Source organism: Nesoenas mayeri (genome assembly GCF_963082525.1).
Source record: "Nesoenas mayeri genome assembly, chromosome: 7".
In the NCBI taxonomy this organism is placed as follows: Eukaryota; Metazoa; Chordata; class Aves; order Columbiformes; family Columbidae; genus Nesoenas; species Nesoenas mayeri.
Genome location: NC_137551.1, coordinates 24,707,866 through 24,844,106, shown reverse-complemented (window position 1 = coordinate 24,844,106; position 136,241 = coordinate 24,707,866). Strand labels below are relative to the sequence as shown.

Below are 136,241 nucleotides of genomic sequence, written 5' to 3'. Positions count from 1 at the left end.
CGCCCGACCCTCTGTGCTTCTTGCGGGCCGCCCATCGCCCGGGGAGGCTCGCTCCAGCCGTGCGGGGAGGAGGCAGATGCCGTCGCGGGGCCCGATGGGGCGGCGCAGGGCTGGAAGCGGCGGCTGTGCTGGGGAATGTCGGCAGAGGGCAGAGCCGGCCCGCGCACCGCGCCGCCGGCAGCACCGCCCCGTGCGGCCCCGCCGCTCCGCCCGCAACCCCCGCCGGCAGCGGTACCTCAAGGCGTGACCGGCTCCAGCCCGGCCCGACGGTGGCCCGGGGCTGCCCGAGCATCCCACCCGCGGCTCCCCGCACGCCTCCCCCGGGAGGGGTCTCGCTGCCGCTCGGTGCCAGGCCGGCTCCGTTAGGAACCCGCCGCCTGTCTCAAGCGGCTTTTGAAGTTTGTGGGAATTCGCCCGCGATCTTGCAGCATCTGGGAAAAGCTTCGAGGGAAAAGAGAAGGACGTCGTGAACAACAGCTCCAGCAGCGCGACTCCCCCACCCCTCGTGACATAAAACACGGGGATACAGGACAGGAAAGGCCATGCTGTCCCCAAACGCTTTAGCAGACAACTCATGTCATGCACTCCCTTTGTTAACCCAGCCAAGTTCTCTCTGAAAACCAGTTTGGCTCCTTGCCTCCCTCCCATGCCGAAGGTGGCTCAGCAGCCCAGTTGCCTGAGAGGGAGCCCAGGGGCACAGCTCTTGCCTCCCCCAGCTCCGGGCAGCACCTGGAAGAACTGCCCAGTGCACTTTCTGCTTAGCATGAGAGTGAAGAAGAGGCAGAGCTGCCTGGCGGCACAGCACCATGCCAACACTTCTGTCTTTGGAGAAAACAGCATAATAGGAAAGGCAGAGGAGCAAGACAGCAGTGCTAGACCAAAGCCTTGGCCCTGGTGGAGTTTTTAGCCCAACTCAAACAAAACTTCTATCAGACCTTGAGAAAAGGCCACACAGAAACCCAGAAAGGGCTTCAGGTCTGGAATCTGCAATAGCTGTGAGCCCTGCGAATGCCTGACCTTGACAAGGTGCTGTGAGTGCATTTGCGAACCCTACCCTTAACTCCAACCCTAACCTTAAGTCTAACCCTAACCTTAACTCTAACCTGATGCTTAACTCGGACCCCAACTGAATTAAGAGCACTTGGGTTTCTTGAGGTCTGTGGATGCTGCTAAATGAGAGATGCTGCAGTGCTGAGCAGGAAAGCAGCTGTCAAGAACAAGGGCATCAGAGGTGAATGAGGGTAGCCCACTGCAGCGTAGCTAATGTTTTCTGCTCACAAGAAGTAAAGCACCGTGCAAGTGCAATGCTGTGATGGGAAAATCCAACCAAGGCTGCTTAGAGCATCCTATTTCTGGAGGAGACAGAAGTGCTGAGGAGTCCCCAGACTGGCAGGCTCCCACTGTACTTACTGGTTTCTAATCCTACGACTCTCCAAAGAGCACTGGGATATTTGGGGACAGGGCCAAGCACTTTCTCAGTGTAGAGCAGGGAAGTCACGAAGGCACAGGGGCGCTGCCTGCCAAGCTGGATGCACCAAGCCGCTGCTTGGGACCGCCAGAGCAGGCTGAGCAGTGCCAGTTGCAGGAAAAAATGCAGTTTCCCCAAATCAGTACTGTCTGGCTCCCCTTCCTTGGGGGCGCCTGGACAACATGAGCTCAATGCTGTCAGTCCAGTGGAAACCATCTGTGCCACTGCCCATGCCTGCAAGGCTGGGGTCGCTGACCCAGCAGGCGTTACCTGCTGATGCAACTGGCTGCCCCCAGCCCAGCTGGCGTCCCATGCCCTTGGCAGCAGAGTGGGGCTCCGCTGGGAACAGATGCAGGAACGAGACAGACAGGCACAAAGCACCAGGCTGCCGGGCCCCCGAGCTGGGTGGTTGTGTGTTAGCAAGATCCCTCTGGCCCTGAGCTTTCATCTCCCCAGCCTACACAAAGGGTGCCACCAAAATGTATGTAAAAGCAGGAGAAACATGGGAGCTGGCCCTGAGGCAACCCTCCCTTCATCTCCTGCCTCAAACTGACAGCCAGCAATGACCTGCCACTCAACGGGAAGGCTTGCACATTTTACCTGGAGCAAAAGAGCCCCCCGGTTGCACAAACCACACCGCACACAGGCACGGCCCCCCACACTCAGCCCCTCCTGGGAGCCAGAGGTGGTGGGGCTCAGCAGCCAGCCTGGCTCCTGCAGAGCTCAGGCTCCCACAGGGATGCAGGGACTGCTGGAGACGAGGTGCTGCCCTCCCCACATCATTGAGCCTCATCTGGGATTGGAAAAAAGCCCTTTCTCAGAGAGTGCATGAGTTCTACTCACTGCATCCCCTTAACTCACCTGTACAAGATCCACCCTCACACCCCTCTGTCCTCTGCCTCATCCTCCTCCTTGCCAAGAGCCCTGCCCAGCATTGGGATGCCCTCGAACCACCACAAAGGTTTAGGCTGCCCTGCCCCAAGGCATTGCCCATTTTGAGCTGGTGCTGGGCATAGGCAGCGTGTGGGCAGGGAGCCGGGCTGTAGCTGTTCCCAGTGGGTGCTGTGCGTGGGCTGTTTTCCCAGCCATCCTCTGAATACAGATGTTTTCTCAGTGCTGGATCCAGACAGAGGAGGGTAAAATGTTTTCATTCCAAGCTCCCGAGGTCAGGTCATGGTTTGTCTAAATGGCTTTTGTTGCTGTAATTATCAGATTAGCTGATCTCTTGCAGTGCGTTTAGGGGCAGCTACATTAACTGCAGATCCTGACCCCCACGCCGCTGGGGCAGTGGGTTTGTAATGGAATGATGAGGATCAGGGATGCCAGGAGAGCCAATTGAAAGGATTGTGGTTGTTTTTGAGCTGGTACCCAGCTGGACCCTGGCCCAGGAACAGCCAGCAAGCTTGGGGAAGACAGCAGCAAGCCTCCTTGACCTCCTCAGTGCACAGGATGATGTCAAGCTGGGCTTGATCCTTTCTTCCCACTCCAACCTGCAGTGCACCTCAGCCACAGAGCCCCACACTGGGACCTGCCTGCTGCTGTGGCTGATGCTCAGTGTGCAGACATGGGTTGGGGGCACCCAAGGTGCCTCCCCTTGCTCAGGGCTGTTGCTCACTGCAGGCAGCAAGCCCAGCAGGTCCTAGGGGGGTCTGGCACCCCATGCTGTGGCTGGGATGGGGGAGCCTGGGGCTGGTGCCTGGCTATGGGATGCTGCAAAGGGTGGGAACCCCCACCAGCAGCCAGGGTGGTGCAGGAATAGGAGCATGAGATACCAGGCGAGACAGAGAACATGACGGGGAGATGAGAGAGCAGGGCGAGGGGCAGATAAAGAGGGATCAGGAGTTTCCGGTCCCCATCAGCCCCTCACGGGATCCATCTGTCAACGCCTGCAAGTGTTGATGGCACCAAGCCCTGGTGACAGCCGGGGCCACAGGTCCTGCCAAGGGGCACCATCAGGGGCTGGGAAGGGGCCCACACTGCTGCCTTCCTGCTGCACTGGTGCACTTGGACCCCAACGTGGCCAGGGACAGGCAGTGCCCACACACAGCCCCACAGATGCCCCTGAGTCCGAGCCCTGGCCACGCTGCCCTGCAGCACCTATCTCCTGTCCTCCCACCCTGCCAGCCCCACCGCAAACACAGACAGGGAGTGCCAGGGATTTCACCTATCAGCACAAAAAAAACCCTGTTCCTGCTCTGTTGAGCTGCAGGTGAACATGCAGATGCTGAGTAGGTGCTTCCTTGGCCACCATACCTACAGCAACAACCTGCCCCTTGACACATCGTCCCACCTCCTCTCTCACCTGCTGTAGGTGGGAGCAACACGAGTCTCCCTTGAGCAAGGCAGAAGCTCTACAAAAATGAAATAAGTCCAAATCAGAAAAGACTTTATCATTTCTTCATAAAACAAATAATTTAAAGTGTGGTTTCACTATATTTCAGTTTCTGAAGTTTTACAATGCCTGAGCATAACATCCCACTGAATGAAGACTTCTGGAACAGGACATCTACATCTTCACTTTCAAAGAACATTTCAACCTCTTAATGCTTCAGAAAACTTCAACAGCAAAATTTTTCCTTTAATCACCATATTTCTGTGGGAAGATTTGGCTTCAGCAAAACGTAATTAAAAAAAAATAGTGAAAGATATATTTGTGGTTTTTTTCTTAATTGCCACCATGACAGAGCTTGGTTAGCTCCAAATCCATCTTCTTTGCTTCCAGAGAGTGAGCCAGAGCAGCAAGGATAAAGCCTGTGCATCCCTGAGAAGGAGCATATCCACCAGCCCAAGGCTCAAACCTCTCCTGCCACCACTGCTGCTTGGGCACAGCCAGAGGTTCACCATTTCTCTCTTTAAAGCCGTTTTGCACATTAGTCCTGGTGTCTCTGGAGCCCAGCCCATGGGTCACTCAGGACCTACCCTGTGGCCATGCTCACCTCAGAGACTGCACCTGCTCGGCCCCCAGACACCCAGGAGGAGCACAGGGATGCCAGAGGAGCACTGGCCCTGAAAGAGGCAAGAGATGGACTGGTCCCAGTGCTCACCATGGGACGAGCCACTGGGGCTGGGAAAGGATGTTTCAAAGATCTGCTTTCCCCTAATTTTTCCTTTTGCATTAGCACTCGCTGGTAGATGTTCTGGAGACCAGCCCATGGACCATGACCTGCCCAAGCACTGATGCCAGGTACCCTGGTGCACTCAAGATGGTTTCCCAAGGGTGCAGAGGACCAATGGAGAAAAAATGGGGGCATCGGTCCCCGCGCATTGCCAGCCTTGGAGCGGGACAGACATTGCTATGTCAAGGGATGGACTTTTGCACAGCCAAAGTGTTTTTGGGAGGCTTGGTGTGGGGACATAGCTGCCAACCCCAGGGCCTGTGGTGCTGCAGAGGCAGTGACCCCCCTGTCAAAGCCTCTGGGCCCCACCAGTGAGCCTGGCTCATGCCCCAGGACAGAGATGCCTAACGTGGCGCAGGGAGTTGCTGCACCGTGGCATGCACAGGCTGCTGGGCAGCCGCGGGAGCCTGGCTGCACCAGAGGGGTCAGTGGAATGGAAGCATCTGTAGCACAGCTGGTCCCAGCTGGACTCCTCCGTGCAGGGTGTGTGCCCTGGCATAGCTGGGAGGAAGCCAGGAATGAGGACCTGATCCTTGCAGGGAGCCCGGTGCTGCGGGTAGCTTCTGGACCTTGGTGTAGGATCAGATTTACTGATTACAATTTATTTAATATAAAAAATAATTTCTTACAGTGTTTTGGCTGGCGTCAGACGAGCACTTACTCACCCGGGAATTCAAACAAAAGCAGGGCTGGCGCCCAGCCAGGGGGTCGGGCGCTGGGTGGTCGTGTCCATCCCGGCTTCGGACCCGCCTCTGGGTCACTTGCGGGCTTGTGGCATGATGTCTCCATTTATTTATTGGAAATGTTTGAACAGGAAATGCTAATGGTTTGGGTTTGTGGAGACAGCTGGAGGGGTCCGGCTGGAGCTGCTGGGAAGGAGAGGCTGCACTGGGATGGGGCAGCCCAGCAGGAAAGGGGGAATTGGTGCCACTGGCACTGCCAGTGGGCATGTGTCCCCTCTGTGCTTGGGCTGGAGGACCCAACAGGAGATGAGACTGGAGAGGGCCCCAATGGCTCTGTTGCCTCCTCCTTCGCTGCTGACTGCAGCCACCACTGCAAAATGCATGGCCACACTCCAAGCATGGGGCTGCTGCTTGCACATTGTGCTGCTGCCTGTGCCCAGTAATGCCAGGGAACACAGATACAGTGCTGTCGAAGTGGCACAGGAGGAACAGTCACCACAGGGCTGTGCATATCTCATCCCCATGCCTTGGGCTTGAGCCAGGCTGGTGCCCATTAGCATGGGAGGGATGTGAGAGCACTGCCTCCCCCTGCAAGGGGGTCGAGAGGTTCCTATACAGCCCAGCTCTGGACCGGGCTGTTCCTGCGTTTGCTGATAACAGCGGAGGTGAAGTCTGACCCAGGAAAGCAGGCAAGATCCAGAGAGATAAACTCCCCGCAGCAAGACAAAAGCTCTGACCTCCGCGCAGCCCGAGCCGCCGCATTCCCACAAGCGCAGCAACAATTGCCCGGGAGTAGCAGCAGCAGCGGGGAGACCTTCACCAAACCTGCCGGCCAACCACCGGGGAGGGCCTGTACAGCCACCGGTGACATCTCCACCAGAATCACTGTGCAGAAACCACAGCTTGGGGTTTTTAACTCGATCTACACTAGATAGCAATTGCCCAGGCAGTGACAGCAAAGAGACCCTGCTGTTATTGCTCTCCCCTCATTCAGCAGTGCAGCAGGTTCTATGGTGCCTGCTTTGCACAGCCAGAGAAATACCGCACAAGCACCCCCTTGTATTCCCTACCTTACACTTTTTATGCTCACATTTGCAGCACAATCATTAATTTTAATCCCTAAATGCAACTGAGGATCTTATGCACTCATGCAATTCAGGTCTTAGCATGTGCTTTTTGCAGAGGCTGCTGTGGCACCGCACACCCCAGCGTACCTAGCGAGCTGAACGGCAGGCATGGGATCAGCTCTGTCCCCTTGTCCCCGGCCTGTATCTGGCTCATGGGCCGGGAGGCTGAGAGCCTGTCTGACACCTCTGCAGGTCCCTGTGCCAGGTCTGCCCCAAAATAGCACCAGCTGAACAAGGCAGAGGTGCTTAATGAGATTTGTAGAAACACCCATCTCAGTTACACACCTGTTGTCTTGGGCATGTTTTTAAAATCTTTATCTCTGCATCATTAAGCACTGATCTACATTTGAAAAGAATCCCTTCAGTTCCCTACCTCTGAAATGAGGATAACCATCCTTTACCTCATAGCGGGGTTACTAGGATAAACAGATTAAAGACTGCGAGATATTGTGGCAAAGAAGGTTAAACAAGCCCCTGTGACAGATGGCTCAGGGGCAGGGACCAGCATCAGAGCAATGCAGAGCATAAGCCACGGACCCACGTCTGCACCATGCTAATTATCTCCAAATCCCAGAGTCAGCTTTACCACTGTCTGCCTTCCCAGGACACCATCCCCCGCCAGCCAAAAGCCTGCCAAGGGGCTAGTGCCCCAGCCAGGGATGTGTACCCGTGCCCTGAGCCTGGGAACAGGGAGCACAGGCACGTGGGGGGAACAAAGGACAGGAGATGCCCATGAGGAGTGCGAGGCTTCAGGAGGACATCAGTGACCCTTGGGCAGCAACAAGGTGCTGCAGGGTGCACACGGGGTGCAGGCGGTGAGGTGCAGCAGGACTCCTCTGCCCCCTTTGCACATCCCTCCCTGCATCCTCAGAGCAGGGAACCCTCTGCTATTGCCCACAGTCTTGCCTATCCCTGTCCCACCGGCTGTCCCAAGGCAGGCAGGGGCAACAGGGAGATGTGCACTTCTGCAGAAAGAGCTGATGGGGGAGAGGATGAGCCAGACAATTACTATCTGGAAAGCCTCACCCGGGTCCCTAGTGAAATAATGGCACAAATATTAAGAAAAGGACCTCTGTAAACATCTAGAGGATAATGAAACCATGAGCTATAAGCAGGATGGGATTTGTAAATAAAGGACTGTGCCAAAAACAACAAGCCCTCCATAATTGTTTTGGATAGAATGACAAGATTAGTGCGGGAAGGGGACTTGGCGGATGTCATGAGAGGAGACCTGGAAGCACTGGGTCTGTCATCCTGTCTGGCCATTAGAGAGCCCAGGCACATTTGGACAGGTTTGAGAGGGATGACCTGCACAAAATGTGCCCCTGCTGGCATGGTTGGCACCAAGGGATGTATCTGCCCTGCGGAGCCGGACACCTGCAGTCCCCCAGCCTGGCAGGTGTCACGCCAGCACTGGTGCAGTCGCTCATGCCTTGGCCACCTCCAAGTCACTGGCAGAGAGCAAAGCTAAACCTGAGCCCCCATCCCAGCTGAGACATATCCCACCGCTGTCTCTCACAGGGCTGGGACTTGCATGCTGCAGGAGCAAGCCAGCTGGATGGTCACGCAGGGGCAGAGTGAGAAATAAAACTGAGCGGAGCCAGGGGCAGGAAAATAATGCTGGCACCTTCCTCACTGTTTCCCAGGTTTTGGCAACCTTTTGTCTTTTGTGAACATCAAAATAGCATGCTCTGCAAAACTAGGGTTCCCCGGCACTCTCAAGTACCAGATTTTTGGCCAGACGTACAGGAAATGTGCATGCACCTCCTTGCAACCAGCCCTTTGAAATGCTACACTATAAAAGCACACGTAAGCGTTAGCAGTCATCTGCACTGCACAGGACAAACCTGTCCAGCCTTGACATTGCATGGAAGAAAAAGCAGGGCCCTGGCCAAAATGCACCTGGTTTTGTACCCGAGCCTGGGTGTCGGCAGCGTGCAGCCGTGCTGGGCTGGTAACAGGCGCTCACTGGGCAGCAGCTGGCTGCATGCAGTGTGCAGGACAACGCACGCTCCCAGCCGCGCACAAACTGAGGGTGAAATGCACCATATATGGTGAAGATATTATTAGTCCATAGCTGTCTTCATAGGATCTTCCAAGGAAATCTTGCTTGAAAATGGGATATAAAGAGGTTTGCCTGTAGGACTCGAGTAAAGACTCAAACTGCCTGAAGGACTGTCCTGGTTTTGTTAAAAAACAAGTTTCTCTTTTAGCGAATTTGCCTGTCAGTTAAAGCCTTCGTATTAGCTGCATTTTCCTGGAGAACCAGATACATGTTTTGGTAAACATAGCAATGGAATGCAAAGTTATTGATAAGCATGGATGTACCTCTCGTGAGAGGGGCAACGAGAAACAGGTGACCAAGAAACTGACCAACAGAGTATAACATCCCATTCACGTGAATACTTCATATAAAAGTGGGAAATCACGAGGATCTCGTCCCTTTTTCTTATGGCTGACATTAGGACCTTGCTAGTCGTCCCTGCGAACTCAGGCCTAGTGAGAGACTGAATCCAGTTCCAGTTGGCTGCAGAGTCCAATCCGGGACTTTGGGTGCCAGGTCTGCAGTTGCTGGGACTTTCAAGATTGGTTTTGTGTATTTTGTATTATTTTCTCTATTCTTATTAGGAGCATTAGTAAAACATTTTTAACTTTTCCATCTCTCTTCTCTCTGTCCTTCTTTCCCTCCCGATTGCCTGTCCTGAGTGGGAAGAAGGGAGAGGGAGGGGCTGAAGAGGGGAAGTGGTGGAGAGGGGGTTAACAATACATCTGTCACAGTTTTATTGTCACCCCACAATGAAAACCTCTACAAGGACCAAAAGCAATGGCTTCAGAGACACAGGGAGCTGCAGTGTCAGACATGGGTATCTGCAAGCTGCTTAACAATATTCCAGTTAAGCATTTGTCCTAATTAACGCTGATTGCCCACCCATTACCTACATCCAACTGGTGTCCAGAAGTTGTTCCCAATAGGGCGGTGTTGCTGAATTGGTGTCAAGAAAGGTCAGTGCTGGACTCTGGTACCCAGCACAGGCACAGGTGAGCTGAGAGTCAGCATCACCTCACTGCTGTGAACCTCCGCTGCAGTCCAATGTGTGATAGAGGGGATGGAGTCACCTGGTGGTGGGTTTTGACTGAGCTGGATGCCAAGTTGCATGTGTCGGCAAAGAAAGTGGGCTATCCCTCTGGGTGGCAGGGGCTAAGGCAGGGCTCTGGTGCCGAGTGGGATTGATCTCGAGTCTCTCACGTGAGCAGCTGGGTGTGAGCTCCATGCTAGGACCACATGGCAAATGCAGTGCAGGGCATCAGAGCAGGGGGCACAGCAAAGGGGAGTTACGAGGCAGTGTCTCATGCAGCAGGGGAAGGAATGCTAGCCCTGAGATGTTGTGGCTAGCCTGGTACCCCATTTTAAAAAAATGCAGAGGAAGGGAAAGCCATAGATGTGACTATGTGACCCCCCTGCTCATTTTCACCATCTCCTATAGCATCCTTGCAGCCTGACTGTGGAGGAGTGGACTGGAAGAGGGAGGATACACGTGCATTAAAAACTGAGCACTGGCGCCGGGACCTAGCAAGGCAGTGGGATCTGTATCTTCAGACATTTCCAAAATTTGATGGATTGAGGCCCAACTGGCGGGCTGTACTGCCAGAGATCCCGAGGCCAAAATTATTCTGTGAAATGAGAGAGGGTGCAGAAAACAGCCACAGAAAAGACAGAAGGGCAGGAGAATGCACCACACAGTGATAGAATCAAGCTCAACCTGTTTTCTTCTTGAAAAAGCTTAAGAAATTTGACTGCTATGCACAAGTACTGTCACAGTAAGAAAATACTGTGTGCCGAAGCGTTTTTATTCCAGCCAAAGAAGGCAGAACAGGAATCAATGGCTAGAAATTAAAAGGCAGACAAACCTGCATAAGAAACATGACATACATTTTTCTGAGCAATGCTGATTGGCTGGCAGATTAACCACCAGTGATTTAAGACCAAACCATGAACTCCCTTGTTCCTCAGGACCAGATGCTTTTGTGCATTAGAGGAACCCCAAGTTATTCGGACCCAGAAAAAGTAACAAAACAAGGCAGTCTCAGGGAGATCAGCATAGGTGATGGAATGACTAACTCCAATCTTAAACATTGTGAGTAAAAATACGTTGTGTTACTAACACATGTAGAAAAATTCCCATCGCACAACCTCAGTGTAAACACTGAACAGTTGACATCTGCAAACTCACAGATGGAGGGGAATGACAATTTTATGACGACAAAAACACCCAGCCCACGGATGACCCACAGGGGCCTTGCAATGGGAGTGAAACCAACACCAGGAGGCTGTCACCAGGCAAATTCATGAGCGACATGGGGTCTGCCCCAGGATGCTCTTAGATCTCAATTATGGGCACACAGTCCATCAAGTTGGGAAGAGAAGGTCTCTCTCTGCACATGTCTTGGAGGGAGATCGCACAGGCATGTGACCTTTCCAGGAAAAGCAGGGCCAAAGTGTTGTACAGAAATGGGCAAAAAAATAGATGGAAAAAAAAAGCTCAGGACTGAATATGAAAAAAAAGCTGATAGAGATAATGGAAACCTGGACATTCACAACTGAAGCAAAACACACCTGGTAAGGACCAGTCCCAAATAGACTGGCTAGAGGCAAAATGATCTTCTCTCTTTTTAGTATCCAAATTCAAGGAATTATAAAAAATAAGCCTGCAAGGCCCTTGAAAGGTCACCTAGCCTGTCTGCCTGCCCCCAAACGAGGCAAACCCTTCTTGGTGGAGCTTTTGTCTAAACTCTTCCTAAAATTAGCCTCTAGTGGTGAAGACGGGCTTCCAAGAAAAACGAGTTTTAATCTCCTTTACCGCAGTCATTGCAGGTTGAGCCTATGGCTTCTTCCTCTACCCACTCTGAAAATAAGGATTAGCCCATTATCTCGCACTTTGTAACAGGGTTTTATGCATTTCAAGACTTTTATCTTATTTCCCTGCAGTCTTCTTGATACTAAGCTACCCTGGTCCTTCAGCCTTCTCCAGTATGTCATGTTTTCTGAATTTCTGATCTTGTTGTTCCCTGGGCTTTCTCCAAGAACCACAACTTGAAACGCTGAGCCCCAAGTCGGATTCAAGGCTCAGGCTAACACTTTGTAAGTGCAGCAGGATCACGTCAGGTGTCTTACAAACACCTGGTTTATACGTCCCAGTCTGATTTCGCTCTTCTCGCTCAGGATGCTGCTGGCTCACTCTCCCTGCGGGACCCACTGTCACCTCCGGCTACTTTCCCACAGCGCAACCTTGCTCATTCCCCAGCTAGTGCTTGCAATGTTCATTTTCCCCAATTCATAGAAAAGCCTTATATTTGTTCTTATGAACAGATTTATTTCAGCTTTCTCCAAGTTCTCCAGAAAAGCACTCTTGCAGGCCCTAACAGACTGGTGCTGCAGGTAAAAATCACTGAGGAAAGCTCTAAGCAGCCCCAGACCAGACCCTGTCTGAGGGTTGAACACTGGTTGCCCTTCAACACAGTTTTCCAGCCAGTTGTGCCCTCACGTAGCCACAGATTCCCTTAGACCATGTTTCTCCATTGCTCACAAGAATTTCATGTGGAAATGGGACTAAACTCCTATGAAAGTCAAGAGTTAGCACATCCTGGTTTTCCTGTGTCAGCTTGCATAAATATCCTCAAGTAGAAGAAAATTCAGTTGGTTTTGCTCTTAGCCGACAGCCCAAGCTGTCACCTACCGCTTCATTATCTCTACTCGCATGTGGTGTCCCTTAATGATGTATTTGCCTGTCTTCAATCTGTTTATGCCAATGGCCCATTTTTCCTCCAGTTCTGCACCCCTGGTCTTGAGCAAGGCTCAGGAACTTGGAATGTCACAGAGGTTCATTTGGGAAAAAAAAAGGGGGGGGGAAAAAACTGCTCAACAACTAAATCCTCGGAACTCACATGTTTATCCAAATTCATCTGAACCTTCTGGGGACAGTGACTTTTTAGGGTAAAATAAAAACAAGTTCAAGTGAGTTTTCCATCCCTGCAACAGTACGGTGATTCCAGCCAATCTGAAACAATTTTCCAAGAAGATTTCCTGCAACCTCACAGTGATTAAAGGAAATAACATTGTGAATAAAGGGACATTCTTCAAAGTCAATGAAGGAGCCACAAACCGTACATTCTCACAGAGGGCCGGAAAGTGCCGGCGCGAGGTAGATTTTGCAGCATGTGGCCCCCCAGAAGGAAGAGGGTGGGATGCCAGGTCCATCCCTCTTCCCCAGGCAGGGGTTGTGACCGGGCTTCTCCCAGGGCAGGAGGTAAGGGAACAGGGCCCCCAGGCTCCCCATGTTTGGGGCGAAACACTTGGCCCCATTGGCTCTGACCCCCTGGCTTTGGGTGAGTGTCCGCTGGGTTGGGAGTCGGAGGCCAGTGGCTTGGTGTTGCTCTGCAAGCGAGATGCAAGAGCCCATCAACCCCTCCAAAACCAGGGGTGACCCTGCAAAGAGCAGCATTCCACCATGGCGGCTTCATACTGCAGCCTCCTTCCTAGGAACCTCCCTGCGCCTCGCTTTGTCTGAACAAAACCCTCAGCACATTTGTCCGTCCAGGCTCCAAGATTGACACAGAAATGTGAACGGGCCCGAAAAGCTACTTTAGCAGAGGTGAAAGAGCTGCACCGCCGGGCAATCAGGGTTCTGCCCACTGCAGCCCCTCTTGCTGGGGTACCCCACGACTGGGAGTGACGAGGGAGGGATGAAACTGCACCCAAAATAGCTGGGCCAAGGGGACCTTTAGAAACCCTACCTTCTTAGCTAAAACAAAGAGAAAAGAGTAATGAGGAAGTGAGGAGAGCTGGGGAGAAAGACGAGAGAGGGCTGCCTGGAAGCCCAAACACACATGCTTCTGTTGATGCTGTGTAATAGGGGAATTAGCTAATGAGCTTACTGCAGCCACAGACAAGTCTTTTAGAAATATGATGGCCACCTGGGGTGGCTTGTGGAGGAGCCAGCAGCCCTCTTTCCTAGCCAAGCTGGAAAGATGAGGCCCCGGGCACTCTCGGGATCAGCCCCACTTCCCCCGGTCGGCAGCACAAGTCCAGGGGTGCCACAGGGGGAGCGACACAAATCCAACAAAAACTGGTTGTGAAAACGCTAATAAACAGTATTTTGAAAAAACATCAGCCCACGCTCGCAGCTGATGTCAGGGGGTGCAGCTCAGCAGCACCACAACACCCGCACAGCAGGGCTGGGGCTGCTGGGGACCAGCACGGTCCAGCTTCCCCCGGACAGGCAGCGCTGCCCCGGGCTGCCGGCACAGGGGCTGCCAGAAGTATGGATCACCTTCCCCTGCACTGTGACCGATATGTCAGACAAAACCAAATAACTCAGAAATATGGATTGGTTGGTTTTTTTTGAAAGTCACTCAATACAGCTGTATAAAATGTGAACCGAACACAAATTCAAATGTAAGTGCATGTGAACGTGTTACTTTGAACCAAAACTGGGAGGGAGAACCTAATGTTAAAAGTCACTCAGAACAATGCAAACATTAAATATACAAATACTCATAAAATACTTCAAAAGTGGCTTTTAGACAGCGATCAGGCTGGGCTGCAAAAAACAATTGTTTGCTGATTAATATTGAATTCATTGAGGAATTTGTGTATGTGGCAGTATTTGCATGAATTAGAGCAGGGGAAGTATGAACAATGCTGAAGACAGAACACTCTTCTGAAGAAAAAAAGAAAAGCTAACCACTAAGCCAAAAATGAGGCTCCACTTGAAATAAAAAAATTACTCTGCAGCAGTGAGAACAGGACCCAACCTAGATATTTGCTGAAAAGGTGGAAATTGAAGATTTTTATTGTTATATTGAAATAGAATTATTATTATTATTAATAAAGCGAAAAATAAATTATAATACTTGTTCGGTATAAAAAGTACTGAAAAATTTCTTGCCCAAAATGAATTAGATTGAAATCTATTCTTTGGAAACCATTTTCATTTCACTTTTCCATGGGATATTTTGAAACAATTTTAAAATCTCAGTTTCCTAAGCCAGAAAGGTGTTTGAAATTTGGAAGCGCCGCATTTTCATGTTTTCCTTGTTCCCTTTTTCTCCCCAGCCCTGAAGCTGCTTGAAGAACATCTGATGTTCGCACTAGATTTCCTCCCCTCTTTTCTCATCTTTTCTTCCCTACGCTGACACTTTCCAAGCTCTGTCACTCTTGTAAAAGAAAAAAAGTAAAACCCTATATTCAATATCACTTGCTCCGCTATTGAAAAGTTGTAAGAATAGAAGGAATACAAGAAGGAAGGAAAGATTTCCAGCATCTCGATAAATTTGCAGCTGTAGTAAAAGCAATTTGCACCTACATAGAAAATGGTGGAACTTACAGCTGAATGAGCCCAGATTTTTTTTTTCCCTTGTGAAATTATTTTCTGAAATGTTTTAATTGGATTTTTTTTTTAAATGGAAATATGGGGAGCTGTTTTCTGGGGCACTGCTCTCCGATTTGCTGGATGGTTAAGTCGTGGAGGAGAGGAGGGCCGGGCAGAGCGCAGCGCGAGGGAGCGGTGCTGCCCCAGCCCCACGAGGTCTCAGCTCCGGCGCTGGGAGTCAAAACCTGCATCTGCAACACCGGGAGTCGCCGCTTCTCCTGCGGCCAGATCTCCAGTGCAAGGGTAGCATTATGGGGAGCGTGGTTGCAGGGTTCGGAGGTGCCACGAAGCACAGGGATGACGCTGCAGCTGTCACAGCTGTGGGTGTGTGGGGCTGCAGAGACCCCAGCCCCACAGGGAGGAGATGCTGGAGTCGGGCATGAGGACTGTGCACACCTGCGTTGTGGCTAAAAGGGGGAAAACTGTTACGGCTGGCATTTGGGAAGGAGGATGAGATGTCCCCTTGCCTTTCCAGCTGGTCAGCTCTGTGCCAGCTCCCAGTCCAGACATCATGAATGCCATGAGTGATGCTCCAGGGTCCCCAACCCCATGTGGGGACTGTGGCTCTGAGCATCGCTGTTTCCTGTGACCTGGTGAGGTGGGGGCAGACGGGGGCTGCAGACTCAGCCACACAATCCCTCTACACCGGGGTCCTTCCCTGGCTCCCTGCACCTCCGAGTGTCCACTGAGGGACAGAGTACAGACCCACACCGAGGGGGAGGACTGTCATTCTGCAGCAATGAAACAATAGTCAGTGACAATTATTTATTTTCCAAATAAATCAGCAGGTTCTGCAAGTGAAAGGCTGGAAAGCAACGAGTTTAGATTAGACCCTCCCCAAACCCCGGCTGGGCCTTGAGCCGCTGTCAGGGCTGCAGAGAAACAGCAGCAAACTCTCACGCAAATGGCCTATAAAAAAGGCCCCTGTCAAAGGCACCTTGACCTGGAGGCTCGCTTTGGTGCTGGACTCCCCAGTGGCCCTCCCCTCCCCAGGCTGCGCTCTCCTCGCATGATGTATTTCCCCTGCCTTTTTTAGAGCTGCATTATGTTAGCTCCAGGAAACAGCCTCTTCCTTCTTATAAACACAGCCCTGGGTTGCTGACCAGCGGCCCTGCCACTCCACAGCCACTCTCTGTCCATCCATCACACCTCGCTGTCACCCTGGCAACATATCTCTTGGACCGGTCCGGCTCCAGAGATGGGAGAGGTGGGAGGGGGTGGTGGAGAGCGGGGGGGTCACATACACAGAGTACAATTCCAGCCTGCTGACTAATTCCCTGGAAACCCTGGGGCTGCACAATGAGAAAGCCTTTCCGAGGGTTTCTCGAGCGTTACTGGAAGGTCAGGCGAAGGTCAGCGCAAGGACATGGCTCCTACTTTCCCCGCTGTCAGCAAAGGCGGGTGCGCGGGGCGGACGTGGGTGAGCCGCAGGGGTATCACGGGTGCGCAGAGGGAGGGATGTTTGGAGAAGGACGCCTGGGTCCAGGCGGCCCCGTGATGCAGCATGGTGCCCGCTCACTGCTGCCGGGTGTGGGGAACGTGCCTGGGATGGGGCCAGCGGGGTGTCCCGGCAGCCAGACAGGCGTCAGTGCTTCCAGCGGGATGGGGCACGGCCAGCGACGTGGCCTCTTGCCTCCCCGGCAAAGCGGGGGACGAGGAAGGGAAGAGCTGCCTTGGCCCCGTGCCTTCACCATGGCCCCGGCGCCCTGGGACTGTTGGCCTAACACAGCGTCGCTGCGCGGGTGGTTCCCAGTGGAGGACGGGTCATGCAGGAGACCACCAGGATGGGTCCTGGGGAGAGCATCCCAGTTCTCTTTGGTGACAGTGACCAAGCACGACTGCCCATGGCCTCCTGTGTGCTGGGACAACAAAGGCACACAGACAAGCCCAGAGCTGCATCAAGGGACCCAGGCTGCCCTGTTGTTACTGGCACACAGACACATTTTGGAGGAGCCTTGGGCACATCCAGCCTTTTGCATGTGTGGCCAAAGCACAGCAACCATGGCAGGAGAAGTCCAGCCATGCCCTGCTCCAGAAACACCACCCTCATCCATCCCCACCTGCTTGTCCTGCATGCTAAACCATTGTCTTCAAGAGGAAATGCCATTAAAGGCAGGTATTTTAAAAGAAATGGGAGATCTCTGCCCTTCAAACAACACAGCTCTTCACTTCTGCCCGTTCCTGGTGTAGAGCTGAGACGCAGGTTTACATGGGGATAAAAAAAAAAAAAAGCTTTTAAGGACAGATTTTCACCAAACCAAAGCCCCATGAGGTCAAATCCTTTCTAATCCATACTCTTCCTTAGAGGTGTAAGTGGAGTTGGAAGGGTGGAGGGATTTAAATCTGGAAAACTGAGTTCCCCATCACTTCAGTCTGGCAGAGAGCCCACCGATAGACTAAAAACAAGTCTGCAGAGAAGTCTGTGTGGGATAATCCAGCTCTGGCCCCCGAGGGGATAAGAACAATTAGGAATCCTCTCTCAAGTCTCCACTCCAAGATACAAAAACAGTTTATAATTTGGTCCCGAGTTGTTGTTAGAAAGTTCTGAATCATCAGGATACACTAACAATTTCTGTGCACTAACTACGAGGAGAATTCACTAGGCAGACTCAGAGATAAACTATTAACAGAAGCTTTCAAATCTCCCACCTGCTCGCCTGCGTGCGGGACACAGGGACTGCTCTATTTATACAGTGGCTGTGGGTGAGGAGATGTCACAGGAAGGAGCAATATGAGCAGCCATGGCAAAATACAGAAACTGTTCTAAAGGAAAATGAAAGAATGGGTGTTTATTAGAAGTGTGCAGACCAAGTGCACGCTCCACCATTAACCTTTCCAGGCATGTTAGCCAGCCAGGGAGCTGTTTGCCATCACTGTCCCTGAACATGCCACAGTCCCCGCCTGCAGCAACCATTCTGCTTCCAGAGAAAAACTCACCACGATGTGGAAAGCTGGCCTGTGGCAGCCTCTGGAAGCAGTGTGCAAAATGCCTTTTGGCTGAGCCTGCCAGGCTCTTGTCCCATATCTACTCAGCAGAGACAGAAAGGATGAGGTTCCCCAGCCCGTCTTCCTCCCTCTCCCACAGCTGCAGGTTGTTGCAAGGTGGGGGGATATTAGTGCACAACCCTGCTGAGCTGGCCCAAGGAGAGTCATGGCTAAGAAAATGAAGCCGAGCAACCAGCCCCTGACTGCAGTTGTCCCATGGAGCAGCCCCTATAGATGAATGCCATCAGAGCCAAGTGAGTGTCACCACAGAGGTAACCGCCTGTGCACTGCCCCATGCTCAGCCAAGGTTGCAGCATAGTTTCTGCCAAAGCTCATTTCTGCATCCTTTCTCAGTCAGATTACCCCCAAACCACTCCAGCAAACCCACAGCTATGTGCCATTTTTGGCACAGATATGCCAGCTCTGGGGGTACCCGTTTCCAGGATGGCCTCATCCGCATGGGAACAAGCCCTACTTACAGCCAGAATAATCTTGATTAAGCAGGGAGAGAAGTGGGGACTGGCTGTTGGGCAGATGCCCCAAACAAGAGGAACTTATCAGCTCTGTTTCCAAGACGAGATGTGTCACCACCTTGCGCATATCCAGCCTGGCCACTCACCCCTCACCAGCACGCCTGTACAGAAGAAGCATGGGCTTCCCTCTCCCTGAAGGATACCTATAGAAATAGCTTGCAAAATTTCTTCTAGAAAAGGCTTTGCTCAGGCTAAGAAAAGCATTGCACCCAGAACGCTTCAGGGGAAGGTGCTGGACAGGAACGGGAGCCAGCATGCAGCTGTGCTCCCTGCCCTGTGTGTTTGTCAGCTCAGGGAGGTCCCCAGCCCACAGGAACACCAAATGCTGTGGACAGCAAGGAACTACACACACGCAGCAAAGCCCGACATGGCTAATCCCTCCTGTTTATTATGCAATAAAACGCTTTCCAGACCTGTTAAAATTTAATTGGTTTAATCTTAATTGTTCCATTTTCTACGGCACATGCAAACATAGAGCCTGACCCTGCCACTCTCGTGTGATCTGTCCCGCGGACTGTGGTGGGAGCGGGATGAACCCCACTGACCTCAGCAGGATTACACGCATGAATCAGAGCTGCAGGCCTGGGCTCAGAGCTGAAATCCAGCACCAGGCAGGCCGCCAGTGCAAGGCCCAGGGTCCACTTAGGCTCCACTTAAGCGCTATGGTGGTGATACTTGCCCTATGGTGAGCAAGCCTCATGCTGAGCCTCAGCTGAAGCATGAATTTCAGCCCTGCTTCTTAACTTCATGGATGTAAACATGCAGCCACGGCTTCCAAGGCATGGAGTAAAGGCGCTTCTGGAAAGGCTGTGGGTTTTACTCTGCATAAGTGGCAAGAGGGTGGTTGTGTACACACGTTCAGGGCAGTATCCTCCAACAGAAGCCTCAACACAGGACCTCAGAACCTTCTCATCACACAAGCAGAAAACTGATTTATGACAGCTTCTCCTCCAGAGGAAGAGGTGTTTTGCTGCCCTCTGCACGTCCACAGTCGCGGGGCTGTGTTGTGCAACAGGGTGTCTTTGTGAAGGCTGGATATCCTTTGTGCACAAGAGACTCCAAATAAAAGCAGGCGGGAGGGGGTACTTGGTACTGACATTTCCTACCCTGCATTGCCTCAGATGTAGGATGACCTTTACCTGCTCCTGCAATTTGGCTGTCACTGAGCTCAATACATCAGCCTCAGTTTCATAGGTCCATTGGGCACAAAAATCAAGGGCAGCCTTCCCTTCGGTGTCCAAACCTACTGAGCTCATCTTGCTGCAATGATCAGCACCCTTGCATGTGCTGCTCCTATTCCCCAAAGTGCTAAGCACGGAATATTGCACACAGCTACTGGTTCCCCCCAAATCAAGCTCCCATCTTGGAAATGTATGCATTTCTCAGGACACTGAAGAATCTGGGTCTGACCCTCAGGAAACAAATTTCTCATGGAGGTGTTGTTTTAGGACATATTTCCAAATCTTACATCCCTGTACTGTGAAGAACTGTGAAGTAAATCAGCTAGTGCCAGTGGAGCAAGAAAACGTTGAAGAAAAGCAAATATTTGCAGTGATGTATTTCTGAATAAAATGGGCATTGTGTGTGTGGTTCTTGGCAAAGCCAAGACAGGGGGATGCCACGACACTGAGAGGTGGACACAGGTGTCAGCTGGAAGACCCAAGTGCAGAGGACAGTGCCGGCATTGCCCAGGCAGGGCTGGGACAGGGCAGTGGGAGATGAAGACAGCACGTTGTTGGGTGAGTGTGCAGCATCCCTTGTCGGACCTGGCTCCACCGCAGGAGCCCCTCGGTTCCTCTGGGGAACAGAGAAAACATTTCGTTTGAAGAAGGTATGAAACGGTTCTCGGGGAAGCAGCGGGGCTTGGATAAAAGCCGTCCTTCGACCCGGTAGAGGCGACGGCCCCGGTCCGTGCCCAGGCGGGCGCACTGTGGGGAGTGCTCCCGGGCGGGGAGCTGCTGTGGGGGCCGCGCCGTGCCCGCTCCCTCCGAAGCCCCCCGGGGTGCGCTCACTGCGCACCGTGCGGCGCGGAGCCGTGGCCGAGGCTCGGTGCTCGGCGACCACCGCCCGGGAGTGGGCGCAGGGCCGTGCCGGGCTACGCGGTAGGCGCCGGGCGGGCCGGCAGGTGCCCGCGGAGTGCGAGGCCGGTGCGGGCCGGGCGCATTCCCACCGGCGGCCCCATCAGCGAGTCGCTGCCCCGGGACCCCGCCGCCTCTCCGCGGTGCGTCGCCGGCCCCGCCGTGCGGAGGCGTCCCCGGCGCGCTGCGGTTCTCACATAAATCAGGGTCGAGCCCCTGGGAAAGGGCCATCCTTCACCGGCCGCTGCTGACAGAGAACGAGAAACAGACGGGCCCTGAGATAAACCACGGCGCGCGGCGTTTACACAAGGGCAGGCTCTGTGTAAATAGAGCCGGGCGCGCGGGGCTGCTCCCGGCGGCGCGGGTCCGCACCGGCCCCGGCCCGCGGGCCTCCGGGATGCCCAGGGTGGCGGGCAGGTGGGTGCCGCCCGCCGAGGGCCTCCCGCAGCCGCGCCGGGGCCGCGCCGCGGTCCCTCGTTGGCTCCCCGAACACCGGAGCTGGAGACAGGGCCGGATTAACGTGTTTGTTTGTTTACGGCCATTAGCGCAGGGCCGGCTCCAGCACTCTGCACCCGCGAGACTAATGGAGCAATTAGCAACCCTGGGGCTGATAGCATCGCCCCGAGCGAGGCACCCGGCCGCGGCCGCCTGCTACCGGGCTGCCTGCGCCCGGGGCCCAGGGAAAGGGGGGCTGCCCGCCAGCCGCGGTGTGCGTGGCTGCTGCAGGGCTTGCTCCCCCCTTCCCCTGGGCCCGGGGGGGCTCTTGGCTCCGCTGCAGCATCCGCACGGCGAACTCCATCCATTACAATAATCCCCTGTCTAAACAGAGCGCAGGAGCGGCCGAGACAACAAGGCTCCGCTGTAAACAGAGCTGCGGGGACACCGCTAATGATATAAATAAAATAACCATTAATAGCCCGGTGACCCCAGCCCAGCCGGCTTAGTAAAGCCCCGGAGATGCATCCTGGGGCTGACACCCGCCGGCAGGTACCGGGGCTGCGCCCTCCCCTGGCTCGTCCACCCCCGGCCACTCGCACCCTCCCAGTCGTGCTGCTCGGCGCCTGCCGCCCCGTACCGGGCCCGAGCGTATCCCTGCTACCTCGGCTTACCCATCTGGGAAATGGCCACTCGTGTCCTGACGAAGTGGGCCTGACCCACCAAAGAGGGCATGACGGCAGTGCGGGAAGGCGCGGGCTCGGTTACCGCATCGGGAGCACCGGCCGGGAATGAGGGGGCCGCAGGAAAGGCCGGGTAACACAGGGGTGCTCCCACGCGTGTCGGGACCCGGCCGCGGCTTGCTCCCTCCGCGGGCATGGGTTACTCGAGCACTCTCTGGGGCCGACGGCGGCACGACTGATCGGGTTCCAGCGGGAGAGCGGTTCCCACCGCCGCAGAGTCGAGCCGGGGTGCCGGTTCCACCATACCTCGACTCTCTGTTCCCGCAGGCCGCGCCTGCGGTCGGCCCGTCCTGGATCCCGCTACAGGCGGTAGTGCGATGGTGCCAGGCGACCCAGACCCCACCTAGCCCGGGGCCGGGCTCTCGGCACGGTGGCTGCTGCTCCCGCAGACAGTCGGGCAGGGGAACACCGGACTGTGGCCCAGTAGCTATCACTGCCGCCGCTGCCGTGCCCGCCACAGAGATCGGCCGCCGCGGGGCTCCCGGAGTGCGCGGCGCCGTGCAGAGCCCCGGCAGCCCGCCGCCCTGCCGCTGGGTCTCCGCGCCTGCACCTCCCCAGCAGCGGGCCCTGCGGCGGGCGGGAGCGCGCCGGGTCCTGCCGGGCCGGCTGCGGATGTGTAACACCGATAAGGTGCTAATTGTTACTAATTGTTATCGGGGCTGCTGTAGCGAGGCAGCCCCGGGGTTCTCCGTGCACCGGCAGAGCTGGGCACGGATCAGGCCTGGTTCCGGTCAGCGCCTTTTCTTGTCCACCATCTGGATCGGGTGGTCAGCACCGGGATCGGGCAGGGGGAGGCGAAAAATACAGATCCTTTGCAATTTAGGGCGAGGGGTTTTAAGCGGCGCGGTGGGAACGATCCGGCGCGCCGGGAAAACGGGTAGGGGGACCTCCCGAGCTGCGGCGAAGTGCGCGAGACACGGCCTCCCGTCCCGAGCTGCGCCGCCGGTAAATGGGTTTCTCCGGGGGGTGCGGAGCGGCGGGAGCCGGGGAAACCAGAGTACCGACAGAGCCGTTAACGGCGGAGCCACCGGACGGTAACGACCAGAGAAGCGCCTGGGAAGGCCCCGCGAAGCCCCGGCATCGGGACACTCACCTGCCCGGCGTGCGCGCCCGGCTCCCCGTGGCCTTGTCTCAGCGCCGATCCGGGCCCTGCGAGGCGACAGGATTTTAATCACAACGAAATTTATTACCTGGGATCACCCGCCCCTCTTTCGGTGCGCCCTCTCCCCTCGCCGCAGAAGCGCTGAGCCCTTGGAGGTGTTCGGGGGCCGCAGGGCGCGGTCGCGGGGCCGCGGCACCCCCTGCCGCGCCGCACCGGGTTGCTCGGCCGGTGCTCGGCGCGGCCCCGGGACAAGGGGACTCGTGGTGGGGATGGGGCTCGGCAGACTCACTCGGCGCGTTACTCGCCGGCACGGCGGCGTACTGGCTGCATGGAGCTGCTCGCCGCCCGTTACCGGCGGGAGAAACGAAAGAAACAGAAACGAAACGAAAGAAAACGAAAGAAAACGAAACAAAAAAACAAATGGTGCATGGTAGCGCTTTCCACCCAAGGTTCGCATCGCCGCGGCCCCAGACTGCCCGTCCGACCCGACCCGGCTGGGCCTGGCGCTCGCGGGCCTGCGGGGCCCGATCCGGCAGCGGCGGCGGAACGCGCCCTTACCCGAGCGCGCGCTGCGCAGCGGTTGCGGCGATCGGGGGTGAGCGGCAGATTGGCCGGTCGCGGGGGGATCTGCGCGAACACCGGCGGGGGGCACCGGGGCTGCCAGGGGATGCGGAGCGGGTTGGCTACATGTACGCCGCACGACTACGTTCCGTCCGGAACGGCGGGGCCACCATCCGCTCCAGGAGGAGCGCGGGGCGGCGGAGGCGAACCTCTGCGCTGCGTCCCGGGCGGCCCGAGGCACTTGCGGGGCCGTGCGGCCGGCGGGCCGCCGTACTGGCGGGGCGGGGAGGCCGGGCCGGTGGGCCGCACGTGCTAGCCCTCCCGGGGCTAGGCCGAGCCGTCTGTGGGCAGGGGCCAGCGGGGCGCACCGGGGGTCCCTACCTACCTACACGTGCTTAGCACTGGGAGGCGCGGCGGCGGCGGCCGCGGCTCTTTGCGGGGACCCCGACCCCGGCGCACCGTCCCCGAGCACGCCGGTCGGGTACCGGGCCGGCGGGTCGCTCCGCGGGGAAGCGGCCTCCCCAAGCGCAGCCTTAATACATTGCTATTTCTGGCCGGGCGGCCGGAGCCGGGCAAGGGGCCGGCTCTGCCTCCCCCTCCCTCCAATAGCGAGGCCGCCCCCGGCCCCTCCTCGCCGTGACGTGCCGGCCCGGGGCAGAGGAGGCTCCCGAGCCTTTGGCTGTCCCTGCAGAAGCTGTAACAAAACGCAGACCCCCAGCGCCGGGCTAATGGAGGCAACTTAGACAGGAGCAGGCACGGCCCCTCGTCTCTCGGCGCTGCCTGCTCCCCCCGCACCGGGCGCGGCGCTCCCCGCCGAGCCGGTCCCGCGGGACTGCCTGACCGCTTGCGCTGCCCTGATGATGTTACCGAGCCCCGTCACCTCCACCCCCTTCTCTGTCAAAGACATCCTCAACCTGGAGCAGCAGCAGGACCCGCACTATGGGGCCCAGCTCCCGCACCACCTGGAGCACCACTTCCACCCCGCCGCCTGCCTGCTGGCGGCCGCCGACGGCGCCCGCTTCTCCGACGGCGAGGAGGAAGAGGACGAGGAGAAGCTGTCCTACCTGAGTCCTATGGCAGCGCCCGGCAGCCAGGCGGACGCGCGGATCTCGGCCGACAACTATGTGCACGCCGTGCTGCGCGGCTCCTGCGAGGCCCCCGGCCCGGGAGAGGAGCTGGACCCCGCGGTCCGCGATCCAAGTAAGTATCGGCCCCGCCGCGCTCCCCTGCACCGCCCCGCACTGCCGGGACGGGCCCGCGCTGGTTCCCCACGGTGCGTTCCCAGCCCGCTGGGCATCGCCGCGCGAAGCGCCGCTCCCGGCGCTGCGGCCGGGTCCCCGCCGCCGGGTCCCCTGGGCATGTCCAGCCGGGACTGGCAGGTCGTAGGGCTGCCACCGCCCTTCTTCACGCCACGCTCACCACCTCCCTGGTAAGCGCCTCCGCGGAAAAGCTCTCCGCTGGGCTCCGAACCGGAGCTGCCGGATCAGGCCCACGCTCCACAATTTCGGTAGTGGAGAAGGAGGAACGGGGCGAGTTAGGCCCAACCTGCACCCGCTGCGGCAGGGGTCTCCGGGAGCGAGGCGGCAGAGCAGGTGCCCGGCGCCGTTCGCGGTGCGACCCGGGTGTTGGCCCCGCGGCGCCGCAGCAGCTATCCCGCCGGCGACGGGGAGACGTGCCTTTCCTCGCAGCCCGAACCGCCCCTTCCCAGTCACAGGCGCTGCCGATGGTGGCCGGTCCCGGCGCTGCCTCCCCGCCCGCACCGCGGTTGTCTGACGGGCGCGTGTCTGTCCGCGGCGCGGGCCTCTCGCCCGCCGGTGGGGCCCGTCGGAGCAGCGGGCGCCCGGCGTCGGCGAGGTGCAGCTGTGACCTGTGCTCCCCCGTGCAGAGATCTGCGTCCTGAAGAAGCCGCTGGATGCCGCGGAGAAGGCGGAGGAGGTGGAGAGGCCAAAGCAGCGAAGCCGGAGGAAGCCGCGCGTTCTCTTCTCCCAGGCGCAAGTCTTCGAGCTGGAGCGGCGGTTCAAGCAGCAGCGTTACCTGTCGGCGCCCGAGCGGGAGCACCTGGCCAGCAGCCTCAAGCTCACGTCCACGCAGGTGAAGATCTGGTTCCAGAACCGGCGCTACAAGTGCAAGCGGCAGCGGCAGGACAAGTCGCTGGAGCTGGGTGGCACCGCGGCCCCGCCGCCGCCGCGCAGGGTGGCCGTGCCCGTGCTGGTCCGCGACGGCAAGCCGTGCCTCGGTGGGTCGCAGGGCTACAGCTCAGCGTATAACGGGCCCTACTCCTACAACGGTTTCCCCGCTTACGGCTACGGTAACGCTGCTTCCTACAACCCCGGCTACGGCTGCACCTACCCGGCGGGCACCGGCGGCGCCTCCATGCAAGCCGCCTGCAGCCCTGCGGCGGCCGCCGGTCCCTTCGTGAACGTGGGCGGCCTGGGTGGCTTCGGCGGCGGCCAGCCGCTGCACCAGGCGGCGGCGGGGCCCTCCTGCAGCCAGGGCGCACTGCAGGGCATCCGGGCCTGGTAGCCTGCAAGCACTGAGGGCTGGGAGCGGACCTGCAGGACGGCCCGGCAGCTCCGGGGCCCCGTTATCACCCGCACTGCAGCCCGGCTGTGCGCTGCGCAACGCGCGCCCTGGACCGAAGGAGCGGCGGCGGCAGAGGGACGGCGCGGCGGGACTCCGGCGCTCCCGCGGGCCGCGGTGCGAGGCCGGCGGCGAGTGGAGCGGCGCAGCAGGACGGGGCCGCCCGAGCTCGCAGCAAGGCGCCGCCGCCCCGTGGAGCCGCCGCGACGGCCGAGCGGGCCGGAGCCGATCGCACCGCGTCAGCGGAGCAGCTTTGCTTGTAAAAAGCCGACGGCGGGCCCCGGGGGTGCCGCGGCCCCTCTATCTACTCTGTATCGGTTACTGCCAGCGCCAGCTCGCCGAGTCAGCCAATAAACCAGGTGCAATATCTGCCGCCCGCTCCTCCTTCGGCCAGCGGCCGGTGCCCGGCGGGGCCGGGGCTGGTGCCCGGCGGCGGGGCAGTCGCAGCGGCGTGCCCGCGGGGCAGGGCGGCCCGGCCGGCTTGTGAGCGTGCCAAGGGCGCTGAATGGGGCCGCGCAGCTCAGAGCCGGGCCCATTGTGGCCGCCGGGCCGGCGCTGAAAGGAGCCGCCGAGGAAGGTAGCGGGAATAGGCGCTTATTGGATTCGGGAACAAAAGGTGTGGCAGGGAGGCAAGGGACAAAGGGGCCCCGGCGCCGAGATTGACGGGCCGCTTTGCCCCCCACTGAGGCCCAGGCCCGGCGCTTTATGCGCGGGGGCTGCAGAAACGTGCTGGGTTTTGTTCCCCTTTCTGGGAGCACAGGAGGAGAGGAGGGGGGTCCGCGGGCCGCTGATTAGGGCCGGCCGGGCCGAGCAACCTGAATGCCGGGGCATTATTGCTACATGTTCAGCCATTTCTCTCGGCTGCAGGGGGAGGAGGCGGCCGAGGCCCCCGAGCCCCGCGGGACCGGCCGCGGTGTCGCCCCCCTCCAGCCCCGTCCCGGGCCGCCCGTCCCGCCGCCGGGGAGCTCTTGGGGCGGTCCCGATCCCGCCGCCGCGGCCGTGCCTCTGCCGTACGGGTACCGCCGAGAGCCGCCGCCGGGACCGGAGCCGCACCCGGGGCGGGCTGGACACCCGCGGAGCTCTATCTGGCCCGCCCCGGGTGACAGCGGAGTCCGGAGGCATGGAGAGCCCTCTCGCACCGTCCCGCGTGTCTCCTTGGCCGCAACACTAGAGCTTCCGAAGGTGTTTGCAGCGGGATCTTCTCGGAGCCGCCGGGATGGACGCAGCCCAGGGGCTTGGTATGCCTCTCCCCTTGTCCAGCGATGCCCACCGTGTCCTACCCTGTCCTCCTCATGTGTGTCGTGCGATTGTCCCTCCGTCACGAGCAGAGAAACAGGTTTTGTCACCTGCCATGGAAGAAGCAGCAGGTTACAACCATTCGCACTGCTAAACCTGGTTTTATGCTCTGCATTTTCACCGCACAAACTGAACGCTCACCCTTGAGGTTTGCTGCTTGAAAAGAGCCAGATAAATTATTTTAGCTGCAACATTGTGGGGACAGAGCGGGCAAGCAGCAGGCCCCAGCTTGGCCCAGCACCCCGCTGTCCCACCACCCGCACCGAGGCCAGCAGGCTTCGCGAGGCCGGTGCTGGGAGAGGATGCGGCACACCCAGCCGATTGTTTGCTGGATGGCAGCAAGGTGTCGCGGGAGAGGAAGCCCAGGCCCCTCTCTTGGCTTTCGGAGATGAGTGGTTAATGCCCTGTGGTCTCGTGGGTAGAAACAGGATAGCCAAGAACAAAGATACGTAATGCTTTCTCTTCGTGGCAGCGGTCAGGCTGGACAGATTTGTCTCTGCCATAGGAAAGAGTTGCATTTTCCTCCATGTTCTGCCAGACTGTTGTCTGCAAAAACAGGGGACCCATGTGAGTACATGCCTTGGTGTGCAAGCCAGAGAAATCCTAACCACAATAAAAGCTCCTCCAAAATCAGGCTGTGTGAGAGGACCTCCCAATTTAGCATATCTCCTCCAAGTACGTGGCAGCTGGTTAGAAATCCGCTGCATCCTCAGCAGCACTCAGATGCTCCAGATGAGACCAGAGCCCTGGCATGGGACACGCTGCCCATGTCTGTAGCCACAGCCTCTGGAGCATGGACAGTTAAGTAAATCAAAGGGGTACACAGGGACCCCATGGCCACATTGTAAGAAGCAATGCTAGGCAGTATGAGCATTATCAAACACCAAAATGGCCGTAGGCATGAGGTCAGTATTGTGCTGACCCCACTGACACCTGATGACACTCATGTGTGTTCCCCAGCCCTGCTCTCCCCATGTGAAGCTGGAGCAGAATCCAGCCAGGGGATGCCGAGAGGCCTCACTGCAGGCCGATGAGGCGCGGTGGTGGAAGGTTCTGGATATCCACCATAGGAAGCCCCATTCCTGGGACAGATCCCAGCTGAGCTGTCTTACCAGCTCAGACTGGGGGGAGGGCAGGGGGTTAGTGGGAGGGATCCCTTTGCAGACTCTCGCCCAAAGCCCCTGAGCTGATGTGGAGGACGGAGCAGCACAAAGAGCTGGCGGTGCCGGAGGGCCCGGAGCAGGGCAGCGGAAGTGAAGTGCTCCAAAGAGGAGGAACAGCCAGTGGAGGCTGGTGGGAGGGAGATGATGGGAGACTGCAGATTGGACAGTCTGCCCAGGGAGGGGAGATACAATGGAGGGAAGTCATTGCCTGGCCACATTGGAGGCAGCGCCCATCCGTGACGTACCCCGTCCCCTGTGCCCCAGGGTAAAGCGGGGTGCTGCAGGCGGGACGTGATACAAGAGGCACAGGGTGCTGGTGCAAACTCTTCTGGCATGGCCCTGCTGCGGTGGTGGTACATCTCGGGGGGATGGGGAGGGCCATAGTCAAGGGGCAGAGAGCGCATGTTGTTTCTTCTTAGTCAAACGGGGATTTACTGCTGTTTGGGAGTCAGGGAGGGGAAGTGCTGGTTGATTTCAGACAGCGATGAGATTCCCTACAACAACAGAGTGACTTAAAGAAAAGGAGGGACTGGGGTTGGCCAGACTTTAACTACCAGGCCTGAGTCCCGCTCTGTGCATGGGCTCCAATTCTGTTTTTCATTCAGGGTTCCTGGCCAAGGAGGAGCCCATGAGCAGAACTTGCCTCTGTCCAGTGGTTTCCAAGAAGGCTCTATCCAAATGCCAGTGCTCACTGGTTTTGGGAGGCCTCTCCGTCGTGCCCAGGATTGCATGCAAGTAGCACTGCTCCCTCTGCAGCACTGCAGATGTGCTCTCGTTTCCTCTACTTCCTGACATTTATTTCATTCCTCCCCTGCAGTGTGGTCATCTCGCTCCCTCGTACCCTTCATCCTTCTCTCTTCACCACCTACTTGCTGCCATCAGCAAGGAGCTCACCTGGGCATGGAGCAAGATGCCTGCTCCCAGTGAGGCTGGCAAGTTTGGGCATGAAGCTGGGCAGATCTCACTGAGTTTTGGTCCCATCTACTTCTGTCTGGGCACAGTCAACTCCTGCTGCTTTGGGGCTGGCAGCCTGGGGACCCATCTGCATGATGGGGCAGTGCCTGGCTCTTGCCCTTCTGTGTTGGAGCTGGGTTGGGGTGGCAGCTCCTGCTCTGCAGGGTTTCCCACCATAGCCACCCTGTGCTATGAGCTGGGAACTGCTGAGGCTGCTCTGTGGAACTGACAGCTCCTCCTCGTGATGACAATGCGCGCTTGTCACACAAGCACTCTCCAGTGCCAAGAAGGCCTGTGGCCAGGCATGGATCAGGTAATTAATTAAAATATTGGTACATGTGCTGTGGAGCCTCCAGCAAGGGTTTCTCCCCCTACTTCCCTGCCTGCACGAGGGCCAGGGACCTGCCTACCTTTCTTGGATAAGCCACAGACCCTCTCCAGTCCTCCAGCCTGTCCTGTGCATCACAACATGACTACACCTGTTCCTTCTCTCCTTCCTGCATCAGTGAGACCAGGCACAGCACTGCTATGAGAGATTCAGGTGACCCCTCCAGAGAAGGGGACTGCATCTTTGTCCCCTCCAGACCATGGCTGAAGGCCAGAGCTGCCCTGGGGCTCAGCTGGAGCCCTTCCTGGCTATGCCCTGCCACCTTCCCCTGCCTGGGCAACGGGCAACAAAATCCACAGTCGCTTTCCCGTGGATGACCCTTTGTCGCACCCGGAGCTGCTGCAGGGGGGCGGTGCCAGAGCCAGAGGGGTCCCTGGCTGCTGGCGAGGTGCTGCCAAGGAACTCCAGGTCCCCTGGGCTGACAGCTGGGACACTGCTCCCGGGCCTGTCCCCAAGCGAGATGCGCCACCGCCATCTATCGGCAAGCACCCGGGGACAGGGAATGACAGGTATCCCTCTGTCCCCGCCACCTCATTCTACGGGGACTCTGCGTCTGGTGTTGGCTTGGTCCGGGGGTGCCCGAGTGCCCCTGCGAGGCTTGGAAGGCTGCAGAGCAATGGGGCAGGGCTGTGTGCCCCCACTGGCGTCGCTTCCCTGGCGCTGGTGACAGCGATGGGACATGTTGGGCAGCGGGAAGGCTGGGCTGGTTGTGTTGACTCCCGGCAGGCTGGTGTCTCCCCACAGCTGAGCTCTATGGGAGCTGGAGTCCCCCAATACACGCAGGAACTTTGCTGCCGTGAGCAGCATCGCTGGGGCTTGTACACAGGGTGAAAGGAAAGCATGCACATGTGCCCCCACTGTGGTGGGAGAGTCGGGGACAGGGCCAGCATCCTCTCCCAGATTCTAGCCACTGTGCAGGTCCTTTTCTAGTGAGCAATGTTCTGGTCTCTCTGTTTTATTAACTGAGCACAAGCATCCAGCATGTCTTTGTGAGAGACCCAGAAGGTTTTTAGCTCTGATTATCTTCTCTTTTCCAGAGTGGAGCAATTGACCCAACACCAGGAGCACCCCCCCAAAGCTCCTGATGCCCCAGCACTGCCTGCAGCCTCCAGCTACCTCGTTCACCCCAGCAAGTCTTAGCCCAAGGACATTTATGATGGCTGTGGTGTCCATTTCCTGGTGCCTGTGTCCTCACGAGAGGGTGCTGTGTTCCTGCTGGAGACACAGCCCAGTTTTGGCCTGATTCCCTACTGCCTCCCCTTTTTCTAGCCCTTGGCAGTGCTCCAAGCAACATACCAGTCAGGTCTAATGGGCACCTAAAGGTGCTGGGGACAGAGGAGAAAGCTGCTTGGGTTTGCATTTCTCTGGGCACTCATGTAGCTGTGCCAGACAGCCTGTGCCCTGCCGGGAGGCTCTTATGTCAGCCCATGTGCCACGGGTGCCCCAGGGGAATTGCAGGGTTTCTCTGGGGCTAGCACCGCTGGCAGTGCCATACCTGCAGGCATGCTGGGCCCGGGAGATTAAGGCTGGAGCCCCCCCATCTCCTGGAACAGCCCTTCTTTCAGCTGCTTTTGAGACTGATTCCAGGGCAGGCTGTAGTGTCACCACGCACTTGAGCTGTCCCCACTGTGCTTAGCTGTGTGCCCTTGGGAGAGTGATCCCTGCTGCCACCCCTGTCTCACCTTCACGCAGCCCAGGAGCAGCTCTTCTCCCACCTCTGCCACCTCCCCAGTGTGACATGCTGGCTGTCCACACCCAGCTCCAGCCAGGCAGCATCTACCCAGAGCTACTTTGCAGCCCCTTGTTGGGCAGCTGTGACACCTAACCCTGTGCCAAGTGTGAGTATTACCAAAATCTCCCCATCAAACCAGACACACAGGGGATTGCTTCCTCTGATGGCTCTTTACAGCCAATAAAGCAGGTTTTCAGCCTTGGTTTTACCTTTCAGGCTACGTTCCCTGCATCCCTGCACCTCTGCGATGCTCAGCCGGAGTCACACAGGCTGGGACCAACCCAGCCAGGGGTTGTCTCTCAGTGGTTCGACTCAAGCAGCAATGTGGGTCAGAAGAAGGTTTACCAGAGCCCACCAGAGGCAATGTCTGCTCTGTGTCCAGGCAGCGCCAGCGCCCTTGTTTTCCACCGCTGCAAGGCCGTGGGGTCATGAGAACTTGTACAACTTTATTGGGGTCTGACAGAGCCCTGAGGAATCCCAGAGCCGGGATGGGCTGGAGCTTGGAGGGAGGCTGGGAGCCTACCTCTATGTTACCCATGGACTCCCACCACCTCCTCCCACTGAGCAGGGCTGTTCAGCACCCACTACAACAGGGCTGGGGGGCAGGAAAGCTCAAGGTAATCCAAGGCACAAGCAGGGGAGGTGCAGGGGTGCAGTTTGGCAGGGCAGTGCCCTTGCTTCCCTGCCTACCACAGAGCAGGGCCAGCAAAGGCCCCTGTGGGCTGGGACCCAGCACCATGTGTGGTCAGGAGCCCTTCAGCCCCCAACTGAAGGTACGGGGCAGATGTGCTGGAGGGGCCTTCCCCTCTTGCTCTGGGGGAGATGAAGCCCCTCCCAGCTCCCCTCACCCCAGCTCTGCCCTTACCGCACGGGAGCACAGGCATCACCTCAGGAAGGTGGCTGGGGGCTCCTGAGCTGCTCCTGGCTCGGCAAACTCGGGCTGCCTGAAATAGCTTGGGCTTGTGCCATGGCAGAAGTGCAGCAGCCCCAGATCTGTCACCCGGAGCAGGACAAGGCCAGCAGCACTGCCTGGCTCTGCCTGCTCGGGGGCTGTGGGGCTCACCCCCACCTGGGAGCCCCCCCAGCACCAGTGGCAGGACAAGACAGGACTTGAGGGAGGCAGCTGGGCACAGGAAGTCAGGACAGCAAATCCCTGCCTGTGATGGATGTGGCCCGGGATCCTGCAGGGAGATGAAAGGAAAAGGGGTTGTCTCCAAAATTCTGTTGGGCTGAGCATAGCTGCTTTTCTGGAAAGTCAAAAATAGTGTCTTTGCTCAGAAGAGGCTGTAGGAGGGATCTCACCCAAAGTGCAGCCAAATACCTAGGAGGCCACAAGACAGACCCAGAGCAGCGTGGCTTCACCAAGGCATTATCAGACCTTGGAAAGGCAGTGGCCATAGCTGAACCAGCCAATAACTCTGTTAGCCCTGGGCATCTCATCACATCAAAGATGCCAGAGGAACTGGGCTGGCTGGTGAGGGGACACCCCACCCTGGCAGAGCTGGGGAGCAGCTGCACCTGCCTACGGCCAGCCCTTGGTCTGTGGCAGAGGTTCAGCTCAGGGGATGGACATGGCAGCAGGACAGGGGTTTTCCAGTTTTTTGTGGCCCAAGGGATATTTGGAAACGCCCTGGGCAGTTCTGTCATTCCTGCAGAGCCAGACCCCTCACAGGCAGCACCATCCTCTGCCGGGCTGTTGCTGCCTGCGCTGGCAGAGCACTGGGAGACCAGCAAAGCCATGCCATTGCCAGAGGCCAGCTGGCAGCAGCTCTGCTGTGCTGACTTATCATATCCCCATTACCCGGGGTCTCGCTTCCTCCCCCAGCACTTCTGTGAGCAATTATTCCTGGAAACATCCTGGAGTCACCTTCCATCATGCCGTCGCCTGTTGACATTTATAGAGCTTCTTCTAGCAGCTGATGGATTTAATAGTGTGAACGTCCCTTCTCCCAGCTTGTGTTTATGCCTTTCCCTTTGTGGGGTCTCTCATTACCTCAGTGCAGGGTGAGGGCTAAAATTGAAGCTGCAGCTCTGCTGCCAACAGTTTTCAGCTTCTGGGCAGGGAGACCTGTCCTGGCAGAGCGCAGCTGTACCCGTCTTGTGTCTAATGCCCTGCCCACCAAGCTAATCCTCCCCTGGTCTCTCCCAGACATTTCTTCTCAGATTTCTCCCTTTTGGGTGGAGGAGCCGCAGGGTTGCCAAATCTTGCAATACTCAGGCTCTTTCTTAAAGCCCCAGCTCCTGAAACAGTGAGAAAACTGGTGGCTCACACCTTCTGATGCCTTTTGTTTCTTTAAGGAGCTTCTCATTCTGTGGCTCGTGCAGAAAAGGCAAGGACCAGGAGCCTGCAGCTCATGTCAGGGAGCAGAGGCTATGCCACAGGCCAGGTGGACCTGGGCTCTGGGGCAGTGTCTGTGGCCACTCTGTGCCCAGGGACACTCAGACCTGCTGGGCAGCCATCAAAAATCCCACTGGAGGTCACTCAGCATTTGCCACCCACCGTAAGGAACCAAGGACAAGAGCAATGCTTAAGGGAAAGGTGGATGGGGCTTGGGCAAGGTATTGAGCACCCAGCCCTGCAGTGTGAGATAAGGATCTCACCTCCAGCCTCCTAGCAGTGCTGGGGCCCACCAGAGACAGGCATCACCCAACAGCACCTGGCTTGAGGAACCAGAGCTCTGCTCTGGGAAAGTCAGCGCAGCTAAACGATGCTTTGGTGCTCAGCACATGACCCATCAAGGCTGGCTCACAGGCCCAGAGCTGGGTGAAACCCTTAAAGAAGTTGGTATCAAGACAGCTAAGAAAATGGTAAAAAAATAACCTATTCTAATAATTATCATTAGACAAAATAATAGCATTTTGGACAAGTGTGTTGATAGTTTTAAGAGGCCCAACAAGGCACAAGCTAGTTTAATTGCTCAAAACAAGGAGGCAAAAGCCCTGCTCAGCCCCAAATCCATGCGAGATGCAGAGAGACCTCCAGCCTCACCCAGAGTTGAAATTCATGTGCAGTTCTCTACACACATAACCCAGGACCCTCCCGCCATTAATCAGTCAGACTGGGGGTGTGGGACTGCCTAGCTGAGGAACATCAACCTCAGCTTCTCCAGTGGGGTCATGGCCTGTGCCAATGGTGGGCGATGGGCTGGGCCACAAGCCAAAGAGGATGGGGACCACCCTCCCCCCTGCACGCTGCCAGGGTGGCAGGGCCAGGCAGGCCCCCTCCCTGACACTGACACCCCCAGACCCCACTTCCCTTCCCCCTCTGGCACCCATCAAAAGAGCTCAGCACCAGACACTGTCAGAAAGCTGTCAGGGCTGGGCACTGGGCCGTGTGGGAGTAAGAAGGGGACACGAGGACAGAGAAGAACTGTTTTTATTGGAGGTGTCAAGAGCAGGAACAATAACAAACCTACAGGCTCCCCTCCTCAAGTGCCATCCTCTTCCCCATCACCAGCAGGGCAGGCAGCATCACGTGTGCGTGCAACAAGACAACGGCAAGGCTTACACTTTGCTTCAGCCAAAAGCCAGACAAAGCTCCCGACACCCCCGCCGTCCCCTCCTTGGCGACCGCAAGCTCAGCTTGGCCCTGCCAGAGGCAGGGCTTTCACCTTCCCCTCTGAGCAGGGGTGAGCTTTGTGTGAGAGTTGTTTTTGTTAAGGGAAGGACAGGAGCACAGCTCCACAGAAGTGCCAGGGGACGTGACCTGTGCTGCAGCTCCCAGCGGGACATCTTGGGAGAGAGAAAGCCGTGCTGCCTGGGCAGAGCTGCAGCAGCCACAGGCAAGACATGGCATCGCTAAGCCCCAAAGGGCTTGTGCTGCCCCCTCTCTTCAACATAAACCAAATGGAAAGGGATGGGGGTCAGACGACAAACCAGGAGGGGAGGTGAAGCAGGTCTGGAATGATGTTCGGCTCTGGCTCACTTCCCAGCCCGCCGCTCCTCCTGGCGCTTGGTGAGGATGTATTTGAAGAACTCATACACAGACCAGGCGATCGCCGTTGAGGGCATCTGATAAATGACTCTTGCCTGGACCCCTCTGAAGTAGGCTGTCACGCCGCCCACTTGGTACACCGTCCTGAAGGCATTGGCCATGCCTGTGATGTGTCCGCTGATGTTGGAGCTCAAGGCCAGGGACTCCTGGGTGTTTAGCAGTGTTTTGCAAACGTCCAAAGGCGTAGTAGCAGCGGCAGCAACAGCCCCCGCGCAGGCTCCGGAGACCACGTGGGAGCCTGGGTTGTACTGTCTGTGGGGGTTTAGCTGCTCCTGCAAGAACTCATAGGTCATGAAGTGAATGGCTTGGAAGGGGATGTTCATGGTGAGCTGGGTGGTGTAGCTGCGGTAGAAAGCTCCAGCCCCTTCATTGCGCCACACAGCCCGCACACAGTCCGTCACACGCTGGTAAGGTGAGTTGTACATCTGCATCCTCTGTTTGACCACTTGGGACGGAGGGTGGCAGCCAGCAGCAGCAGCCAGGACCCAGGTGTGGAGGGGAAGAGGAGAGAGAAAGGGTAAGTGTGAAGCCAGGCTTCCTGCGAGCGCCCAGAGCTTAGTCATGCTGGCTTAAGAGCTAATGATGGACAACTCAGACCAGCAGTGCCCTGCATGTCCCCAGGAAGGACTGCAGCCATTTAGATCTCCCAAGGCATCACTGTAATACACACACATCACCACCTGCAAACCCCATAGCTGCCACAGCCCCACGGAACATCCCCATACTCAGGCACTTAATACTCCAGATCCACCCTCGCTCCCAAGCGACTGACATTTCCCCACCCACCGCTGCAGAGTTACCACGCAGTCAGAACCCCCTCTGCATGTACTATTTTCTAGACAGGTCTTGATCTGGATGAGCTTGTCCCTCCCCAGCCACGCCCACTGCGGCCCAGAATAACCACAGCATGTCGCAGAGCCCAACAGCCAGGAATTGTTAGCGGCCACTGCCAAAAAAGCCACTTCAAGGGAAGAACCAAAGGCCAACCCCCCTGTGACACATCCAGAGCAGGGCAGGGGAGCCCAGGGTGCAGCCTGCTGCTGTCCTGCCTCCCTCTATTTCAATATGACCACAAGGAGCTAAAAATGATGCAACTACAAACTATTACAGTCGTGATAACAAGATGAGCTCCAGGGAAGGAATGAGCCTTGCTGGTCCCAGATCAGCTGGAGCTGGGACTGCCACGAGCCCTCCAGTTTAAAGAGGAAAAAATACATTAATGACTGCTCTTTCCTTGTTATTCCTCCTCCTCCCACCACATTAACAGACATTAATAAAAAAGTCTCTCTGCCTTTTTCATACTTATCAGGCTCAAGAAAATCAGTATCTTCTGGACATTCCACAACCCAAGATCTTCTTTTTTCCTGGGTTCTCTAGCATGCTTTTTGTACCCCATTCTTTCCATTTCCTTCTTGCACACAAGCCCAGAATTATAACTCCTCTTCCCAAGATCTCACCACAGCAAAGCCCAGTTTCCACACACTCAGAATGACCTCAGCAGTATGGATCACACCTCTCTTGCCACCTCTCCCGCTCCAGGTAACTGTTCCCAGTCAAACCTGTGGGCCAAAGGCTGGTGCTCTCCCAGCTCCTCATAAGCTGGGGTTTGCTTCACTCCCCAGAATTAATCTCTTCTACCTGTCCCCTCCATGATAGGCAGTCACTGGGCTCCCTAAACAGAGCTGCAACCACTGGGCCCCACAGGATCCTGCAGTCGAGCACTGAGGAGATTACCCTTTGTGCCACAAAGGGACCCGAGCGGCCTAGGCGGACCCCGCTCCTCCCCTCCCTGGCAGGCCAGGACCATCGTTACCTTCAGCAGGGTTCATGGCTGCATCGTGGAGCAACGTTGCTACACACCCGGCTGCACCTGCAAAACAAGAACTGCCACATGTAGCCAGGGGAGGCGAGGGACCCCGGGGCTCCACCACAGCCCCGAGTCCCACGCCAAGGCACAGGAGGAGGCATCTGCAAGTGGGCAAGATCCAAAGGTGGCCTCCATCTTCCCTCCAAGAGGTGGGCTGGTCCTCAGTGGTTCCCACCCAGAGAGAGACCAAGAAAGGGAGAGAGAGGATTGTGACAGGCTGACAAGTCCGCGGGCTGACCAGGACTCACTCAGGCCCATCGTGTGGGGCACTGGCCACTGCCACCACCTGGCAGGGGCCCAGAGGATGTCAAGTGTCCCTGTGCCCCATGGAGAAGGAGAAACCTGACAGCACTTTGCTGCGCTCTGCCGAGGGCGGGAGGTGCCCTGTTCCCTCCTTGGCCCCTCGCTTTCCCCACCACAGCAGCTCCTCGAGGCAAGTAACAGGCACCACAGCAAGACCGACTTCGAAACCACACGGTGCTCCCAGGGCGAGCTCCAGCACCACCGACCCACGGGGCAGTGGCCGGTCCTGACTCCTCTGCGTGCAGCTCCTGTCCACCAACATCCTCCCGAGCCAGGGCCACCAACCTGCTGCAAGTCGGACACCTGGGAGCGGCTCCAGCAGGCACAGGACTGGTGCTTCCCCCCGCCCGGCACCACGCAGCTGGCGAGAGCACGGGGCTTCGGGACACCCGTGGCACCCCAGTCCCGCGGCCAGGCGGGACCAGCGCCAAACCCCCTACGGACAGAACTCGGCCTCTCTCCACCCCGCTCCCCAGCCCAGCGTGGCGGGGGACGGCCCCCGGCCCCCGTGAGCAGTACCGTTGGCCACATGGCTATTGCCCCCCGCGTGGATAACGTCGCTCAGCGTCTTTTTTAACTTTTCATAGCAGGCGAAGTAGAGGGCGTGGGCCGGGCCTGCGCCGGTGGCCGTGATGTTCATGCCCCGCATGGGCCGCCAGACACCCTCGGTGCGGGCGATGCGCCACAGGGCCTCCAGCACGTTCCGGTAGCGGGCGGCGGGCTCCGGCCGCAGGCTCTGCATCCGCGTCTGCAACACACGGCCCGGGCGGGCGGCCCGTCACCCCCGCGGGGCCCGGCCGGGACAAACCCCCCCCCCCCGCCCTTCCCGGTAAGGCCACGGTTTGCTCCCGCCGCGTCCCCGCCCCGCTCCCCGCGGCCCGGGCCCGCCGCCGCTGCCGGCACCTTGACGCAGTCGACGGGGTACATCACGCAGTGCTCCATGACGCCCGCCACGGCGCCCGCCAGCATGTGCGTGGAGACCGCGGCGCCCTGCGGCAGCGCCTCGTAGTCGGGGGCGGGCGGAGAGCGCGGCTCAGGGCCCCGCGCCGCCTCGGGCCCCTCCGGGCCGGCACCGGGCCCCGGCCCCGCCTCCGCGCCCCCCCGCCGCGCCCAGCCCGCGCCGCCGCCCATCAGCAGCAGCAGGACGCGGCCCGACTCCGCGCTGCCCCGCGCGCCGGGGCCCGCGCCCGCCCCCAGCTCCATGGCGCCGCCGCCGCCCGGGCCCCGCGCCGCTCCGCTCCGCTCCCCCCCGGCTCTGGCCCCGCCCCGCCGCACCCATTGGCCGCCGCCGCCCGTCGCCCGCCCCCGTCGCGGGCCCACTGGCTCGGCCCGACGCCCACCACCCCCGCGCGCCGCGCTCATTGGTCGCTGCCGCCGCGACTCGGAAGCCGCCACTGGCCGGCCGCTGCCTCCGGCGCTCTCGGACGCGCCGCCCGTTGGCTCCCGGGACTCACCGCCCCGCCGTCCCGTGCAGTCCATTGGGTGTCTCAACTTCGCGCCCCGCCCCACCGGGCAGCCCATTGGGCGAAGAACCTGCGACCTTTGGTCTGCCCGCGGTTCCTCTCCGCAGGGCCATAGAGCCACCATTGGCCACCTCTCCCGCCACTCCGGATCTCGGCGCGTGTTATTTATTTTGGAGCCCCGGATTGGCTGGGCGCTGGCGGTGACGGCCCACGGCGAGCGGGTCGCGCCCCAGCCCGAGCTGCGATAGGACGCGCGGGAGAAAGTCTCCTGGTGACGTAGCCCGGCGAAGGTCGGACGCAGGAGCAAGGGCCAAGCAAGACGCGGCCCCCGGCCGGCTGGGGACGCCGCCTCGCCCCGTCCGATTGGTCACGGGCCCGCATGGGCGTGGCTCCGCCGGGGGGCGGTGGGCCCGATTGGGCTGCGCGGCAGCGGAGGGCGGGGCGCCGCCCGGCCGGGCTCGGCGGCGGAGGCCCCTATTGGCCGCGGCGGGGGCACCTGGTGACGTGGCCGTCGGTGCCGGTGCCGGGTGCCGGCAGCGGGGCGATGCGCGGGCGGGCGGCGGCGAGCGCACATGGCCAGGTGAGCGGGGCCGGCCCGGGGGGCCGTGGCCGGCCCGGGCCCGGTGCTGAGCTCTGGCCTCTGCCCGCAGGATCGGCGTTTCCTGCCCGCCGTGGCGCTCGGCGGGACCGTGCCCGTGCCCGCGGCAGCGCCCGGCGGCGCTGGGGCTTGGCCTCGCCGTGGGACTGCTGCTGCTGCTGGCGGCTGCCGCTCCTCGCCGCTGGGCCGCGCCGCACCGCGCTGCCCGAAGCGACGAGAGGTGAGCGGGGACAGGGCTGCCGGGGCCGGGGCTCGCCGTTGCCCGGCTGTGCTGAGACGCCCTGTTCGCCCCCTCTCCGGGCCCCAGGTACCTGGCGCGGGTGGAGGACCTGTCGGCCACTGACACGGAGGACTCGGCCCTCAGTTACGGAGTAGTCATCGACTGCGGGAGCAGCGGGTCCCGGGTCTTCGTCTACTTCTGGCCCCCGCACAACGGGAACCCCCACGACCTGCTGGATATCAAGCAGATGAGGGACCGGAGCAGCCGCCCTGTCGTCAAGAAAATTAAACCAGGTCGGTGCCAGCCCTCTCCACTCTCAGCTCGGAGGTCACGGCATGGGTACGGCCCTACCTGCCGTGGGGCTGACTGGTTCACACCTCCCTCCCCTGGGCAGGCATCTCCGTGGCGGCAGCAGCCCCGCAGCGAGCCACGCCGTACCTACGCCCTCTGCTTCAGTTCGCAGCAGCCCACGTCCCGGCTCAGAAGCATAAGGAAACTCCGCTGTACATCCTGTGCACGGCAGGTATGCGGCTGCTGCCCGAGAGGTGAGTTCATTGGCAGTTGTCCAGGGAGAGCCAGGGACCTGCTGGGATCCCTCAGCCACAAGAAGGGGGAAGGGAACAACCTTGTCCTGAGCCTTCTGGGGGAACTGGGAATCCTGGGGGAGATCTGGGAAATGGCGCATCACTTGGGGTGAGCAGTGAGGGTGCAGAAGGAAGGTTTGAGCACATGAGGAGGGAGGTGAGAAGAGACACTTTGAACTGAAGTCTCAAACGAATAGATGTAGTTTCTCATCTCCAAAGCACGCTGGGTGCAGAGCAGGGCTTGTGGGCTGGATATGGGCTGTGTTACAGGGGGATCCTGGTGTCTCTTGCACTCCCATGAAGGAGTGTTGCTGGTGAAGGTCCCTTAGCATCTGTCTCTCTGCTGCACCCTCGCAGGCAGCAAGCTGCAATCCTGGAGGACCTGGTGAGAAACGTGCCCCTGGAGTTTGATTTCCTCTTCTCCAAATCACATGCAGAAGTGATTTCAGGGAAACAGGAAGGTAGGAGCTGCCACAAAACACTGCTTCGTTCCCTTTAGTGTGTTGCTGTAATGACCCTTTCTGTCTTGTACAGGGGTCTATGCTTGGATTGGCATCAACTTTGTCCTGGGTCGGTTTGATCATGAGGATGGTGAGTTTAACTGCTTGCTGGGTGGCTGGGAGGGTCTTAGCAGAGCCCCGCTGGAGCTCGTCTTGGTGGTGGAACTCAGAGCAGGCTCTGGGGCGTGCAGCATCTGTCCCTCTGGCCAGGCAGTGCCTGAACCCAGCTGTGTGTGTGAAACTCTCCTGGACCTGGCGGGGCATCTGCCTCAATTGCAGGAACAAGTCCCTGTGTGAGGGGGCCACCTGCAGCGTTTTGGGAGAAGAACCAGGGAGAGAGGGTTTGTAGCAGCATTCCTATAGTGGCTTCCAGTGGTGGATGCTTTGGGGGAACTTAAAAAGCTGGGGGGCAGCCAGCCTCAAGTGCCAGGACCTGCTGCCCCACAGGCGATCCCCAGGGCTGCTTGCAGGGGTGGAGGAGCCCCACGAAGCTGCTGCAGGGGGTAATGGTGGAGGGGAGGAGATGGTGCCCCAGGCCCTGCCCCTCGCTAACGTGCTGCTGTGGGTTGCAGAAGAGGATGCGGTGGTCACTGTAGCACTGGGGAACCAGGGGGAGTCCCTGGTTCGTAAACGAACAGTTGGGATCCTGGACATGGGGGGCGCCTCCCTGCAGATCGCCTATGAAGTGCCCGACTCTGGAGCTTTCTCCTCCCCGCAGCAGGTGTGTATCTGGCCGGCTGGCCCTGAGAGCAGCCCCTGACTTCCCTGGGTTGTTGCTCATCACAGACCTCTCTGCATCCCCAGCAGGAAGCTGCCAAGAGCTTGCTGGCAGAATTCAACCTGGGCTGTGACGTGCAGCATGCTGGCCACGTGTACCGTGTCTATGTCAACACCTTCCTGGGCTTCGGGGGCAATTTTGCCCGGCAGCGCTACGAAGAGCTTGTGCTGAACCAGACCCATGTGTACAACCGGTATTGCTGCCTTGCCTAGCGGTGCCCGTGCTGGGGCATTGCAAAATGGGGTGCTGGTTCCTTCACGCCGCCCTCTCCTCGTTGGATTTGCCCCAAGAGCTGTTCATGGTGATAACAGCTCTCACAGCCACGCTGGCAGTAGCGGATGCCCAGGCTGGCACAGGGTGCACAGGCTTTGCCCTTCCCAGAGCCCAGAGGACATTATCCGTGCCACAGCTCCCTGCCTTCTTCCTCCTCCTCCCCTCACAGCAGGCTGCGAGAAGGCCTCCTGGTGGCTTTTGGCTTCTCTTGCTCTGACTTTTCCTCCTTCTCCAGCAACAACTCACTCAGCACATCTTTCCATCGCATCCCCACCTCGAGCTCTCTGTCTCTTGTTTCCCTTTCCCAGAGCACTACGTGAAGCTGTCGCCAGAGGCGGAGAGGCTTGCTGCCCAGGTACTCTTGTGCCAGGAGCAAACCCTGCCTCCAGATCCCTGGGGGCTGCCCAGGGGTGTGGATCCCTGTGAGCTGGGTGGCGTGGGCCATGCCTTGTTGCACCCTGCAGTTGCTATGGGCACATGGCCGTGGGTTAGTGTGACAGATCTGGTGCATTTGGCTTTGGCAGGAAGTGGCGGGGGGGCACCAGCACTGCGGGGTACAAGGGGACACAGACTAGTCTGGTGTGGGGGGTATTCGGATGCGGGGCAGTGTTAGACTAAGCTTTTTGGGGGTGGTACACGACCCACTGTACAACTGCCTTTCTTTCCTTGCCTGTTTTCCAGCCTGCACAGCCAGCAGACAGGGTTGAGCCCTGAGATGCCCTTCCTGGACCCCTGCTTGCCTGTGGGGCTGGAGGACACAGTGGCCAGGGGTGGCCAAACCCTGTATGTGCGGGGACGAGGGGACTGGCCAGCCTGCGCAGAGCTGCTGCAGCCCCTCCTGGATGGGCCCAACAGCAGCCAGGCCTCTCTGCTGGGGGCCTACAAAGCCCCCATCGACTTTGACAACAGTGAATTTTATGGCTTCTCTGAATTTTTCTACTGCACTGAGGACGTGCTGCGCCTGGGGGGGCAATACAGTGCCCCCACATTCACCTCTGCTGCCCAGGTGCGTGCTGCTGTTCCTGGGGCCGTGAGGGAGTAGGGGCTGGTTCTCCACTGACTTCTCCTTCCCTCAGGAGTACTGCAGCCAGCGATGGGAGGTGCTGACCCAGCGGTTCCGTGGTGGCCTCTACTCATCACATGCCGACCAGCACCGGCTGAAGTAAGTGGCTTTGCAGGGCAGTGCCACGGTCAGACCTCTTGGGGGGCTCTTGCTGGGGTGAAGGACCACGGTGCAGGTGGCAGCACCTGGCTGATGTTCCTGCAGGTATCAGTGCTTCAAATCAGCCTGGATGTACCAAGTCCTTCACCAGGGCTTCCGCTTCCCCCTGGACTACCCCAGCTTGCGCACGGCCCAGCTGGTGTATGACCGGGAGGTGCAGTGGACACTGGGCGCCATCCTCTACAAGACGCGGTTTCTGCCACTCAGGTACCATCAGCTGGCTGATGGCATCACTCAGGGATGGGTGGTTGGGGAAGAGCAAGGTTACCACACTGGGTGAGGGCTCTGCCACCCTGGCAAGGGGAGCAGCGGTGTGGGACCCTGCTACTACTCTGTGGCATCCTGCAGCCTGTTCTGACTCTCCTCTCTGCAGGGATCTCCGGCCGGAGAGCGTCCGGCAAGCACACACCTCCTGGCTGCGCCTCTCTTTTGTCTACAACCACTATCTCTTCTTTGCCTGCATCCTGGTCGTAGTGCTGGCCATTGTCCTCTACCTCCTGCGGCTGCGCCGCATCCACCGCCGGCAGCTGCGCGCAGCCCAGCTCAGCCTGCCCTGGCTGGACAAGGTGGTGGTGCCACCAGGCCAGGGAAATGGGCCATGATGCCGGTGGTACCCACTGTCCAGTTGCACCAGCAGAACCAGGACTGGCTGACAGCCTGGGCTCCGAGGGCTTGGACTCTTTCTTGAAGATCATCTCAACTCTGTGCTCCATCATCTCCACATCAGAACCAGAACTGCTGGGCCAAGGCACCTACAGCCACCAGAGCTTTCCTCTCTGCCTCACCCCAGTCCTAATCTTTGCATTCCTTGGCCTTCAGCCTCCATCTCGCTACACGGTGTAGAGCAAAGTCCTCTGCTGCCAGTGGGCTCAAGGCTGCAGCCCTGGAAGGTCCCTCAGATAAACGGGACACTATCACCTAAGCAGCCAACCCAGGGCTGTGGCCTCAAGCACTGAGCCACCCCATGACTCAGACACTGGTTTGCAGAGCAAGCTGGTGAGGTGCTGTGGCTCATCACCCAGGGTGGCCTTTCTGCAGTCCCGTATGAGCCCACAGGCTAGAGAACAGCAGTCGCTGGCAAAGTTACTGCAGGAGCCAGGTGAGCCGTGAGCTGCTCTCCCAGCCTGGCCCCTCAGAATGTTCCTTCAGAGGTGTCCTGCTCTTTGCCATGTCTTCTCCCAGGACAATCCTCCTGTGGTCCTCGCCAATGCCCCAGGCTCAGCACTGAGGGCTCAGGGACTCATTCCTAAGGCACCACCAAAGTGGGCTGCATTTCATTTTGTACATTCCCTTCTGGGCACATGTGCCCTGTAGTGTCCCACACGTTAATTGGGCACTAGCACCAGGACCAGTGGTTCTCTGTGAATGCAGGCTGGGCCTGGCTTTGGAGAAACCACCTCACTCCAGCCCAGCACCCTGCCGCAGGGCAGCTCAGGGCTGCGGCTGCACACGCAGGCACAAGCCTCCTCCCTGGGGCTGGAGCCCCTGATGACCTAATGAAGTTTTGTCACCTTTTACTTGAACTCAGCTGTTCTCATTCCTGCAGCAATAAACAAACCCCTTGAGCCATCCAACACTGGTCTTGTTTTCTAGCAAGCATGTCCCCAGCTGTGACAGCTCCTAGGTGGTGGTGTGACTAGGGGCCAGCACACATCTTCACAGTGTTGCTTTGTGCTGCTGTGGTGGGACATGCTGCTGCCACCCTGTGACCCTGGTCCCACAGGGTGAGTGCACAGCTGGCATCAAGAATAAAACTTCCCATGCATGACTGTGCTGTGAACCTCCTGCTCAACAGCTGAGGATCCCAGCCTTGTTCTCATGATGCGAGAGCAGGTTTGGGGTGAAGGGAAGAAGTCTGAATAAAGCCAAGACTGTTCCTCAGCTTCAAAGCAGCAAGTGACTCTGCCTCCAGCATCACTTACTAGAAAAAGGATTTATTTCCACAACACAAATCTAACAAACACAGACAAATATATACTGATAAATTATCTCATAAATAAAGGGAAATCTGAACCCTTGCACCCTACTCGGTTCTTCGCAGAACCTGGACAGAGGGGTGGGGGAGTTGAGGGGAGCTAGACACTACTGCAGCACCCTCACTGCAGAGGCAGGAGGAGACACAGCAGCACTTTACCTCCCTCCAGCAGGCTGCCAAACAGCAGAACCCCTGCCCTGCACCCCAGCACCTCCCTCATCACACCCACGTGCTCCTCCAGGGTCAGCCCTCCCTTCCCACACCTACAGACAGAATCCGTGTCTTAGCCAAGACCACCCTCACTGCAGGAGACTGACCATACAACAGAGGAGGATTACAGGCTCCTGTCTTCTCACATACAAGGGCAGCTGGTGCCTGAAATGACCAGGGATATGGCAACTAGTTGGGCGGTTTGGGCTACGAGCAGTGGTTTTACTCAGGGGCTAGGGCTGAATGCACTGGAGGGAGCAGGGCGAGCACTCCAGGGACAGGATCCACTGGCACTATGCACAGAGCCCTCTTGGGACGGTGCTCAGTGTCAGTGACTGCAGCACAGTGCCAGATGAGAGGATCTTTCCCTGGTAGTATGGCTGCTCCCAGGGCTGGGATTACCAGGCCCTTGTCCCAGGCAGGGGTGCTGCCTGCTATGCTCAGGGGCACAGGCATCATTGGTCCAGGTTGCAGTGCTCAGGGTGTCCTGGGGCAGCGGGTCCAGCCTCTGTCCCAGCACCTCTGGGGGCTGCCTGGTACAGGAGGATAGAGGCTGGAACAGCAGCAGGAGCTGGGGGAGGGAGAAAGGAGGAGAAGTTAGTACCAAACTGCAACCACGAGCGAGCTTCCACAGAAACCCAGTGAACCACAGACTCAGGTGGAAGTGCCTGGTTTGCTCAGGTCCAGTGCAGCACCAGCAGCCCTACATCGAGACCAGCTCACCACAGCCACAATGCACAGAGGCCAAAGCATCTCCCACCCACCAAGGACCAGGCTGCAGCTCCCTCCCCAGCCACACACAGGCAGGCAAGTGGGGACACCTCTGCCACCCTAGCCCTCTGCCCACTCACGGTGAGGATTTTGAGGGGGGTCTCCATTCAGGTGCCAGCTCCCAGGGACTGCTCACTCCCAGAGGAAGCGCACGTACCAGACGGTCTCGTTCTTCAGCTGCGGCCCGAAGAGGGGGTTGGCCTGGGCCAGAATGGCGATGAGCCAGCTGCAAAGGGACCCAACCCGCTGTCAGCCCTGGTAGCATGGGGGCAGGGACCAGGATCCCGGGGTACTGCTGCCTCAAGAGGCCGGCAGAGGGACCTGCTGTCCCAGGAGGGAGGCAGTCCACAGCCCCGGGGCTGTCCCGTTCTTCCACGGGTGGGAGGCTGAGCAGCTGCCACCAGGCCCGATAAAGCCACATGGAGGATGGGGGAGGTGGGGAGCGGTACTAGGCCCTGGTTCTCGGTACTCACAAGAGGTAGCAGCATACGGCGGTCGTGATCAGCATCGTGATGATGACCCTGCGGAGAAACCGGCGTCAGAACGGCGAGGCCCGATCCCAGACCCCCGCCCCCAGTATCCCTCCGAGGTCCTCACTCACCCGCGGTTTGGCCCCTTGGGCACGAACCAGGGGGCGGCGATGCCCACGAGGCCCCAGAATGCGGAGAAGAGGACGAGCGGCAGCGCGAAGCTGTGGGCGGTCATGGCCGCTCCGCACCGACACACCGACCGACCGCGGCCGCAGCGGACGCCGCTCTGCCCACTGCCGTGTGCGGCAGCCAATCCCCGGGCGGAGCGCGCCGCGCAGGCGGCATTGGCGCCTCCCATTGGCGGAGACGCGAGGCCGAGCGTACGCCGGGCGGCCGCCAGGGGGCGCCAAAAGGAGCCGCCCGCCCTCCCCTCCCGTCCCCGCCGCGGCTCGGCCCGGCGCCCCCGCCCGCGGCAGCAGCTCCCGCCGGGGCTCCCGCACCCCTCCTCACCTCGCTCCGGAAAGGACGCACCCAGCCAGACACCAGCCGCTCCGTAAAAACTCCTTTATGTTACAAAGTTCTCACGCCCGCCGCCTTCCACGTGCGCACAGCCCTGCCTGGCGCACAACCCCCCTGCACCCGGGGCGGGGGGGTCTCTGCCGCCTCGGGCCCGTGGCACAGCTCCTCCAGGAGGGCTCCTCTCCCTCCAGCCGGTTACTTGGGGACGTGCCGGAGCTCGCTCATGAGCCAGAGTGCCATGCTGAGCAGAGCCAGGGAGCCCGACTGGTGCGTGGCAGCCAGAGGCGTCGGGACGTACATCAGCAGGGTGCTGATGCCCAGGCCCACCTGCCGAGGAGGGAGAAGGGGTGAGAGCTGCTGTGGATGCAGCGTTGGTACAGCCTCAGCACAGAGCATGATGTGGAAAAGGAAACGCCCAGGGCTGCAGCCAGACTTCCCACCCTCAAATTTACTGCATGCAGTACAGTACCTGCATGCAAGCCACAGCCAGCAAGGAAGTCACTGCCATCCTGGTCCTGCGAGGGAGGGGGACCTTCCGTGAGAAGAGGTACAGTGCTGTGACAGCTGTGACTGAGGCGATTCCCTACAGAAGGGAAGAGAAGCGACCACCCTTTGAAAAAAATTGGAAGGAAATGGGTGCAGTAGCCTTTGGCTGCACCTTCCATGCAGTAAAAGAAATTCTGTCAGCAAAATTTAGCTGTAGAAATGCGTTACCGGCCGTGACCAGATCCTGGAGTTCCCATGTCCACCAGGTTAACAACCCCGAAATTTAACTAAAGTGAGAGTTCCATTCTTTTCTCCCAATTAATGCTGTACTTTCCAATAGCTTTTCCTCATTTTTTCACATCATTAGGGATTATTTCTGGCCTCTCCCCCTTCCACCTTGACAACTAAAGGTGAGAGATGTCATGATCTCATTTTTACCACTCAGCTGTAGTTCACCGTCATAATTTTGCTGTGCAGGTCACCCCAGGTGACTCCTCTTTTAAGTCACTTAAACTTTCTTTTCAGTCTTAGTGATGGTTTAGTCCACAGCAGTGCCAGCAGTGGTATTTAATACCTGGATTGCTCTAATTGGCTGAGATACTTTCACTGGGTGCTACTGGGATAAAGCAGGTTTAGCAGTGCTGTGGAAGAAGCTTCAGTATCGGGATTTCCAAGTTTTATTTCACACGACTTTCCCAGACATTTCAGTAGCAAGGGCTACCCTGGTCTGTAGTTCGGGACGGAAAAGGAGACACAAAGAAACAAAGTTTGTGACTTGTGCAGGAGGAAGATGTCCTTAAGGAAGGAGACCACACTGAAAATAAATCAGAATGCTAAACTTCCTCTTTCTGCAGAAGGAATTTGGTAACGTGCTCTCAGGACCTTTGGACACCCTGGATATCACTCAAGTTGACAGAACCACAGCCCAAAGAGGACAGCTTGGAACAGGAGGCAACCTAGACGCAGCACAGACATGGCAGGAAGACGGCACTTACCAGGATCCTGTGATCAAACTGCACGGTTGTAGGATTCTCAAAGATATTTCTCAGTGCGGGGGAGAAGGCCAGGAGATCATCCGGGATCCAGCGCTCCCCCATTTTGGGGAAGGAATTGTACACAAGGCCAGCATCCAGCCCTGCCACAAAGGCACCTGCAGTGCAGGAGCAGAAAATGAGATTTCCAGAGTAGGCACAGGCAGTGCTCCATATTGCACAGCTCTGACCCAAGACCTTGGCTTCATCCCAAATTTCTTTCAGAAACATCAACAGAGATCACACAGCAACAGGCAGGCTGGAGGGAGCATGTCCACCTGCTCAGGAACAACCAGAGAGGAGGTTCTTGACTCTCATCTCCCTGAAAGCAATGAAGTTTTCTCAGATAACATGATGGAGTCGCTCACAGTCCTCGCCAGACCAGAAGGAAAACAAGGAAGAGAAGAACAAGCTGCAGAATGAGATGGCAGTAAGAAACACTCTTACCTGAAAGAGCAGTAAGAAAAATGAGAGCTGTAGTGCCATGAGCAAATTGCCTCAAGCGAAGGAGCTGACGGGTCGCAGGTAACTGTAAAATAAATTAAAAAAAAAAAAAAATAAAAAAAAAAAATCAAGGCATTTCCAGTGCTGTTTGCAGCAGGTAAGAAAAGCGTTCGCTGAACATATGGGCAAAGGGGCTGGCCTGTGTTTTACAGGAGGAATCTAGAGACCAGCACACAGCGCAGCCATGCCTCAGTGGTTCTTCAAAACAACTAATCAAGTCAAGCCCTGTGCAGAAAGTGAAGTGGCTGCTGGACGGTTACTGGCACAAACCCTTTAGCCCAGCCAGGCACACCTCTGCCTGAGCGTGTGCGAACTCTGAGACTGATCACTTTTGAGTGGAACTGCATTAGTCAAAGGAAGTGTCCCACAGCTGAGAGGTTTACAGAAAGGGTATTTTGTAATGCAGAAATACATCAGAATCAGGAACAGAGACTAAAATGGAGCCACCATCACCTTTCACACCCCTTCCTCACCCTTCACATCACACCCCCAACCCTCTCAATTGCCACAACCCCACATTTTTGACTCCTGACACACCGTACCTCGTGTCGTGGAAGCAGCAGCGACAGCCCTGTCCACAGGCTGGCAGAGTACAGAACCAGCGCGGAACCCAGATGTGCTGCGAGACGGTACTGACTGACCCGAGGGATGTCGTAAGAGTCTGGCTTCTCTTCCAGCCCGCTCTTCACCATGTACCACCCCAGCAGCCCCTGACGGAACAGGAGGGGTTAGAGCTAGGCAGGGCAGCAGTAGCTGCTTAAATCAGATAAACATTAGGGGCAAGGGGCATCTTGTTTCCTCCACCTTCAACCAGCTACCAGCACTGACATACCCCCAAGCTTTCCCAAATCCTACTGTTCCAACTACGCTCAATCAGCAGACGTTCACAAGAGATGCTGCTGCTAATCCCTGCAGCTACAGAGCTCGCTCACCTGGAAGCAGACCAGCCCGCAGAGTGCAAGAACACAGCCCTTCATGGGGCGGCTGAGCCAGCCTTTTCGCCAGAAGTAGGCAGCAGGTAGAATATAGGCCAGACCCACAACACGGCCCCACATACGGTGCGAATACTCCATGTACCAAATGAACTTGAACTCTGTCAGTGTCATGTCATGATTCAGGCTGTTGAACACAGTAAAACAAAGAACAGCTACATGCGATAGGGCAGACCTATTTCCCACAACAAGAGATCACCTTCCCCAGAGAAAAGAACTGACAGCGAAGGAGTCGCCATCACACTTCATGTGCCTTCCCAGTGGTACGAGACATCATCTCCCTCCCTGCAAGAGTCCCCTGTGTTGCTCAGCTCCAGGAGAGCTGCTCCCAGCCCGCGCTCCTTCCACTCTTGCACACTCACATTTTAAACTCTGGGAACTGCTGGTACTTCTGGAACTCAGCTTCCCACTCCTGCTGCGTCCTGGGGGGCTTCATCTCTTTCACCAGGTGCCAGTCAACCATAGAAAGGCCTGATTCTGTCAGCCTGGGAGCAGAGAGAAACATTAGTGGGCACAATTCACTCCGCCGGTAACGCAGCTGAGCTGAAATGAGAGCTCTTGGCTGCATCAGCCAACACTGAAACTCATAGTTAGAAACAGAACGGAGATCAGTGATTCTGAGTGACCAGGGGACCCAAAACGGCACCCCCGGCCCCGCCCCGCGACGCGCCGGCAGCAGGGGCGGGCACGGGACGGTCCCGCAGGCGCCCTCGGGTGGGTCCCGGGAGGCCGCAGGGACCGGCGGGGTCAGCTGCGTCCGCACGGCCCCGACCCGAACCCCTCCAGCGGGGCGGGCGCGGCCGCGGGGCGCGAGCCGGTGCCGGCGGGACCGGGTGCCGCTCACCTGGTGACACCGCCCAGCACCACGGCACCGGCCACGGCGCCGCTGCAGGCCAGGAGCCATCGCCCCACGGCGGGCGGGGTGGCGGGCGGGGGCGCCCCTTGCAGTAGCCGGCGCGGAAGGCAGCGGTGCGGCGGGAGGCCGACCGGTCCCGGTGACGGTCCCAGTTCCGGTTCCGGTTCCCGCCGCCCCCGGGTCGCACCAGCACCGCGCGCGGGCAGCAGGAGCCGGGCGCCGCCACGCGCCGCACGCAGCATCCCGAGTGACCTCGGAAGTGGCGCGCGCCGCCGGAAGCAGGGCGAGCACTTCCGGAAAACCTGAGCGTCACCATGACAATCCCCGGCACGTGACCCAGAGCCAGCAGCGGCCCCCTCGCGCCGCCAGCGCAGGTGAGGACGCGCGCGAGGCGGGGGCGGGGCCCGGGCGGTGGCAGGGGCGGGGCCGCGGCGCCGGGTGGGGCGGGGCTTCCGCCGCGGCGCTCGAGCCAAGGCGCGCCGGCTCGCGCACCCACCCTCCGCCCTCCTGCGCACGCCCTCGCGCCCGCGGGCGGTGCGGGCCCGGGCCGCGAGGGGGCGAGGCCGGAAGCGGGAGCGAGGGGGCGGGCCCTGGGGCGGAAGTGGGGCGGTGCGGCGGCCGGCGGCGGTGCGGGGCCGGGCCGGGCCGGGCTGGGCGGCCGCCATGGGGCGGGCCGGGCTAACGGCGCCGCTCCCGCCCAGGCATGGACGATGGCTTCCTCATGGAGGTGTGCGTGGACTCGGTGGAGTCTGCCGTCAACGCGGAGCGCGGAGGTGAGGCCCGGGGGACGCCGGGGAGGGGGCGGCGGCGGGGCCGGTTCTGACGCGGCTCTCCGCAGGTGCCGGCCGGATCGAGCTGTGCGCGGGGCTGGTGGAAGGAGGGACCACCCCCAGCATGGGTGAGTGCGTGAGCCCCCCCGGGGGCAAGCGCAGCCTTCCGACCCCCAGCTCCCTCCTCCGTGCCCCGTTCCCCTCCCCGCCCGGTGTCCGGAGCTGCCGCAGCCGGTGCTGAGCGGCGCCCCCCGCCCGCAGGGCTGCTGCAGGTGGTGAAGCAATGCGTGCGGGTCCCGGTGTTCGTGATGATCCGGCCCCGCGGAGGAGATTTTCTGTACTCGGACCGCGAGGTGGAGGTGATGAAGGCCGATATCCGCCTGGCCAAGCTGCACGGCGCCGACGGGCTGGTGTTCGGGGCCCTCACCGAGGATGGGCGCATCGACACCGAGCTCTGCACCGCGTTGCTGGGTAAGAGCGCCCCTGGCCAGAACCGCCGTGCTGGCGCCGGCGCTGTGATGGGGTCGGAGCTCAGTGCTGCTCGGTCTGGTGCTGTAGGAAGAACCGCGCAGGGTGCCTTGGTCTGCGCGTCTGGTCCGTGGCCTTGCCGTCTCTCTCCACCTGCGCCGCTTCCACGTGTTGTCATACCTGTGAGACATTAAGTAGTTAGGAAGCTTTGCAGACCGAGGGCCACAGCCCAAGGCCACCTGGGACATAACAAACAGGGCTGAAGAAGGAGGGAGGATTAGGTGACCTGCTTTGGGGGCATCTGTGTATGTTGGATTCTCTCCCTTCTTTGTTTTCTTTGCCCTTTGTTCTTTCGCTTACATCCCTGCTACTGGTGTCGAGGATGTTTCTCTTCCGGACTCTCACCTTGTGGGTAGCTGTCAACTCATCTTCATTTTTTCCTGTAACACACTCAGTGAGAAAAGGTAATGAGATAGAAAGCTGCAAAAGGTCACTGAAACTGCAGCAGGAAGTTGTTAGTCCAGACCCTTAACATATAAAGATAATTTACTTCCACGTGTTTTCTGTGAGCTACAGCCAAAGCTAAAGAGGGTTGAGCCTTTCCCTGGTGATGTGGTGCTGAGGTTCTCATATGAATGTGCTGTAGGGAGTGCAGCAAAAGAGAGGGCTCTTGTCAGGATTTGCCTCCACTAAGGCAATGAGATGTTGTGCTGGAGCCACTGTTTCTGGGGCAGCAGGCAGTTAGTTATTTATTTCTATGAAAATAAATCCTTTACCCAGTAAATAGAGTTCAACTGGGGAAGTTTGCTTTGGTCTCAGATGGAGGAGAAATTATAGGTAGTGAAAAAATTGCGACAATCAACTGTCTTGCTGTCAAAGAGCGCTGGTCCTGTCCATTCCCCAGGTAGATGAGACCACTTCTCTGGTTCCTTCCTGCAGAGAAAGACATCTCTGCTAGGAAAGAGAGTTCTACATGATGCAGATGAGAAGGGGGGATTTGATGTTACTCATAGAAACAAAAGGTTTGTTGCTTCCTCAAAGGGCAGCTGAACTCTTCCTCGCCAAAGAGGAACAGCTGCACTGTTCCCAGCAAGTACTGGGAGTCTTCTGAGCTCCCCAGGAATGCCCTGAGAACCCTTTGTCCTTTTGTACCTCATGTGCTTTTGTGGTTGTAGCACAAGGAACTCTCTGTTCCAGCCCTGACTGACCATATGTTTCTATTGCAGCCGTGTGCCGTCCCCTGCCAGTCACATTTCATCGAGGTGAGTTACGGGGGGCAGCAGCCCTGGCAGGGATGAGTCTCTGCCCTGCTGCTAGGGGGCAGTGGGGCTGGGAGGGGGCTGAGCCAAATGCACCGTGGTGGTTCTTTGGAGGGAGAAAAGCTCTGCCTGCTGTGTAACAGCCAGCTGTGGCTGTGCTGTTGCCCCAGGAGGGAAAAGGTCTAGGGGCTCCAGGTTGGGGGACTGTGTCACTGTCCAGTGTGGGGAGGAGGTGTCGAAGGAGCTGAGCACGGTGGCTCTGCCACTGCTGCAAGGGGGGCATTATAGTCAGGAGCTGTGGCTCCCCACGGGGGTGTCCAGCTGTGACAAGGACCCTTCCTGTCATCTCCTGAGCTGGCTGGGGCACAGGGCTTGAGCACAATGAGCTGAATGATTTCTGAGCTGTTCTATTAGTGAGGTGAACTGCGAACTGGCTGATGGAAAGAAGCCAGAGAGTCTTGGTCAATGGGGCAGAGTCCAGTTGGAGGCCTGGATCTGGTGGAGTGTCTCAAGGGTCAGTACTGGGGCCTGTATTATTCAATATATTCATCAACGATTTGGACAAGGAAATAGAGTGTACTATCAGCAAGTTTGCTGATGACATGAAGCTGGGAAGAGTGGCTGACACGCCAGAAGGTTGTGCTGCCATCCAGAGAGACCTGGACAGGCTGGAGAGTTGGGCGGGGAAAAATTTAATTACATATAACAAGGGCAAGTGTAGAGTCTTGCATCTGGGCAGGAACAAGCCCAGGTTCCAGTATAAGTTGGGGAATGACTTATTAGAGAGCAGCACAGGGGAAAGGGACCTGGGGAACCTGGTGGACAGCAGGATGACCATGAGCCAGCACTGTGCCCTTGTGGCCAGGAAGGCCAATGGCATCCTGGGGTGTATTAGAAGGGGGGTGGTTAGTAGGTCGAGAGAGGTTCTCCTGCCCCTCTACTCTGCCCTGGTGAGACCACATCTGGAATACTGTGTCCAGTTCTGGCCCCTCAGTTCAGGAAGGACAGGGAACTGCTGGAGAGAGTCCCGCGCAGAGCCACGAAGATGACAAAGGGAGTGGAGCATCTCCCTTATGAGGAAAGGCTGAGGGAGCTGGGGCTTTTTAGCTTGGAGGAGACTGAGGGGTGACCTCATTAATGTTTACAAATCTATAAAGGGCGAGTGTCACAAGGATGGAGCCAGGCTCTTCTCAGTGACAACCAGTGGTAGGACAAGAGGTAATGGGTTCAAACTGGAACACAAGAGGTTCCACTTAAATTTGAGCAGAAACTTCTCAGTGAGGGTATCACAACACGGGAACAGGCTGGCCAGGGGGGTTGTGGAGTCTCCTTCTCTGCGGACATTCGAAACCCACCTGGACACCTTCCTGTGTAACCTCATCTGGGTGTTCCTGCTCCAGCAGGGGGATTGGACTAGGTGATCTTTTGAGGTCCCTTCCAATCCCTGACATTCTGTGATTCTGCGATCTTTCAGCCTTTGACATGGTACACGACCCTGTGGTGGCACTGGAGACCCTGATTTCTCTGGGGTTTGAGCGGGTCTTGACCAGTGGCTGCGACAGCTCAGCGCTGGAAGGATTGTCCTTAATTAAGAGGCTTGCGGAGCAGGTGAGTGTTCCCTGTGCTCCCCTGGGTTATCACAGCTGCTCCCTGGGCATTGCCTGGAGGCAGCTCCTTAGTGGTGGTCCGCATTTCAATAAGGGAAGCACTTCTGTCAAGGAGCACTCTTCTTCTTTTCTGTCTTGGCCTTAATCTGTGTTCCCAAGTCCACGTGGGCTGGACCCTGAAGTCTTCCATGGCAGAGACTGGTTGGGTGGTTGTTGCTCGCAGCCAGGAGGAGGGCGGTAAGAGCTGGTGTCAGCAGCTGGTGTGATCAGCCCACGCAAACAGCAACGTGAGGTCCCTGCTGCGATCTCTCAGTTCCTGTTAGGAAAATGCAACAGAGGTACCTGAGAGGCGGCCAGGTGGGATAGAGAGGGAGGAGGGAACAGTGACAAGTTGTCTTAGCTGGAACTGTCAAGTCTTTTCCACTTTTCCTTGTAAAACATGAGTAGTACCAAAAAATGGGTGAGAGTACACAAGTCGTAAGCCATGGAGATGTGAGCTTACTGAAGGCACTGCATGCAAGGCTTTGTTGCCGCCCAACAACTGCATGTGCAGATGTAGCACTGAGCAATGTCACTAACGTGTTATTCTTTTTTCAGGCAAAGGGCAGAATCGTGGTGGTGCCAGGTAATATATATTTTTTTTCCATAGGTAACAGGTCCTGTCGTCCCCAGCCTCCTGCTGCCCCATCTCTCGCACTGGGATGTGCTGTCTGATCCAGCTTTTTGAGCCAGGTCCCCAGGAGGAGGAGCTGCTGCCCTGGTGCAAGTAAAGGCCATGCAGCTGGGGATGGCAGAGCCCTGTGGTTGCTGCTTGCTGGCGGATTTAGGGGCAGCTCTTGATCTGTGGGAGAACATGAGCCGAGGCTTCTTCTGTCTGTTTGCACACGCCTGGATCTCTGTTGTCCCTAGGGCTGTATTTTCCCCTCTGTGTAGATGGTGCTTGTCCCTTAGGGTGTCAGTCCTGGGGTGATGTCAAGGCTGGGACTGTGCGATCTGCACTGTGTGTGACTTTGGGATTGTTCCCACCAGGGGGTGGCATCACAGAGCGCAACCTGCAGAGGATTCTGGAAGGCTCCGCTGCTTCTGAGTTTCACTGCTCTGCTCGCTCAGCCCGCGACTCGGGAATGAAGTTCAGGTAATGGATTCTTTATTTTTATTTTTCTTTTAATGTTGTTTTTTTTAGCAAAACTGTACAACAGAAAAGCTGGATTAATGTGAACATGAGTTTGTAGAACGTGCATAAATTCAAAACCGCTTTCTGGGAGCTATTTGTGCTTTTATGGTTGGGATTGTCATGCCTGGCTCTGTGTTCTGCAGCCTACAAATCCAGCGGTGCTCATCTGGACATGAGCTCCGTGCCTAGCTGGATCCTTGAGGCGTTTCTTCTGGTACTGATGCGCTAGGGCTTGTGAGTGCATGTGTTGACACTCAGGAAGGCAGGTTCTGGTGTAGTTGCCTTAGACCTTCAACACTGGGGTGTGCAGGGTTTGGGAGGCCAGTGGGATGTTCCTCTGAGGAATGAGTGAAGAATGACTTACGTTAGTCCACAGGTCTGCACTAGGTTTCCATTGCTGCTTTTGTTTATTGCCTTCTTTCTGTTACTGTCTCGTCTTTGGTCTGGGTGGCACCAGCAGCTTCTCTGACCACTCCCGAGGGCTGGCGAGGTGGTAGGTTTTCTACCTTACTCGTCTGTATCACCTGCGTATAGTAACCAGTCGTTTTCCTGACAGAAATCCGAACATCACTATGGGAGCGTCCTTCTCCGCCCCTGAATACTCCATAAAGGTGGCAGATGTGGCCAAAGTGAGGACCCTGAACGCGATTGCAAAGAACATTCTGTAGTGGAAGGCACCGTGCTGGGACGAGCACTGACGCTCCAGGGTCTTCCCTGCCACATGGACAGATGGATACTGCTTCCTTCCTCAGGCTGTAGAGGATGTGAACTAGGTGACGAAGCCTGACATCTTTTCCCTTGGCTTCCCCTGAATCACCAGTCCCTGGCCTGGAAACTTATGTTGGCCATTTTAAATAAAAGGACTCATTCCCAGATGTTGCAGCAACAACTGTTGGGCAGTATTTGGGAGAAAGGGAGCTGAACAAGTTGGGGGATTGAATTGTGTAGCACTGCATGTGATTGTCAAATAAACACTGCAGCTACCCCCTCTTGCTGTGCTTTTTAAAATTTATTTTTGTTTTACAGATAAGACACTGATCAGTATTGCATAGCTCAGTACAGTGTGTTTTGGTGTCAGTTCGAGATGTTAAGTGTGAACAGAGAAGTTCAGATGGGCTCATCCATGTGACAGGAGGCAGTTTGCACAGGAGGCATGAACACTGCCAAAGAACAAAGTAACAGCAAATAAGCATTGGGCTAAATATATGATTTGAACCCTCACGTCAGGAGAGGTGGGTCTGAGAGGGAACAGCCAGGCTTGCACTGAATTAGGCCCCTGCTGCACCAGAGGAGAAGACAATCACACCCAGAGTGCCAGGGAGGGAAATGCCACAGCTGGAAAACGAGGCCTGCCATGGTCAGCCAGTGGGACAGCCGAGGATTAGCAATACGGCAGCTGCAAGGTAGAAGCACATTGGTATGTAGAAGTGATGAACACATCAAGTTCTAACGGGAAGGAGCTTCTGACTGCCTGACTGGTGCGGTGAGCGGGTTGTGAGGCATCCTGGGCTGTGGGGGGCAAGTACTTGGGTGGGATGGGCATACGGTGAGATTCCTTGGGGAGGACAAGGTGCTTTTTCTCAGGGATTTTCCAGGTGCTTTTCCTAACATGTTTCACAAACCATCTGCTTGTTCTCCAGACAGTGCTTGGGGCAATGTGCTAGTTGGGTTATTGCTAATGAGTCAGAATTTAAGCATTAGACTCATTTTGGTTACCCTGCAAAATACTCAGTGGCAGATCTGAATGGTGCCAAAGTGTTCCATTGAAAGAGCAGAGACCTGAAGTTAAAGTACCTTTATTCTTGCTGCCTGCTTTTGTCTAAAAGATCCACAAAGCTGAAGAGAATCCTGCTGACAGCAGAGATAGCAAACTTCTTAAGAAATAAAAAAAACCCGAAGTTCACATTTGTGTGCTCATCTTGGCAATACCCTACAGCCTGTGAGGGTGTACAGGAAAATGTAATATTTGACAAGGTGGCAGCACCTTCTGTCACCTTAAACAGAATCAAGTGATTGAAAGCCTATAGCCAAGACTAATGATCTATTTTCAGCTCAAAGGGTACATCCACCTTTTCACATGGAACCATCAGAGGTATCAGTGTCTCCCAAAACGCACCTCAGGAATTTATGTGATAGCTCTCATCATAGGTGGTGGGAAGGAAACAGCTGCTCAGTGCTGCTGTCAGAACCTGCTTCAGCACTGACAGATGTGGAGGCTGTAGGAAGGACCCAAACTCAGAAGAAGAAATTCTTTAATTTGTGATTATGGTCAGTATAGTTTAGAATACTTGATTGAAGAGTTCATGACTTATATAGTGATATTGCATGAGTCATGATGATTAAGGTAACAGTAACTCAATTACCATTAATATTCTGCTGACACAGCCCCCACAGCATCATAAACACAGAGTTTGGTTCTTTCATTGTGAGAGGTTTTTTTTTTTTTTTTTTTAAAAAGAGGGAAGGAAAAAAATACTTGAACTCACGTGGGATTACAGCATGATGAGGCAAAGAAACCAACCCTTCAGAAACAGAGATAAACAGCGAGCACTGGACTAATTTGTAGATTGCTTTGCAGAAGCCTCTGTTCTGGACCAGACCCCCTGTGAGATAAGCATGAAGCAAAGCCTAATTTTGAAAACTGAAGCTATAAGATGGTGGACAACAGATGGGTGAAGGCAGGGGAGCCACAGGGAAATGGTGTGGTACTGTGGGCCAAACCCTTTCAATTAGCTTTGGTCCCAGTGAACATTTTCTGGACACAGTAATGAAGGAGGCTTTATGGAAGGAGCTGAAGGATGGTGAGGTGGCTTTGTGGGTTTTTAGGACAAGTATGCCCCAGGTATGAGGGTGGCGAAAGTGGAGGTGTGCTTGTTTTGAACATTAAAGAGGGCTGGCATCCTGTGCTGCACAAAGCACTTCAGCTCTGAATGAGAGACCAAAGATGGGCTGTCACATGGACTGAAAACCAAGACAAGCAATGGGGCAGGGCATTAAATAGGAAAATGTCACAAGCAAGAGCTCCCCTTGGCAGCAGCGCTGCAGGTGAGTGCAGGCAAGGCCAGCGGACGCCCGTGCCAGCGAGCAGAAAGAAGAATTACATCAAGGCTGTGGATGGAGGAGGGCTGAGGGAGGGACTGCTCATTTGCTTATTTCTTATCCGTTGTATGCGATTGCAACTCTAAGTAGTGTATTGATTCCAGCCTGGAGGATGTAGCACTAGGGGTAGCTTCATTTACAAAAACAAGTGGATTTAATCACGCAAGCTCATAATAATTAACCAATGAGCTGGACATTGAACCTTCCTCTGCTATTGATGGTAAGGATTTTTTTCCTGAGCTATTACTCATTGTATCACCCTTGACTTCTGAGCCACCTACTATCTCCATGAACCATGAGACAGCAGAATCCTCACAGTTGCCCAACCTTCCCCTTTTACCTGCTGCTCCACAAGAGCATGCATGATCAAACAAATTCAGTTCTGGCCTTAAAGTAGCACCATCCCTACCTGCCCCCATACCTCCATCTTTCTGAGCAGCAGGGTGATGTGACAGTCACCCTTCTTGAGAATGGTCCTCTGGCTGTCTCAGTTGCCTTAGCATGAAGATTCAAAGTCTCTTTTGGGTTTTGTGGTCAGCCAGCTGCCATAACATGCAGACAACCCAGAGATGTGGGAAAGGGAGAAGCAAAAGGAAGAGCAGGGCAAGTCTACAGGCTCTGCAGGCCAGAAGAAGTTGGTATAAAGAACCTCAATCCTGGGGACTTGGAAGGATCCCTGCAGCATGTGGTCAGGTCAGCTGCCAGATGCTGCGAGTCCCCAAGCCTGGAGCACTGCTGGTGTCCTGGGCCTCATGGCTGGGTGGTACATGATAAAAAGGTTGCTGTCTTCTTTGTCTCCCGAGGGACCAGTCTTTGCTGGACTTTTTTGCAGCGTTCAGCAGGTTTGTTCTGGCAGGAAAGATCTGTTGCACCAAAGTTGTCTTTGGTGGGTCCATATGAACTTGTCTTGGTCGGTGTGCACCGGTGAAGGCTGTGGTTTCTGAGCGATGGCTGTGGTGTCCTGCAGTGACACTGAGAGTGGCTTCCCTGCATCTCCCCTTTCATCTCTTTGTTGGGCCTTCCTCTCCTCCCTTCCCCAGAGCCCACGCTGTTTCCAAAGCCCTTTTGGTCACTGCTTTGGTCTGTGGTGTTGTGCAAGAGTACCAAGTTAACAATTAACTGTGTGTCATCAGGGATTTTGTCCCAACACCACTTGAGGGTGTGTGGGGACTTTTATCCCAAGCATCCACCCAGCGCTCACACAGCCAGGCAGAGCGAGAGGAAGGAGCTGCTGTCTCTTCTCACCTGAGCCATGTCGGCAGCCCTGGAGGAGTTCTGCGGCTCCGTCTTTTGGGTGAGTGGCTACATTGCCCCCATTGCCTGTTCTTGGGGTAGGATGCTCAGTGGAAGAGGTGGGCAGGACATCCCAAGGCTCATGGTGTGTTCAGCCGGTGAGACCCAACTGCCCATAGTCAGCTGAGGTTCAGTACTTCTCCAGGGCTGCCACACACTGAGCAGTGTGCATGGCCCGGGTGGTATGTATGAGACGATCATGTAAATGACAGTTCCCTGAGTGAGCCCTGTCCTGTTTTGCTCCTGCAGTCCAGCTGGGAACATGGGACACCCTGCACGGACCTCTTGGGGAATTAATGATTTGGGTGCAGCTGCTGCAGCCGGCTTGGATGCAGCAAGGGGTGTTTGTGGGATGGCCCTCCCAGGTTCAGGCAGATAGATGGGTAGGGGGGCATCACCTGGGACCTTGGATGAACACTGAGATGCTCAGCCAGGAAGGTGAGTGTTGAGGAGGAGCATGCAATGGGGTAGAACAGAGTGGGCAGGAGCTACGGGAGTGCTGACTCTTGTGCTGTGAGCCAGATGAGAGTCGAGCCATCCAAGTGATTTGGCTGTCTGTCCTTACTGTCCCCAGAATGACTCCTTCCTCGCTCGTCCAGATGCCGACCTGCCTGTGTGCTTCCAGCAAACTGTGCTGGTCTGGATCCCCCTTGGCTTCATCTGGATTTTGGGACCATGGCAGCTTCTGCCCATGTGCAAATCCAGAGTCAAGAAATCCTCTATGACCAAACTGTACATCATCAAACAGGTAGAGTGGGGCTGAGGGGCACAGAGGGCAGGCTGGAGCAGCTTTGGATGGAGAGGTGGTGATTGGAAAACCTCTGGGCTGGAGTCAGGTGTGGGATGGAGAGATGAGAAGTGTAGGAGAAAATGAGCAATGGGTGAGGGCATCATCTGGGACAGAAATGTAAAGAGGAGCTCAGCACAAAGCGTATTTGGGATCGAGAGGATAACAGGGCTGGGATGCACTGGGAGGGAGGGCTGAGGTGTGTACTGGGGCCTCTCATCTTGCGGGCTGTTATCCACTGAGATTAAAATGACTGCTGCGCTCCTGTGGGAGGACCCTAGAAAGCTCTTCTGGGCCAGGTTTGGGTTGGAAAGGGTGTTACTGTGTACAGGGCACAGTGCTTTTATGTCGGACTGTGTTGTCTCCCCGTGGGTCCCTGTGCCCACAATGGGCTGGGTCTCCCCTCATGGCTGCTCCTCCCCCCCGCAGGTGCTGGCTACCTTGCTGTTGCTGACGGCAGTGGCAGAGTTGGCCCTGACGTTTGTGGAGCACACAGAACAGGAGCTACTGCCAGCTGTCAAGTACACAAACCCCAGCCTGTACATCATCACCTGGGTAAGGGATCAGCCAGGAAATGTGCTGGGTGTCACCAAAGAGACAGGGTGTGAGACCGCGGGGCCAAGCAGCAGAAAACTTCCCACAGCACAGAGATGGGCGGGAAGCCATGTCCACGAGGGATGCGTAGCCTGGAGGGTGGATTGTGACTAACTCTGACCACTTGTGGGTGGTGCACAAGGGTGAGAGGTTGAGGGCACGTGTCTGGTTGAACAGTGCTCTGCACTTTTATCTTTACAGCTGAGATAGGTACTGTGCAGTGAGTGCAGCTGAGCTTTCTGGCAGAAGCCTTAGTACCAGCAGTTTGGGTTTCACGGGACTGATCACACAGAGTGAACATCAGACTATAGTTTGCTGCTCTGATGTCTCGCAGCTTCTCGCAGCTGCTCGGTTTTGTGTAAGGAGTCGAGAAGTGCCACAGGGCACCCAGCTGAGGACATCGGGGCTATTAACTTGATGGAAATTGCATATATCTCATATAAGACATGGAATATTCTAACAGTCTTAACAAAGCCATAGTGCTCAAGAGCTACACTTAAGAGCAAAAGTAACACCCCCATTTGCCATCCTTTGTATTTTGTCATGTCATTTGGTTTCATGTGCAAAGTTCACATGACATTATCAACCAATGGGATTGCCCAGAAAGGCTACACTGCTGGGTCTCTGGTCTGGCTTTAATTCCAGGTCTGGAGGCAAAGATGCAGGAGACAGGGTGTGACTCCTCACAGCTGGGCATATCTGAGAATCTGGGATGAGAACAACTGAAAAGTGTCAGGATGACTACTGCTGTAGTGTCAGGGTGTCTTTAGCCCTTGCTTTTCCTATAAGGAGCCTGACTTTATGTCTTCCTGAAATAAACCTTTGGCCGGTGCAATTCCAAATCTTATGTAGGGTTGACAGTGACCTCAGGCACTGGGAGCTCAGTGTCTTCAAGGCAGAGAATCCCAGCAGATCCTATGTGCTGGCATCCCGGGACATGCGCTCCCTCAGCATGTTTAGAGCCCAGACCTAGTCCCGCAGCCCTGCCTGAACCTCTGACTGATTCTCCTCCCCCCAGCTCCTGCTCCTGCTGATCCATGAAGCACGACGCTTCTGCTTGCGCAGAGACTCAGGGATCCTTTTCTGCTTCTGGGTACTGTCCCTGCTCTGCGGGGTATTGCCGTTCCAGTCACTCGTCCGGAGAGCCCTGCAGGTTGGGTTTGTGCTTCCCTGTGGTCTTATCTTCCCAAAGAATGTCCCTTCAGACTTCATATCCTGACAAGCTCTCAGTGGTATCACCAAGGTCCCAGCTGCCCTTGGGACCTTGGAGAACCACAAGAGACCTGAGAAGGAATGGTCCTTTGGATTCATCCTGCGCCTTTGGGGAGGCATAAGCTCTCCAGTACCAATTTCTCCCCTTAGGGACTTATGGGAGGAGGTCAGGGACATGCAGGGAGGGGTGGTGAAGGGAAGCTGAGCCAGGACCCAGAGCAAGTTTCACACTGCCATGTTGCGCTCAGCCATGTTCACTGTCCTGGAGGTGGATATCGTCTCTGAGGACCAAGCGGCCTTGAGACAAGCCCCAACTCACCTTGGCCTCTCCATTCCTACAGGCACCAATCTCTGACATGCCACGGTTTGTCCTTTTCTTCATCTCCTATGGGCTCCAGTTGCTGCTCTTCCTTGTCTCGGGCTTCTCAGACGTTGCCCCAGAAACAAAGGAAATCACAAAGCAGGTGCGAGGTCCATGCAGGAGTGGGCTTGGGGTGCCACATCCCAGCTGGTGTTGCATGGGGCAGGGTGGGCTCCATTCAGAAGCTCTTCCTAGGCCCTGTGGGACGGCAGGTCTGGGGACTTCAGCAAGAGGCACAGGGAGAGCTGGAGCCTGCAGCCTGGGGCATCTGCATGTGTGACCAAGGGCAGCTGCTTCTGGCTGTGAGATGGGGTTTCTGGGGCTGGAGATGGCGTGGTTTGAAACATCTGGTGTTCCTTAATGGCTGGGGGTGCTGAGTCAACTCTCGTCAACACCATCCCTCAGCATCAATGATCTCTTTCTACCCGCTTCGCATTCTACCCTAGAACCCAGAGGTGACAGCCTCCTTCCTGAGCTCCATCACCTTCGGATGGTACACCAGGTGAGCTGGGCTCTGCGGGAGGTCGGGCTGGTGAATGTGGGGGTGCTTTAGGGCGGAGCCAGTGCTGTTTCGAGGAGCCTGCAGGACAGGCTGCTTGGAGTTAGTTGAGAGAGGCATCACATTCAGAGCAGTCTGTGAAGCCTGAGCTCAGGGCCAGGCTGGCCGTAAGGGCTCTGCATTTGCAGCAAGAACTCTCCCTTGGGTATAGTGCGAGAGACTTGCTGAGGGGAGGTTTCTCTGCCCCACAGCGTGGTTTTCAAGGGCTACCGCAAGCCTTTGGAGATAGAGGATATCTGGGAATTGAAAAGTGAACAAAAGACACAAGCTATATACACCACTTTGGAGAAGAACATGAAGACTGCAGTGAGGAAGGCCCAAGCAGAAATGGAAAAACGGAAACGCAAGAAAAGACACCGGGAACGTGACCCAGACCATGGGAACAACCTGAGCAAGGCCCAGAGCCAAGACATTCTCATGCTGGTAAATCCCTTCCCACTCCTGGTCTTGCATGGGACCGAGAGATCAAGGTCCAGCTTTGGGCAGTGGGGTCACCTCACCTCCCTGCAGCCCCCTTGGCTGAGCTTTCCCCTCTTCAATTCTGCAAGGCCATGGGCAAGGAAGGGGGAACCCATAACAAAGTCTTCCCTGGCCTTGGCAGATCCCCCGTATTTTGAGAGACCAAGAAAGTCTCCATCTTTATGCCCTACAGAAGGACAGGAACCACCCTCAATTCTGGAGTACAAGCAGCTCCCTTATGTCTTTGTCTTCCCTTCACCCCGATACTTCCCAGCAATGAGGTCAGAGTGAGCATCACTATGATCACTTCTAGCCTCAGATTCTGCCTGGGGCACCTGATTTCTGGCCTGAGGGTTTCAGGCTGATCAGGGGGTTGCAACAGCTGTCTTTGGCACATCTGCACAAGAGAAGTGTTAGTGTTGGGGGGCATATGACATGAGCAGAGATCAGTGAGAGGGAACATGACAGGAGGTATTGCTAAGGCTTCATTCAGGATACCTCACCTGGAGGCTGTGGCACTGCACAGGAAGTGTCCTTCCAGGTGCAAGGAGACTGTACAACAAGCTCCTTTACTTCTGTGTGGGCTTCCCTCTAGGAGGAGAAGCAGCCAAAGAAGAAGAAGAAGAAGAAGGACAAAGGGGACTCCAGGCCTCACAAGGATTACCCCAGGGGCTGGTTAATAAAAACCCTGTGCAAGACTTTTTGGAAGAACCTCCTGGTATCTGTGGCTATCAAGCTGGTGCATGATGCACTTGTGTTTGTCAGCCCCCAGCTGCTGAAGTGAGTCCTTCTCTGTCCCTATCTCCATTCTGGCTTTGCTCCCAGTCCCACAACCTCCTTATGTGCAGTGCATCCAACCCAGCTCCATCTGTGTACCTCTTCCAGCCCCACACCCTGGGGACTTTTTGTGTCCTCACCAAAGACATGAGAATATGTCGGGTTACAGTTTAATGAAAAACTGATCCGAGCTGGCTGCCAGCTTTTATGGGTGATATCTTGCTCCCTGCTCCGTCCATGGAGACAGTCCTGGCTCTTCTCTGGGCCCCTTTATGAGTCAGTCTAGCTCAACCCAGCAGGACCTGCCCCACTTGTTTTGCAGAGCTGCACAGTCTCTGTGCATGGTCTGTTCACAAATGACCCATTGCTGAATGTCCCTGGGGCAGGGGTCTCCAGCGTGCTGAAGTGTCAACCCACCTGTCTGGGCAGGGTCTCTGTCACTCTCCTTGTGAGGATGCTCTCCCTGCCTTGGTTTGGAGCATCCTGCTGGGGCCTGTCTCAATAGGGTGGGGGTCTCATGGGCTGCTCTGCCCTCCAGGCTGCTGATCGCCTTTGTGTCAGACGAGGAGTCCTTTGCCTGGCAGGGCTATGTGTACGCCATCCTGCTCTTCCTGACGGCAGTGATCCAGTCCCTCTGCCTGCAGCAGTACTTCAGCTTGTGCTTTGTCCTTGGCATAAATGTGCGTGCCAGTCTCATCGCTGCCATCTACAAGAAGGTTGGTATAGCCCTGTCATCACACCCATCGACTTCCTCCAAGCTGGGCTGGTAATACTGGCATTCACTGCCTGCCCCATCAACCTGGGGTGACTTTCCTTTTCTTCTCAGGAAGGCATGGGGCGAGCCTAGCTTGTGGGACACTCACCCAGCCCTGGGGACACTGCGGGTGCTAGTTCTGCCTGGGACCTGGGTGCTGCAGCTGTGTGTTTGACAGCTACCAGGGGCCACGGGAGGCTTCTCTTCTGAGCAGTGAAACACCCAGGGCAGCTGCTGCTGGGATTCCTGCACGGGGTTATGTTTCTTTGCCCCCAGCATCCAGTGGCTCCTGGTGTGCAGACAGTGATAGCAGCACCTGTGGCTGGCAGAGAGGCACCAGCAGCAAACCCAGGAGCAGTTTTAGCCTGGCCTGATAATTCCCTGCTCTGCGCCATGCTGCTGGCAGCCAGGCTGCTCCCAGACCAGCATACGGTGACTTGTGCTTTTCTTCTCCAGGCTCTGACCATGTCCAGTGCCACTCGCAAGGAGTCCACAGTGGGAGAGACTGTGAATCTGATGTCAGCTGATGCCCAGAGGTTCATGGACATGGCCAACTTTGTTCACCAGCTGTGGTCATCACCCTTGCAAATTATCCTGGCCATTTTCTTCCTCTGGGGAGAGCTGGGCCCCTCTGTCCTGGCTGGCATTGCCATCATGGTACTGCTCATCCCCATAAATGCGTTACTGGTTGCCAAGTCCAAAAACGTCCAGGTCAGTGGTGGAGCTCACCCTTCCCTTCCCTGTGACAGCCCAGGTGTATTTCCAAGCGTGAGCTGCTGTGTAGGTGACCTCTGGCTCTTCTGTTTGTAGGTGAGGAACATGAAGAACAAGGATGAACGTATGAAAATAATGAGTGAAATCCTCAGTGGAATAAAGGTAAACAGTGGAGTGGAGACAATGCTGAGCAGCTCCTGCATCCCTCTTCTTACTGCACCCTACCTAGAAGCAGTGCACTTATATAACCATACAGCACCAGTGTTACAGTCTTACTTGGAGCCCCTGTGTGTGGCGTAGCCACACCTCAGCCTCTGCAGTTGCCTTGGCTTCCTCACCTTTTTAAAGCTGTCTGCGGAGAAGCTCTGGGTACCTGGACCAAGACTTGGGAGCCAAGAGAGGGTTTTCTGGATGGCCATGGTGGTGAGCAGGTTGCCATGATGGTAGAGGAGCTGGCGGTGACTTGTAAACTGAGGATGAGAGAGTGGGAATGCTTTGGGGAAGTGCTCTGAGCTAGAGGGCAGGACAGGAGAGGGGAGATGCAGTGGATAAGCAGGTTTCCTGAGCAAGTCAGGAGCTGGTGATGGAGGTGCTGACCACTGACAAGAGCTGAGCGTGGAGGTGGACATTCCCATGAGGCCAGCACCCACTCACCATGCTCATTCCACAGATCCTGAAACTTTTTGCCTGGGAGCCTTCATTTGAGAAGCGAGTCAATGATATCCGGGCACGCGAGCTCAAGGACTTGGCAAACTTCAGCTACCTGCAGGCAGTCTCTGTCTTCGTGTTCACGTGTGCCCCGTTCCTGGTGAGCACCAGTGGGTCTGGGCAGGACTGTGCCATCCTCGGAGCTGGGGTTGGGCTGTGTCCAAGGGGGTGGGATGGTCCTGGCTGCTGGCAGGAGAGCTATGGTTGGGAAGGAGTCCCATCAGAGTGGTGAGATGGGGCCTGGAGAAGGGAATCAGTAGGGGAACAGGTCCCAAGCAGAAAGGCACTGCTGAGGCCTTAGGGGACCATGAGGAGCTGGGCTGCACACAATCAGGCTGATAGTGACTTTTCCTGCTATCTGTCCTAGGTCTCCTTGGCCAGCTTTGCTGTCTACGTGCTGGTGGATGAGAATAACATTTTGGATGCACAGAAGGCCTTTACTGCCATCTCCCTTTTCAATGTGCTGCGCTTCCCCATGGCCATGTTTCCCATGGTCCTCTCTTCCACGGTGCAGGTCAGTCCTCACGTAGGGCAGGGGGTGACAAGGGATCTCATAACACCTCTGCCCAAACCAGCACATAGGGCTCAGGTGTCTGATGGACCTTGGTTTTGGACACCCAGGGATGAGTGCACAGGTCTCTGCTGGACCTGGGGTGAGACAGGACTCACATACATGACACAGGCTTTGGGCTCAGAGTTTGGGGCTGGTGCTTGAGTGGGGGCTGTGTGCATAGGGGGTCTGCTTATGGGGCTCCTGCCAGCCCACCCAGCTGCACCCCATGCCCACATGCCATCCTTGCTCTGCAATGGTAGACAAAAGTGTCGACAGTGAGGCTGGAGCGCTATCTGGGTGGAGAAGACCTGGACACCTCAGCTATCCACCACAACCCCATTGCAGGTAGGTGAACCTCCAGGTTAGTCCCTGTGGGTCACAGGCTGGCCCAGTTCTGGGCTTTCCCAGCCCTGAGTGACATCTCTCTGTGGACAGGCAGCGCTGTGCGTTTCTCAGAGGCCACCTTTGCCTGGGAGCAGGACGGCAATGCTGCGATAAGAAAGTGAGTGGTCTGCACCATGTTGGGGGCAGATGAGTGATGTTAGTTGGGGACAGCAGTCACGTCTCCCAGTGCTGCCAGAGGCGAGTGCCCCAAAGATGCTGCTCCCCAGCATGAAGGAGCTGGGGAGGGTGACCTAGCAGTGCTGCTTTCTCAGCCCTCATGTATTTGCAGCATCACCCTGGACATTGCGCCTGGGAGCCTGGTGGCCGTGGTGGGGGCTGTGGGCTCAGGCAAATCTTCGCTGGTGTCAGCCATGCTTGGGGAGATGGAGAATATCAAGGGACACATCAACATCCAGGTAAGAGGAGCAGCTGGCATGGGGGGCTATGGGGCTACCTGGGAGCTCAGCGGGGTGGCAGCAGGGCAGGACTGATCCTGGAGTGGTGGATCAGGGCAAAGACAAACTGCAGGAGATGACAGTGTTCTTATGTCTCCCTTTCCAGGGCTCACTGGCCTATGTGCCCCAGCAGGCCTGGATCCAGAATGCCACACTGAAAGACAACATCCTTTTTGGGTCAGAACTGGATGAAGCCAGGTATCAGCAGGTCATCAAGGCATGTGCTCTCCTTCCAGACCTGGAACTGCTGCCTGGAGGTGACCAAACAGAGATCGGAGAGAAGGTATCAGCCACAGGCACTAAGGGTTTCCTATAGCATGACCTTTCTGCACCTACAACACAGGATAGAGCTGTTGTCCTGTGCCAGTCCAGGGCCCACAGAGGTCTCTTCCCTTCCAGGGCATTAACCTGAGTGGTGGCCAGAAGCAGCGAGTCAGCCTGGCCCGGGCAGTGTACAACAATGCAGACATCTACGTCCTGGATGACCCCCTGTCTGCCGTGGATGCTCACGTCGGCAAGTATCTCTTCGAGCATGTGCTGGGACCAAAAGGGCTGCTGCGAAACAAGGTGAGCACCCATGCCCTCCTCCCCACCACCCAGCCAGGCAGGAGTGACACTGGCATGGTGTTGACTATCCAGGGAAGGCTGAGGTTGTTTGCTTGGGGCAAAGAGGGTTCTGTGGCTTTCACGTGGGGCTGCAGCAGGCAGAAGAGGCTTCATAGGCCCCAGAGGGGTGCCCTGTGTCCTCATAGCCAGGCATTGATAGGCAGAGGTCCCCAAGTAGGAGACAGAGAGCCTGCAGACCCATGGCTGGGGGGCAAGGGGTGCTCTGATGCTCACTACCCTGCAACCACTTTGTTGCAGACGCGGATCTTGGTGACGCACAGTATCAGTTTCCTGCCTCAGGTCGATAACATCGTGGTGCTGGTGGCAGGAGCAGTGTCTGAGCATGGCTCCTACAGCACGCTGCTTGCAAAGAGGGGGGCCTTTGCCCAGTTCCTGAACTTGTATGGCAGCCAGGAGGAGGATGCTTCAGAGAAAAATACCACAGGTACTGGGAACACAAGGGGGCTGCGACAGTTGGAGGGGCCATGTGTGTGTCTTGGGGTGCTAAAAACCCCAAGACCTGACCCAACACTCTGACCTGGCTCCATCTAGCCCAGGTGCCAGTGGTGGCCACTGTGAATCCTTCCCAGCTTCTGAAAATCAGCAGCACAAGGACTTTCTGCCTAAGATTTGCATCCGGGCATTGTGTTGAACTGCCAGAGAAGGACCTGTCTAATAGTTTTACTCCCTTTTAAGTTTACTGTTGTTTATGGGTCCCATAATGTTATGTAGCAACAGGGTCCATACCTTAGTGATGCTGGGGTGTGGAAGATCCTTTGGTTTATTCTAAACATACTGTTGGAAAACATTTAATCTTTATCATGTCCCTCAGTGCTATGGGGAGGAGTGGTGTCAGATCAGGTGGATGCTCACCCTGCCTGGGCTCAGCCCAGTTGTTCAGCTTAAGCCTGGCTATTCCCAGTCCATTCCCACAGGACCCATCTCCACTGGCTCAGAGGGATGTTCCCAACCTGGAATGACTTGATCTACCAGATCTTGCACCTTCTAAACCAGGACAAATCTCTGGCTGTAGTCCCACTGATGGTACCAGGATAAGTTCCAGTGATCACAAGTGGCATTCCCCAGGGCGGGGTACTGGGGCCAGTTCTGTTTAATCTCTTTATCAATTTTCTGAGTGAGGGGGTTGAGTACACCCTTAGTAAGTTTGCATACAACACCAAGTTGGATGGGAGTGTTGATCTGCTGGAGGGCAGGATGGCCATACAGAGGGATCTGAACCAGCTGGATCGATGGGCTGTGGCCAATTGTATGAGGTTTAATGAGGCCAAGTGCCGGGTCCTGCACTTGGGTCACAACAACCCCATGGAGCGCTACAGGCTTGGGGAAGAAAGGCTGGAAAGCAGCCTGGAGGAAAAGGACCTGGGGGTGTTGATTAACAGCTGGCTGAACATGAGCCAGCAGTGTGCCCAGGCAGCCAAAAGGCCAACAGCATCCTGGTGTGCATCAAGAACAGTGTTGCCAGCAGGACTAGGGCAGCGACCGTCCCCCTGTACTCCATGCTGGTGAGGCCCCACCTTGAATCCTGTATTCATATTAGGAAGACATGGAGGTGCAGTAGAGAGATCAGAGAAGGGCAATGTAGCTGATGAGGGGTTTGGAGCACAAGTCTTATGAGGAAAGGCTGAAGGAACTGGGGCTGTTTAGCCTGGAAAAAAAGAGGCTGAGGGGAGACCTTCTCGTGAAAGGAGGTTGTAGCACAGAGGGTGTCGTTCTCTTCTCCCACATAAGAAGTGATAGGACAGGAGGAAATGCCTTCAAGTTGCACCAGGAGAGGTTTAGATTGGATATTAGGAAGAATTTCTTAACCAAAAGGGTTGTCAAGCATTGAACAGGCTGCCCAGGGAAGCAGTGGAGTCACCATCCCCTGAGTTATTTAAAAGAGGCGTTGATGTGGTGCTTAGGGACTTGATTTAGTTGTGAACTTGGCAGTGTTAGGTTAACAGTTAGACTCAATGATCTTAAAGATCTTTTCCAACCTAAATAATTCTATGATTCTAAGTCAGCAACACAGACTGCCTCCGTGCAGACCTTTAGTCCTGTATCCCCTGTCAGTTGTCTCCAGCACAATGGATTTCTTTCTCCTCCTGCTGTATTGGGCTTGCAGCAGGGTTGGAAGAGACCTGGATGTGTGGTGGTAGGACCCAGCCTGGGCCTGGGGTACAGAGTGGAGCTGAGTGCAGCAGAGCTGTGGTGCATGGGATCTGCTCTCTTCTCCATGCCTGACCGCACCTTCCCACATCCCTTTGCTTGTAGCTGTTGCATTAGCTGCGGATGAAGAGCAGAGTGATGAAGACATGGAGCCTTGCATGGAGGAGAGCCCTGAAGATGTGGTGACCATGACCCTGAAGAGAGAGGCCAGCATCCGTCAGAGAGAGTTCAGTCGCAGGTGGGAACTCAACCTGAGCTCTCAGCTCCCTCCTCTACCCCCTGCTCTGCTCCCCTGGAGACAGGGGTCTGGGGTCTTCCTGGAGGGGGTCCCACTGGAAGCCTGCCTACATATGCCTACCACTAGCTGGGCTGGGTCAGGAGCATGTGCTCTTGCTTTTACTCACAGTAGTGTGTCACAGCCTTGCTCTGTGGTCTTGTCTGAAACTCCTGCTGCTGGCTAGTTCTGCTTTTGGGGATGAGGGTTATGATTTCATGGCTGCAAATGCCTAGGGCTTCCACAAGACTAATTCAAAGCTGCCCCAGTTAGGACATTTCCCAGAGGGCTCCAGCACTCGTGTCCCAATGCAGTATGGGGATGGACCCCCAGGAGAATAGGACCCATCCAGCACCCTGTGACTAATGGTGCCTGTCCCCTCCCTGCAGCCTTAGTAAAAACAGCACCAACTCCCGGAAGAAGGCCCAGGAAGAGCCCCCAGAGAAGGTGAAGGGCCAGCAACTGATTGAGAAAGAAGCTGTGGAAACTGGCAAGGTGAGGAGGGTGGATGGAGAAAGCATTGTGCTGCCCTGGCTTAGTGCTACAAGACCCTGACTGTGGCTCAGAGAGGCTGGTGCTGACTCTCTGTGGCCCCACTGCAGCCAGAGCTGCCTGGGGCTCATGGGCAAAGTGGCAGAGGGGACCAGTGTGGGCAGCATGGCGGGAGTCCCAGGGCTGTGCTGGGTGTCACTGGACACAGTTTGCTGGGCAGTGGTGATGGGCTGAACTGGTCCACAGGTGAAGTTCTCCATGTACATGCGGTACCTGCGTGGTGTTGGCTTGTGGTATTCTTTCTGGGTTGCCATGGGCTACGTCGGTCAGAACGCTGCCTACGTGGGGACCAACCTGTGGCTCAGCGCCTGGACGGACGATGCACAGCACTACCTGAACCAGACCTACCCTGTGCAGCAGCGAGACCTGCGAATCGGTGTCTTTGGGGTGCTGGGACTGTCCCAGGGTGAGTGTGGGAGCAGAGGGGTTCCTGCTCACCCCAGCTGTGGGGTTCAGAAGGGATATGACTCACAAAACCCACAGCCAGCAATGTGGCAAGGAGCAAGGGACCAGCACTGAGTCCATCTGTCTGCTGCTGCCCTTCCTCCTGCTCCTGGCTGAACTAGGGGCAGGTATCAGTCTGAAGCCAGTGTGAATTGTCCCAAGAAGTCTGTGTTGCCCTCTGAGGTTGAAGATCACTGTCCTTAACCAGTTTGCAGATAGTGCCGGGGCCCAAAGCTTTCATGAAGGGTTGATGTTCTTCCTCTGTGGTGGGACACAGTTAGTGTGGCCTCCCAAGAAGGTCGGATGCAGGACTGTCACAGTGGTTTGCTGTGGAGCTGCTGGCTTGGAGCTGCTTGATGTGTCCCTCCAGCCAAAGGGTGCCTAAGGCCAGCGTCACCATGAGCTGGTGATGACCGCCTTGTTCTCTCCTTGCAGCTATCTTCCTGCTTTTTGCAACCATGCTGTCTGCTCGTGGTGCCATGCGAGCTTCCCGAGTTATGCATCAGCACCTGCTCAGCAACATCCTGCGTGTGCCCATGAGCTTTTTTGACACAACCCCAACTGGCCGCATTGTGAATAGGTTTGCCAAGGTAAGAGGACAGTCCCAACGAGAAGAAGGTGTTTGTTCCAGCAGGTCTGGAGAGCACTGGGTTGTGGGATAACCCTGTTACTGTTCAGCACGGCACAGGTGAGCCCTGATCAGGGCCTGGAAGGGACCGGAAGGGCATGGTGGATGCAAGGCTGACTGAGGCAAACCAAGCCCTGGGCTATATTAGGAGGAGAGTGGCCAGCAGATCACAGCAATTTACTGTCTCCTCTGCTTAGTGCTAGGGAGGCCGGACCTGGATTCTGTGACCTGTTTTGGGGACACCTGGTCAAGAGATATGTGGAGAAACTGAAGAAGGTCCAGAGTAGATTACCAAGAGAGGCAGGAGCATAGAGCTCACGTCCCGTAATAAGTTGCCCATCTGCTTATGGATTCTCAGCAAATTATACCATCTTTCCTGTGTAAATGAGGGTCATAAAACAAAGACAAAACAAGAAAGGAGGGAGAATACAGACAAGTGGTGTCAAGTGCGCAGCAACTCCTCTTCTTCCTTCAGTGACATCTCTTGATTTTTGGGAATAAAAAATCTCTCTTGAGGGAACAAGCCTGTGGGCCTGCTGGGTTTACTCTGAGATGAGGAAGTACATGGTGCTCAGCTAGGAGAGGGACGATGACAAGCTGGAGACCTGGGAGTACCTACATGGACCTGGGGTCAGCCCTGTCCCTCTTTCTGCCTCAATTCCTGCCCTGACACCCTGGATCCAGGTGAAGATGCAGTTCCCAAAGCTGGTCTGTGCTACAGGAGAATATTATAGAAAACATCTCAGTTAAATCCGCCATTCCCAAGCTAAGAGCTGTGGCCCTAAATGGGGTTGTAACCTTAACACCAATTCAGCATCATCCTAAATTTTTGCAAGGGTCCGTCACTGTGTTACCATATGAGTGTCTAGAAGCCCCACATGTGTGGAGCCTTTGGGCTTCTCCCTCTCCCTGGGGTCACTGACTGCTTCTCCCCACTTCTTTGTGTGCTCCAGGACATCTTCACGATAGATGAGACCATTCCCATGTCCTTCCGCACTTGGCTTGCCTGTTTCATGGGCATCATTAGCACATTGCTCATGATCTCCCTGGCCACCCCATTCTTTGCTCTTCTTGTCATTCCCTTGGGCATCTTCTACTATTTTGTGCTGGTGAGTAACTGGGGCTTCAGAGAAGCTTCTGTCCTGCTCAGAGCAGTATCTTTGTTGCTGCTGGGCTTTGTGTTGGTAACCAAGCTGTGTCCCTCATTTCAGCGCTTCTACATCTCCACATCACGCCAGCTACGGCGTCTGGACTCTGTAACTAGGTCTCCCATCTACTCCCACTTTGGTGAGACAGTGTCAGGCCTTTCCGTGATCCGGGCCTATGGACACCAAGAACGGTTCCTGCAGCAAAATGAGAGCACCATGGACATCAATCAGAAGAGTGTTTATTCCTGGATAGTCTCAAATAGGTGAGTTTTACTCATTATGCTACAGCACAGCCTGCAGCACCCCTGCCCAGCGGCTTCTGGGTCCTGAGGGAGGTCCCTGAGATGCTGCAGTTCTCCCTCTTGATCTCAGGATTGAGGGTCTATGTAGGAACTAGGGGAGCTTGGGACAGGGACACCATCTGTGGTAAGGATACAATTTAGGGTGATTTTGAAAGCCAGAGTGTGTCGCCATACAGAGTGTCCAGAGCCTGGGCAGGCTGAACTGTGCTGTCAAGGGCTGAGATGGTCTTGGTGGGTTCTGGAAAAAAACCCAGGCTGATGCTCCAGACTAGGTGGGAGTGTGATGGGGGCAGTATCTGGTGTTGGTATGTTACTGTGTAGATGCTTTGGGTGTGTGAGGGTTGTACAGATACGTGGCATTACCAGCACTGAAGGTTCTGTGTGAGACACAGAAACTGACAGATACAATGAACTTGCTTGCAGAATCGGCCACAAATCACATGCTGTGTAGGTGCAGGTACCATGTGTACAGCACTGGGCTTGGGGCTGGGGGCACAGGGATGCTGGTCTCACTGGTGGGCCCTGTGTTGGGCACAGGCAGATGTCTCTCCCACCACCCCTCATCCGTGCTCTCCCGGTGCAGGTGGCTGGCCATCCGTCTGGAGTTTGTTGGAAGCCTGGTGGTCTTCTTCTCTGCGCTTCTAGCTGTGATTTCAAAGGGCACTTTGGACGGCGGCATCGTGGGTCTTTCTGTCTCCTCTGCCCTCAATGTGAGCCAATGAAAGCTTCCTCTTATTCCAGGGCAGGGCTGTTTCTAGGAGCAACACCCTGATGAGTCTGGGCTGGCTGCAGGGTGCTGCCCTGCCTACAGCCCTGATCCACGGAGAGGGGATTAGCTGGGGTGTCCCATCACCTGGGGAGCTGCTATGGAGCCAGGGGAACACACATCCCAGTGTGAGGGGGGTCCCTGCTGCCATGGGGAGGAGCATGTTCCCGCTGTGGATTAGAGATGCTGCAGCAAAGCCGCTCGAGCCCAGGCTGAGCCCTGAGCTGTGGTGGGAGGTGGTTGTTGCTGGGTCCCACTGAGCTCTGCATTCTCTGGCTCTGCCATGCAGATTACCCAGACCCTGAACTGGCTGGTGCGGACATCTTCAGAGCTGGAGACGAACATCGTGGCTGTCGAGCGGGTACATGAGTACTCAAAGGTGAAGAATGAGGTGAGTAGACCAGGGTCCAGGCAAACACCTGCTGCACAGTTTGGTGTGAGTCAGCATCACAGGGTGCAACCCTCTGATGCTCCTGTGCACCCAGGCTCCGTGGGTGACAGAAAAGCGTCCACCCCATGGCTGGCCCAGCAAAGGCGAGATCCAGTTCATTGACTACAAAGTTCGTTACCGACCTGAGTTGGAGCTGGTTCTTCAGGGGATCACCTGCAATATTAGGAGCACCGAGAAGGTGAGAACCTTTCTGCCTCTGTCCTCATCATGCTCTTGCCAGAGTGACATGATGTTAAAGTTGTTTCTGTCCTCTTAGCTTTGGTCTGTGGGCTGGGGAAGGATGGTGATGGGATGTGGCTCCCAGGGACTTGAGCTGCAGGGCAAGCATGGAAAGAGAAAATGTGTGATGTGGTGATTGCAGGAAGACTCACCAGAACAAGACAGAGAGAATCTGCCCTGTTTTCTTCAGCCCTGTCAGCTGGTCTAAAGATCTGCTTCCACAGGTTGGGGTTGTGGGCCGGACAGGGGCTGGGAAATCCTCCCTCACCAACTGCCTCTTCCGGGTGCTGGAGGCTGCTGAAGGGACAATCATCATTGACAATGTGGATATAGCAACAATTGGCCTCCATGACCTGCGCCAGAACCTCACCATCATCCCCCAGGTGAGCTGACCCCCACCTTCCCCTGTCCTACTGCTGCATGGGCACCCCAAGCTCTGTTCTCTGGGCAGTGGATTGGCCTTAGAGCATCCCTGGTGCTGTGGAGAGTCCAAGGGTCTGTGACCATGCCATGACCACCTTCCTGCCCAGCTGCAAGCAGTGGGGTGGGCAGGATGTGGCCAGACTTGGGGACTCTTCTGAATGGCCATGGCATGGCTGAACATGGTGCTGTCCTTGGCAGGACCCTGTGCTCTTTACTGGCACACTGCGGATGAACCTGGACCCCTTTGACCGGTACACAGACGAGGAAGTCTGGACGGCTCTGGAGCTGGCCCACCTGAAGACATATGTGCAAGACCTTCCTGAGAGGCTGCTGCATATTGTGAGCGAGGGAGGGGAGAACCTGAGGTGAGTGCAGGACCAGAGGTATGCCCAGCTCCCCTGCCTTCCCCTGGTCCCAGGGAACAGCAGCTGTCCAGGGACAAGGGCACGTATGTTTTTGGGAGTGAGGGTGGGAGAACACGGTCCAGGAGTCAGGGTTGTCAGGGAACGAGTGTGAGCCAACCCTTCCATGGTGGCCCAGGGAGCAAGATCCTGAGGCATGTGGTGCTCAGGGTGGCAGATGATCAGCTGGGGCAAGGCTGGGGAGGGCTGTGCAGGCAGGTCAGGTCAGGGCAGGTTGTGGTGGTGGCCTTGCAGAAGTCCTGCTGGTGTCCACCTAGTAACTCAGGTTATCCACCTCATCCCAGCATTGGGCAGCGGCAGCTGGTGTGCTTGGCCCGGGCCCTTCTCCACAAAGCCAAGATCCTCATCCTGGATGAAGCAACAGCAGCTGTAGATTTAGAAACTGATCATTTAATCCAGACGACGATCCGGAGTGAGTTTGCTGACTGCACCGTCCTTACCATCGCCCACCGCCTCCACACCATCATGGACAGTAACAGGTAACGTGGGGCAAGGGGGATGGGGCTCTGGCCTCCAAGGATAGGGCAAGAGCTGGCCAGCAGCAGAAGCAAGGATGCAGCCAGAGGGACAGGGGTGGATGCAGTGCCCAGTCCAGCAACATACAGAGCTTCTACGAGAGCAGAATAGAGGGAGGGGAAGGATGGGTGGGCAGTCGTTATGCCATTGTGGGGAGAAACACTTTTGGGGATCCTTCTTTAGAGGAACAGGCTATAGAGGAATTGTTGACAACTTGTGTGTGTCACCCTGCCGGCACATGGAGGAGAGTGGTGCCCTCAGCTCTGTGCTGAGAGGTGAACCATGTAACATGGCTGTGGAGCAGCAAGGGTTGGTGGGGCTGTAGTGTTGGCACCAGCAGTGCTATCGAATTGGATCCAGAGAGCTCAGGCCCTCTCCTTCCCTGCTCCAGGGTGATGGTGCTGCAGGCTGGGAGGATTGTGGAATACGACAGCCCCGAGGAGCTGCTCAAGAAGCAAGGCGTTTTCTCCCTGATGGCAAAGGATGCCGGCATCACAAATACAGAAACTTCCATGCTGTAGGTGGACTGGAGCAGTGTGCAGGTGTGCCGGGGCAGCTCCCTCCCGCTGGCACTTACCAAACAGGCACTGGCGTTTCCTGCAGCTGCCCAGGAATTTGTCTCTGCAGCTGGGAAGTGGAGAGGGTGGCTTCTCTGACTCCCAGGGAGAGAGGATCTGGACTTGAGTGAGCTGTTAACCTTGCTACCACATCCTGCCTGCTGTGCACATGAGGGTCTGGAGGTGCATAGTTTAGTCCAGTATAGAGGGGAAGTTATCTGCTGGGTGGGGAGATCATGACCCCCACGGGGGGTCTTCGTTTTTGTGCTTCACCATGCCAGAGGAACCTAGCTGATAGATGCTTTAGCACTACAGATTGAAATTTACAGTTTAATCTATTATTTACTTTTTGTAAATAAAGTTTGACTTTAAAGCATGGTAAATAAGCCTCGGTTTCGCTTTAAACATGGCTAGTGCTTGGGGGAAGCTTGTAACAGAGGTCATGCAGACACACACAGATAGGGCGTCCAAATCTAGTGGCACAGCTATACCAAGGCATGAACACTCTGATGGCAGAGGTGGAGAAGCCAGGGCCTGCCTTCCCTATGGCTGCAGCTCCTGCTGACTGTAGTGTGACTAAATGAGGCTGCTCCTGGGGCAATCATAACCACTAGTGAGACAGATTTTGGGCTGTGGCTCCACACTACAAACCTGACTGTGGTGGAGAAAGGCTCAAGAGCTGCAGGCACATGCGTTTTCTAAACTGACATACAAAAATGTAACACACAAAACATGGCAGTTACTGGTGATAAACTCTGGATTGCTCTTGGGCATGGAAGCCAGGAGCTGCAGCTCTGACATCCGCTGCTGCCATTCCCATCTGCACGCCGCTGCTGCCCATTTGCTTGCAGTGGAGCAACCCCCTTCACCCTTGGCTGGTGGCAGGAGGTCACAAGGCACCCGCAGCCCCAGCTGAGTCATGTACCACACACTGGAGTGAGATTCTAGTGCAATCGCTTCATCTTAATGAAGAACTTCCCTGTGAGGGTTTCCTACTGCCCAAGCTGCAGCTGGCACAAACACCAAGGCAGAAGCATGCTGGACCCTACTGAAGGTAAATGTTCTTCCTAGCTCTGCATGGCCTGAGTGAAGCCTGTGGGATTTTTCTCCCAGCCCAGCAGCAGCCAGACGCTTCTCCCAACTCTCCCAACACTTACACAGGCACCTCCTGTACACAAAGGCAAATCTTTATTTACAGAGCAGCAGTACAGGGGATACAAACATCTCCCCAAGAGAAGGGAGCTTCCCTCCTTTAGGGCACGGTAGCAGCCAGTAAAAGACACACCACCCCCTCAAAGGGCACTACATCCTCCCAGGGAGGACCTTGCCCTCCCAGAACGTCAGCACCATCTCCAGTGCCCTGCAGGAAAGTGCAGGTGAAGCAATCCTGGTCAGAGCTGGACAGCTTGTGCTTTGTCTTCTGCCCTGCCCCAGCCCAGAGCAACAGGTGGGCATATCAGCTCAAATATGGGTCTTGGGCAACAGAGATAACTGCACTGACATGGGAAATAGCGTTCCAGGCCTCCAGCTCACCTGGAAGATAAGACCCTGATGGCTGCTGCTAGCAGCAGAGCTTGGAAAGGCCTGAGCCTCTGGGAGACCAGGCACAGGCATGAGGCACCCATGGCAGGAGCTTTTAGAGGCCAGACCCATCCCAGCCCTGGAGCTCAACCACTCCCAGCAAACCTCAGAGCTACTTCCTGAGGCAGCGTGTACATGTACCACCCTGAGGTCCCGCATAGACAGGTGAGACCAGGCTCCTGCTGCTGAGAAGGCACAGGGAGCACATTCACAGGGCTCAGATTGCTTTTAGTACTACTTGGCCAAAGACAGACTCCAGAAAATCAGTATTAACGTTCCACAATTTAAACTCACAGCAGCTCCTCAGCCTTGGTCAAGCCTTACCTGCCTGGGCCATGGCCCCAGGCTTTGCTGCCCTGCTCCTGGTTGGACATGGGAGGCTCGAAGTGCACAGGTGAACTCACCCCTGTCCCCTCACACAAGCTGCCTGCTCTGCCAGCCCACCCTTTTCCTCCCCAGAAGGGGAGGTAACAGCCAGCTGGTGTGGCCCAGGAATACTGCACAGCTGTGAGGGACACAGCCCCAGGGCAAGCAGCGGGGGCTGCAGGGCTGGCCAACTTCCCTGAGGCCCCTGGTAGTCCTGGCAGAACAAGGCATGGGGTGCAGGCTCCTGCGCACTGCCTCACGTGTACTCTGTCTTACGGATGTAACTGGAGGGCACGTAGCCCTGCTTCCCGTGTGCCTCGGCCAGCCACCACTCCCGATTGCCCGTGATGTCCTCAAACTGCAGGATCCTGAGCCTCTGGTTAGCCGACACGCTCAGCTCATTGGTGTTTCGGCCTTTGAAGGTGTAGAGAGCATAATAGACCTGCCAAACAGAGGGAGAGCATCAGCTGGATGGTTGTGCCACACAGCCTTGCTGTCGCATTGCATAGGATGTGTGGGCTTTTGCTCCTCTCTCCAAAGTGACAGCCCCAGTCTAATCCTGGCCTCTGCCAGAACTACCCCCACCTGCCCACTCTCACTGGCAGCTAAGTTCTCTACCTCTGCACCTCTGCCACTGAAAGGAAAGACCTCACTCTCCACCTCAGCCCTTCGGGACAAAGCAGCCTCTACCTCTCCTTGGTCAATACCAGGGAGAAGGATGATCCAGCCCTCAGCATCCCCAGCCCCCTCAGTGTGCCTGAGGACTCACCTGGTTGCCCTCTGACTCACTGCTCTCCAGCCCAGAGTCTCTGTCCTCCACTGAGAGCACAGGCCTGAGATGTGCTTTGGTGGGGTGCCCGCTGCGAGAGCCAGGGCTGCAGCCCAGCTCGGGGCGGCTGTAGCGGCGCTGAGATGTCACTGTACCAGCCTCCAGCGTCCTGTCACCAGAGCCAAGCTGGGGTAGGGAGGGGGAGTCTGTCTCCGAAGGGGACTGGTATGGGTCTGCTGGGGCAGCCGAGTCCTGCACAGGTTTCTGAGTGAAGGTGACGGCCACCCCACTGGGGCTGAAGCTCAGCGTGGTGTTGCTGTGGGGAGAGGAGCTGCTGTGCTCTGACTCGTTGGAAGAGTGGCTGGCCACAGAGACATCCGACTGGCTGCGGCGTGGGTTGTAGGGCTTCAGGAAGGAGCTGTACACAAAGCCCTTGGTCACTGCAGAGAGGAAGAAGAAGGGAGGTCAGACTGGGGACCAGAGGAGTGAAGTCTCAGCAGGCACCAATGGCAGGGAGCAGCCACCTACCCCCATTGTCTATGAGCCAGCGATTCTGGCTGCCCATGGGGTCCTTCTTCTTGATGACACCCACGATGTCTCCTTCCAGCAGTGAGACATCCAGGTCCTGGGCAGCATTGAAGTTGCGGTCTGCCTGGAAGAGACTGTCTGGGGGATAGCGGGCCAGGAGGGCAGCTCGGATGTCATCTGACTGCAGGAGGTAGCTGGGCTGCAGAGGAACAAGGCAGGTGTTATTGGCTGTCCCGGGCTCTGCAAGCCTTGATGCGGGGCAGAGGCAACTCACCAAGCCGACAAGGGGCTGCCGCCGGGCAGATTGCCGCTCCACACTCTTCCTTTCGAAAGTCTTCTTGGGAGCTGCCTGGGACTCTGGGAAGAAGGTGAAGGCCTGGAGCTGCTGGAGGACTCGGCTGTGCTCATCCTGGAAGATGGCAATGAGGTTCCCCTCCCTGCCGGACACCTTCAGCAACTGGAACCAGAGCAGGGTTAGGGGTTATGGTTAAGTGACAGCTGCTGGGAAAAGCAGCCAAAGGCTACAGCACAGACCATGCCAAGTCCCAGGCCAAGCAGGACTCTTGAGTCATGCCTGTGATTTGTATCAGGCTCAGATTTGCAGTCCTGTAGGGACCCAGCTCTGAGTGGTCCCCAAACTCATGACCCAAGATTCTCCCAGGCAAATGCTCTCCTGCCACTGCTCCAGGAGAAGACAGAGCCTTCACCATCTCTATGCACAACTGCATCACGATCCCGCAATCCCTGCCCTGAAAGCATCCCACAGGAGCCCTCCCCAAGGCATTCAGGGCTTGAAAGTGCAGCAGCAGCTTCCCCTGGAACGGGGCAGGTCGCAGAGGGGCTCAGGGATAAGCCCTGTACAGAGATCGGTGCTGCAGGGAGCCCAGAGCACTGGCTGTCCTCCAGGAACTCACCGACAACAGGGGCCTCAGCTCCTCCAAGGCCAGACGCACAAAGTCACAGTGCGCCTCGGCGTAGCCCCGCACGCAGCTGGCAAACAGCTCCTTGGCGAAGCGCAGGAACTTGGGCAGCTCATCCAGCAGCTGGGCATTGAGGGCTTCATAGTTGTTGCGGGCTGACTGTAGCTCCTCTAGCGTTCGCTTGTCCTTCAGCTTCTCCGCTCGTTCCGTGCAGTTGTGGAAGTCGAGGAGCTTGTCAAAGCGCTTCTGCACCAGCTTGTGGGGCCCCGCAAACATACTCAGCAGCTGGTTCAGGGGTGAGCTCACCAGCCGCTCCGTCCTCTCTTTCTGGTGGGCAGAGATGCAGAGAGCAGGTGAAACAAGGTGCTCTCTCCCACTGTGCAGTGAACACCAGCAGCTCACCCTCCAGCACACAGCCTCCCCGGGACAGCATAGGGTCTGTCTTCCTGATGGCACCCACCAGAGTTCCAGAGGTCCCTGCCAACAGGAATTACTCTATACTCTTACATAGAGGTGTCAGGGTGGGTAATGCTATGGGAACTACCTGAACCACTCACAAAGAGCTGTAGCATTCCAGGTAGGGTTGAAAAAATGTGTATCTAACAGGCACATTCAATACACATCATAAACCCACAGGCATCAAAGCTCTCAGGAGGGAAGAGCTGAATAGGAGTGCTCACACCTCTCTCAGGCTGCGTTACCCTGCAGGGAGGGCCCCAGAGGGGTCTCCCCAGCACTGAAAGCACAGCCCCACTCACAAAGTTGGAGAAGAGCTGGTCGCTGATGAGCCGATTCACTTTCTGGAACTGGTCCAAGTCTCCGTTGCCCTTCTCCGTGCACAGGTCCCACATGCTCACTGCTGCCAGCACCTTCATGCAAGCTGACTCCTGCACCAGGGACACACAATCAGCATAGCCATGCTTGCTGTCCAAAAGAGGCCTCCCAGGGCAGTGCAGACCCTCAGAGACCACCTTCCACACTGGCCAGAGGCACTGCAGGTACACACCATGCAGGCAGGAGGGGCAGTGCATGGCAAGCTCCATGATTTGGGCAGCACACACAGTCTGGCTCACCCGGACATGTTGCAGGTAGAGGGAAAGGTCCCGGATGAAGGACTTGATCAGCCGCTCCTGCATCCGAAAATTTTTCTCTGTCTCCTCAAAGGCTTCATCCTTCAGCTGTGAGAGAAAATGTCTCAAGGGAGGCAACACAGGACTCCAGAAACCCCCACAGTGTGAGATGTGAGGTCTCCTGCCCACAAGCCAGACAGCAGGGACAGGTGGTTTAGACCTTAAGCCTCGCTCTGCCTTGCTGACCTGGATCAGAGCTGCTCACTGGGAAAGGTGTGTGGGGACACAGCAGACACCACCACTTCCTCAAGCACTGCAAGATGTAAGTTCACCTGGCAGCTGATGCACATTACCTGGGGCGCAAAGCCTGTGAGATGCTTAAGGTGGCTGCTCACACGATTGGATTTCTTGATGATAGAGTGGATGTTGAGCTTGGAGATCTTCTCCATGAGACTATCCTCATCCCCTTTCCGGTACTTTAGCACTAATGAGATTGACATAGAAATCAGAACCTTGTCAGCACAATGCCCATTTCTTACAGTGCCTCATCAACAACTGCCTAGCATAAGCTGACAGAGATAAGAGTATAATAATCACTGGGCATACAGAAGGTATTTATATTACTTCTTTAGCAAGTGCAAGCAATCATTACAGGCAGCCTATGTCATCTCAGCTTCAGCAGGGCCATGTGGGAGGAGTAAAGTGTAAGACTCGCATGAGTCAGGGGCTTCAAAGGGAAAAGAGGGAGGGTAGCTGGCAGGTCAAAGTGAATAATTTTCTCCTGCTGCACTTGGATACTGTGCCCAGTTTTGGTGACCCCAGCTCAAGAGGGACGTGGGAGAACCAGAGCTCCCGGCACAGGACAGCAGAGAGGCTGTGAAATCTGCATCCTTGGGAGTCAGTGAGAATCGGCTGGAGGGAACAACGGCCGATCAGAGCGAATGGTGGGGACAATCCTGCTACAGGCAGGAGGTTGGACAGCAGAACGAAGAGGGCTCTTGCAGTCAGCACCTCTGCGATTCTGTCCTGTCCACAGAGATACTTTCAAACTAAGTCTCCAAATCTCAGTAAGACAGAGATTGCCCTAGCAGATTCATTCCCTACTTATGTTGTTTAAAACTGCATTTTTAAACCTTATATATATATTCTTTCATCTTATCATTATTTTTGTTTTTGCTTAATAGCCAAGTGATCAGCAACTGCGTACATTTCATATCTCTATATCACAAGAAACAGCTAGTCAGATGTATACTGTTTTATTCTGTGTACTGCATCTCAACCTCAGATTTTTAAAGGCAGCTCTTCTACTGCCCTGCTGTGAGGGCACAGTCTATTGGAGGCAGATTCCCCTCATGACTGTGTTGCCAGCTGATGTTCAGGAGCCAACAGACACCAACCTCAACACACCCACTCCTATCCCTTGCTCCCCAGCTCTGTCCAGCTACTCACCCAGGTCCTTCCGTCGCTTGTATTCATTGATGTTGACGTTGATTTCTTTGACTGCGAGGACAGCAGCTGTGAGCGGTGCCCTGTCAGGGTGAGCCTCAGGGGTGGCGCTCAGCAGCTCCATCAGCAGCAGTGGGTACCGCATCACCCGTTGCACTGGCTTGATGAGGAAGGAGCCCAGGTTAATGTAGTTTGTGCAGCCCCTGGGAAGGTGAGACAAAGGAGATGCACCAGGTTCGGTTCAGCTCAGCCACACAAATTCTGTCCCCTTAAATCAACTCCAACCAGACTCAGAACACCAACACCTCTAAATCTAACATATTTCCTAGGTCACGCCACCCTCATCTCCAAACTCACTGCACTCCTGAATCCCTGGTGATCTCAGATCAACCCCAGGTTTCCAGACCTCACGCACACCAGATGACCTTTCCCAGTCAGGATCTTTTCCATCACCAGACCCACCGTGAAGTCCCACACAAGCACAGCCTCACATTCACCAGAGCACCACTTGCTTCAGACTCTGTCTCACCACCTGACTGCCCAGATCTGACCCTCAGCACAGGACAGACTGACTGTGCTCAGGACCACAGCCTGCACAGGGCTTTCCTGGCCCCTTAGGGCTGACTGCTCCCCAAACCTGTTTCCTGCCCAAACCTCCCCTCACCTTCTCACCTGCCTGTGCAGCCCACCCACTGCCTCTGCTGCGACCACACCACAGACACCCCACTCCTCCCAGACGTGCTTCCATGTGGCATTATTAAGGTCCCCCAACAAGCACCCAGCTGGTGGCAGGAGGTTAGTTATAAGGGAGCAGCCAGGCCAGGACAGACAGACGAGCGGGGACTAACAGGAAGGATGCACTTACCACTCACTGTACAGGCTCCTGCCGGCCCACAGAGTGCCAAAAAGCAAAGAAAAGCAACGGGTTAATGGGGCGGCAGGCGTGCAGTCCCGCAGCCAGCACCATCGCCCCATCTCGCAGTGACGCTGCCAGTGCAGGGGGCAGACCTGTCCCCCTGGAGCAGCAGTTGGCACTGCCAGCTCCTGGGGCATTAACCTCCACGAGCTGGAGCCCTGGCAGTCGCTGGGCCAGGCAAAGCAGCTGCTTTCCTCACTGGCCATGGCAAGGCAGGGCTTGGGGAACAGAAGCCCTCAATCCAGGACATGCCACCTTCTCTGTACCTTGGTGACTCCTGCCCAGAGTTTAAGGGGGCCTACAGGATTCCCAGCACCTGTGCATAGGGACAGGTGTCCATGTCAACCCAGAACCTGGTCCTGACCCTCTCTCCACAGACAGAGGCTCCAACCTGAGGCTATCCAGCAGGTCCAGGAGCTGTTTTTGCATCTTCTCATCCTTCTCGTAGGTTTCCAGCAGTGCGATGGCCTCATCATGGTTCTGGCAATACACCTTGTAGACACTCTCCAGCTCTGCACGCTGTGACAGGAACACTGGCCCTGCACACAGCAGCAAAGCAAGGCTTCAGCGTCTCCTGGTCCCCAGCCACCTCCAACAAATCTGGCATGTCTCATGGTGAGACATCCAGTGTCACCCTTCCCCACACACAGCTTGAGAAGACAGTGTTACTAGAGCAACCAAGACTCTCCCTCGTCACCAACGAGTACAGAGAGCTCAGTCGATAAGCTCTTCCAGGGATAAGCAGTGGGGACACCAGTCACTGGAGTCACACAGGCTGCCCAGGGCCTGAGCAGCAAAAGTTGGCAGTGCAGGAGTGAGGAATGGGGATCCCTTCGAGACAACGGGCCATGGAGGGCCACCACGTTCCTCAGCATAGTGGCCCATGGGGAAACACAGATTTCCTGGGCTTTGCTGCTGGACTGATGAGGAAGTCCAGCCCCAGTGATCTTCTCCCACCATTTAAACTGTTCCACCCTGCCACCAGCAAATCCTGTCCCAGCCTGCTGAGAAAAGGTAACTGCAGAATTCATACCGATGGCATCTGAAGCCTCCAAGGTGGACAGCAGCTGCTTGGAGAAGCTAATTACCATGTGGATGTTCCCAAAAAGACCCTCAAAGTCTATATTCTGCATCTGGTGAATAGGAAGAGAGATGTCCTGGATGAGGGAACATGTCCCAGTCAGACCCAACAGCCCCCCCTTGCTCTGCTACAAACCATCAGCTCTTAGCTCCCTTGCAGCCACCCAGCACAACCTGCTCCCACCACAGTGACTTCCCTGCTCACTCCCTCATCCTCTCCACGCACTTAAACTCTCACTCCTTATGTGTCCTACTGGTGTCCTTCTCTTTTCCTGTCTCTGTTCACCTGATATTTTCCTGCTCCTCCCATCAAATCTGTCCCCATGCCAAGACCCCATATTTTCTTTCACCTGACAATGGATTTAATCTACAAACTAAATGAAAAGTAACATATTCTGCCTTAGGAAGATATTATGTGGTACTTGCTGCCAGGTCTCTTGCTCACAACAGTGAGAGCTGAGCGGGATCTCCAAACAGACTGGCTATTCCTATGAGTGCAGGGAGCAGTAAGAACCATCCTGCTTCCCTCAGCACAGCTGAATTTCCTCTGTGGGCTCCCGTGCTTTTGTTTGGCTGCCTCCATCAACAAAGTGGACTCAGTATCCTCACCCCACCCCACCAGAGCTGAATTGTAGCTTGGTCCCCCACTCCTACTTGTGCCTGCTGCAGGGGCACCATGATCCTCTCCACACACATCTCCAGGTCTCGGATGTAGTCTCGCTCTGTCTGGAGCAGTTCCTCAATAACTTTGGATCTCTTCTCCAGCATCCTTTGCTCTGGGCTCTCAGTGGCTGCTGTGGATGTCTCCAGGGATGGTGTCTGGGAGGACAGGAGAGTCATCTCTGCAAGACAGACAAGCAAGATCAGCATCCTCCAGCAAGCATGCAAAGACAGGAGACAAGTAGCACCTGAACCGTGCCACAAGCAACCTGTAAGGCTGCCAAACATGATGGTTACAGAGCAGGACTGCCCATGCAAGGACCCTTCCAGAGAGGCCACCTCCAGCACTCCCAGTCCCGGGGCAGCAGGGAGCCTCAGTCTGCTCCACAGCCGGCCCTCACAGCACAGCACTGCAACGCCCCGGCGTAGGGGCAGCAGGCACCAACACCACAAACCTGCTCCAGACTCGTCCCGCAACGCCGGCCGGTTCCAGACCCCTCTACCACCCCCGCTCTGCAGCTCCGCCGCCCCACAAACTGCAGGGGGGCTGCGGGAGCAGGGACAGGAGCCCCGCTCCGCTCCTCGCCCTCTGCCCGGCCAGACAATGGCGGCCGCCCCCTCCCTCCCCTCAGACCTGGAACAGGGTCTCCATTCTCCATCCCCGGGGCATTTCCATCTGAATGGCCGCAAGGGCCCCGGGCACCCACAATGGCGCTGCCGGCGGCAAAGCCTGGAGCTGGACCACACCGAGCAAAGCCGCGCAGGGCGGGGGAGCCAGGCCTGGGGACCGAGGGTCCGGCAAGGCGGAGACCCAGAGGGGCTCGGCGCACCCGTGAGCCACCACCCTGCCATGGCGGGCGGCCCCTGGGCGGGGAGACCCCCCGACCCCCGACACAGCCCGAGGACCTGCTTTGTGCCCGGGCCACGGGCCCCCGCAGCAGCCTGCGGCCCTACCCCGGCCGGATGCTGGGGCGCTCGGCACAGGCAGGGTGGCTGCCCTGCCCGCAGCGTCCGGGGGTGCGGGGTCCGGGGGTGCAGGCAGCAGCCCACCCTCCTCTGCCCTGTCCCAGGCCCCGGGCAGCCCGTTTCCCTCCTGGTTTTCTGTCCCACCTGCGACTCCGAGGCCGGCCCAGCCCCCTCCAGTTTTCATTGCGACATTTTATCCCCCCGCAGATTCCGAGGCCCCAGGCACTTTCTACCCCACCTGCCTGCTTTTAAATGCATGTGCCGTCTGGCCAGAAACTGCAACAATACCACCTCAGTTCCCCAAAATTCAGGGGATCTCTTCTCCAGCACCTCCCTGGGACACCTCTCTGAGGCACGCTCTGGCCCAGAAACACTGAGGTCTCCCCATTTTATGGCTGCTTTGCGGATGCTCACGGGACCCCAAGCCCCTTACAGCACCCCAGGCAGCCTCAGGTACCTGATTTAAGGCCAACTGCTGATGTGACAAATGCCCGTCCCCTCCAGCCATCTCCCACGGACCCCCAGCTGGGATTTTATTTAAGCTGTGGGCATGCCCCACCTCAGACGATTGTAAAAATATTTTTGCACGACAGGCACTTCCATATCTCCACTTCCCCACCTCTCTGGTTACAGCCGAACCTGGGGGACTCCCCGGGACACCAGCAGGGCTTGGGACTTATCCTGGCACCCCAGCACCCACCACACACAGTCCCAACCCAACCCAGGTGCTGGGCATGCCCTGCCGGCCTGCAGGCAGCCCCCAGCCCTGCCCAGCCATGGCAGTGTGGGGTGAGGAACTGTTGCCTCAGCCTAAGAATCCCACCTGCAGCTCTGCCAGGGTGGGGTTTTTGCAATGAAATAGCGCAGGGGATAAAAGAAACACGTCTGAGATCAGACACTGGCTCAGCCCATAGCTAGCTGAAACCTTGCCAGCACTTCCAGCCCTTCCTGATGCGGAGCAGCAGTGACAAACAGAAACAAGCAGCATTGGCATCAAACAGCAACTTCTTGCAGCTACCTGGGCTGAAGACGAACTGCTGTGGCTCTTGCAGAAGGAGCAACTTCAAAATCAGTCCCAGACACTCCTCAACTGCAGCAAATGGGAAACCAAGCTGAAACCCTGCTCAGAAGATGCCCTTGATGCGAGAGGGAAGATACCTGTCTTTCTAAGCAGGTGTCTCTGCTGCCCTGCCTTGAAATCGAGCCTGAGGAGAGACAAAAGGGCCAGCTCTGCGGAGGAGGATTTAGTGGCACAACCAGCACTACATTTAGTAAGCAATTATTGAGAAGAGCAGGTTCCACTGATTCCTGCTGACAGGTATCTTTAAAACTACGCCTATCAGAGCCGGCCTGCATAAAGGAAGAGGCTGGTTTCAGCAAAGTTGGTGGCTGTTTTGATTCCCCACCAGGTAAGTCCCTGATGATGAATTTTACCAATGCAAATGCAGCTGGAATCCAGAAGGAGGGCCTGGGAGCAGCTGCTGTGTATAACATTTGCCATTTGCATTTCCACAGCACCTGCAAAGCCTCAGTAGCAGACCAGGCCCTACAGTGCAAGGTCCTCTGCAAACACCCACCAGGGATATCCTGCCTGAGACACAGAGCTTGGAGCCTGAACAGGACACAAGACAGAAAGATGTACAGGAGGCACAAAAGCCCACCAAGATAATACAGTGAGCAAGTCTCTGCAGCTCAAAGAGTTAAGAAAGTAACCATAAATTAGTTATTTTAAAGAAGGACATATATTTTTTTTAATGAATGGTGCTTGTTTTGCAGGAGAGCCATCTCAAGTGGGAAGGCAATTAGAAGAATTTTCAATGCAAACAGGTTTGTGAAACTCAGAGGAGGTGGGCGGGTGAGCTGATACCGAGGCATGGGGTGGCCTGGGAACAACCGTGAAAATGAAGACCAGCCAGAACAACAGCCAGAAATGACCCATGCAGCAGCATTTGGGAAGACAAATGGGAAAGATTACATGTGCCTTGGTCAAAAAATAGGATTTTGCATTTATATCCAGGCAAAATGCCACCACAGTAACTTTGCACAGAACTTCTCCGCAGTTTACTGTACCACTGAACACCCCTGCTGTGCTCCCACCTTTAGCCACAGCTAATTTGCAGCCACACCGTGTGTCTGGCTCCAGCTCACCAAAACAGAGCTGGGGATGCCCAGTGCTGCCAGTCAACACAGCAGCTCCCCATGCTCCACTGAGCAAACCCCAGGCAAGTAAATCTAGTTCGGCCCTTTCAGAGAGCACCCTGAAGCAAGGCTTTGACTGACACTTGTGAGATTGCCAGCTCCATGCCATCCCTCCTCAGCAAGCCTCAAATCCCCACCTGTGGAAAGGAAATTAAAACCTTCCCTGCACGGGTTTTAAGCTCACAGGAGTCATCAGCCCAGCTTGCTCGAACTGGCATGAAGCTGGCCACCAGTTCTATCCACTTTTACCATATCAGTATTTGCATTATTTTGAAAATCCATACAAATTAATTCTCCTTTGGCCTTTTTTTTTCTTTCTGAACATTTCAAGATTAATTTAAAAACAAGGCTACGCTGCAGTCAAGTCTCTTAGGACGCTTGCTGTTTACCACTAGTCCAGCATCCTCCTTCAGCAATGGACTCAGTGTTGTCCTGCCTCTTTCCAAACACTCACAGGTAAAAAAAATCAAATACAGAATTTGTTTTCTAATGTTTGGCTCTTATATCTGGCCAATATGTATAATACTTAGGATTTGTCTCTAACACATTTAAAAACTCTCACTTTTTGTATTTCGTACAATGTCAATTTCCGTCAGTTTCTTTTTTTCCTTTTTGTCACAGATTCTTGTATGTCTAATAGCAGCTTTCTCTAAATAAGGCTTATTAAACATATAACTAAGCCTATCCATTTCACAGCTGCGGGTTTGGGTCATTCAGTAAATGCTTTTTAAACAGATCTCCATTTTACTTGCCAGGTTTTCTATTTAAATGTTACCTTCCAATCTGAGTCATTGTGCCCATCAACTGTGGAGGCACTGAGCTGCACACCACAGCTGGAACACACCACAGCTGGAACCTGGGACAGACTCCATTAGCCTGCAGGAATACAACTGGTATTTCTAATGAAGCCACCAAATTCCAATCCAGTGACAAATCTCTGTTCACCCATGACACAGATGCCAAATGGGCATTCAGAAATACATTTCCAAAAACAATGTTCTCAGTCACAATATTCAAAGACTCAAATTTTGTTCTTGCATAGGTTGCGTGAGCTTTGCAATCTGCCTCTCTAAATTAAAACCTCTAACAATGTTGTTCCCTCTCTTCCCTTTGGCGAATTTGTGACAAGTCCTTGGCTCTCTGGATCGGTTTGATGGTCTGTGACAGCCTCCTTGGCATGCCTGCTTTTGAGTTTTGCTAGTTGGCCTGCTGACACATGGGAGATTCAACGCCGAATCTGAACTTAGCCCCTGGCAGCGAAGTGTCAAGATGGAGCCTGTTCCTGCATCTGCCCTTCCCCTGGAGGCCATGATTTAATACTGCAATCACACGGCTCATCCTGATCACCTCAGAAATACCACTTTCACCACTGTCCTTTCAATTAATAAAAACTCTACTTCTTGCTACCCAACCTCCTAGTGGGCGCATGCACACAATTAAACATTTTCTCCCTGCCCTGCTCTGGAAGCAGAGCTGACCCACAAAGAAGAGATCCAACGGGATGTGTGCCCATCAAGCAAGGGTTGGTGGGGCTCACTCAAAGGGCTGCATTGCCCCCCAGCTCCTTCTCGTTGGGGCTCACCTGCCAGCATCCCTCGCAGCACAGCGCAGCCTCGCAGGGTGCCCAGGCTGCTAATGCAACCTGAAGAGGGACGTGCCGCCCATCAGCGCTGAGAACAATCCCTCGCACCAGCTCGGTCAGCAGGAATCTCCGACGGGAGCTGCACCCACTCGCAGGCGAGCCCAGACCCAGGCTCACAGCTCAGCAGAGTCAAGCAGTGACTCAGGACAAAACAAACCAGCTACAAATATTTGAAGTATGTGAACGCCAGGAGGGGAGGAGCCATTTCCTAGGAGGAGGAGAGTGGGGTAGGAACTACCGCAGGGAATAATTAATCTGAGCGAAAGGCTAAACTTGCTGCCAGGAGCAGGATCTGGCCGGGGTAAAAACTCTCACTCTGGACATTGGTAATAAGCCTGTAACAGAATGTACCCACTGCTCCAAAAGCCATAGACGAGATATATTCAGCAGCTCACTGCTCCTTAGGGGGAACATGGGGGTGCAGCAGAGAGGTGCCATGGCAAAAGAGGACTTCAGCCCACAGAAGTTAATTCAGCCTTTTTGCAGGGTCCTGAGACCAAGATGCAGGAGATAAATCCAGACAAACCATAAAAATGAGCTGAACGGGAACAGACTGGGGACACTTCTCCAGAGCCACTGGAACGTCGTGATGTCTTGAAGTTGTCTCATGCAGAGCCTACTCCGTGGGGACATCTCTCTGCCAGGCAAGATTAGAACCATCACCCCAACACAGCCCCATTGCATTCAGTGTGAGCAGGGGATGGTCCCAACCCGTGATGGAGAAAAGAAGTGAAGTAATGCAATGGTTTGCGAAGAGCTAACCTTCCAAAGCTGGGGCAAAGCATCTCCACAAGTTGTGAGCAAAAACACTAACAGAAAAAAGAATGAAAACTGGAAGTTCTTTAAAAGAATGTTTTAAATAAATAATCCAAAAAACACAATTATGTGAGCAAGAAAGAGAACAATATTGATGAAAACCTGTCTCAGCTCTGTGCTTCAATAAACACAGCAAGTATAAATAAATGAATGAATATAGAAAATCACATAACTGACCACCAGGAACTCTGAAGTACAGAAAAATGAGAAAAGAAAGCTATCAAGAAAGATCCATGGATGGTAGAATTAAGAATTCCATTTTCATTTTTTAAATGAGGAAATAAAATGCTGCTTTATAATACACTTTTATTTCTACCCAGGAAAAAAGAAACACTTTCAACAATGCAATCCCACAAGTAAGCAGAGATAGTAAAATTCTTGATAAGTTCATTGAAAAGGAAGAATTATACAATGATTATTCTGTTTCTTTCCATCTAAAAAGTACAAATAAGAGCTTTCTAACTGGCACCTCAAAATCCCATTGCCAGTGGAGAATATCCAGAAAAGAGGGCATTCCTAATCAGATTCTCTATAGACTGTATTTAGAGTTGAACCTACATAATACTTTTTAAAGTAAATATAAAATCACTGCTGTCATGTAGAGAACTGAACATCAATTCAAAACTGACATGAGGTATTCTGAATAAAGTGGAATTATTCAAACCAAGCAAGTATAATGCAGACAAATGCATTAATGTATTAATAGGGACAAGAAATGCAGAACACATGCCACATGTGTTCTGGGGAGTAATGTTTCTCCTTGGGTCAGCCAAAACTCAGCAGTAGTTCTCTGAGTGCTGCAGAGGCAGATTGGGCTCCTCAGACAAGGGCCCAGGGGAGCAGCAAAATACACCTCTGTGCAAGCAAGTGCTGACACCCACCCAGAATTCCTCACATAGCCCTGAAGTCCACTATTTGTGGTATGAACTGAAAAATGAGTGAGGATCAGGAAAAACAAACACTGAAAGGTCTTCCTGAGTCTTTGCAAGGAGTATTTTAAGACTCTATTCACTACAAAGAACTGAAGACTGAAAGATTGCTTAATTACAGTACCTGCCTGAGAAGAAAACAGCATCAACTAAAAAGCTCTATTTTAGTAGAAAAAGTAGAAAAAGGTTGGAGTTCAGAGCTGAAATGTAACGCATTAGCATGTAAAACATGTAAGAGTGATGGTGACTAAGCAGCACAGCTATGACGGGAGGCTTCTCCTTCTGTTCATGTGGCAGGTGGACACATCTGAGTCACATCCCAGAGCAGACGCTCTAACCAAGTAGCTGTCACTGGGCTGCACCACAGCGAAATCTGTAAGAAGTGTGATTCTGTAACCTTGTCTATGGAAAAGATCAGGTCATGCCATCTCTAATGAGGCTTTCAAATCCTAAATTCTGTTACTCTGTGGAGAGGAGGAAGAACCTGGGAGAGAAGCAGACAGCAGTAGAAGAGGCAGTTGGAATACACACAAAGGGAAAAACCATAGCAGGCTGTTTTCTGTCAACTGGACAGGAGGGTGTCTGCCACCAAGGGTGATGGGAGGGCTTTTGGGGAGGCTCCCAGGTGCTGGTGAGGTCTTACAACAAGGCAGCAGAGAGGTGCTGGTGCTGGCAAGATCTTACATTGAGCAGCCACGGCAGCAATGTGTATGTGCTAAGGAGGACTGTTGCTGCAGGACAGGAGGAACTGAACAGGGAACTGCAGCCAGAAACAGGCCACAGGACAGACAGACAGTGTTAGAAAATGCCTGGACCCTTCTCCCTCCCTTTCCTGCTGTGGAACACTGGCTCTGACAGTGAGGGCATCCCGACCCACACTTCCTGCAGCCACTCCTGTGCCCCTGAACCTGTCACAGCAGGGAAAAAAGTCCCACCTCCCTCCCAGCACCAGCGTGGGTGTGCGCAGCGTCTCATTTAACATCGGAGGAGTGAAGCAATCTGTCCCCTCAGCTCTTGCAAAAGCTTTCCAGGCCAGCACTGCTCCAGTCTCCCAAGGCTTGTGGGCCCTTTCCCTCCCTGCTCCGCTCCTGGCTCCTCCTGGCTTCCCCACTGCCCTTTGCACATCCTGGCACTGCAAAGCCTCTCCCTTCCCTCGCCCTGGGGACACAGTTGAGCAAAGTCCCACCCTACTAGGGCTGCCGAGAGCGCAGAAATGCAGCTGGTGGAGCCTGCTTAATCAAATACCTCCAGAGAACAGATTTCATGCTGCTTAAGCCGACAGGCAGCCACAGCCTCCAGCTCTGCCGCCTCTTTGGCCACTGCACTGCAGTGCTGCTTTCCTCTGAGTTTCAACCCCCCTCCATGGAGAGTTCACACACATGCCCAGGACAGACGCTTGCAGAATGGAAGGGTGAAGAAGAAAACAGGCTTTCAGGCACATGTCTGCCCAACACAGAGGCCAGTCCACCAAGAAGTGCTCCTTCACCCCGTCTGCCCAGACCCCAACACCTTGCTGCCACTTCCCCAACACACACAACTATCGTTGCAACGAGCCAAGCCCCCACAAAGCTGCATGCAGCTGGCCCTCTCCCAGACACGGTGTCAACAGAACAACTGTGCCCATGCCAAGGCAGCCTGAGCCCTCCAGCTTTGGGATCTCTCCAGCTCCAGGGTCTGTTGATGGGACTGGGGACCCAGGGATGGCTCAGGCACCCAGGACACAGCACCCAGCTGTTGCAGCATGGGCAAGGGGCAACTGCAGTACCATGGGGCTGGAGATGCAGGAGGTACCATTCCCATCTGCAACAGGCCCCCAACACGCAGGTGCCCCACATGTGTAATCATGCAAATACAAGTACTTGCCCTCCCTGTAGGTCCAAGTGCTACAACAACAACATCCCAATTTCCTGCTTTGTACTGCCTGTGAACAGCTGCCACACTCATCCTCCACAGCGTGAGGAATTGGTTCCTACATGCAGAATCTGTTCATGAGGGGTTATAAAACAGGCAGTGACAATAGCCCCAGCACCTCACTCCGTCTCCCCTGAGGAACCTCCTTGGGGCCCTGAGAGAGCAGACAAGTCAGGGCCACAGGTTTCAGGATGTACCCAAAACACTTGGGGCACAGATAGAGGAATGATCGAAAGGACAGCAGTGAGCTGTGGGTCTGTGCTGCCTGTGCTTCCCTCCCACCTTGGCCTCTGTGAAATGGGGCTAAGGCATACTTGGCGAAACTGCCCTGCACTTCCCCGCGTACCTCGCTTCTCCCTCCTGGTCTGCACAAATTCCGAGTGCCGCAGGGCGCTGGGAGCCGTGCGCCTGTAGAAGCTGTTTCGCTGCAGTATGGAGCCCACCCTGTTTGCTTCCTCGGCCTCCTGCTCCCGGATCTGGCTCCAGTCTGGATGACCTGTGCGTACCCTGGCGCGCTCTGCTCTGCTGCTGTTCCTGGCTGGCATCCCGGGCCCTGAGGCTGCTCCTTCCAGCCCCCCAGGGCCACTGTAGTCCATGTCCAGCATCTTAGACTGTGTGTAGCAGGTGCCTGACCCTGGGCTCATGCTACCATCTCCTGAGGACCACACCGCAAATGCAGGAGCTTCACAACCTCTGTCCAGACTGCTGTGATCCACAGCATGGCCTCTGGCCTGCCTGTGCCGCTCCAAGTCGTTTTGGTCTGTGACACCTACATACTGCCTTTCCTGCTCTCTATATGACCCAGAGCCTCTATCCTCTCTATAACTCTTTTCCCCTTCCCTATATACTTCATTGTTTCCATCCTCTCTATACTGCTTTTCCCCCTCCCTATACTCCCCAGAGCCTCTATCCTGCCTGGACCATCTTTCCCTTTCCTCATATTGTCTTTCACCCTCACTGCAGTCCCTAGGATCTCTGACATTCTTATACCACCTTTGCCCCTCCCTATACTCCCCAGGTACTCTGTCCTCTCTGTACCGCCTTCCTCCATCTCGATACTGCCCAGGTACACTGTCTTCTCTGTACCGCCCTTTTCTTATCTCAGAACTGCACTCTCTATATTGAATGCCCTCCCTTTCACACACCCTATAGTTTCTACCCTCTGTGTTCTGGCTTTTGCCTTCCCATGCACTGTCTGCTGTCCTGCAGTCCACATATTGGATACCTCCCTTCCAAAAACCTCCACAGTCTCCATTCATGTTCCACTGGTCCACAGAGATGCCCTCCCCTCTCCTGTAACCGTTCCAGCCGCTGTCTGCTCCTCGGCAGCTTGGATCCTGCTTGCTTGCCCTGGGTCTGTCATTGCAGCCAGCCTCACTGCGCAGCTTGGCCACGTCCTCTCTCCGCACAGCACAACAGTCCTCGTAGTCCCAGCCAAGGGGCCGTGGCTCCTGCCTCAGGTCCTCCACACCATGTTTTGTCCCGGGATAAGTGCACATAGTCCTTCTGGGGTGCAGTGCAGGTGCTGCCTCCCTTTGCTACCTGCTCCCCGAGCCGAAGCTCGGGCTGACGCTGCTTCTCTGCTTGTTCCAGTGTTCCCGTACCAAGTGAAATGCAGGCGTCTCTTCCTGAAACTGGCCAGCAAGGCTGCGAAGAGACACGGGCCCAATCGCTGCCAGCCCTGGCCTCCTCCACCTGCTGCCCCAAGTAATCAGTAACCAGTGCGGTGCAGGGAGCCCGGGCTGGGCAGGCTCTCACCACCCAAACCGGCTCCACAGCTTTGCCAAACCTCTCTGCAGGCGGCTCAGGGGCAGGGAAAAGGAGGGCACTGGGGCGTGCGGAGGCCCTGCCCCGAGACCAAAGTCCTCAGGGAAGGGAAATAGACGGTGTGTGAGACAGCGGGAAGCCACAAAACATAGATGAGATACCAGAGCTCCTTCCACCGCCTGCACAGTGCCGGTGGGGGCTAAATGATGCGGTTTAGCAAAGACTAGACTCTGTTCCACACCTCACTGGGGGAAATTGAGGCCTTCAGGCAGCCCCTGGCTCAAATCTGATGCTGAGACCATCCTTTTCCCAGCCCTCCTCAGGTCCTGGGAAAAGCAGGAGAGAAGCAGCTTCCTATGTGACAGAGCAGGGGCTCCTATAAGAAACCAAGAGATGACCACAATATGCCCTAAACAGAAAGTGGGGAAAACCACGGATGTCATCCATGTCTCAGGTTCTTGCGACACTTGTTAGGTATGCACAGCTAATGCTCCCAGCTGGTAGAAGACAAAAATAAAACGAATGGACCTACTCCAACCTCAGGAGGGCAAGTGCTAATCCTGCCCAAGCCTGGTGATCAGTGAAACCCCGAGGGTACACACAAGACACACCACAGAAGCAACCTGCAGGTTTTAAACATGTATCTTAGAAAACCACGCACTTTCTGCTCTTCATTTGGCTCCCAAAAGGATACACCAATGGGCTGGTGCCCCCAAGACTACACCAGCCCTACTTTATTTGCTGGTTAATGCCTAGGGAAAGCTCTTCTCCCTCCAGCATGCCTCCATGTTCCCCTAGTGGCAGCAAGACAGAGGCCGTGCTGTAGGCATGGGGCAAACATGTTTTGCCGAGCTGATGCAACACTGTATTTCTGATCTGGCCTGCTGCAGCAAAGCTGGGCTAGCAAGCCTAAGACATGCTCTCTGGCCACCCTCAGTGATGTGACAGAGCTTGGGTAGGGCACATCTTTATCAACAGGCCAAAGAGGCTACTTATAAATCCTCAGGTCTCTTGAAGTGGTGAAAAATCCCCCAGGAATGCCAAGGGGATAACTTGATGGGTAGGACATCTCAGGATAGTGTGTTAGTTCCTGCATAAAATTTTCAGTTCCAGTAACCAACAGGGCATGGGTTCCACAGGATACAACCTTTGTCAGAAAGGACTGGGACTGTAGGATACATTCCCCATCAAGATCCATCCCATTTTCCTCTTTCTACCTTCACGTTATTTTATCTAGCCTCAAATCCCCTAAGCCTCCTTCCAAGCATCCCTCTCTCACGCCACTGACATGGGGGCTGTTTATCACCCTGTTTCCCTGGTGCACCCGTATTCCTTCGTTCCCATGGGCTCTGCATCAGACACGATCCTGCAGCAAAGTGCCTGGGCTCCACAGTGCTGATAAAGCAGTGGGAGGATGGAGGCAATGAAGTCAGAGTGAGTAATCCCCAGGCAGGAGCTGGCATTTCACTCCACATCCCGCATGCAGCGCCCACATTTCATGCACATTGTAGGTTTTAGTAACAGAACTGCAGTGTCAGAGCTCCCAGAGAGCCTGGGGAAGGGACTGTGGGAGATGTACGTGGTCCTGTCTTTCTACTTTGTCTACTGTAATATCAAGTATAACACAATTAATAGTACTGATCTTTATATGGCCTCTTTGGATTTTGGAACACAAATCTGCTGATATAAACAGGCCAAATTTCTCCTCCCTGAGTAATTTTTCTGGGCTACAACGACAAAAGTCATCTTTTTGGCTACAGACATGCTGCAACTTAGAGCCCTTTGTTGCTGTTACTGCCAGCTCAGCATAATTTTCCTGTCCTGGACTCCATGGACAACAGGAGCACAGGAGCAGGCTTTACTTTTTGCCCACTAACCCATGCCACTCCCAGGCCAAGTTCAGCGCCCTTCTGTGCATGCCCTCTGGTTTGAGTGACAAGTCCCCAAAGGTCTGTATCACCACCACAGCAGAAACCGCAGGAAGCCCAGCGCCCTGACAGCAGTCACACCACAGACATCAACTCAAATCTCAACTGAAGGACCACCAGCAAAGTCACTCTGAAGCTGTTGCTTACTCCCCTACAACTAAGAGGGGATAAGGCGAGGAGGTTGAACCCGCAGCAGCTGTGTTTTTGCTTGAGAGCAAGGACACACTGGGAATGCACTAAATGAGGGCTCTGAATGGTGAGGTTAGAAGAGGAGATGGGACAGTTGAAAGGAAGAGAGGCCGGGGCTGAGGGATGTCCAGAGAATGACACGGCAGTTCTCCAAGGTAAAATCATGATGATTTGTACAGCAACAATGCTTACAAAATTACCAAAATAAGGAATTAAAAAAGGAAATAAAAGACTGGCTCCAACAATGCCCGCAGGCAGCAGGGGCCAGCCATCCCCCTGGTGCACCCCCATCCCACGCCACTGCAGACTCACCTCTCAGTTCCTGCAGCTCCACGCTGAGGCTCTCAATGTTGGAGTCACAGAAATCAAGGTTCTCCAGGGCCTCTGCTCTCACCAGCTCATCCTGCTGCTCCTCCAGCATCAGGCTTAGCTCAGTGCGGGTCCTGCCGTAAGCCTCCAGGTCTTGTTCCACCTCTCCGATCCTCGTCAGCAGAATGGAGCGGGGAGAAGCTGATCCTGCTCGTGTCAAGTCCTCATGTCCCTCCTCCACCCGCTGCTCCTGGGTGCTGGGCTGAAGCTGTGGAGGGGGCACGCTCCTCCGCTGGCTGCTTGATGGAGGCCGGGGTGCAGGCCGGGAAGGCTTCACCGAGAAGGACAGGGACCTGCTTTTGGGCACTCGGCCACCCAGCGTGTGCACGGGGGTTGTCACAAGGCTGCTGGGCCGAGGAGGAGGTGGCCTCAGGGCCTTCCTCCTCTCTGGCTGCCTAGCATGGGGGGCATGCTCAGGAGATCCACGGACAATGTCCTTTTCAGAGCTGTAGTCCAAGATCGAGAAGTGTCGGGAGACCTTGTCCTGCTCAGCGCTGGTGCATGACAGGCTCTTCTCAAACTGCACCAGCTGCTCTGTTAGTTTGGAGTCGAGGTCCGTGCAGCTGTCCCCCTGGGCTGTGAGCGGGCAGCATTCCCCCCAGGTCCCAGCCCCTGTGTCCAGGCCCACCTGGGCACCTCCCAAACTGGATGAACAAGGTTTGGACTTCTCCTGTTGACCATCGACCCAACCATCCAGGTCTTGGGGACTACTCTGGCTCTCCTGGGACTCGGAGGCTGCCCAGGTGTTAGGAGAAGAAATTGCCTGGCTCCTGCATACACCTGGCGGGGAGCAGGGGGCCTGCAGAGGCACAGTGGGACTGTCTCCATCATGCTCAGGTAGTGCCTGAGTTTCTGAGTTCCCTGGGGAGGCTGAAATGGTCCCTCCAGGTTCCAGCTCACATGCTTGGCCAGGCCTGTTGCCCCATTGGGGAGGCAGCTGAGCATAGGGGAGAAGGCCATTGACTGTCTTCACGCAGTCAGAGGGAACGGAGTCCTCTGTACCTTTGGGATGTGATGCTTGGTGTCCTCTGCTGGGAAAGGACTGATGCTGTCTCAAGTCAGAGCCAAGAGGACCCTCTGACCTCCCCACCATGTGACACAAAATGGTGTCAGGCTCAGGCTGTGCAGCTGAGCCATCTTCCTTTTCCCTGACATCTTTCCCTGGCAAAGGGCAGGCTTCGGAGCAGGTGCTTTCTGGTTCTTGATGGATGCTTCCACCCTGGGGATCTCCGACACCCACCTTTTCCCTGCAAGGCTCAGAGGCTTCCAGCCTCACAAATCTGTGTGGAAAGATGCCTCGTCTCCCCCTTAACTGCCCCTCCAGCCAGCCATCCTCCAGAATGCCTATGATCCGAATCCTGTCACCCACATCAAAATCCAGTTCCTCAGACTCCAGGGCCTGGAACTGATAGAGGGCAACACCATAGGTGCTACCTGGATCCTCCTCCTCCTTGGGGGGCATCTCCACTGTCCCATTGGTGTCACAAGTCACTGGGGGCTCTGGATCCTCTGATATTCCTGATGCTCGCAGAGGAGTAAGCAGTTCCACGAAACCCTCTGGGAAGATGCCCCTGTGGCCTCTGAGTTCCCCCTCAAACCAGCCAGGCTCTGGGATGCCAACAATGTTGATCACATCCCCTTCCCTGAAGTCCAGTTCCTCCTCCAGCTGAGCAGACAGGTCCATCAGGGCACGGGCTTGGCCCAATGAGTAGGCAGGCACCTCCAGGAGAGCACTCTGGGACAGCTGATGGCTCCGAACTGAAAGGCACAGCTCCCGCACACATGATGAGGGGAAAAAGCCCTTGGAACCCCAGCTGCTTCGTCCCTGGAGCCAGCTGGAAGCCAGGGACCCCCCCAGGATCACCAGGTCTCCTGCGGGGAATAAGATACCAGTTCAAAACTGCCCTCATGATTGCTCCTCTCCTCTTATTCCTGCCTCCCCATGCCCTCGTGGCTGTGGGTAAGGTCTGGCACTCTGCACAGAGCGCAGTGCATGTTAGGGATGCACAACAGCACAGAATGGAGGTCAAGCATGAAGCATCATCCATCTCTTGCACACACGTATCTAAGATACACAGTTTTGGCTCCATGACTTTCTAGCTAAGCCATGAAGATGCACCAAAGCTTTGATTTCTCCCCAAATGCAAGTCTAAGATTTGGGCATTGGAGGGCAGTTAAAAGGCACCGGTAAGTCTAATATGATCACACAAATCCCAACATTTGGAGTTTCGAGAGTAATGATGGATTATGAGAAACCAGCATTTTGAGGTGGCAGGAGCACAAAGGTCTGTGGTGGATTTGACATGACCCATGTCATGAAGTATTAGGAAATTCTCTGTCTCTACTGCCACCTGAGGCAGGATGCTGTGGCTAGGTTCATGCTTCTGGAAAGACAGGTGAGGGGTCTGAAATGCAAAGCACAGGAAGGGAATGGAGATTACCTCTCTGCAATGACAAGCTCCCTGGCTCTTGAGATGTGAAGTCACTGGTACAAACAAACAGTTTTTCTCCCTGCTTCAAATGGGGAATATCCACGGGTTCCACAAAGCTGCTAGGGAACTGCCCTAAAATGAGAAGCAGTTGTCAGCAATGAGTCTTTCCTGTACCCCACCACTACCACCCACACCCTCCTTCCAGATTTTGGGATCTGTTCACCTCTTGCTAAAGGAAAATAGCGAGCTACCCAGGGTGCTTCAATAGCATGATGGAAGAGAAACAATTTTGGGAGTCAGGAAGTCCTGAGGTTTTAAATGCTTAAGAGCTAACAGAGAAGCTTTGTGCCCTCGGCTCAGTCCAAGCAACCAACAGGCTGTGTTCATTGCTGGGACTGTGCCATGGGCAAGGAGTTCCTGGGAACAGACATACTAGGTTTTCTCTGCTTTCACTGCTTGCTTCCCACTTTGGAGCTATGATGGGGACTGAGAGATCCAGTAGTGCTGGACCACAAGACCAGTGTCCTGTGAGCGGGCACATCCTTAGGTGCTCCTCACTCTAAGGCTTGGCTCCAACACAACTTCAGTGCAGAAGTCAGGCCACCAGACTTGGGACAGCCACACCTGTGAGCCACAGGCTTCGTCACAGCTTCAGCACTGCTGAGGCTCCAGGGACCCTCCCCACTTTATCACCTGCTGTTTCACCATGGCACCCATGGCTGGATGCTCAGCTATTCCGAACAGGCCACAGCCAGATGGGCAGTGCACATATTTTGGCCATCACAAGATACCACTCAACTACTAACTTCAGTCCTGGAGCACAGGATGTGTCAGACCCCACTGCAAAAGCTGCTAAAAATGTCATTCCTGTCTTTTATAATTTGTGACAAGGAGATACAATGGAGTATGGGCTAGTAGCACTTGTAGCATTCACTCTTGATGACCCACTATGGCATCCACGTTCTCCAATAAAACCTGGAGACAAAATATCCTAGACACCCAGAACTTTGCACTATGTTTAGGCAGTTTGGCATCTGCTGTCATGAACATGAGGTGCAACTAGCAGCCCACAGGCTGCTAGCCTCAGTGGCTTCTTTCACAGTCTTAAACAACTCTACCTCTTTCTCCATGTCTTAGTTTCCTGCTCTGGACACAGCAACAACCTAATGCTGGTGGAAAGGAAATAATGGAGCCACATTAATTAGTCTCCACAGAGTACTGAGTATTATTAGTGGTAGGCTGCAGCACCTCCACAACTTCTATTCAAAAGCACTTTTTCAATCCCCTACAACTTGAGCTTAGAAAACTAGGCAGACATCTACAACAGCTGTTCCAAGGGAAAGCAGGAATGCAAGTGTGTTTTGAGTTAAAGGTCATTAAAAACTATTCAGTTTGACTTCAGCATGTTTCTTTATCTTTGAGCTACGACACACATCTGTTTATCATTCCTTAATAGCTTCATATTCTTGAGAACAAGTGCATCAGTTATGCTGGGACACAAAACTGTGGTGAAGTAGCTACCGGTGATTTCTGCAGAAGTAATTTGTGCCCAGTGACTTCAGCAACCAGAGGCTCATTCAGTGCCATTTATCAGCTACACAGAGCACAGGAGAGAAGTCCTCCTCTCCACCTTTGCTCCTGCCCATCTTTGTTTTAGCCAGGAGACAGCTCGTGGCTCTCAGCAGAGCCCAGACTGCTGCAACCATAGCAGCCCCATCTCTACAGCCAGCGAGGAAACTCCAGTCCCACACTCATGCTGGAGACAGAGTCAGTCAGGCTTATGCTTTGAAGTGGCCTGGTTTTCATCTCCCTGAGAGCTCACACATCCTCTAAACATCAGTGTTAAGACAACAAAGAGCTGCTTAAAAACGGGCCATGGGACTCAAAGTGTTTCACTAAAAGCATTTTGCTGCTTCTGAAGTTTCTCACATTCCTCCAAAAGTCTGAGAGACTTGCACACTCCTTCAGGCACCCAGATATTGGTGGCAGCTTGTGCAGGAAAATGCTTTAGAGTTGAGAGGAGGAAGCGGGGCTGAGTCAGAGGGCTCAGCAGGACACATGGAATCTGTCGCTGTGTCTCCCACTGACTTGACCTGACGAGGTCACTTGGATATAGATGCATTTCCACTCTCAAAGCATTTGTTTCCTCTTTTCCTTTACACTGCCACAGCGGGTCAGCACATAAACTAGCCAGGAAATGGGCTGTCCCACCACAGAGGACGAAGCACCTCGTACGGTGAAGCTCTTGTCTCCTCAAGAACTGACACTCCACTAATCTCTCTCAAAAAACAACAGACGAGGTATCTGAAGAATTGACTCAAAGCTGGCAGGAGACCAGTGGTGAGGAACCCGCACCCTCAGTCCCAAGCAAAATCCAGTGAATGATTTAGTAAAATAAATCCGGTCCTGCACAGTATTGGCCAAGGGAAGATGTGCTCATGGGGTGGAAATTTAGCTGGCATGTCTACAGACCCAGCTTCAGGCATTTCCAGGTCTTACCTGTGACACCTTCCTTTTTGCCAAGGAGCCAGAACTCATCCACCACGGCCAGCACCTCAATGACATCTCCCACGAAGAGGGGCAGCTCTTCAGAGACACTGGGACAGAAATCAAAGACTGCTCGTACCACAGAGCCAGCCTCCATTGTGCAGGGCCTGAAGGTGGATCAGTACCTAAGGCCGAGACACAGAGAGAATTTTGTTAGCAGCCAGAAACACCTGAAATTATCACATATACGCTCAGAAAGCAAAACCCTTCCTGAGCATGAGAGGCAGGAATAGTGTGAGGGAGTCCTGTCTCGAGCTCCCTGAAACCCCTCACCACGTGAAGCCACAGATGCCAGGGTCTCCAGCAATGAAGCCCCCACGGTCCAGCCTGCCTTGTTCAGCCTCTCCGGCTGTCTCTGTGGGGACACATGTTTGCGCTGCCACAGGAGGAGAGACGGTGAGAAAATTGGAAGTTAATTCCCGTCAGGAAGGAAGCAAGAGGAGGGGAGGAAGCTTAACGCTTCCCTGACACGCAGGGCAGGGCCCTGAGCCCGCCAGCACCGGGCAGGCAGACAGCAACACTCACACGGTCCCACCGCACACACTGCGGCACGACGGGCACCACTCAGAGCCACAGGAACCATCTGCTGGCACAGCATTGCACTCTGCCCAGCGAGAGAAGAGGCACTAAGTCTTCTTGGGCAAGCTCAGCCTACCTCACCGGTGAACTCTTCCCACCTCTGCCTGGGCTGACCCAGTCTGGGCACCCTCAGACCCAGCTGGAAATGCTCCTTCTGCCTTCTAGGTACCAGGCTCAGCCATCCCTGAGAGGCCTCGCCATGGCTGTTGGCAAAAGCCAGGCTGAGATCAGGGTACAGACCCTGTTCATGGCTCTAGGAACCAAAGCTGAAATTCCCACTGGCAGAGAACCTGAAGGCACACAAAGACATTCTCATCAAGGGCTACGTTCTACACCCAGCAAGATTCCCCCTTCATCTGGAAGTGGCTGCTGAGCTGGGACACTTTTCTGTCTCACCTTTGCTTTGTAACAAGCAGCCTCACCATCGAGGCACTTTGCCGCACCGAGGCAGCAGCAGCTCTGCAGCTTCAGCTGCTCCTTCCTCTCTTCCCAGATCCCTCGGGAAGTGAACTGAAAGGTGCATCCGTCCAAGGCAATGAGGAACCCTCAGATTATTCCTCAACATCTGCACCTCAGACCAGTGAGTACTTCCTGTCATCTTCCTGTCCCACCGCAGTTACAGCAGATCACGGCACTGCTAACAATGCTCTGAAGTGCTTTCAGAGCCTTACCCTCCATGACACCAGGACATCAGCATCCTCCCCACCAGCACCCACCCCAAAACAAGCTGCTTTCCTCCCACATCACAAGGACAGCCCAAGCTCCATCCGGTCAGACAGAACTTCCCTGCAAGGGGACCCAACCTCCTCCCCTCCCAAAGCACCTCTATGTGCACCACGAACAGTCACCTTCCAGGCACCGCCCAGTCAGCGATACCCATCCTGTACTCACCAAAGGCTTGTCAAACAGTCCCACCTAGCTAACAGCAGAAAGAGCTCAATGACAACACACACCAGCACCCACAGCAGACACATGGGGCCCCTGGGGCCCCCATTTCTCCCTACAGCCACGCACGGCACACCTGATTCCCGGAAAGTCATGAAGAGGGGATGCTAACACAGGGAGGAGAAAAACATCCCCGCTGACGAGGTGCAGCCAACTTCCAGCGCGAGTGCCAGCAGGGGATCCAGCCAGGGAAAGGCTTTCTGCTGACGGGACTGCTCTGTTTATCCAGTCCGACTCACCTCCTGGGAACAAAGCGGGTTTGTGCTCGGCAGGAACAGCTTCCTCAGCACGTCCCTCCCCACCCCCAGCCATGCCCCCACTGCAGCCAGCAAGCTGTGCCCTGGCCCCTTGCCACCCTCACCTCTGCTGTCTCGTCTGTCACTCCTATTGCTCACCACTGTCTTCCCTGTAGCACATGGGCTCCTTGGGGCACAGTCTGTCCCTTTGTCACCAGCGATGTGCTGGCTGTACAAAGAGCCAAATATCCAGCAGCCGACAGCACTTTGCCAGCAAAAAGAGATTAATGGACTAGAGTAAATCAGGAGCACAAAGAGCTCCAGTTCAGGGCAGCGGGAACCTACTGAGGCAGAAAGAGCAACAGTATTAAAAACATGACCATGTGGAGCAGGGAAAAAGATGGGAAGAGCCATCAATGAGCTTGGAAAGACTAAAGAAAAGGAAGGAGCCTCATGCTGTCCAAGGTGGGGTGGCCAGGACAGGCTGCTGCGCACTCTGATGGGAACAGGAGAGCAGCCGCAACAGGCGCAGCAGCAGCAGCCCCGAGACAGGCAGCCCAGGCTGCCATCCAACACACAGACAGGCTGACGGCTTCTGTGGCACTGGGCACTACTGAGCTCATGGTCCTAGAAATCCTTGCCATAGTCAGAATATGCAAACTTCACAGCTGCACTGGGCAAAAGGGAAAAAAGTATCTCAGGCACAATTGCTGCTTCAGGGTAGTTTCTCTAGGAGTATATGATGTTGCAGTGAGATTTCTCGCATTTTTTCTGTCAAAGGTGTAACATAGAGTAAGCTGAGGGGTGGAAGGATTACAGCACCTGTGCTGCAGACCCAGGCCCTGGCTTTGCTGCAGCCACTGGGGCTGAGGATATGGCTCTCCCACTCCCTGGTGCTCAGATCCTGCCCATGAAAACAGCAGTGTCCTGACCTTAACTCACCTGCAGCTCTACAAGATTTTCCAATGAGACAGAAGATTCAGAGGAGCAGGTGGGATTGCAATTGTTCTGCCATGTAGATATTAATTGCAGTTACAATAAAACATGGACGCTAACATACTCACAAGAAAAGCATTCCCTGATAGCCAGCCCCTGAGGTAAGAAAGCATGAAGTAATTTCTGAAACTGCCAAAAAAAGTATCCCAACAAGCCCATGTTCCCTTACAATACCAAGAAGAGCAGGATCACTCCCTGACTCCACCTGAATCTAGACAGTGTGCCCCTGTATTTGAAAGCTGTGAATCAGTCCTGTGGGGTTTGCTTGCTCTGTAACACAAACGGAACACAAAATACTACATTTTCCAGGACCTTGGCTTGTCTTACTCCATGGAGTGCTGCCTGCCAACGTTTTCTCCAAACCCCCACCTAGAGAAGGAAGCCTCCCGGCATCTTCCAGACTGGAAACTTACTGAGTCCAACTCTTCAGCCTTAATGCTGGACCCGAGGTTCTCCGAGATCCACCCTAGATCTGGTGAAAACAAACATCCAGCAAGAGCTCGCACAGAGGCTCCAGCAGGAAGAGCAGACTGCAGGGAGAGCTGTGCTCCGCCTGCGCTCCCCACTGAGTCACGGCTCCTGACGGCTGGCCAAAACCCGTCCCCTCTCACCTCAAGGATGGGTGATCCCTGTCTGCCAGGGGGAGGGAGGGAAGGAGGCCTCCTCCACAACTGAGCAAACACTGGGCCTGCCTTTAAGCTGGCGGAGGTCAGGACTGCAGACTGCAGCCCCCACACCCAAAGCGAGCCTCACTGTGCAAGTATGAAGCTGCCGCGCAGCAGTGAACCGGCCCCGCTAGGAACACGCTACTCTGCCTCACTGCCGGGTCCTGCACAAACTCCCTGACGTGTTCCCTGTGCCCATGGGCAGCCTGCCCAGTGCCAAGCTCCAGCCTGATACAACAGCATTGTGCAGCACGGCAGAGAGTGGATTCCCAGAGCATTAATCACTCCCCCCAGCCTGACTGCATGCATGCTCAGCACACATTAACATCACCTCCATGAACGACTGCCTGTCCCATTTTGCCATTCGCTCTGGAGCGTGTCTGGTCTGGCGTGGGCTGATTAAAGGAGGGACCAGAATGAAATGATGGCTATTAACTCTCTTACAATATTGTTTTGAGACCTTCAGCAAAGGCTGGATCAAGCCACAGCAGCCAAGAGAACCCATTTACACACTGACTCACACAACTCCCTGTATGCCTCCTCTCTTTTTCTAGCTGAAATGGGACAGGGTAAGAAGTCTCAAACAACGGACTCAGAAGCACCAAATTATTGACAGGCATTTGCTCCAAGTGCTATCAGTTAGATAAAAGCAGACCTATTGAAGATTGTGCTATAAATGCCTATTTTGCACCTTTTTGATGCTAAGTGTGAGCAAATGAGTCACTGATGCATTTCTGTACCTTAGAAACAGGATTTCTGTCTCCCCTGCTTTTTACTGGAAAATGCTGAAACAAGGCTTTCAAGCAGTTAAGAACTAAGGCAGCATCATGAAGAGACCATTTCAGGCTGATCACAAGAAGTATTAATAGCCTCAGTAAAAGGAGAAACCCAAAGGGTTTGCAGACAGCTAATCCCATGGCATACCCGAAGTGCTGATCAGATCATGAGATACAGAGCAGTAACGGATGGATGCCACAAATCTAGCTGAAAGAAAACCAAACTTGACAGGTGGTATCACCACTTGTTTCCCACTAAATAACACTGTTTCCCTCTAAATAACTACCTCTCACTCAAGAGGTAGCACTGTTAGAACTGGCTATGGTCAGCACTGTAACTGAGAAACTAACGTAGCACCAGACTGCAGCCTTCCACAGGCAGACTGGGTCTGAGCCAGTGGGACAAGTGGATTCTTGTGCAGCAGATGTCTCTCTCTTTAAAACCTTAGAGCCTGTCTGAGCAGTAGATCAGGAAGCAGCCAGATTCCCAGAAATGTCCAAAAGCCAAGTTTGTTGCAGAAGGAATAAATGTATTAATTTAAAAAAACATTAAATACCACCTGTTATATTTTCTTAAAATTTAAAAATGTCATACATTTCACCTATGCCTTTTCACACTACCTGCCACACGTAGCGTAATGCCAGTTCACTGGAAACACAATCCGCCCCCAGAAAAGGGAGAAGCCCCTCAGGCCCATTCACTGCATTCTCCAGCCACTGGGTCTGGCTTTGATACGAGATCTGCTGCAGGTCTTGTTGCACCCTGGGCTGCAGGATGGGTATCTAACATACAGTGGGAGGAAACCAGGAGTGATGCTTGGCTTTTCATACCATTGTGTCAAGAGCAGAACTTATCAACTTCATGCCGAGGCACTCCTATCCTTTTCCTGTGTTCCTCCCTGTGGTCTCCACATCTAGAGAGCCCTCCTTCCCTCCTCCTTACCCCACTGCATCTGCACAGCCTGCACGGTCCTTATGCACATTTTGAGGGTAGGAGATTGCCTGCACACCAGCACACCCTCACCACTCACACCAGCCTTCAGAGCTGCCTCGCCACCCACAGTCACTCCCCCTGCACGCGACAGAACACGTTGCTCTGTAAGCTCCCAAAGGTTCTTGCTCGCCTGCACATTCCTGGGTGGAATAAACAATACCCTACTGAGCCAAGCTGCCTGGGCCCCAGCTGGAGATGGTGCCAACAGTGACTGAGGCTGCAGCAAACTGCAGAGCTGACCCTACAAATCCCAGCAAACAGACAAGGCAGCAAGCAGGGCAAAAACCCACCGAATGGTGTGGAGAAGAGGAGCCTTCTCCCACCAGGGAAATGCTGCAGCCTCTCATTAGGACACACTGCTTGCCTCAGCAGATCCCAAAAGAGACTCCCTGCTGAGATTCATAGTGGGAAACAGGAGATTTCCTCTTATGTACTCCATCTCCTAACCCCATACGGCTCCCAGGCAGAAGAGGAATCTCCCCACTTTAAAAGAGATAGCTTCTTTTCCTTCGTCTGTGACCTTACATATAAAAAAAAATGTTTAAATGACTACATTTAGGTTGGATCACCAAGTGCTCCAGAATCAGAACTGCCAAGGACAAGGGCTGCTTAAGCAACCTCTGGCCTCCTACTGCACATCTGTAACAGTTTGAGCATTTGCGCCATGAGTTCTGCCACATACCACACAAGTCATTCATTCAAATCCCTTCTTCTTCCCTCCGGCTGGGCAGCGGCTGTCACAGTGTTCTCACCTGCTCTGTTACAGGATGTGGCTGAGGACAGGCTTGGTGGCATCTGTGTGGGGTAAGCATAGCTTAGGGAGGAATGAAGAGAAGCTCATGCTTTGTCAGGCGGCAGGCAAATGAAAGTCATCTGGAAACTAGTGCACAGCATCAATTTTTAATGCAAAGCAGAACACCTTGCCACAACATGGGAGCAAAGAGTCTGTGATGGATATTTAATCTCTGGCACTGGGGACTCAGGCATGTAAAGGGCAGAACACCAGCTTAGGGGACAAGAGTTTTCCAAATATACTACAGAGTGGCTGCACCCACCTCACAGACTCCATTGCTGAGTCCTGTCTTCTCCCACCCTGAGTCACACAGTTGTTTCTCTTGCTGGTTTTGCAGACATGATACAACTTGGAACAAGGAACAGATAAAATCCCAAAGCAGCACTACTTCTGCTGTGCAGTACCTGTGATCCCAGGGGTGAGTAGTGCACAACCATAAAATTAGTCATTACACCTTGAGCACATATTCAAAACAGGTTGAACTGGGGCTACAACACTGGAGCAATTGACTTTGCACCCCGAATAACATTTTTAAGGTAGCTTTTGGACAGAAGCCCATTACAAAGCTTGGGCTGCTGAACAGGGAGTCCAGAAATCTGGAAATCACTCGACTTAGAAGCTTTGGTCTTTACCCCTGTTCTGCTCCACTCATTGTCTCCAAAGAACCCAAATCCCTGTCAGGGACTCTGCTGACACCTGGCATCACACAGAGCTCTTCCTTTCAGAGCCCCAAGGTGCTCCAGAGACGGAAGCAACAGATCTTATTTCCTAACAGAAAGGTTCTAAAAATAAGACAAAGTAAAACCTGTGTCACTCAGAAGTGAGGTTGAGCAATCCTCAGAATGTGATTAGAAAAATACTTTTGCTGAAGGTTGAGGGGAAATTATCAGTTAATATAGTGAAGTGCTAAGGTAAGCACAACTCAGGCTGTCCCACCCAAGCTCACATCAGCACCATCACAAAGTCCGTCTGAACAGTCACCCACCCAGGAACACCTCAACTTCATGCCAAACCCTGAGACATTACACGTGTCCCATGATGGCTCACAGAGCTGGTGTTCTGCAAGGCTCTGAGTGTCACTCCTTTCTTCTCCCCTCCTGCTCGGTTCCTCCTGTCCCACTGCTAACTTATAATTTCTCTAACATCATTATATATTCATATGAGTTTTAATGTCACTGCTAACCCTCACTGGAGCAGCTGGAAAGAGAACTGAAACCTTTGGCCTTGGCAGAGCAGCTGATTTTGAGAAAAAGAACAGCTGAAACAGCCAGCTCAGAAATGTGGGCATTATCGGCACTATGGAGGGCCTTGCAAACAAGCTGGACAGATTTGGATACAATGCCCAGCACAACGTGCAGCCAGAGGAGTGAGTCAAGATGAGGGGGATGATGGTGATGTCTTGTAGCACAGTACAGGGGCTGTATTTGGCAAAGCACCTGCAAAACTGCAAATTCTGTATCTACAAATGCTTTTGGGTCTTTTGCAGAAGAAAAGACAGAATCGTAACGGAAGCGAAGGAGAGAATGGCAGAGACAAGAGCTGAGAGCCTTTTCAGAAGAAACTGAAAGTCATGGAAACATGACAACCCTCAAAACAGATGTTAATGCTTATGACACAACTAGAGGCTTCCTAGGTACTATGGCAAGGAGAACAAGATGTGAAAGCACAGAGGTGGGAGGGAGTACTTCAAAAGGCAGCATGTGTGAACTCAGACGCCAAACTGTCAAGGATGGGCTCAGCTAAGGCACCACTCAAGGTCAGCAAAAATGTCAACACGGGAGCAGCAGCAGCCTCTCAGGAGGTGCTGAGCGTGAGCCAAGCCTCCATCCCCTGGTGAGGCCACTGGAGGAGGCATCTCCAGTTCCTCTCTGTTAAAGTACAAGGCGACAAGGTCAGGCTGGCAGCAATGCAGAGGGTTTGTGTTTGCTGGAGTAAAACCAGGAGGGAGCTCTCTGGAGTTTCTCTTCCCAGTCTGCTGCAAGCAGAGCAGTTGCTCTCAGAGAAGCAGCCTGCGAAAGCCCAGCACTGCAGCCTGGAGCTTCTGCTCTCTGTGTGCAACCACCTGTGCCACCCTTCACCAATGCCCCAGCTCCAGGCTCTCAGTGCCAAACCACCCCAGGTCCTGGATGCCCACACTTTCTACAGGGCCAGGTGCTTCCTTGCAACAAGCTGTCCAGGAAACACCAGCCACTCCCAGCTGTGTGCCTGCCTGGGGATGACCAACCCCAGTTACCACTGGCTGCACAGACGCGGCGTAACAGACCGAAATCCCAACGGCTGCAACGTGGGAAGTGGACGGGCGGCTCCCACTGCACCCCACAGCTGCTCCACGCTGCCGGGGTACCCGCAGTGCTGCCGGGGTACCCGCAGTGCTCCCGGGGCAGCGTGGGCACAGCGAGCACCCGCCCGGGCACGCAGGGCTGGACGGCCCCGCGCTGCCGCAGCCCGGCCGAGAGCACCCGCCCGAGCGAGCAGCACCCGCCCGAGCGAGCAGCACCCCAGCCGGGGCACCCGCCAGCGCGGCCCAGGGCAGCCCCCGCGGCGGGCAGGGCCTCGGCGGGGCGGCGCGGGGCAGAGGGTGCCGGTGCGCGGTGCGAGGGCAGCAGGCGGCGGGCTGAGGCTGGGGCCGCGGCAGGGGCGGGGGGCCGGTCCGCGCCAGGGGCCCGGAGCAGGCGCAGGCCGGGCGGCCGCGGGGCGCGCAGGGCGGGGGGAGACGGGCGGGCGACCGGCGGGGCAGCGGCGAGGCCGGGTGGCGGCGGGCAGGAAGAGCACGGCTCACCCCGGCCGCGCTAGCGGGTCCCTACCTTCTCCAGGCCCGCTCCGGGCGCCGCGGCCGCTCCGGCCCTGCGGGTCCCGCTCCCGCCTCCGCCCCCCGAGGCCGCCCAGCCCCGCCCGGGCCTCGGCCGGCCCGGCCCCCAGCGCCTGCCCGGCCTCGCAGGGACCCGCACGGCCCCGCGGCCCGCCCCGCCGCCCAACTTCCTCCGCCCGACCCGGCCTTGCGGACCCGGCGTGGTGCTGCCGGGAGGCTGCGGCCAGAGCCGGCGGGGCGGGCCGGGGCTGCTCCGCGGGGCCTGGCCCGTAGCCTGGGGACCCCCGGGTGATATGAGGACATCCCTCTTGGCAGCACCGCTCGGCCCTAGGCTGCGAGACACCCCCCCAGCGGCTCACGGGGACACCCTGACGTAGGACACGCTGCCCAGCGGGGGGTGACAGACGTGGGGTGCAGCCATTCCCGTAGCTGACAGGCTGGGCACAGCACCTGCGTGCCCTGCACCCCTGCTGGCTGCTGCCAGCGAACCGCAGAGTCTGGCACGGAGCAAGAGGGGCAGCTGCCTGTGCGAACCCTCTCCCGCTTCTTCCCTGCAGAGCGCTGCCGCCTCGCAGGCAGTTGCAGCGCCAGGGCTGCCCTTTCTCACTGCTGCCTTGTCCTGGGAGTCTCGCTGCCTTGTGGGGTTCAGCTTTGGCAGCAGCTGACAAGTGGGTCTACACTTTCCATCTGCTGCAGTCTAGGTTTTGATGCTAGGAGCTGGCTTTGGCTGCTTGGATACAGCGTAAAATCACATCAGCACCAAAATAAAGAAAAACAAATAATAATTTAAAAAAAAAAAGGTGAGAGGAAGGGCCAGTTTGTGCATCACAGAGAGGTCAGGCACACCGAGTACACTTGTTCTTGTACTGGATTTCCCAGCAGGCCAAAAAAAGCCTCCATGCCCCAAGGGATACCATCCTTCAGTAACACGCTGTAAAGCCCCAAGTCTCTCAGCCCCCAGAGCAGTTGTCGCACTTGTTTGTGCATTTAGCTACACTTTTCTCCATGGCAACCACCCAGATCCCAGCCTGGCTTGCCACCAGCCTGGAGCGGGGTGTGCAGAGCGCGTCGCACACGCCGCGGGCAGAGTCACGGTGGTGCGTGCGAGGGCTGGGCGCTGAGTCCCCGTCTGCTCTGCCAAGGGGGGACCCACGCCACTGGCACAGTGTGATGCCACTGGCAGAGGGACTGAAGCTGCACAGGGACCTGGGTGCTCTCTTCCCCACAGGTACAGTTGCTTGTATAAGGTTTGCTGGAGCTGAAGAATGGACACAAGCCCTTGTCACAGGGCTTTAGATGTTGTCCTCTGAGCCCAAAAGTTCTGCTGTTCTTGCCTGCTGAGACAGGTTTTGAGCTTTTACCATCATTCCAATCCCTCCTGCAACCTTTCATCTCTGTTGACATCCCTAGCAAACCTGCCTCACTCTTCAAGTTCGGTTGTTTATATTTTCCCTTATTCTGCCTCCTTTTTGCCAGTCACAGAAACCAGCATGCATTGCATGTACGAAGTCCCATCTGCACCCCGCACTGAGCTTCCTGCTCATCCCCAAATCCACACAGTCTTGCTTGTAAGAGTTCTGGTTCATTCTTCTGGGCTTGGCTTCACTTTGTTTACATGTTTCTCCAGTGTCTGCACACAGTTCAGGTCCCCTCATCTCAGAAAGGATAAATGAGAATGGAAAAAGGTTCCAGGGCAGGCAGTGAGGATGCTCAGAGGTACGGGAACAGATTCTGTACAGTGAACAACAGCGTAGGCTGGGTCACTTCAGCTTGGGAGAAGGACATATGGTGTAAGAAGAGGTATACAAAATCATTAGTGGCCCAGAGAGTATGGGGGGGAATCAACTGTTAACCGTTTCTTCTGACACAAACCTGTCAACTGCTTTTGCTTTGACTGGAGCCTCAAAGGAATATGAAACCACTGCACTGCAGATGTGTGTCCAAAGGTTTAGCGCTGCTTTTAGCCCACGCTTCTTGCAACATTGGGGGCTAAGTTCATGGCAAGCCTTGGAGAGGCGTGCTTAAGAGAGCGCTGCCTCGGAAACATTTTGTAACCATGTTTTCACGTGGAGAGCTCGGCCATGGCCAAGTGGAGCTTTACCAAACTGTTCAACACAAAAATATTCAGAGCTGGGAGGAGAATGAGTTGGACAAATCCCAGCCTAGAGAGAGTCTCTCAGAAGGTTGTGTCTTGTAGGAACCCTCTTATAGGGGAAAAGCTTACCACCAAGGCTCTAACTTTGCTGCTGCTCCACTTACCCCACAGCAGGCTGCTAGGGCGAGTGATGTGGCCTCCTGGACTGCTCGTCCTGTTTCAAACAGAGAAGAAATCCCTCTGCTCTGACTCCACCCTGGAAAGTAAGGGGAATTGAGATGGTCTTACATTGTCTAGGACCACAAGAGGGCAACATGGGCTCAGCAAGGCAACCTGTGACACGGTTGGGATGTAGGTGATGTGGGCAGCTCTGTGTGGGCTGAGCATCACCCCATCCAGGGGCCACCCAGCTGAGTTAGGCAAGTGAAGGCTACGCTCTGGAGCACCTTCCTTGCTCTCAGCTCCATACACATCCTCAGGGGTGAGCAGTTAGCTCAGCCAGCTGAGCTAGTGCTGTGGTTGGGGGCAGCAGTTAACATCCAGCACATGGGTCAGATGCATGGTGACAGCAGACCCTTCTGCATGCTGCATGGGGCCAGGCTGTGGGGTGAAGGGTGCTCTCCCTACATGCAGGTAGGATGCTACCTGCATGTCCGCCAGGAAATCTTGTGGATGAACATGTGCTGACATGTGGCTTCAAACAAGAGGGTCCAGCATCTGGAGTGATGCTGCTAGGCTTGGCTGGGGCAGAGGTGTTAAACCACATAGGAGTTTGAACATCTCAGCCTCACTGTCCTTTTTCACTTTCTTCTGCCACCCAAATATAAAAACTGAGAGAATCTAAGTTCATCTTTCGTTGTGAATATAGAACTGTCCAGTGTCTCCAGCCTACACTGGCCTCTGCAGACTGAAATCACTCACAGCCATGGTTAAGTGCACTACCATTTCTGCATGTTTTTGCAATGGATTGAATAGATATCCTCGAAGGGACAGTTTGCCCTGTCACAGGCGTGACAGAGAGCTTCTGTTAGCAGGCAGAGCTACAAGAGTGTGTGTGTGCTGGTAGAGCTGAAAATGCCACTGGCATATTGTAGCAGAGACACAGGAGGAGGCGGCAGCGAGGGATGAAGTGCAGAATATTGTCTATGCAGTAGAGTGGTAGAGGTTGCTCACAAGAGATGAAGACATGTTTGCAAAAGAGGAGGAGCAAGAAGATGTCTGGGGGACACTTTTTGGATGGGCTTGCGACATGGAGAGAACCAGTGCAACAGAGGGCTCAATGGGGGAGACTGGGATAACCAGCCCCACCATGCACTGGGCACATGGGTAGGACTGTTTATTGCTCTGGAGTAATTTATTTTCTATGAAGAATGCTAGAAAGGTTTTTGCCTGCTTAAGATATTTTTACCATGGAAATAACCAGCTGTATTTCTACTCTTGCTTCCACTCCAAACCTGTCCAGACAGCCTAAGCAGCATTTTAAGGCCCAGCCAGTAGGAACCCACCTCCCTGAACTATGGATCATGTTTCCCCTAACCCAACTACAACTCATGCCTTGTTCTGTACCTGCACAGCACTGCTGGCCTCAAGCATCCACACTTCCCCGTTGCACACTGACAGGACCAAGGTTCAGGGAATTTGCCTCAAAGGGATATCAAATCACCACTCTTGTACTCCTACTCATCCCCAGTTGTCAGACCTCACCTAGTTGCTCCTATGGTCACACTAATAGTTCGTGTTGGCTCGAGCAGACCCTTCAGAGAGCCATCTGGTTTGGGTCAGAAGAAATATGGAGAGGAGATAATCCTTGGCTTTTGCCAGAATGTATCATTTCAGCCTGCCTGACTACAAATAATCCAAATCAGCTACCCGAAAGTCCCATCTGCACATTAAGATAAATGTGACATCAGCCAGGAGATGGCCTTGACCACAACCTCCTAGTGCTGCATTCCTACTTGTGGCGTAGCCAACCAGCAACAGCTGTGCTACGTATGGGACAACGGGTGTTCAGAGCTGGTCACATCACTGACTGCTTTAAAACTGACCTCCCACTATTTTAGGTTTGCAGGCAGCAACTGTCCTTACCTGAAGGAGAAGCATGGCACTCACACCGAGGACTTAGTGCCAGGATTCACATGCCCAATTTGTGAGTCCAGCAAAGACCAAGGGCTGGATTCATTCACCCTGCTTTGCACCAATGCTGGGCATCTCATCTGAGTTGTAGCAACTGCGTCCAGGAGTAAAGGGAGCAGAGGTCTCCTAGATGGAGCAAGTGCAGAGGAGAACTCAGCAGCTACTGAGACGCTGACGAGGAAACCACAGCCCAGACACACTTCGTTGTGAATGACTTCACGATTTGCTCAGGGATTAAATACTTCCTCATTTAATAACCTAATAATTTGGGCTAGTTTCATGCTGGACTGTTGGAAAGTTCACTGGCTGGAGTCATCAGCCAGGCCTTGTATCAACAGCTTCCCCCAGCTCTCAGCCAAGTGAGCTGTCCTCATTTTTGGGTCCCCCGACGGGTGGCTCTTGGCACTACCTTCTTCTGAAGGGCTTTGTTGTTCATGCGTGTGCCTGAGGCTTTACGCTCTGGGGGCTTTCTCACTACATCTTGTTTGAGCTGGAAATGCACCTGGAGAAAGAAAAAAAATAACCACGTAACTCCATGTGCGTGCTCTGCTGGCTCAGGGGTCTGCAAGGCGTTCCTCTGCTGAGACCTCGAAACTGACTCCAGGGCCAAGACAAGCAATGAGGGGCCTCAGCCAGTGTTAGGCTACAATGGGAACTAAGTGCTTAAATCAGCTGGAGACATTTTTTTTTTTCCTGTAGAAAATATTGTACCAACACTCAGCTACATTTCTTATGCAGAGAGTTGTTCCTATGGCAGTGTGATGTCCTAGGATGGTTTGGAAGATGTACTGTGAAAGGCAAGTGACTGAGCTATGCTCTTTCTTCATCTTTTTTCATGAGAGGGTAGAGAAATAGCATTGCTTTGCATTTGCAAATCACTCTCCTACAATAACATGGTAAAAGGAAAATCTGTTTTCAAAAAGGAAAGCCAAAGAGCTGGGTGCTTAACCTAGCAAAACAAAGGCTAGGACTGTGCTTGACAGCTCTCTATAAATAAATCAGGGAATAAATACCAGGGAAGAAGAGGGGCTATTTAAAGCAAAATGTTGGCATAAGAACAAAAAGGAATAAACTGACCATAAATAAATTTAGGATGAAAATTAGAAGGTTTATAATCCTGAGAAAAGGGCAGCTCTGGAAGAACTTCAGAGGCTGGGTAGGGTGGGATGAAGAGACAGAGGGTGGGAGAACCGCCACAGTGTATTTACGGCAGAGCCTAACTAGTGTACATGCAGTGTAGCAAATTATGTGCCAGGACGACACAGCCAGGGGGTTCTTGTTATTCCTCAGAGGCTGCATCTGCAGTCCTGCTGTGCTCACAGGCAACAGCAGGGGGCAGGGGTCACCACCCGCTGGTTTTATGAGCAAGTCCTAGTTGTCCAGCCTGCTCTCAGAAGGGTGCTGTAGGGGCCACACTGCTGGCAAGAGCACCTGGTTTCACTTCATCTTCCAAAGGTGCTTGGCTGTTCTTTGTTGGCCTCCAGTCCCCATCTGTCTTGAGTGCTCTCGGCAGAAAGAAGGGCAGACCTCAGCCTCTTGCTATGAGTTTGATAATGTGTTTGGTTCCAGGCAGGATGGAGGCGACAGCAGAGTACTGAAACCCACAGAGCCAGGATGAGAGTGGAACCTCAGGGAACAGATGTTGCTTCCACATTATCACATCCTGGAGAGTGGGGAGGATGAAGGGAGAGCTAAAGAGCAGCAGCCCCAGCCAGCCAGGGTCTGTCCCCACGGCCAGAAGGCAGAGGGACACAGGAGCTGTCAGGGCAGCCCAGGGCAGCTGTGAGCCCTCAGTAAGGAACTGAGAGGCACATGGCATTGCCTTCACCCTGTCCCTCTCTGTGAGTTGTGTGGAGCCCTCTGTCTGCCAAAGCAGACAGCATGTAGCTCCTGGCAATGCTCTACATCTCATCTCCTTTCTCTACAGTTCACTAGACATCTTCTGCAGCGTTTTTTTCTTCCAGGGCTGAAGACATTTGGAGGCACCCAGGTGATTATGCAGTCTGACTCACCAATGAAGGAGCAGCTGGGCCCACTGTTGTTGTCACTGTCTGGGGCTGGTACCCCTCTGCAGAGGCTGTGACAGTGTAAGTGCCAGGCAGCAGCAGCCGGAAATAATCCCCCATATCACCTGGAACACAGGATGAGAAGAGAAAGCACTCAGGATGCAGAGGGAGCAGAGCAAAAGCTATTTCAGTAGCTCTTGCTGGGTGAACTTCCTTGAGGATGTGTAGCCTTCAAAACCCACACAGTTTTTGGCCTTCCTTCCAGATCTGCTGGCTACCATGAGGCTGGATTCACATTGGTAGACTGCATGTTAAGTCTCATTAGCGCTACAGAGTAGAGGTCACTCTGCAAGTAAACACCAAATGACAGGAGACGGCACAGCAGCATTGGCTGTGTCTGTGCAGGGAGGCTGCAAATCTGAGCATTCACCAGTCAGATGACAGCAGACCTGAGGGCAATCATCATCAGTCTGATTCTTTATGCATAACACAACCTCTAATTCCTGTCATATACAATTTTGCCTCATTCAGGTTATCAGTGGGTTTAAATCGCTCATCAGCTCAGTTGCTCCCCTACCTGATTCTCCCTGCACGAGGAAGCCCCAGGAGCATTTTGATGGACTGTGCACTGGTGTGGTTAGGGACAGGAGATGGCCAACGAGGCAGCAGCAAATTATGAATTACTTAGACAATTTCAGTGTACTCCCATCTGTTAAACTGGATGTGTACTGCAAATTTGAGAAATAATTACAGGCAGTCTGTATCACTTTGGCTTGTGAGGCTAACTGGTGTGAGACACAGAAGTCCGGGGCTTCCAAGGGAAAAGAGGGAGGTTGTCTGGCAGGTCAAAGGGGATCATTTTCTCCTCCTGTTCTGTTCCAGAGAGGCTGCATTTGGATATTGTGCCCAATTTTGGTGCCTCCCGCTTAAGAGGGACATCAGAGAACCAGAGCTCCTGACCCACAGGGAGAGCTAAGGCCTCACGAGGAGAGCTGGGGGAGCCAGGTGGGCTCAGCCTGGCTGGGAGGAGGCGGAGAGGGATCTGCTCACAGCCAGCAGCTACTTGAAGGGCAACTGCAAAGGTGGTGGAGCCAAACTTCTCTGAGTAGTGCCAGGTGATACAACGAGGTGCAACAGCCACAGATGGCAGCTCAGGAGCTTCAGGGTAGATCTCGGAGCACAGCTTCACTGTGAAGGTGGTGCAGCCCTAGCACAGGACAGCAGAGAAGCTGTGAAATCTCCATCCTTGGGCATCAGTGAGAATTGGCTGGAGGGAGTGACGCCTGATCAGAGCCAACGCTGGGGGCAATTCTGTTCTAAGCCCGAGAGGGCTCTCGCAGCCAGCAGCTCCATTACTCTGTGATCTCTCACACACTCCCCTTTCTTATGTAGGCTGGCATAATAAGTGCAGAATATTAGAGTGTCACTGGGTCACAGTCCTATAGCCAGAAGGAGTTTTGATGATTTCATAGTCCAGCCTTTGGAGAGCTGGAGTATTGGCTATTTTCTGTAGCCAGAGTGTAATGTCTGGTCTGGCTAGAGAAGGGTGTTTATGAAAAGGAGGTTAAAATCGGCTAGCAAAGGAGAAACCACCACAACTTGGATAAACTGAAGTGGCACTTCATTCTCAGTCTAATTTTGTCTTGAACTTTCAGCCTTTCATCTTGACCTGCCATCGTGTCCTTCATTATCAACTTTCTCAGCACTTGTGTAGATACTTAGATACTGAGTAGATTATTCCCTCAGTCTTTTTGATTATATATAAATGCATTTTCTCTTTTCTCTGAGATAAAATCAGAATTGACTTTCTGAAGTCCTTCACAGTAAGGTTTGCATTCCAGTTCTCACCTCATTCTTTCCCAAGCCTTCTTAAGTCCTCCCCAGTCCAGCATGCACAAGCACTGTGCACTGCTCAATCCTCACACCTAATGTTTTTCAGAAGTAAACCATACTGGTCACACATCTTATAGCCTCCCCTGCTAACACCCTCCCACATAGCCAGATAGTCTCCAAGAGGCTGTATCCAAAAGGGACAGCATGCAAGGGGACCAACAACCTACCAGAGGTGATGTCATGGCTGATTCCTTGGACAGAAATCACTGCTCCTGCAATGCCATTGTTGTTCTCATCTGACACCATCCCTTTGATGCCCTGGTGGACCTGCAGGGAGGGAGACAGACTGCTGGGCCAAGGACCCTCCTTTGCTCAAGAGGATATTGCCAGCACTGGAGGAGTGCAGAGCTCTGGTGACAACCCCATCTTTCCCCATACCCTTGGATCTCCCAGTTCTCCCCAGCAGAGCCAGTCTACGAAACAAAAACCCTCCCAAAGCCTGCCAACTAGGACATCCAGCGGGCTCCACAACCACCTCCTTTCCACCCCTGTGTTCCCAGGTTCCATTGGTGTCTTGCCACCAGGGCTGGGACCCATGGAAGCCTGCAGGAGAAAGGCATAGGTCCCAGGACTGCCCCCTTACCTCTTCCATGAAAGCAACAAGGGCCTCCCGGTTGGCCATCCATTGTCGCTCCAGGTCTTCTTCAGGCGGGAACTTATTGCAACTCAGCTCCAGAGTGATTTCAAAGCAGTTGGTGTAGAGGTAGTTGAAGTCCTGCATGCCTGGAAGAGAAGAGCCCATGGCCAGGGGAATCCAAGGCCCCCTTTCTGCCCCGCTCCCATCTCCCAGGCATCCTGGCCCATGTCTGTTTTCCAGCAGAACTGTCTTGCTCTTCCTCTTTGCTCCACAGGTGTAGCCTCCTCTCTCCATGCAGCACAACCAGCACCTTCTCCCCTGGTGCATCTCCCTCCCTTATAGCCACCTGACTCCCTCCTTCAGATGGATTATTCACCACTCTGACTCCAGAAGCTCAGGGAAGTCTGGTACCACAGGGGCTGTATGTCCCTTTCCAGTTGCTCTCCAGTCTTTTTTTCTAGCCTAATTTGCTGATCTTCAGTTTCTTCATTATGCCTTTTTAAATCAGATTTTTCAGGAGCTAGCCACTATGAGAAATGTCTTCCCGTTGGTCACAGTTGTGGTTCCTGATGGAGTTACGACATAGCATTTTCAAATACAGTAACAGATAAATGCTTCTTTCATCCAGCAGCAAACAGCAGCTCTCTGCAGACCTCGACTACTTCTGTGGCTCTTTCCCAAGCCACTTCCAGTCTTCTCAAGCCACTTCCCAGTCTGAGGTGCAGACACCAGAACCGTATCTAGTAATGGGCACAGAGCTATCACCACAGCCCTTCCCCAGGCCATCCCGTCCTGAGGTTTCTAGTCTATCCCTTCACCTCTCTTCAGCTGAACACCTTGCTGCAGGTGGTGCTCACCTGCCCAGCACTTACCTTTGCTGAGCGAGTACCAGGATGCCCCATTTGTGATGCCATCAGCAAAGTAGTCCCCACAGTTCCAGCCACGGTGCATCCATCCGTGAGCGTACGAGTAGGTCTTGGCCAGCTAAAGAGAGCAGCCATTGGTCACTGCTCCAGCACTGTGTGGCTGGGGACCCTGCCCAGCTCTGGGCAAAACATCCCCCCTCCTGCACGGGCTTTGCTGGGGAGCGTGGGAGGGAAGTCAGACAGGAGACAGCCCCTGCATTTTACTGCCATGAAATACAACACAAAGTGCCAGGACCTCTATGAAATGTTGGCAGATGAAGGCGGAGGAGGAAGAGCAGAAATCCGGCAAGCTGGAGGCTTGCTGATGGCACAGGCAGCTTCTGCCCTGCTCCCGCTGAGACGAGGGGGAGTGGAGGGCAGTGGGCCCATGCAGGGGCACCCAGCCCCATCACTGCTGGCCCACACATCTCAAATGGCACTAACAGGGGGGAGCAAATATGCGAGGAAGACTAACCAGTGTCAGTGCTGATGCAAATATCACATATATCAGGGGAATTTCTATTAAGAAATAATTTAGGCAACTTCTGGTTCTGGCAACCACTTGTTTATCGCCCTTTTTTAAGACTACTGCTTACTTTTAGGCATGAGGGCAGGGCTAAAATCAGGCTACTACATCCAAAGTTTGCCCTCTGTGTAAGACACAGTTTAAGAGATTGCTGTTTGCATTTTCTAAAGGAAACTCTATAGCCTTGTATTATGGTTCAGATAGTGCTATAATCTGCTGTTAGCAGGAGAACAGTTACTTTGCAACATTTCTGATTTCTGAGGCTATGTGGGTGTCATTAGGCTACGCCCCAGACTGCAGCCTCTCTACATCTGGGTCTGAGTGCAGCCCTGATCCCAGCAGGTCCTGGCAAGCCCCTGCACAGCCTCTGCTTCCAGAGAAGGCTGAACTCCAGCTCAGACTTATTTTTCTCATTAACTGTTCTAATGCAGACTTGCTTTTTCTTGTGCTGGGTATTTCCTAATGGAAGCAGTGACTGAAGGCACTGTTTTCAAGGACATTTTAACAATAGAGCAAAACCACAGGCTTCAACTAGAGCTAGCAGGATCAGCAGCACACTGATACATTCCCTGATGTCTGCCTATTATCTTGGCACTCTTTTTGTTGTATTTCTTATTCTTCACTATCCACAAGACCAGCTGGGCACCCACCTCCCGTATCCTGCTCTCAGCAGACCCCCAGACAAACCCTGCCACCTCTCCAGGAAGAACAAACAAACAAGCAAGCATATACATATATACATGCTACAATGGTGAAGCAAAGGTGAGGGCACGCTCCAGCTCTGGAAGAACAGGGTGGTACTGAAGACACCTGTGGTACTGGGGTTATGGGGAACCTAAACGTGGCATGGATGAGGAAGGGGCTTGCGAGGGTTACTACTGGCATGTCCATGCAGTAGAACCAGCTCACAGTGGGACTGCCCTGAGCTGGCTCACGAGCCAGTGGCTGGCAGCAATGCCGTAGTCTGCTAAAGGCTATTTCCAACACGTTTCCTGGCTTGGCTGCTGTGTGAGGCAGTGACCCAGAGGCTCCCAGCCAGCTCTCGTACACCGCACCCTGCCAGGGCTGTGGGAATGCCCTGGCCCACTGGGGCCGTGCTCACCTTCTGAAACAACTTGTCGTCAGGGGTAGGTGTGTTGACTGTGCGCCGGTGGTTCCTGAACCGCTGGTCCTGGGACTTGTCATAGGGGTAATTTGCCACCACCGCTCCACCGTGCAGGTTGGCTGAGAGCACAAAGTTGTAGCTGCTGATCCACTGGATCACAGCCAACGTCTCCGGCTCCACCTGTGAGGAGAGGGCCAGAGACAAGGAGAAGAGCTCAGCCACCTCTGGGCCAGCTGCTGGTCTGTGTCAGGCTGCGGTGTGAGCAGTCACATCAGACCCTACCTTGCAATGTGCCTGCTTCAGCTCCTGCAGCTTCCTCCACTGTCCACCGCCCACCCTAGTGCACAGAGCTGGCTCCTCTGGTGCACACCTTGCTACAGCTCTCCCAGCACAGCCCCAAAACCCAAGGCACAGGCATTAGCCAGCACATGCCACCTCCTCTGGATTGCAACCTCCTTCCTAAGCTGGCTGTGATGCCAGCCTCTCCTGGCAGAGATGCAAGCTGTGATACAGGGCAGGTTTACACGGTTTCTCTGCATGCTGGAGGCACAGGGAAGGAGACAAGCAACATGCAAGCCAAAGAACAGTATATCTGCTAGGGTGCTGGGCCACTGTAAGAGGATGCCAAAGCCCTCACAGCACCCCAGACAGGTACCTGGCTTTTCCAGTTGTCAGGCAGTGGGATATGGTGATTTGGCCCACTGATTTCCCCACTGTAGTACATGAATGTGTTGAGGTCAGGGAAGTTGCGATTCAAGTCCACTCCATTGGCGTTGTTCCTCCCCGTCAAGTACCCGTTGCTGTCTGGGCCCTGCAGGGCAAAGGTGCATCACAGGGTGAGTACAGGGTGCAAGCAGGCAGGCCAGGTGTCAGGCTGACAAGGACTGGCTGTCCTAACAGTGGTTCGTGCATTTGAGTCACAACATGCATGTTATTGCTGGCAGGAGAATAAAAAGTATTGGTACTGACAGGGAAAGTCAATAACAATATTTGTTTTCCAGGGTGACAGAGCAAGGCATGAGCCAAATAAACAATTTGCCTCAACCAGAAGAGCCACAAATAAAATATTTTCCTGAGTTGTAGCAGTGTGAAGTTGGACTTGATGGTCCTTGTGGGTCCCTTCCAACTTCTGACATTCTATGATTCTATGAAGGGTGAGGTTTTTGGGGAGGACTAGAGGGCTTCCCCCCTGCCTCATCCCTCATGTCCCCATTTGCTCATGACAGTGGCATTCAGCTGCCACTTCTCCCACCTGGGGTAGGAAGTTTGCAGTGACCATCCTGTGACAAATAACTTCTGGAGAGGGCAAGGCCGGTGCAGGAAGGCACCTCCACCACGTGCCAGGGCCACCTGGGGCAGGACACACAGCATGAGCTCTTGGCACAGGAGCAGAGGAGCAATGATGCCAGTTGAGGGGGCTGCGTTTGGCAGAGCATGGAGAGGAAGGATGCTCCCTCCCCACAGGCAGGGTGAAAGGGATCTTGCAGGGATCTGAAGGGCTTTCTGCCCCTGCCCAGCTGGAGGAGGCAATCGCTGCCTGGTACCTGCTTGGCAGCCACTTCGTACCCGTCGGGGTTCATGGAGGGCATGATGTGGATGCGCGTGTCGTGGATGAGGCGGGTGATGCGCTCGTTGCCCCGGCGGTACTCCTCGCACAGGAACTCAGAGAGTTGCAGCAGCAGCTCACGGCCCAGCACCTCATTCCCATGCATGTTCCCAACATACTTGAACTCCGGCTCCACTAGAGAGAGCAACAGAGAGTGAAGCTGTCAGCCAAGGCTGCCACAGGGCTAAAAGCCAATTCCTACTGCAGGGAGCCTGGGCAAGTCCAAAGGATGACCAGTAAATGGTGTGAAATAGCCCTTTCCGTTGGAAAATGGAAACCCCAGTGAGGGAGAGTGGTACAGTTCTCATATGGGCTCCCATATGAGTTTTGCACAGCACCCCTGGGAGCAGCTCAGGCTCTCCACAGGTTGCTGCTCGCCTTCAGAGCACACAAGAGGATGTATTTGCCAGTGGTTTGGTCTCAGAATGGGCAGAGGCAGCACAGAGGGACCATGGAGCACCGGCAGTGTTGCTGCTGCCCCGAGCCCTGGGGTCCCGGGGCCTCCCAACTCTGCGGTGGGTGGCAGGGGAGAAAACAGCCCATTTCTACCACCTCTGCCCTTCACTGTTTGCTCTCAGTGCCTCTCACCAGCATGGTACATTCCTGTCTCTGCATGCAGAAAGGAGCTTTTCACTACTCGGCAGGATAAAATCAGTCTCTGGCTTGGGATGAGCCATGCTCTTTCACTGGAAGGGCACAGTTGCCTCTGGCTGCTGCCTGTCAGCCCCTGACTCCTGGGGTGGTGGGAGGCATCAGCAGCTTCTCCGCTTCCTCCCCTTCACCTGCCTCCAAGGAAAAGGTTTAGGGGGCTTCCTTACCCTAAAAGGACAGGGGCAAAAGCCTGGAGAAACCCTCAGTGATTGAGTTGAATATGGATCAAACTGTCCCTCAGGCAATTTAATTACAAGCAAAAAGGTCCCTTGCCACTGACTTTTCTAAAATGAGGTCACAGTCTCCTGAGGGAACTGGCAGATGAAATTGCTAAGCCACTATCCATAATATTTGAGAAGTTGTGGCAGTCCAGTGAAGCTTCCACTGACTGGAAAAAGGGAAACATAACCAGCAATTTTAAAAAGAGGAAAAAAGGAAGACCCAGAGAACTACAGGCCAGTCAGTCTCACCTCTGAGCCCACCAAGATTGTGGAACAGATCCTCCTGGAAACCGTGCTAAAGCACATGGGAAATAAGGAGATGATTGGTGACAGTTAACATGGCTTCACTAAGAGCAATCATGCCCAACAAATTTGTTGGCCTTCTACAAGGGGGTTATAGCATTGGTGGATAAGAGAAGAGCACCTGACATCATCTACCTGGACTTGTGCAAAGCATTTGACATTGTCCTGAGTGACATCCTTGTCTCTAAACTGGAGAGACATGAATTTGATGAATGGACCAGTCGGTGGATAAAAGATTGGCTGGACTGTCGCAGTCAAGGAATTATGGTCAACAGCTCAATGTCCAAGTGGAGACTGGTGACGAGTGGGGCTGGTATTGGGACTGGCGCTGTTTAACATCTTTGTTGGTGATATGGACAGTGGGACTGAGTGCACCCTCAGCAAGTTTGTGGCCGACACCAAGCTCTGTGGTGCAGCTGACACGCTGGAGGGAAGGGATGCCATACAGAAGTGCCTCGATAGGCTTGAAAGCTGGGCCTGTGCGAACATCATGAAGTTTAAAAAAGGCCAACTGCAAGGTCCTTCACCTGGGTAGACAAAATCCCAAACACAAATACAGGCTGGGCAGAGAATAGATTGAGAGCAGCCCTGAGGAGAAGAACTTGGGGTGTTGGTTGCTGAGAAGCTCAACATAACCTGGCAACGTGCACTTGCAGCGCAGAAAGCCAACCGTGTCTGGGGCTACATCAAAACAAGTGTGACCAGGAGGTCAAGGGAGGTGATTCTCTTGGTCTATTCCACTCTCATGAGACCCCACCTTGAATACTGTGTTCAGCTCTGGCCCCCAACATAAGAAGGACATGGACCTGTTGGAGAGAGTCCAGAGCAGGGTCATAAAGATGATAGGAGGGCTGGAGCATCTCTCCCATGAAGACAGGCTGAGAGAGCTGGGGTTGTTCAGCCTGGAGAAGAGAAGGCTCCAGGGGAATCTTATTGCAGCCTTTCAGCACCTAAAGGGGATGGACAAGAAAGCTGGAGAGAGACTTTTTACAAAGACATGTAGTGATAGGACAAAAGGTGATGGCTTTAAACAGAAAGAGGGTAGATTTAGATTAGATACAAGGTGGTGAGGCACAGGAACAGGTTGCCTAGAAAAGCTGTGGATGCCCCATCCATGGAAGCATTCAAGGCCAGGCTGGATGAGGCTTTGAGCAACCTGGTCTAGTGGAAGGTGCCCCTGCCCAGGGCAGGGGGTTTGGAACTAGATGATCTTTAAGGTCCCTTCCAACCCAAACCATTCTATGATGAAATACTGATTTAGAGACTGCAGGCAGACAGTGCCCAGAGCAGGACTTGCTTCCTTGCTGCAGGAGAGGCACCACACGTGACCGATAGGTAATGCTTTCCCAGAGGGGCTTTTAAAGCAGTTACTTGTGGGAAAATATAATGTCCCCTTGCAGGCTGGAGTTAGCACTGGTAAGATGAGAGATACCATGGGAATTTGGTTAAAAAAGAAGGCTGAATTTCACATGAAAGGGTCAGAGAAGAACAAGGAAAAGCAGGGTGTCATTATAAATGCCGTCTGTGCCAGAACTGGAGACTCCCATTGCACCATGAGTTTTCCAGCCACCAGCAGCAGCCAGACTCACCGTGGCAGCATGCAGCCCCCCCTGCCACACACAGTGTCTGCCATGATCCCCGGGGCAAAAGCACCACAGGGCCATGCGTCATGCATCTGCTGCCTCCAAAATCCCCCACGCCTTATGCTTTTCCATATATTTTGATCACTGTGCCTCAGTGCAGGAGACCACAAGTGGGCAATGTGTTTTGACCTGGGTAGATTTCAGGAGACATGAGAACTGGTTTAATTAGGTAATCCAGTTATAAAAACTATAAAAATGTCCTTGGGATATGTGCAGCCTTTATTTAAAAATCTAAGGTCTCAGCAGGGATTCTTTACTGCTTTGTTTGAGTCTGTGGCAGGACTTGTAAGCCTTTTCAATATGCAGACCCCTAAACATTACCAACGTAGACACACAGACCCTAATTACTGCACATATGCTCATTAACTCTAGGCTTTTTGGAGTTACTTTCCACGGCCTTCAAGGGAGCCCACAGATTCCTGAAATCATCATGCTACATGCTTAAAGGGCAGCCTGAAGGTGGCCCATGCTACAAACAGGGCCACAGGTCCATGCTGCCCACCTGGGGCAGAGGAGATCTCTGTCACCTCCTGTGGCCCTTCCGGCTGCTCTCCTGAAGCTCTGCAGGTATAAAATCCACTGGCACATTGCCCGTGCCCTTTGCTCACTCCTTGCTTTGTGCTGTGGAGGTGCCCGAGGTGTCCTCCGGACTATGCAATTTTCCCTGTACCAAATGGAGCTGGCATGGAGGAGGTCAGGGTGGGAAGCCTTCCATCCCATGCCCTGGCACCCCTGAAGGCAATACTCTGGGCTTCAGGAGGGGAGCAGAGAGTACAGTGCGGTTGGGGGGAGCTGCTCTGGTGAGGGGGGTGCAGGTACAGCTCCTGCTCACCCCTGCAGTGCTGCCAGCACTTTTGCACGTGACTTGGCTGCCTGTACTTGTCAGCCCCTGCGCTTAACCACACCAGAGAGCGAGCCAGGATTTGAAAATGCAAAAGATCCTGCAAAAAGCAGGCAGAACCCTGTCTGCTTCTGTGGCTCTGGGGCACAAGACGGGGAAGTGAGGAAGCCCTGTGCATACGCCTCCAGCCTGGGAGCCATCTGGTTCCCTCAGCCCTCCACAGGGCACCTGGCTGCCAGCAAGGTCTGGCTCCGCAGCGTCTCCACGCTGCACAGGCAGCAGCTCAGGGGGCTGTGGCTGCCAAGGCTCCGCAGGGCCACGTGGCAGCAGGTGGAGATCCCTGAGACCTGCCTGTCACAGGGGCTGCACAGCCCGTGGGGCTGTGGGAGCACAGCGTCTGCTCAGCGGGGGCTTCTCATTTGCTGTCCCCTTGCTCTGTGGTCTGGAGGAGGAAGGGCTCAACTCTTCCCTCCTGCCACTATCCAGCAGTGAAGGGTGGAGGGTGCGTGCTCCCTTCCCCTGCCTACCCCATTCTGTTTTGGGAGGGAGGAGGTGGCATTGCACGTGTGGTGCTCGGAGGGACTTGCCTGGGTTCCCGTGTTTTCCTGTGCTGAAAAGTCAGAGCTCTGTCCAAAGTACGAGCCTGGGCCATGCTGCAGCTCATGAAAGCAAAGCATATGTGCATGTGTTTTGGGTGCCCGTCCCTGGGCTGGCTATGGGGTCCCTGCCAGAGCCAGCACTGCCTGACACCCGGGCATCACTGGGAGTCCTACCTAGGAAGGAATATAACCACCACCCCGTGTCCAATGGTGCTGTGTGGCCAGGAGCGCCGCAATGACTCCCATCCTCTCCAAACCGCCACATCCCTGTCCCCCCATACTTACAGGGCTCATGGATGCCTGGGTAGTCGCTGAACTCCAGCACGTAGAGGTGTCGGCCCTCGACGCTGCGGCCGATGCTGTAGATGCGGGTGACGTAGGGGCACTGGCTCTGCACGCGGAACAGGGCCTGCACCATCTCCTCGTAGCGATGGTGGAGAAAGCTGAGAGCAGCCGCCCCCTCGAGCAGGATCAGGGCTCCCACGAGGGGCCGCAACCACCGAGCCATCCTCCCGGCGCCCAAACCAGCTCCGAGCCCCCGGTTCCCTCCCAGCCGGGAGCTTAAAGTGCAAACTCCAACCAGCTCTTTCCAGTTCCCGAGTGCCAGCCCCCTGCACCTGCGGGCGGGGGGCGGTGGGAGCGGGGCGCGCCGGGGCCCCGCGGCGCAGGAACGCTCCCCCCTCCCGCCCGCCGCGGCGAACCCGCTCTCCGCCGTCGGGGAAGTTTCCCCCTGCTCCAGCTCACTTATTAACCGGATAGTAAACAGGCCCCGGCAGCCACTGGCTGTCACTGCAGAAGAAGCGCAAGGCTGGAAAACTGGCTGCGGAGGGCGTCGGGGCTGCCAAGCGCACGGCAAGCGGCGGGGCGGGGGAGAGGAGAAGGGGGCGGCGGGCGGGGGGCATGCCTGTCGTCGAGCCCGTCGGTGGGGCAAGAGCCGAGCGGGGTGGGAACGGTGCCGGGGCGGCCCCGGTGACCGCACTGCTGCTGCAGCTTTGCCCAGCGCGGGCAGCTCCCGCCGCTCCTCCCGGGGCCCCGCCGCCAGCTCGGAACCGCTCCTGCTCTCCTGCCCCATCTCCTGGGGAAGCAGAGGGAGACATCACCGCAGGTTTTGCGGATCTCCCAGGCCCTGTGCCCCGGCCCCTGTTCGCCCGGCAGTCCCGCTGCTCCCGAGACAAACAGAGGCGCAGACCGCATCGCTCTCCCCGGAGCTGCCAACCCAGGCAGCCCAGCTAGGAAACCGCAAGGGGGGGTCAGGGCAACGTGGGGTCTGATGGAGGGGTTGTTTACTGAACACATACCAGCAAGGAGAGCGCTGTTCTGAGCTCAGGTGTCACCCTGCTCTGCACTGGAAGTGACCAAGATAATGGTCTCCGACAGGCATCAGGCAATGAGCAGCAGAAGAAAGCTCAACAGCCTAAAGCCAGATGAAGGTGCCCTACTGTCTGCTAATAAACAGAATTGCAGACTGTTCCTGACATTATGGGAAGCAAGTTCCTCTCCACCGCTCTCTTATTATATGCACCCTTGCCGCAGTGGGCAGCGGCCACCTCGAGGTCCCTGTGCTCTGCCCATGGATGGGTGCAGCTGTGGGAGGCAGCCTTGCTTTGCAGCCTTACCCCATGGGGCTAGAAGTCCACATCTTAGTGGCTCTGATGGAGATCTTTATTAGGATGTCCCTGACACAGAGGCCAAAAGTGACTACAAACAGCCAGAAGATTTACCGTCACACCTGGATGTGTCAGGAGAAAGTCTCCCTTTGCTCACGTGAGCCACACTGCTCTGTCCATGTCATCCTGGAAAGGAGCTCCTCCTGTCATCAGCAATGGGCTTCTCAGGATACTCTGTGCCATGCTAAACATCTATCTTCCCTTCAGCCTTGAGGTGAATCCATGCTACATTGCTCTAAACTCTGTGACAAGGTTTGCTCTAGCTGCCTCTCTCCCCAGCAAAGCATCCTCTACCAGTGCTGCCCTACCTGTCCTCCACATCCACTTGGGTCACTGACCACCTTTCTGCATCAGTTTCCCAAGAAGTGCAGTGGTTAAACCAAGGAGCCACTATTTATATCCTCTAATGCAAGCAGTGCAGACTGGTGGGCAAAGCACACAGTCTGTCTGCTCCTGGCTTGGCTTACTCAGATTTTCCCACTTCCAACTTTCTTCTGGCCCAGTCCCACCATACCAGTCCTTTCTGTCCTTGTCCCTGTGCATTCTTGGTCTCCTGCCCCATCTGCACAGCATCCTCCTCTCAATTATGGCCCCTTTAAAGAAAACAAAAAAACAAATAAAACAGGTTGTAAAAGTCTTAGTTTTGAATAAATATATCTTGAAGACATGACCAGAAAAAAAGATAATATTGTACATACATAAAGATAGCATTAATACCTTTTCCCACTTAAGCTCCATCCCACCACATCTCCACTTGTCAGTCAGTCTCAGAGCAACACATGTTCAGGAGCAGGATGTCATTGCACCTATCTTTAATCAGGTAACAAGAAACAGTCCTGGAGATGCTAGCTTCTTCCAGCTCTTACAGAAAACCAAGGAAAAGTAGCTGAGGCGTTAACGGGGCACGGTGAGCACGGGTATGGCAGGACAGCTTGTATCTCTACAGCACACCATGCCTGGTGGTATTCTGTGGAGCTGGAAGCTCACACAGCAGTGGCAAATGCCTTCACCTCCTTCACATCACTGCTCCCAGGGCTGCTGCCTTCCCGGGGAAGTGCTCTCCCCCCAGCTTTCAGCAACCAAGGAGATGCAAAGGAGGTGGGCAGGTTTCCAGTGCTAGCCAGTGTTACTTGGCAGCCAGAGAGCGCTAGGCATGGCTATAGTAAAATAGCACAAACCCCATGTTTGGTATGTTTCCTCCCTCCTCTTTCTCTTCCCAGGCTGTTTCAAGTGGCCCGCGACAGCAGTGGAGAGTTGGAGCTGCAGTGCTGCCAAGAGATGCATGAGAAAAGCACTCGCTTTCCTATGGAGACACGCAACACTGATGTGAGAAACAACAGAAAAAAAATGCCAGACCATTAGATCCTAAAAAGGAGCCATAAGCAAAATCTGGGGTGGGCGGAGAACGCATCTGACGCACTACTAGGTCTGGAGAATTAGTCAGCATTATCCATAGCATAGAGATGGAGACAGCCTGTTATCAGGCAGCAGGTTTAAATCAAACAAAAGGAAATAGTTTTGCACATAAGGCACAATGAAATTACCTCATCAAAGCTGAAAGTTAAGTCAGTGCAAAAGAGGATAGGATGAATTCACAGAGAAACAGGGCATCCACAGCTATTAGTTATGTAGATCCAGAAGCAATTGCTTGATCACAAATTTCCTACACCCCCGATGCCTAGAAGGATCATACCCTTTCCCTCACTGTCCATCTAAATCCTTGCCCACCACACAGCTGAAGATGAGCACCAATGTGCTGACTCGCTCTTATCACATCCTAGGAAAACAACATGGAAATGAAGCACTAAGCCAATAACATATTCACATATGTTAAAAAAACACTGACGAAAGTAGAAATAAACAGTGTAGGACCTTAGTTCTTAGAAACAAGACAGGAAGTAAACATAGACTTCATTTGGAACATGCAGCTAACACATCTGGGATGGATCATCCCCCCAGATGTGCAAAGATAGAGGGACCTTGAGGCAGTGGGAGAAAGAGGGCAAGCAGGAAGGCGCTGTGCCACAGCAAGGAGAGTGAGAGGAATGCAAATGTGAGCCCCGTCCCCCTCATCCCTCTGCAGCTGAGAGTCAGAGGCAGCAAGGAGCCAATCCCTGTGGAGCCGCCTGTGGAAAGACTCCACCTGGTGTGTTTGTTTTAATTCTGACCATATTGTTACCAGAAGAAGATTGGAAAATTTGAGGAAAGTTCAAGCTAAGAGCTCTAAGAATGAGCAAACTGGGGAGAGCGTGTACTGAAAGAAAAATGATGAGCCTTGACAAGCATGTTTGCCTTGGCAGAGCTACAGCCTTGGCTGTATGCAGAGGCACGCAGCCGCTCGGCCCCACAAACAAGGGGCACGGGCCCCCATCCTTCATCTATTTGAGGGTGTTGCAGTGCCAGCATGATGCCAGTGGTGCTGCCTGGGGGAGCGAGAGGACAGAGGACTGCTGCCGGCCAGTGCACTGCAGGGAGAGCAAACTGCTTTGGGGAGGTCAGGATAAAGCTAAAGCAAGGAAAGATGGGGTTTGGGTACTAGCAGCCTTCCTAGGAGTGAGGCCACCAATGTGAGGTGCTTGGAGCCTGGGAAGGACCACAGTGCCTTTCCTTGCCAGAAGGGGATGCTGCCCATCCACCAGCAACTCCAGGTCTGATCCAGAAGAACAGCAGGGAACAGGCAAGAGAGGAAATCTTATCTCTGGACTTTTCCATATTTAGTGCCAGAAGCTCCATTCCACTATTGGCAGGTTCCCATCTTCTGGAAAACAGTGCGAATATTTTTCTGGCATCAGTTCAGAAATCTTTATTGTGATAAGGATACAGAGATCTGTGCCTGCATCAAAACAAAGATTCATTTCATCAGGGCTGAGCCACAAAAATAAAGCACATGGCCTGTGTGGCAGGGACTCAGCGTGTCCCTCCCAGCCCCTCCTGAACATGGTGGTGAGCTTTGTGATGCAGCTGGCAGCCCTGCAGAGCCTGCATGTCCCCCCAGCACAGAGCATGGGAAGAACTGGGACAGACGAGGAGGGGGCACATGTCCAATTGAGAGTTGCCCTTGGAGAAGCTGGGAAGTCTCAGCCAGCTCCAACATTGCAAATCGGCCTCCCACCACAAAGGTGATGGCCCCACTTTCAAGAGCTTTCTACCAAGTGGAGGCTCCACTGTGCTTTGCTGTAGGGCCAGCGAAATC

At 55.0% G+C, this 136,241-nt stretch overlaps 9 protein-coding genes across 16 annotated transcripts; 4 read left to right on the top strand and 5 right to left on the bottom strand.

Moving 5' to 3' along the window:
* Positions 1–24,117: 24,117 nt before the first annotated feature.
* NKX2-3 (NK2 homeobox 3) lies at positions 24,118–25,783 on the top strand (the record flags this gene model as incomplete). The annotated part of the gene is made up of 2 exons (XM_080347409.1): positions 24,118–24,460; positions 25,146–25,783. 2 exons carry the CDS (start codon positions 24,118–24,120, stop codon positions 25,781–25,783), a joined length of 981 nt encoding a protein of 326 aa, XP_080203535.1.
* An 8,980-nt stretch (positions 25,784–34,763) lies between these two features.
* On the bottom strand, positions 34,764–39,502 carry SLC25A28 (solute carrier family 25 member 28). 3 transcript variants are annotated; one of them, XM_080348305.1, is made up of 5 exons: positions 38,992–39,011; positions 38,441–38,527; positions 38,057–38,285; positions 37,181–37,237; positions 34,764–35,812 (listed from the first exon to the last, which is right to left on the bottom strand). In XM_080348305.1, exons 2-5 carry the CDS (start codon positions 38,504–38,506, stop codon positions 35,295–35,297), a joined length of 870 nt encoding a protein of 289 aa, XP_080204431.1. In that variant the 5' UTR covers positions 38,507–38,527; positions 38,992–39,011; the 3' UTR covers positions 34,764–35,294. The 3 variants fall into 3 exon arrangements, with proteins under 3 accessions (XP_080204431.1, XP_080204432.1, XP_080204430.1); XM_080348306.1 differs by lacking the exon at positions 38,441–38,527 and having other exon boundaries at positions 38,992–39,502; XM_080348304.1 differs by lacking the exon at positions 38,992–39,011 and having other exon boundaries at positions 38,441–38,902.
* A 59-nt stretch (positions 39,503–39,561) lies between these two features.
* Positions 39,562–44,301, top strand: ENTPD7 (ectonucleoside triphosphate diphosphohydrolase 7). The gene is made up of 12 exons (XM_080348303.1): positions 39,562–39,580; positions 39,651–39,818; positions 39,906–40,111; positions 40,213–40,363; positions 40,760–40,863; positions 40,937–40,993; positions 41,475–41,623; positions 41,707–41,873; positions 42,635–42,959; positions 43,030–43,115; positions 43,221–43,382; positions 43,549–44,301. The coding sequence occupies exons 1-12, from the start codon at positions 39,573–39,575 to the stop codon at positions 43,775–43,777; spliced, it is 1,812 nt and encodes a 603-aa protein (XP_080204429.1). The 5' UTR covers positions 39,562–39,572; the 3' UTR covers positions 43,778–44,301.
* Positions 44,302–45,089: 788 nt separating this feature from the next.
* ATP6V0E2 (ATPase H+ transporting V0 subunit e2) lies at positions 45,090–47,119 on the bottom strand. 2 transcript variants are annotated; one of them, XM_080347590.1, is made up of 5 exons: positions 47,112–47,119; positions 46,733–46,887; positions 46,605–46,652; positions 46,212–46,357; positions 45,090–45,931 (listed from the first exon to the last, which is right to left on the bottom strand). In XM_080347590.1, exons 2-4 carry the CDS (start codon positions 46,834–46,836, stop codon positions 46,264–46,266), a joined length of 246 nt encoding a protein of 81 aa, XP_080203716.1. In that variant the 5' UTR covers positions 46,837–46,887; positions 47,112–47,119; the 3' UTR covers positions 45,090–45,931; positions 46,212–46,263. The 2 variants fall into 2 exon arrangements, with proteins under 2 accessions (XP_080203716.1, XP_080203715.1); XM_080347589.1 differs by lacking the exon at positions 47,112–47,119 and having other exon boundaries at positions 46,733–47,058.
* Positions 47,120–47,194: 75 nt separating this feature from the next.
* COX15 (cytochrome c oxidase assembly homolog COX15) lies at positions 47,195–51,231 on the bottom strand (the record flags this gene model as incomplete). 3 transcript variants are annotated; one of them, XM_080347583.1, is made up of 8 exons in its annotated part: positions 47,195–47,447; positions 47,590–47,703; positions 48,602–48,756; positions 49,085–49,166; positions 49,684–49,851; positions 50,074–50,260; positions 50,496–50,618; positions 50,978–51,231. In XM_080347583.1, the coding sequence occupies 8 exons, from the start codon at positions 51,229–51,231 to the stop codon at positions 47,316–47,318; spliced, it is 1,215 nt and encodes a 404-aa protein (XP_080203709.1). In that variant the 3' UTR covers positions 47,195–47,315. The 3 variants fall into 3 exon arrangements, with proteins under 3 accessions (XP_080203709.1, XP_080203710.1, XP_080203711.1); XM_080347584.1 differs by lacking the exon at positions 47,590–47,703; XM_080347585.1 differs by lacking the exons at positions 47,195–47,447; positions 47,590–47,703 and adding an exon at positions 48,202–48,333.
* Positions 51,232–51,265: 34 nt separating this feature from the next.
* Positions 51,266–57,383, top strand: CUTC (cutC copper transporter). 3 transcript variants are annotated; one of them, XM_080347588.1, is made up of 9 exons: positions 51,266–51,363; positions 51,691–51,762; positions 51,828–51,887; positions 52,021–52,230; positions 53,454–53,489; positions 54,961–55,094; positions 55,691–55,718; positions 56,123–56,228; positions 56,824–57,375. In XM_080347588.1, exons 2-9 carry the CDS (start codon positions 51,693–51,695, stop codon positions 56,933–56,935), a joined length of 756 nt encoding a protein of 251 aa, XP_080203714.1. In that variant the 5' UTR covers positions 51,266–51,363; positions 51,691–51,692; the 3' UTR covers positions 56,936–57,375. The 3 variants fall into 3 exon arrangements, with proteins under 3 accessions (XP_080203714.1, XP_080203713.1, XP_080203712.1); XM_080347587.1 differs by lacking the exons at positions 51,266–51,363; positions 55,691–55,718 and having other exon boundaries at positions 51,490–51,762; positions 56,824–57,383; XM_080347586.1 differs by lacking the exons at positions 51,266–51,363; positions 51,828–51,887 and having other exon boundaries at positions 51,492–51,762; positions 56,824–57,377.
* A 3,202-nt stretch (positions 57,384–60,585) lies between these two features.
* ABCC2 (ATP binding cassette subfamily C member 2) lies at positions 60,586–78,755 on the top strand. The gene is made up of 32 exons (XM_080347997.1): positions 60,586–60,660; positions 61,234–61,407; positions 61,876–62,001; positions 63,059–63,193; positions 63,594–63,716; positions 64,060–64,115; positions 64,364–64,595; positions 65,227–65,411; positions 65,947–66,124; positions 66,619–66,873; positions 66,973–67,038; positions 67,547–67,684; positions 67,952–68,098; positions 68,398–68,486; positions 68,577–68,639; positions 68,811–68,937; positions 69,083–69,259; positions 69,376–69,543; positions 69,841–70,027; positions 71,857–71,989; positions 72,415–72,520; positions 72,764–72,983; positions 73,457–73,611; positions 74,603–74,758; positions 74,861–75,060; positions 75,683–75,809; positions 76,155–76,256; positions 76,351–76,494; positions 76,760–76,918; positions 77,157–77,323; positions 77,665–77,859; positions 78,288–78,755. The coding sequence occupies exons 1-32, from the start codon at positions 60,619–60,621 to the stop codon at positions 78,415–78,417; spliced, it is 4,662 nt and encodes a 1,553-aa protein (XP_080204123.1). The 5' UTR covers positions 60,586–60,618; the 3' UTR covers positions 78,418–78,755.
* Positions 78,756–80,656: 1,901 nt separating this feature from the next.
* Positions 80,657–105,581, bottom strand: DNMBP (dynamin binding protein; the record flags this gene model as incomplete). The annotated part of the gene is made up of 16 exons (XM_080347958.1): positions 80,657–80,842; positions 81,170–81,609; positions 81,698–81,896; positions 81,972–82,154; positions 82,612–82,944; positions 83,376–83,504; positions 83,691–83,795; positions 84,041–84,171; positions 85,137–85,336; positions 85,999–86,016; positions 86,441–86,588; positions 87,083–87,182; positions 87,784–87,971; positions 100,449–102,377; positions 102,947–103,069; positions 105,437–105,581. The coding sequence occupies 16 exons, from the start codon at positions 105,579–105,581 to the stop codon at positions 80,657–80,659; spliced, it is 4,557 nt and encodes a 1,518-aa protein (XP_080204084.1).
* Positions 105,582–118,875: 13,294 nt separating this feature from the next.
* On the bottom strand, positions 118,876–131,889 carry CPN1 (carboxypeptidase N subunit 1; the record flags this gene model as incomplete). Its single annotated transcript, XM_080348241.1, has 9 exons — positions 118,876–119,007; positions 120,518–120,636; positions 122,572–122,671; positions 122,988–123,127; positions 123,854–123,965; positions 125,515–125,697; positions 126,173–126,328; positions 127,062–127,258; positions 131,667–131,889. 9 exons carry the CDS (start codon positions 131,887–131,889, stop codon positions 118,876–118,878), a joined length of 1,362 nt encoding a protein of 453 aa, XP_080204367.1.
* Positions 131,890–136,241: the final 4,352 nt, after the last annotated feature.

Bases quoted from the DNA above. Each gene is read 5' to 3' on its own strand.
- SLC25A28 (XM_080348304.1), bottom strand. From the start codon at position 38,899: ATGAGCGCGGCGCGCGGGGGTGGTGGGCGTCGGGCCGAGCCAGTGGGC. The intron at 38,286-38,440 runs GTGCCGGCAGCG...CGTGTGTTGCAG, and splicing joins ACCCCGTCGACTGCGTCAAG to ACGCGGATGCAGAGCCTGCG. The intron at 35,813-37,180 runs GTAACGATGGTC...CTCCGTCCCAAG, and splicing joins AGCCATGAACCCTGCTGAAG to TGGTCAAACAGAGGATGCAG.
- ENTPD7 (XM_080348303.1), top strand. The intron at 40,994-41,474 runs GTGAGTTTAACT...TGTGGGTTGCAG, and splicing joins TCGGTTTGATCATGAGGATG to AAGAGGATGCGGTGGTCACT. The intron at 43,383-43,548 runs GTACCATCAGCT...TCCTCTCTGCAG, and splicing joins ACGCGGTTTCTGCCACTCAG to GGATCTCCGGCCGGAGAGCG.
- ATP6V0E2 (XM_080347589.1), bottom strand. From the start codon at position 46,959: ATGGGAGGCGCCAATGCCGCCTGCGCGGCGCGCTCCGCCCGGGGATTG. The intron at 46,653-46,732 runs GTGAGTGAGGAC...GTTTCTCCGCAG, and splicing joins CCCAAGGGGCCAAACCGCGG to GGTCATCATCACGATGCTGA. The intron at 46,358-46,604 runs GTGAGTACCGAG...GTCCCTTTGCAG, and splicing joins GCCGTATGCTGCTACCTCTT to CTGGCTCATCGCCATTCTGG.
- CUTC (XM_080347588.1), top strand. From the start codon at position 51,693: ATGGACGATGGCTTCCTCATGGAGGTGTGCGTGGACTCGGTGGAGTCT. The intron at 52,231-53,453 runs GTAAGAGCGCCC...TTTCTATTGCAG, and splicing joins GCTCTGCACCGCGTTGCTGG to CCGTGTGCCGTCCCCTGCCA. The intron at 55,095-55,690 runs GTGAGTGTTCCC...TTCTTTTTTCAG, and splicing joins TTAAGAGGCTTGCGGAGCAG to GCAAAGGGCAGAATCGTGGT.
- ABCC2 (XM_080347997.1), top strand. From the start codon at position 60,619: ATGTCGGCAGCCCTGGAGGAGTTCTGCGGCTCCGTCTTTTGG. The intron at 73,612-74,602 runs GTAAGAGGACAG...TGTGTGCTCCAG, and splicing joins TTGTGAATAGGTTTGCCAAG to GACATCTTCACGATAGATGA. The intron at 76,495-76,759 runs GTGAGAACCTTT...CTGCTTCCACAG, and splicing joins ATATTAGGAGCACCGAGAAG to GTTGGGGTTGTGGGCCGGAC.